The sequence below is a fragment of the Ambystoma mexicanum genome, chromosome 2q, assembly GCF_040938575.1.
Source record: "Ambystoma mexicanum isolate Mex_15411 chromosome 2q, UKY_AmexF1_1, whole genome shotgun sequence".
In the NCBI taxonomy this organism is placed as follows: domain Eukaryota; kingdom Metazoa; phylum Chordata; class Amphibia; order Caudata; family Ambystomatidae; genus Ambystoma; species Ambystoma mexicanum.
The window spans coordinates 418,574,039-418,718,217 of record NC_090924.1 but is presented as its reverse complement, the minus strand read 5'-3'; the positions used below and the strand labels follow the sequence as shown (position 1 = coordinate 418,718,217).

The window sequence follows — 144,179 nt, the reverse complement described above, 5'->3', positions numbered from 1 at the left end:
GAATAACTTTGGTTCATTCATAAAGTGTAACACTGGGTTTTGCTTTCCCTAGTCAGTTTTAGACAGAAACAAAAAGGATTCTTAGATTACACCTGCCTTTAAGTTGCTTATAGCTCCTGTAAAAAGTGTATAGGTTTTAGTTACCTTGAGTGTAACTGTGTTATCCTAAAATAAGTTGGATGTATTGCTTCCCTTAGTCTGTGAACTGAAAAGCAACTTTAATTGAATATTACACCCCAAGGTCCAACTCCCCTAGAATAACTGTGTTATCGTGAATCAGATTTATAGGTTAATACTGTGCATAGCATCTGTGTTTCACTAGATCAGAAAGTATATTGTCCAGAGGAAATGACTATGTGATTTCTTGCTGAGTGTCACGGTACAACTGATAGGGTCTACTACATTGGTATTACTGAAAGAAATCTAAAAGTAATTATTGCTTTTGACTTCCCAATAACTCCTGTTGGGTGTTCCAAATAAGGGTATATGCTTTGGACTGTGAACCTTGAAGCATAGAGTTGTGTTTTTATAAATGTGGTTATATATAATGTGATAGTACTTATTTCCCCCAAGATTTATTTGGGCCTACTTGCATTTAAATAAAACATTTATTTTTACATACATAGTGTTTAAGTGTTTGTTTGGAGTGTTTTTATTACAGTTTAATTTGCATTGATTCTACAGCCTTCTCTCTCTCCTATAATAAGCCTGGCTGCTCTGTCTACGCTACCCTGAACTCAGGTGGTCTAGCCTTATACTAAGAGTGGAGTCTTGGACTTCCTCAGTTGAATGGTTTTACTAAGCCCTTAGTTGCACTTCAGAAAAGCTGTCCTAACAGCTTCCCCTTAGCACACGCAATAAGTCGTTCCAATAAGGTATTTGTTTTTAATATATGGACGAAGTTGAGGTGTGTCCCGTCGACAATAAGTTTGATGAAAGGGTAATCGAAAGGGGTAAAAAGGATGTCATGAATGACAAAAAATCTATCACATGGCTCCAGTTGGCTACATGAATCAAGCCCTTGCATCACTTGATGGTTTCCCACCGGCACAGCCGTTACCTTTTACGCACAAAGGTATTCAATGTTGGTTCGGTTAGTCTGCAGTCCCCAGCTATTCTCACCTTTTGAAAACTGTTCTGCTGCCAAGGACACAGCATACTCAAATAGTGAAAACCAATTCTTCATCGCCTCAGGCCCCTTCCTGAATTTCTACAGCCTTCCAAAGAACACCCGCTTTTTGCTTCACTGGAGCAATTGTGCGCTTTGACACACTACTGCACTGTTGAGCACAAAGCTACCCACTTCTTAGAGCTAAACCAGTAAGTTAGGGAACATCTCTGAAAAATTGTCTAATGCCACCAGTGTTTTAAACAACCCTTGTCTTTACAGGTTGTGGCTGTGTTTTGCTCATTTGTCGCATTAAGAAACGTATTGTAAACATGCCGTATAGTAGAGTATTCTGTGTGGTAACTGTTTTTGCATAACTAAAGTTTACTTGTATCTATTTGTCCTGTCGACAATAAATGTATACATATCTTTCATATACACTTGCCTGAGAGCATTTTGTGGTTTGTTGCTGTTTGTGCTAATTTTGGGCTTCCGATCACTATCACCCCTCCAGAGACGTACACGCCGATTCATGGAATCAACGTGCGCCGAAAAAACGGCGCACGCGTGCGAAAACGTGCGATTCGCAGTGAAAAAGCGAAAATCGCAGTGCAAGTGCGATTATCGCAGTGCAAGTGCGATTATCGCACAGAAAACATCGCACATCTATTCATCGAAGTCCGTGCACGCGCAAAATGTGGGATGTGCGCTGAAAAAGTGCATGGTGCACGCTGGCGCACGCTGGCCCACAGGTCATCGAATGCCGTGCGATAAGGCCACAGCGAATTCGCACATAGCGCGGCGCACATAACAAAAGTAGGCGTAACACGGGGCGTTACACGCAGAATGGGGAACAACTCGTGAAAATGTGGGTGTCACTGGGGAAGTACAGGCGACAAGTGCGCAGAACGCCCACACGCTCGCCTACAACACGTATTCATGGAATCGAATAGGGAAAAACAGCGCACGGCCAAAGACGCGCACAGGCCCATACATGTCCGCCACACGAAAGCAGGCGGTAGCGTCCCTGCGCAGGAAAAAAATGTGCACCAAAGTTCTACACCCGCGAGAAGTTCCACACGCGATCGGGCCTGGGGGAGCGTGTGCGTGTATTTCAGGGGTGCGCGAGAAGTCCCACACGCGATTGGCCTGGGTGTGTGTATTTCAGGGGCTCGCGGGTGTTTTCACACGCGATTGTCCTGAGCGTGTGTATTTCAGGGGTGCGCGAGAAGTTCCACACGCGATCGGGCCTGGGGGAGCCTGTGCGTGTATTTCAGGGGTGCGCGAGAAGTTCCTCACGCGATCGGGCCTGCGGGAGCGTGTGCGTGTATTTCAGGGGTGCGCAAGAAGTTCCACATGCGATCGGGCCTGGGGGAGTGTGTGCGTTTATTTCAGGGGTGCGCGAGAAGTCCCACACGCGATTGGCCTGGGTGTGTGTATTTCAGGGGCTCGCGGGTGTTTTCACATGCGATTGTCCTGGGCGCGCGTATTTCAGGGATGCGCGAGAAGTTCCACACGCGATCGGGCCTGGGGGAGCGTGTGCGTGTATTTCAGGGGTGCGCGAGAAGTTTCACATGCGATTGGCCTGGCTGCGTGTATTTCAGGGGCTCGCGGGTGTTTTCACACGCGATTGTCCTGGGCGCGTGTATTTCAGGGGTGCGCGAGAAGTTCCACACGCGATTGGCCTGTGTACGCAATTTCATTGGACCAAAGGCCCTGACAGCGCAGGCGTGTCTGTGACGTGACATGCGCGGGCGTGTCCCTGTACCCGGGGGAATGTTACAAGACCAAAAACTGCACTTCCGAGTGTCAGCCCGCATGATTGGAGGATAGTGCCTCAGTGCGTATACGCGGAAGTGACGGACGACGCGTGGTGCGGTTTAAAATGTGCGTGTAGTATGTCATTTCCTTGTACGTGCTTCCCATGGAGAGCGAGTGGGTGAAATCTGTACTTCTTGTCGGTTCACACGCGATTTACTTCACAGCGTTTCTAGTCCGTACTCCCTGTTACCTCTGTCAGTATTTTTCTGATTTTCTCTTCGACCTGTTTCCTCAAACAGCGTTGACTTCTCCTTTTGTCCTGTCTCCTCAGACAGTGTACAATTCTTCTTTTGGCGGGGGTGTTGCCAACACGCACACGCGCATATTTTTCACGCTCTTTTCCCAGGCAGACGGTGAGTCGCGCACGTATTTACCAACTGTGCTAGCCCCGTGTGTAGCGTACCCCTTCAGATGTCATTTTAGGCTGCATGTGACACGCATACGTTCATTTTTGTGTTTCTGGGAGCCACAGCGTAGTGCAGGTTCCTTTTCCCAGGCACGTGGTCTACGAGGGGTTGCATGCACGTCATTTTCTGTTTTAGGGGTGCCTGTGCGTTGCGTGACCCGTCATCTTTCCCCAGGGGTTACATACAGCCTTGCTAGAGCACTTGGGTACGAATTCCATCTAGTACCCTACCCCTTTGACCCCCAATTGCCCAGGACAATTGTTCACTGCAACTCCCATACGCACAACTCCATCAGTGTCATGGCTGGGAGGCGAGCAAGTGGTAAGGGTGGCAAAGGTGGCCGAGCCTCAAGAGGTGGGCGTGGTGGGCGCGGTAGGGGACGTGGCCAGGATTTGCACACTCCCCCAAGCCCCCCACGTGTAGAGGACCAGTCAGGGATACACATCCCCCCCCATGGTTGAGGGAAACGTGGCTGACACCATCCCTGCTCAGCCCTTGTTGGACCGGCCCGTTGTGGCACCTGACCTAGCACAGGGTGACTCCCAGGCTGACTTCCAGGTCGCCAAGTCTAGGCCACGGGTGGCGGCGCAAGCCAGTGTCACCAGGCCATGTGGTACAGGGGCAGCCATGTCATCTGCTGCCCCGAGTAGGCGGGGTGGGGAGGCTGCAGGGGCAGCTGCAGCTCCGTCCACCCTAGCTCTGACTCCCCCAGCAAGGACAGTGTTGGTCCCGGTACATCAGACTGAGGTTCCCCCTGCCATCATCACACTTCAGCTAATGCCTGCAGAAAGTCATGTGGTCAGTGTGCCATCGCACACTACTACTACACAGTCCACCGGTGCTCCTGCCTCTAGTGTCCAGAGCGGCGTAGGGCACTCCGGATCCCCACCCCCCACAAAAAGAAAGAGGAAGAGTGCTCGTCCAGTACAGGCTGATGACCCCGACACGGCTACACGGTCCGGCACGCCAAGGAAGCCTAGCTTCAATGATGCCGAACTGGATGCACTTGTGCAGTATGTGTCCGAACATGACGCCGAAATGTTGGTCATTTCAGGGTGTAGGATTACACCTTCTCGACGTCAGGCACACTGGCAGTCCATCGCGGACAGCATAAGTGCCCTTGGGTTTATGAGGCGCATAGCTGTTGAGTGCTACAAGCGCTGGAACGACCTTAAGCGTAGGGCAAAGAAAAAGCTGGCCTCAAGTCATGCCGCAACTCTGGTGACTGGAGGTGGGTCTCCACAAGAGGACATAGAACTCACTCTACATGAGCATGTTGCTGGGACCTATGTCACAGAGGAGCAGATCCAAGGTGTGGGAGAACTACCAGATTACGAGGCATTGTCCGGTGAGTGCACATGCATGTGTGTGTGATCCATGTGTATGTACTTTGTGGGAGGGGATCTGGTTGAGTGCCAGGTCAGGGTGTGTGTGCCTGAGTGTTTTGCCCCACCCATGTGCTTCATCCAATGCTTTCTGCGCCCCGGGATTTGGGTATTACAGTATCCCTTCTGGCCACAGTAGGCGTTTTGCACTACATTGCGCCAGTTGCCCTTGAAGTGGCATCTTGCTACCACATTGTTCCGTATTTAGCTGTGTTCATTCAGGCTGATTGTAGAAATTCACCTGGTTCTACTGCGCATCACTCTGCCCCATTGTCACATATATGACATGCCCATGGTACATGCCATCTGTGTGATGGCATGTGTCCTGTATGTGTATTGGATATGCCACTCACAGGCCAATGTGTGATGGCACTGCTAGCCAGCATGCAGCTGATGTGTTGCTCTCCCATCTTGGCGTCATCAGTGTCTGACATTTTCCTCCCCTTCCAACTCATGGACAGTGCATGCATGGGAGGGTTATAGTCATGTGGGACATGTGTAAATCAAGTACTGGTACTGTAGCTTGTCTGGCCTAATAGCGTGCCATGGTACTAATGCCTGTTTCCATTTTTTGTCTTTCTTGTTTTTGCAGAGGGTGACGCACCTGATGCTGTTGAGGGAGAGGAGATGGTGCAGGCCCAGGAGGGATCTGAAGCACGACCAGGCACCAGTGGGGGACTTGGTTTGGTGGTGGGGGAGAACCCTCTCTTGCTGCAGGCCATACTGTCCCAGGGTGTCCCTGGCTGCACCTCCCCAGAACTCTTTTCAGGTGTTGATTCGGATGAGGCCTATGTGGATTCGCAGGTATGTGTTCATGGAAGGGATACTGTTCTGTCCGACCCACCTGCACCAGGGGTAGAGCCCACTATGGGGATGTCAGTGTTGGTAGGTGCGCCTGTGGTGGTTACGGATGCAGGGCCACACTCCGCAACATCTGATCCTGTTCCTGGGCCAGACGTTCAGAGGGGAAATGCAGTCCTGCAGCCTCAGGCAGTGCCGACACAGCAAGGCGCAGTTCGCCTTGCCCCAGACAGGTGTGATGCCCGCCAACGCGGTGGCCGTCCGCCACCAGGCAATGCCGCATGGGAGCAATCCATTTACGGTATGGCCAACCAACAGGCAGCATCATCCGAAATGATTGCTCAAGCCATGGAGAGGGTGGCCACTTCCATTGTCCCCCCAGAAAGGCAGATGGAGCTACTACAGCAGGCAACAGACTCCATTTGCCAATCAGTCAGGGAGGACATGTTGGCGTCCAACAGGGACAGACAGGTGGCCCTGGACAATCTGAGGGAATCAATTTCTATAGATGCCCAGGGACAGAGGGAAGCCCTGAGGGGAGAGGTCCGGCACCTCAGGCAGACTCTTGTGGACCTTGAGGCTTCCACTGTCACCAGGACGGAACAGCTGCTGGAGCGCGTCACCCGTACGCTCTCAGCAGAGATGCAGGCAACTCGGACGGAGGTCCGGGCAACACGTCGGGTGTTGCATGGGGATCTCCGCACCATATCCCTCCAGAACGAGGCCTTCCAGGCCCGCATGCTTGCTGCCATGGAGGACCAAACTAGGGCATTGCGTGGGCTGCCTCCCATGGCACCACCACCTCCTGTGGCAGCAGCAGCACAGGTTGAGGAGAGCGAATCCAGCAGTGAATCTCCCACTATTTAGTAGCCGTGCAGGCCATGAGCCCATGGAGGTGTTTTTTTTTCGCAACATTCACGCAGGTGGCTGTTGGTGGGCACCCTGTCCTCGGACCTCCTGGGTGGCCTCCCCCACTTCCCCTGGCCCACACATGGCCATTTTTGATTTTTGATTTTTGATTTTTGATTTTTGATTTTTTGTTGCAGTGTGTTGCCTTGTGTGGCTCCCGTGGGCATCCACTGTATTCCGGCTGGGCACATGCAGGCTTGTCCTGAGTTTGGGTTAGATGCTTGGGTCAGTGAGACACACACCCCTCCTGCTTCCCGTTTCCATGGGCTTGCAAAGGGTGTGCCCAAGTGACAGTGAATTACACAGTGACGTTGGACTCCCATGAGCTGTGTGGTCAGTCTGTAGTCAATACTGTGTATACATTCCTAGTGCATATTGTTGTTGTATTGTGCACTGCATGGTGTATTGATGTGTGCTTGTGCATCCATCTCTCCCTCCTGATTTGCAGGTTCATTCCTCATGTCTTCACAAGGCCGTCCACTTTGGAGATGGGGCTCATGTTGTGAGCAGTGGACTTCCAGATGTGCGTGGCAACAACACTGTACAGTTGGAGGTGGTGGATGTGCTGGCATTCTCATGTTGTAAGACTACGTATCCTTTGCCTTAGTACTGTCATGTTTATGCTATGTAGATTGTATTGTGGTAAGTATTTGGTCATGTGTGTTGTTGTTTCTACATTCATGTGGGCATATTGTGTGTGGCCAGTTTCCATTAGAGACACTGTATTTTGTGACACGTGTCATGTTTGGGGGATGACTTTGTTTGCTCTCACATGGCATGTCATGCCATGGTGTGTTGGGTGGCGGTGCTGGGGAGGGGTTGGGTGACATGGCACTGTTGTCATGTTGTGTCTTGCAAGGGGGTAATGATTTTAGCAGCATAGAAGTGTGTCTTTTGAACACAGCATTGGTGCTGTTTGTGTAGGTTGGGAAGCACACAATGGAACACTTCCAGATGTACAATCTCAGGCTGGTATGGTTGTGACAGTTGACTGTCCATTGACACATCATAATTGTCAGTAACAATCATCATTGATTGTCAGCTGGTATGTGCCAGGGCTGTGTGTACTCCACAGGGGTGTGATTTTATGTGAAGTAATTAGCCAAGAGCTGCGTACGGGCTGCCTCACCCCGTGCCCTTTCCCCTCCCATGCGCAGTGGGCATGCATGTGGTTGGGGATGTGAGGGCACCACCATGTCCACGGCCAGGCCCGGCGTGTTGCAACGTTGTGCAGGACACATGCTGCCACTATGATCCTGCACACTACTGGGGGAGCGTATAACAGCTGCCCGCCAGAACGGTCAAGTGAGCGGAAGCGTGACTTGAGCACTCCGAATGTGCGCTCCACGATGCCCCGGGTTGCAATGTGGGCTGTGTTGTATCTTACCTGGGGTGGCGTGGTGGGGTTCCGAATTGGCGTCATCATGTGGGTGCAGAGAGGGTAGGCACTGTCCCCTGGGGAGGTGGTGATGGGTATCATCAGTGGGGTTGTGACATTACTCAGTATCTGACATGCATGCATGCGCAGTGGCATTTATACTCACCGAGCAGCCATGTATCGCCATTCCGCCCAGCTTCTATGTCCTGGTTTAGGGTAGACATTCTGTAGATGAAACTGTCGTGGGTGGAGCCTGGATAGTTGGCGTATACTGAGGTGATGATTCCCTTGGCATCACATACTACCTGGGCGTTGATGGAATGCCAGTGCTTGCGGTTTCTATAGATCTGCTCAGTTGCCCTGGGGGGACGTAGAGCCACATGGGTGCAATCAATGGCACCTAGCACTTTGGGGAATTGTGCCACCCTGTAGAAGTCCTGGGCAACAGCCTGCCTTTCTGCAGGTGTTCTGGGCAGGTATATGTGCCTGCGGACTGATGGGCGTGCAGTGATGATGGCCAAGACCTGGTGTAGGGAGCGTGACTGCGTGGCCTGTGACACCCCCCCCCACTATGGCACTTGTCCGCTGAAATGTTCCAGTGGCCAGGAAGTGCAGTACATTGAGGACCTTCTCCAGGGGGCTGAGTGCTTGGGAGCACAGGGTGGTTGATGTGAGGTCATCCTCCCACTCACTGACCAGGTCGAGTATTATGTGAGGTGGAAACCTGTTCCTCCCATACACATGGTCATCAGGCATCCCAAAAAGGCTGGTTCTGGGTGTAAAAATTCTGGCCCGGACTATCCTCCTCCTCCTCCTGCGGTATCCCACGGCCACTGCTGCTAGGAAAGGTATGTTCATCCTGGCGTCTGAGCTTGTTTGTTGTTTGCGTGCACTTTTATGCTGTGCGGGTGGACGTACGCCTACTTCCTGCTGGCGTACGTGTTTCCGGATTGGCCATGTTCGTTTCCATGAATACGTGTTGTAGGCGAGCGTGTAAAACTTCCCGCGCAGCCCTGGAATACCCGCATCCAGCCCAATCGCGTGTGGTACTTCTCACGCATCCCTGAAATACACGTACCCCGCTCCCCCAGGCCCGATCGCGTGTGAAACCACCCGCGAGCCCCTGAAATACACGCACCCAGGCCAATCGCGTGTGGAATTTATCACGCACCCCTGAAATACACGCACACGCCTCCCAGGCCCGATCGCGTGTGAAACCACCCGCGAGCCCCTGCAATACACGCGCCCAGGCCAATCGCGTGTGGAACTTCTCACGCACCCCTGAAATACACGCACACGCTCCCCCAGGCCCGATCGCGTGTGAAACCACCCACGAGCCCCTGCAATACACGCGCCCAGGCCAATCACGTGTGGAACTTCTCGTGCACCCCTGAAATACACGCACACGCTCCCCCAGGCCCGATCGCGTGTGAAACCACCCGCGAGCCCCTGAAATGCACACGCCCAGGCCAATCGTGTGTGGAACTTCTTGCGCACCCCTGAAATACACGCACATGCTCCCCCAGGCCCGATCGCGTGTGAAACCACCCGCGAGCCCCTGAAATACACGCACCCAGGCCAATCGCGTGTGGAACTTCTCGCGAACCCCTGAAATACACGCACCCAGGCCATTCGCATGTAATACTTCTCGCGCACCCCTGAAATACACGCACACGCTCCCCCAGGCCCGATCGCGCGTGAAACCACCCGCGAGCCCCTGAAATACACGCGCCCAGGCCAATCGCGTGTGGAACTTCTCGCGCACCCCTGAAATACACGCACCCAGGCCATTCGCGTGTAATACTTCTCGCGCACCCCTGAAATACACGCACACGCTCCCCCAGGCCAGGTCGCGTGTCAAACTTTTCAGGGCACGCGTGTTCCCAACACCCGTAATACACGTTCCCCGCTTTGCATTTGCTGTTTGCCAGTCCGGTAAACTGGTACAGGGTTGGCACAGCCCTTTGCGATGGTTTTGCGATCTTGATGGCCTTTCCTTGCGCGAGGGTGTTCTTGGGGGCGTAATTGGCGCTGCCGCAGGGTCGCTGCACCACTCTGTGCCACGTCTGCTTTTGGAGGTGGGAATCCATGAATACGCTGTGCGCGGAAATTGATTTTATCGCACGCGGCTGGCGCAGACATTCGCATGGGCACGCTGTGCGCCAGCCGCGTGCAACACTTTTGAGAGGAATTACATGAATCGGCCTGTTAGGCTCTCATTCTGAGATTGGAGGTAACCATGGTGCTATTTGCTCCATGGCTGCCTCCATTACCGGGTCCGGCACCGGTCTTGTTGAATGGGGACTTACCGGGACATTCCTACTTGTGTGGACCCGGTAAATCCCCATTCAACCAACCATTCCCCATTCCCATTTGAGCCCATTTAGGGCTCAATGGGAATGGGGAAGGCGCTAATAACGGGCCCGCAAATAGCAGGCCTGTTATTAGCACCCTGGTCCCTTAGCGGGACCCTAAAGGATGTGTGGTCAGAGCACACGTCCTTTACGGTTCCCGCTAAGTGACCTCGGAATTGGGTGGTAAGGGATTACCAGCACCAGCCTCCTTACCGGTGCCTGGTATCCCTTATCGCCCAACTCATAATGACCCCCTTAGTCTTGACCGCCTGCCAAGCTACCTAGATTGATCTGGCTTGTCCAGAAAGTTCCCCTTTTTCACTAAACCGAGGGTGACCTCCTAAACTTCGGCCCATCATGTAAGAATTTTCAAATCCATCTTAACACCCTCCTCCAGCACTTGTACACCCATAGGCTGCTCCTTCCAACCCCTATGCACTCGCAAGGCTATTTGGCACAAGGCCTAGTCAGAGCATGAATGTAATTTATTTAGTTTGGGCATGCAATGTCACCTGTCTCGCATGATGGTAGAGAGGGCTGACTCACCTGCGCAAGGGAGTATGAACGGACATGCATGAATTAATGTAAACACTGTGGAATTGAAGGCAATCCCTTTTTATGCTCACGTCAGAATGAATCCAACTCTCTAGGGAAAGAAGCCAAGAGATAGCGTGCAAGGATAACAAGATTTAATTATACAGAAAAATCATAATAACAGCAAAGGACTCTGCTGCTCTAAAACGTTCTGACTCAAGAATGAATGTTGGTGCCTTTTGAGAGGCCACAGCGTCAGTAATGATATCACATATAGGGTCTGAACTTGCACAGTTGATTGGTAAAACAGTGTACATGATCCTGCTCCATAGGGGATGCCAGGCTACAACTGGTTTGTTTCTCAGCCGTCTATCAAATCTCACGTGGTTAAGCTGGGTTCATTTCTCCATGGAGTGAACGTTAGGTCTCTCATAAGTTACATTGTGAAAACTACGATAATATGCTAAGCCTACTACTACATCACTATGGCATGCACCTGGGAGGATCGGAGGCTGGTGCCACGGGGAAGGGAGGAAGAAATACAGTGACACTGATCCACACATTCTGCACTTTGTGGCATGAAACAGTGCTGGATGAGGGAGAGTTGGGGTTTTGAATGAATTTTCTTACAGAGATGATATATCCCCAGAGGTAGCAGCAAAAAATACCTTTCTGGATTGTTATTACGTTCTTGTGGTGAAGCATATTGTGGAGGAGCCAAGTACCCCTACTCCAAATGCCCCACCCATATTACCTGTCTTTTGGAAACGAGAGTATGAGACATGCACAGAGCAGTTGAACAGACAAAGAGCAGAGTATGGACTCTGTGCAGTGCCAGTAAGAGTACCAATACCTAAGAAGATCTGAGAGGCAAGGTACCCATTGAGAAGACCATAACTGCTTACAAGAAAATATGAGGGCCATTTGAATGAGATTCTTGAAGGAGCAGGGCAGATAAATGGCAAAGATAAATGGTAACATCACAGAGAATCGAGCTGACGTCTGTAGAAGAGATGCAGAGACCAGAGAATGCAGATATTCTATAAGGCATCAAGAAAGTATCAAGGATAAGTGACATCTTGGAATCAAGGGGAAAAAGCTTATGCCATAGAACAAGATGAAGATATTAAGCTAGTTTATACATGTATAGATGCAACAGAAAAGCAAGCAGACAAAGTCACCTTGAGACTAGCTTTATAGTGAATAGATTGCGGTAAGCACCTATATATATATATATATATGCATATGGACAAGTAAAGGATATATGTTTCCACTTTGCATTATAAGCAGTGCTGGACATTATCAAGAAGGCCTCATTTCAGTGCGTCACAGTTACAAAGCTAATTGAATTACAAAATTAATCTCAGCAGAAGGAGTTGGAAGAGCCAAGAAGCCAAGGTCTTATCAAACTGGAGTGAACTCACATTAGATACAATTTGTGTGAAAGAACAGAAACTCCTGTTCAAAAGGCATGATCAAAACAAGAGACGTCAGAGGACTATTATAAAATAGTATTTTAATATACTTTAAGCTTCGATTCATGGTCTCCAGTCACGTGGAAGAATGAAGTTGGACGATCGAGGTGTCACACCTACGCACAAGGGCAGGCTGTGCCCACACTCCTTTACATTTCTCAAAGCAAACTCAAGGCCAGGCTTCAAAGCCCTGAATGACTCTGGACCATTGAAGTGATGATGGATTGATTAGCTAATTGGTGGGAGGTTAGTGTTAAGGCAAGCTCACCAGAACCTGGAGGTTCAGTTTGCTGACTTCTAGACGTAGGTGGAAAAGTACTGACTGGGGTTAGAAGCCAACCAATTGTAGAGGACCGCATAATTAAGGGTCCTATGGTTTTTGTAGCCATTGGAACATTGTGTATTTTGTGACATTTATAGTCACCATTTTAAGAGGAGGGCTTAGTTGCCCCACCTGATGTTAAGTACCCTATTACATTCCTTCACTGTTCTATACTGATATGGAACTTATACTTAGATATTCACTTAGAGCCTATCACTTTCCTCAATAGGTTTTTATGGTTTGCCACAGAGGATGACGTTGGTAATGACGCGGGTCAACAGGTCATTGATGATGATTTTGCTTAATAAAACCTCCGGTTTTTGTAAGATTCGTTGAGTAAGAGGATCGAGCGAGTGCTGATGTTCGTTGTACTCCCTGTTTTAGATAATTGACATTAAAACAGACTTTCTTTTTTCCAAACTACCCGAGTCGTTTCTATTATTGATGTATGAATAAAATCTGCATCCCCATCCATCTCAAGGGTAATTGCTACTCATCATATTTTACATAGCTGTTTTTAACTATCCTGATTTTTCGGAACCACTTGCCAGAAGCAGTGTCTTGTCCAATTTTTTCTTTTTTGTGTGGCATTCTTTCACAAAATCGAAACCTACCCGTGTCTGGCTTCAATTGCTGAAAACAGGCTGCTATTGTTATTTGGCCTTGAGTGAAAGTCAGCAACTGTTTGAACGACACAATGTGTCGAATACCCACAAAAAATTATAACATTTACTACATTGAAAGTGGACATAGGAACATTTTGTTTCCATTTCTGCAATCTGTTGTTCAGAGCAGTTAGTCAACGTGACTTTGAGAGAATGGAACTTCCAGAAATGATGTAAGCTCCACTATACATAATAGTTGTGTGATTAAAAATGGCATGTGTGTAGTTTGCATAATGACTAATACAACAAAGGGCGAATGTGCAATTTGAGCAAAAGAATTGACACAGTACGTTATGTTATGTTGAATGATCTTCATACCGCGCAGTATAAAAAACATGTGTGTAACTTGCGGTTTCTTTATCTGTCTAGTAATGATTGTTATTATAGTTTATGATTTTTTGGGATGTATTGCTTACTGGCCTTGCACACCAATATATTCTGTGCAGAGTTATGGGTTGTTAGATGGACTATATTGTGATGGTTGTTCTTCGAAGACCTGCAACCAGAACCTGTATGCAGGCTAATGATATCTAAACCGCTTTGTCCCGTGAAATATCCTGGTGTGCTGTCACAGTTGCCTCCTTGTGCACCATAAAGTGGGGGTTGGGATGAGGGGCGGGGCTGAACCTTTTCTGTGGGCACTTGGTTCTCTTTTCGATCACTAATTTTACCAGTTCCATTATAATGCCATCTGTCTGTGGTTCAACATAAAACGTTACTACCTCTGTCCTTATTTTCTGGTAGCGCCTGCTATGTGAAGCGGGTGCATATGGATCCCCATCCCTTTGCGGGCTATACCTACTTCACAGCGCTAACCTTTCATGCACATCGTGGTCTCAAATACTCCCCCATGTTGTCATGTGTGTGTTCATTCTGTGTGGTTTGTGTTTATGATTAGGTTTCATCCAGTTATGAATTATACGGTAACTTGTTATATTCGATTACAGAACGGCCACTAAAATATATTCTTTTAATCTGTTTTCCACACAGTAGTATTGTACCGTTCTGTGTATGCCATAGTTTTCAGCTAGCGTCGGATGGATTCTTCAACCAACATTGCAGATAATCATCAACAGTGCTTATTTGATCACCGTTATGTGGGGCGACCGACAGAGACCAATCTGCCCTTTGGCCGTAACAGCAATAAGGAGCAACCTCTCATCATTTCTGATGTGAAGACGTGCTGATGCAAAAGTGTTGCCTTGAAAGTGCAAACAATCCATATCTTCTCACAAACGGAACACCATGTTCGTCATTGGAAATGTGTGCTTGTGTGACATAAGGAAACACATGAATTGGAGTACAGGGATTGATCAATCTCTGATCGCAATTGGCATATCATGAGGACGTTATAAACAACCTTCGAAGCATGCAATGTTTGCTAGCTATAACTTGTATGGCAAAAACATATTGTTCATTCTCTTGTGAGCGTTCTTTGAAAAATAAAAGCACTTGTTACATTGCAGACTATTGATGTTTTCTTTAAAAATTATGTTTTGCTTTCCTATTTGCGACAAGAAAGAAAGGTTACACGCTGTGAGAGTATGTGTGTGTTTATCTTCCTGGTTCTATGTGAAGTAACTTTATGGTGTGGGTGATGATGGGGCACGTTTGGCTACGCTGGCCACCAACATCATGAAAATAGGTGGAGCATATCGTTTGGATTAGTGATGTCGGATATGTATTCTTGCCGCGAGGGCACTTGAATTTAGGGTGATGAATCAACAAGTAAGATTAGCACACGATGGCCACACCAAACCCTTTTTCTTTTTTTTGCATGTGTAAAAGTGAGGTAAACTAAGGTAAGATGCATAGGAAAACACTTTAAGTTTGATTACAGTATGCTTAAAAATACATGTCCAAACAATCGGAACAATAACATTTTTGAGTGAACTATTCCTTTAAATTGCCTGCTGTAAACAAGAATACCCAAGTGAAGAAGCCACAGAGAGGAAGACAGATATTTATTGTGTAAAAGATGTCCATGCATTTCTGACTTCTATTTCTCACACTCTCAACCTGCTCTATAGGATTCATGCTATATGACAATGTGGTTATTCTATTAGATGGTGCCATTGTGGCACCATCCTCTTTGTGGAAGGAAATGACATTAGCATTGAAATGAAAACTCAGAAGCTTGAAGAACAGTAGCAGTGTGTTGCTCTACCTCTGCTTCTTTGTCAGCATTCATTGATGAGACTGAACTGTGGACTGAAGCTCCCGATGACCAGATGGGCTTTTCAGATCACACTTACTGACAAAGCCAGAATACCAGTTACTAGAGACAGACATAATTAAAAAAAAACATTTACCAATTCATCATCTGAAAAAAACAGCTTGGTCTTGTGTTGACCCTTTGATCCTCAATCAAGTGATGCTCTTTTCTGTGAGTACCACATTTAGATAAAGCAGCTTACCCTTTTTCTGTGCTAGGGCATGGCTGAAGAGCTTGTACTCAACTCCTCTGGGGCACCACTCGCCCATTGCAAATTGAGGCCAAAGACATCAAGTTTGTTGTGAAAAACAGACGTGTGACACAATCTTAGCTGAGGTTAATTGGTGAAATTTTCAAAAATAGCATTGCAGAGTGAACACATACAAAAATAACATGTAGGTCCCACAGGCAATCGCAGACTGTGTTATATACTTTTCAGCACATTGGAGTCAACGCAGCGAGTAGAAGATTTCACAATCTCACAGGGAGGAATTCAACCTTCCACAATTCATAAAATATCTGACTTTGAAGAACAAGGTAAACTTGACACTCAAGGTCAGTTTCGCAACTACATGAGATAACTCACAAAAATCAAAAGCCAAAAATCAAAAATCAAAAAAATCAAAGGCCTTCATCTAGACCCTGGAGTGAATGCACTCCCTCTGTTTGCACTACGGCATCGAAGAGGATCCTCCAGCTGCCTCCAGTCCCCACTGCCTCTTCAAATCTTTGCATCTGCATGACGATAAGCCCTAATCCTGGGCACGAGAACCACCGGGCACTTGCCCCTTGCCTTTGTTGCCCTGGAAGATAAAAATCATCTCATATCTGCAGCATTTTGGTCACGTGTGAAATCAGGTTGCTTCTGCGAAATTACACTAAAAACAAAAATAACAAATGAAGCTGTTTTTTTTAATGCTGATTGTGGCATGCCACATGTTTTTCAGTGGTCTTTTGCTTATTTTCATGCACTGCCATTGGTCCTTTCAAAGATGGCTGCACCAGAAGGGTGCAGTGAAGCCATCCTTCTCAGTGAGCCTGCTCCCCTACAATAGGCTGCCTCCAGCCTATTTTATCCAATCCAGAGCGCCGGGATGCGGGAGCCAGCCAAAATATCAAAGGCCTTGTCTGCTCCTGTCCTGTCAGGGCTCTGAGGGCTGTTATATTTCTACCACTTTCACCTTACACTGGGTCGCCGGTGAACCTATCCATGCACTATGTGAACGCACCCTCAGCTTTCATGTAAGTGTTGACTTTCCTCATGCTCCCGGCATCATCCTTTGGACAATATGCCTCTCCTAATTCCCTTCTAAAACCTATCTTCTGAAGGCCCATTTGTCTTCTCCTCCGGTTTCACATCACTAAACCTCACACCCACTTCCTTCTTGGACTACCACCTCAACTTCCCAGTGCCCTGTATTGTTGTACTGCTATACCAGTTCTGCCCACAAGAAAAAAACGACTGTGTGCACATCCTGATTAACTTGCTGCTGTTGAAAACTGTTTTGACTGTGTGCACATCCTGCCTTTCATGAGAATGTGTTGACAGATGTCCCCCCTCTCTTGTCTGCTAACTGTTCCCCTACCCTCATCATCTCTGGTTCTCTGCCCTTCCCTATCTGTGTCATTTCCTGTCACTGCCAGGTCTGGCTTCTGGGCCCCTGCTCTCTTACTACAACCAAAGATGCTCAATCATGTTGGATACTCCAACCATGCACCTCTGGTCTGTGTCATCCACCCTCTTGACATCAGATGATTACTGACATTGGCTTGGTGACTGATTTGTCCTTAGTTGACTCACTCCCTCTGCCTCCCTGGTCACTCATTTTGTAAATGTCCCCTGTACTACGGTGAAACCTCATTCTGCTTTCACTCCCTGCTCTATACTCACATTGTCCCATCTCTGTACTGCTGTGCTGCAATTCCTTCTGTCTTCCTTCATTACATTTGTCAGTTAGTTTAAATAGATTGATTTTAGATGTGCCTTCATCCTTCATTGCATTTGTCCGTTAGTTTAAAAAGATTTAATGTAGGTGTGCTTTCATCATGCATTGCATGTGTCTGTTACATTAATTGATTGATTTTAGGTGTGCATTCATCCTGCATTGTTGTGTATTTTGTACTCTTAACACCCTCTTGGCCAACTGTGTATCAGGTTCAGAACTGTTCACTGCAGCACACACAGCCCCACCCCCTCTTGCTTACTCTCTGCCTCTCACTACCTCCTCTAGCTCCAAGATGGCACTCTCCATTTCCGCATTCTACTCCAACCTTTACACCATCACCTATCCTCCCTCTCTCACAAAATATGGATGAAAAAAAGGACATCCTTGCTACAATCCATGGCCTCCCATTTGCAGACACCTATGCCAGTGCTTCCTCAAGAGAAATCTTAACTGACATCCTCTTCTCTGTCCCAGCTCCTGACCTATGGACCTCTCCTCTCACTGCCATCCTCCCATCTTACTCTTCCACTTCCATTAATGGGGGCACCAACATCAAGTGGGAAGTCCTCCTTACGGGCTTCTTCTCATCTGGCTGCTGCATCAATGTCTTTTACATGGGCACAGCCCTGGTTCAAGGATCCCAGGCCAACCACCTTCTATTTGACCGATTCCTGCCATCTCTCATCAATTTTCTTCCTTCTCCTGCCTCTCTCCCTTCTACCCTCTCTGCTCTGCCACTTCATGTGGAAGCCCCACGCCTCTACACTCTTCCTCAAAAAACATTCAAAGGCAGCAATCATCTCCATTTGTTCACTCTCAATGCACACTCAGTCATCAAACACTCTGCCAACATCTGCTTGCTTCTTGAAGACATGGACATACTTGAACTCACTGAAACTTGGTTCAATGCCAGCTCAGTTACTTCCTTTGACTCACTCCTGCCTGATGGCTTTCATATCACCTCAGAGCCTCGACTCAACCATGCGGGTGGAGGAGTTGCCCTAAACTTCCCAGAGTGGATTCCTTCGTCCATCCTGCCCACTCAGCCATATTCATCCTTTGAGACCCTAATATGCAATTGGTCATCCTCTCCTTCCACCACCTTGACCATTGCTACCATCTATCGGCCCGAAGGCACTGCTTCTCTGTTTCTCTCTGAGTGGGTGGGCTTCTGTTCCTCCCTACTCTCTACCCCCTTCAACCTGCTACTACTAGGTGACTTTAGTTTCCACCTAGACTCCCCTTGCACAGCAACCACCCTCTTCACTGACCTCTGCTCCTCCCTTTCCTCCCTTTGCCTCTCCATTCTTCCTGCTGGCCCTACTCATTCTGCTGGGCATATGCTGGACGCCATCATCCACTCCAATCACACTCTCTCTCTTCTCCCCTGGTCACCCCCTACCCTGGTCTGGCCACTCTCTCCTTACCTCTCATCTGGGTCCCTATGGCCCTGTGACAAGGCTCTTGAAGCTCTGCCAACCTCGTTCACGAATATCCGTCCGATGAAACGAGTGTCAGCTACTGCCTTCTCATCCACCTTAATGCCCACTTGCCCACTCAACCCAGACTCTAGCACTGATTGTGCCCTCAGCAACCTCTATCTGTCCATTACCAACACCTTGACATCCTTGCCCTGGTCATGAGGATCCACCTGAAACCTGCCTCCAAGCATAACACCTGGTACGACTGAGAACTTGCAGACCAAAAACGTATGTGCAGGGCTGCTGAACGGAAGTGGCACACCTCAGGCTCATCCTCTGACGAACTGGCATGTCGCCTAATCCAGAGACACTACAAACTCTACATCCATGCCAAAAAGAGTCCACATTCAGGCACGAGTATCCTATCAGACTAACAAAGCAGCTGAACTCTTCAAAATCTGCAGGGAACTTGCCAACCCGCCCCTACACCCTCCCACTGGGAATTGGTCTGAAATGCGCAAAAAAAGGCGTTATTGTGTTAGCATTCGTCAGTACCATTAGGCCCAGCTGACCAAATAATCGCTTATTGCAAAGGCAAATACCTCCTCCCAGACCTTCCTTACTAATGGGTTTCTTAATGTGGCCAACACTGGGAGTTCACTGTGCTCAAGTTGTGAGTATGTTTGAGCCAAGTACTCTACAAAGACAAGATAGTATATTGCAGGGGATTATGCTCTAAATCATCTGGGTCTTCTCACATAATGGACAAACTGATCAGAGAAAGTTTCTGGTTGATGGGTGGAAGGTAACATCAGTGAAACTAACCATACAGTCCCCACGACATTCACATAGACCCTGCATGTTCGGAAAGGATAGTAACAGACAGTGTATCCTTAGTCGATCTGTGCAAGTATTCCAGTTGCTGCTTGGGATCTTGTGACCACGGGGTGTCGGGGTCTCCCTAATTGGGTATAGTGTGTACGCATTTATAGTTCATCTAGGTCCTGAATGTTGGCCCTGTTGGTCACAGAGACTCTGTTGCCAGGTGAGGCCACTGCTTTGTAGGGCTTGATGTCCTGCAGGTGGTTCCAGACTAACTTGACTACTAGTTTAACAGCATAATCTGCCACCTCCTCGACCATGTGGGGGCTGGTAAACCGCAGTGCTTTCCAGAGCCTACTCAAATTGGGCAGAAGAATTATATCACCCACTTTCACAGAATGTTTTAGTTCAGTCTTGTGGTGCGTCGTCACAGGTGATCTCTTTGCTGTCTTTTGGGCCCCCCTGGGTTTGCTGTATCTGGCGAGAGATAAAATAAGTGCTAACAACCAAAGAAGTAATGTAGTCATACATCTCCTGTCCTAACACTTCTGCACTATTCTCACAGTCTCTCAGTGTTCTTGTCAGGGGAAGATGCATGTGCCGTCCTGTCACCACCTCATGGCATTAAATGGTGGTTGCACCCTGGCTTATTGCGCAATGCAGACAAGGCAAGAGGTAAACAGTGCAACCAATTTTCCTTGGTTCTTTGATGAGTCTTGGTTATGCACTCTTTTAGGAGTCCATTCAGGCGTTCACACATCAATTTGCTTGTGGTTGGTATGCACAGGCGAATTTAAGCTTAATGCTTAGCCGGGTTGGGATGTGTTGGAATAATTTGCTGGCAAAGTGAGAGCCATTGTCAGACTGCAGGACCTCATACACACCCCATCTTGGGAACACCCCCTGACCGAGAACTTGTCTGCTCTAAGGGAGTCAGCATGTAAACAAGGGCCAGCATCGATCCACCTAGAGAATGGACAGACAACCACTATCATGTAGCGGTATCCTTGGCAGACTTGGATCATATTCACGTAGTCCATGTGGAGGGGCAGAAATGGGCCTAGAGGTTTTGGTAAGGCTCCTCTCATAACTCCCAAAGTATGCCCAGCTGTAAACTTCATGTCAAGCAGTAACTCACAGAATCAGCTACATGTTCACTCAAATTTGGACAAAACCATGTTTCTCCAATACATATAGCAATGACCTCCTTCCCTGTGTGTTTTGGATAGTGCAAATGTGATAATTCTGTTTTCAATAATACTAGTGGCATGACCACTTTCCCTGGGTTGTTCTGTCAGCAAAAGGCATATGTCGGAAACATTGAGCACCCTCTCTTTACCCATAGCTCTTTCTCCTCCTGGGGCGCAGCGCCCTGCAGCTCCGTAATCTGTGTCTCTTGTAATACATTGTAACCTTCCTTCATCACCATGTTCCTCACTCCTCCCTGAGCCTTTTGTCTCTCTTTCAGTTCCCACAATTGCCCAAAGTATGCTGTACAGTTTGCCTCATAATCTGCTGCTTCATTTCCTCTTCAGATTGGATCTTCGCCTTTTGTGCGGGCCTGGAACTTCACTAGTGCTACCTTTTTAGGATATGAAATCACCTCAATCAATCTGTCCAATAATAGCGCATGCTGCACTGGGGTCCCGTCTGCTCTCCTGAACACTCTCCTAAACCATCGCACCAGTCCTGAGTATACTGTTGACATCACATAGACAGAGTCAGAATAAATCATCACCTCTTTCTCTATGCTGTTTTCTAGTGCTAATATGAGAGACACTAGTTCTGCTGCTTTTGCTGAATAATGGGATGGTAGCCATGCACTTGCAACCATCTCGCTTGTTCTGTTCTCCTTCAGTCTTACCACTGCAGTCCCAGGACGTCTGATCCCATCAGTTTGATAAATTGTTGGCAAACTGTCAATGTACAGCACGTCTCCCCACTCAAGCGCATCCTTCTCAACTTTGTGTGTCTCACTGAACATCTCAATGTTCTTTGTGCAGTTGTGTGCATAACCCCCTGCCTTTAAGACATTTGCCAAAAATGTTGCTGGGTTTACTGTCTTGCATCTTACTATCTTCAGTCCTACAATCAATAGTATACCCTGATGCTCTATGTGCAGTCAGTGTGCTCTTTGGCTTATATAGTATCGCAAATAGGGTGTGCTCTATGTACAAAGTGGTAGTGCACCCCATTGTTACTACTGATGACTTCTCCATTGCGAAAGATACAGCTGCCAAAGCTTGTTAGCATGGGTAATGTCCTCTCATCACTGGGTCAAGTTGTCCACTGTAGTAAGCAATTGCCTTATGGCCCATGCTTGTATTTGGTGTCAGAACCACCTTCATCACTACACCATCAGTGTGTGAGAATGTGAAAAAATCCTTTTTATAGTCTCAGGTCCCTAACACTGGAGCAGTACTTATGGCCTCCTTCAGTTCCTCAAAGGTCTCAGTCATTTCTGTTGTCCATGCCAGTTTCTTTGTTCCTCTCTGTGCTTCTTTCTAAGCTCCAAGTAGTGGCCTTGTGTATGTGCTATAATGAAAGACCCATGCTCTGCAGTAATTACACAACCCCAAGAACTGTTGCTTCTCTCTCACTGTCATAGGCTGGGGTATCTTGCGTATTGTCTCTTCTCTCCGTGGGGAAATCTATCGGCACCTCCTTCTGGCAATACTGTATTTTGGCCTTGTCCACTTCATACCCTTTGTCAGCTAGCACTGTCAGTATGTGCACAGAGTCCCTCCTGCACTGATCTTCTGTGAGACTGCAATGAAAATGTAGTCTACATACTGTAAAACTGTGCTTTCTGTCTGTATGTTACTTATATCCATCTGTATCACTCTTTTAAAGATAGATGGTGACTCTCAGTACCCTTGTGCAAATTAGTATGTTTCCACTTCTGGTTTCTGTAAATAAAGCTGGTCAAGTCTTGTGAGGCTGGGTGTAGTGGCACTGAGAAGAAGATATTCTTTAAATCAATGACTATGAAAAATGCTGCACAAAACTGTTGCTGGGTTTGCTGCTAGAGGATATTCTGCTTCTACAATATGGTTAAGAGAACTTAAATCCTGAATAAAACGCCATGGTTCCCCATTTGCCTTGTGCACAGGTACACTGCTGTGTTAAATGGGGACTCTGATGGTACCAGAATGCCTCTCTCAGTCAGGGCTGTAATTGTCTCAAAAAATGGTTAGGGGGTACTGTTTTACTCTTGGCAAAATTGTGCATGGTTTCGGTTTAATCTTCATCCCCCATGCTCTTTATGCATCCCACGTCATAAGGACTTGAGGTCCATAAACAGCTGGGTACCTTGGCAATGTCTTTGCCTGAAAATGAGGGTGGCACCTCCATCGCCAACGCCATTCTCTGTAGCACCTCTCTGTAGTGTATCTGTGACCAATAGGTCACACTCATTTCGAACACCATCTCCAGTTCCTGTCTTTCTTCCTAGAATAGTTGTCTGTCACTGTAGTCAACCTGCACCGCTCTGAAACTGCAATTATTGCTCTCCATGCCCTGCCTGTGTCATCCGTCCCATGTACTGCAAGCCAATCCCCTCTTGCCAACACTGCCTCTATTTCTATGGACATTGTATTCATTTGGAACTCACCACACTTTCCCTGCAATGCCGGGCATCCATGCAATGGCAATGTCAGTCCCATATTGAAACATTTCTGGGTCCACTGCACCCCCCCCCCCTCTGTACCATACATCCACAATATGCTTGAACAATCTGTCTTACATTTAACATGTGTATGCCTGGTGTTGAGCATACTATGATATGATATGACATGGCATTTATAACGTGTGTCTGTGAATGAGATGGTCATATTTAATCTGCTCATGATGTCTCGTCCCAATATGTTTACAGGAGTCTGTCGAGAGTAAAGTAGAGGTAGTGATAAGTCATGATCTCGTATAGATAGTGAGATATTATCAGTAAAAGGCACCACTTCTCAAGCCCCAGAGAATCCTTGAGTGTTCATGGCATCGCCTGACAATGTAAATGTTCCTTCCCTAATGCATGTCCTAGTCGCCCCAGTGTCAAAGTTTTGTCACCTATTGCCACCTCTATGCAAAGTCCCTCCACAGGGTTAGGTGTGATCGACAGGATGGGACGTCAAGATCGTCTGTGGGCTATCCTATTGCATATACATGGATAACCCTTTTCCCATAAACCGTCCAGCATTGTGGCTGCTCCCTCCCTTGTCCTTGAAACCCCCCCCAAAGTCCCTCTGGGTTCTGCTACACCTGTTGTCTGTATCCCCAGAATCCTCCTGGTAACCCCCCTTGTTTGTGATGCTTCTGTGGCCCGAAGCCACAGCCCCTTTGTAGTCCTCCCCTTCCTCGAAACTCCTGCTGTTGGCTGCCCGCCCCATGTATCCTCCCGAATGGGCGCTACAAACAGTTGTGGTTGCTGATGCTGCATCTGCTGCTGTGTCTGTGGGATGGGGCTGGTTATAACCGCCCCTTCCATTGTATAATTTGATAACTTTCGCTGCACTAGTTTTGCCTCATCTGCCTTCCTGTCTTCCACTTTTTCTTAACCTTCTCCTGCCATTATCTACAATGGTGTACTATGGTGAGCTGTATTTCTGGCCACTTTCCTCCGCTTCCATCCCTACCTATTTCCTCAAACTCTTCTGAACCTGCTCTTGTAGTCCTTGCACTAATATATGATAAAATATAGCTACTGTTTTGTCCCAAGGCTCTCGAGTTTTTTTTCTGCATAATTCAAAGTGTTTATTTTCAAATAAACAAAATACCACAACAATTGAATAGATGATAATAACAAGAATCCTACAAGCATCTAAAACATGTTAACACGCACAATAACATATCAAATCAAACCAGTATCAAGGTCATTTGAAAAGGATAAGAAATAAAGGAGGAGAAGAAAGAAGAAGAAAGAAAAAGTAAATAGAACAAAAAATAAAGAGCCTAAACATAATTAAACACTCAAGCATTGCTAATGGCTAACAAAGCATCAGATAATAAGACAAAGAGTGAGCCATGTTGGTATTATAGCTCACAATCCAGAGACCTAGTAGACAAAATAATTAGGTATACATTACCCATACACCTCAAGGAAATTTCCCCAAATGTCCCAAAATTTCTTAACATCTCCTGAGTCTTTGTAAATGGCCTTCTCATAAGTGGAAATAGTGAGTAGTTCTTCCACCCACTCATCAATGTTAAAGGAGCTGCTTGACTTCCACATTCTCAGTATCATCCTCTTGGCGATCATACATGCCCGGAGCAACCAAGTTTTCTTTCCAAAGGTAGAATCGTCCAGCTGAGATATGTCACCTAAAATCAGAAGGGAGCCAGATAGAGGGTTTGCACACTTAAAAACGGGGCCTAATCTTTCACATACATATTCCCAAAATGTTTTTGTTTTCAGGCAAAACCATAACAAATGACTGAGGGAGCCACTTGCAGCTTTGCATTTCCAGCAGAGATCTTCGCCAAGAGTTGCCTCCGAAATAACTTAGCTGGTGTCCAGTAGGCTCTAAAGAGAATTTTCATTTGTGATGCCCTAAGGCCCCAGTACAAACTCATCAAGAGAATGTTCTCGCATCAGTGTTGCCAACAATTATGATCAATATCCTCTCCTAGCTCTTCTGCCCAGACAATTGGCAATCTCAGATCCCCTATTCTGCATGTCTTCATGAATCCATATAATGTGGCAGCTGGGTGGAAAGCACTTGAACATGTCTGCAGTGCCAACCAGGTGACATTTTGAGTTTTCAGTTGAGGTTCTTCAAGACAATTTAACACAATAGCTCTCAATGTCCTGTATTCGGCGAATGTACAATCCGCCATGTTGTGAGATTGGCAAAGTTGTGTGTACAAGATCCAATTCCCCCCTTCTATAAGATCATGGATGTACTTTATGCCCGTCAGGAACCAGTCACGCCAAAAAAAACTTTTTCCCTGACATTTCAAGGCAGGGTTGAGCCAAATGGAGGAATTCAAGTGGCAATAAGGATCTGAATTCTTACGCTTGGGTATTTCACACCAGCAATCCTGTAAGAAACTAGTCAAAGGATTAGCTTTTTTGGATTTACATTTCTTAGTGGTCAACAGAGCTTCTGGGTCCAGCTGGGACACCACGCCACACTCCCACGCCAAATCGTGTGGTTGTTCAGTAGTAGATTCAATGAACTTGCACAGATGGCGTGCAGAAAAAGATATATGGTAGTCACTAAATTCCGGTAAATTCATCCCTCACTGTTCAGGGGAAGTTGTAGTTTCCAAATTGCCAGCCTTGATGGTTTCCCCTCCCAGATGAATCTCTGCATAGCATTGTCTATTTCTTTACAAAAGTGCCCTGCTATCCTGATTGGTAACATTAACAGAATATAATTTACCTGAGGTGCTAGATTCATCTTTAAACAGTTTATTTTCCCCCACATGGATAGTTTCAAGAGGTCCCATCTTTCCAGATCTGATTTTAGCTTGGGGAGGAGAAATCCAAAGTTTATCATTGGTAATTTCATCACCTCACGACTAATCCATATGCCCAGATACTTCATTTTATCCACACACCATCTGAACTGAAATCGTGCACAAGTGGCTTGTTGACACAGATTGTTGATTGGAAGTATTTCAGACTTACCCCAGTTGATTTTATAACTGGAGACTCTTGAAAACTGCTGAATATCACTCATTAAGTGAGGAATGCAAGTAGCTGGCTCTTGAAGGGCAATCAGTAGATCATCTGCGTGCAACCAGATCAATTGTTACGATTGCCACCAATTATTGGTTGTAGATGGACATCTGCTCTCAAGCACTCGCAGACGGATCATTGTACAACAAATGCACCCATCGTTGAAAGTTCAGACCAAATTTCATTCTCTTCAGACATGAAAACAAGAAGGTCCACTCCACTCGATCGAATGCCTTCTCAGCGTCCAGCGAGATCACTGCATTGGCGACTGGCTGAGTGTGTCCTTTTTCAATTGACAATAGACACCGCATGTTATCCGCTACAGCCCTACCAGTGACAAAACCAACCTGATTTTCATGAACAAGAGTTTTTATTACTTTTCCCAATCGTACCGCCATAATTTTTGCCAACATTTTTCAATCACAATTAATCAGACTTATCGGTCTTTCGCTCTCACATTTTGTAGCAGGTTTATCTTTTTTTGGCAGAACAGTTATTAATGCATGGCGCATTGAATCGGGTAGCAGGCGACTATCAAAAGCATTTTTGTATACATCACATAAAAGCTGTAAAGCTGAATCAGGTAAAATTTTATAAAATTCGCCAGGTAGGCAATCCGTTCTGGGAGATTTACCCATGGTAAGTTTTGAGATAGCAAATCGTATGTCCTAAATGTGAATTATCCATCAAGACCAGCTGCTTGTTCTTCTGACAAACAAGACACCTCACATGAATTAAGATATTCATCAATCTCCGCCACTTCACATGTCAGCTCAGATTCATATAGTTTTCCATAAAAGTCACCAAACAATTTGTTAATCCCTTTTTGTTGAGTTTCAATGACGTTATTTTGACACTCAATTGCACTAATGAAGCGGCCACCTTTAATCTGTGTGGCAACAATTTTCCTGCTTTTTCTCCATTTTCAAAATAGTTAATTTTCTGTCTGAAAAGTGCATAATCTATTTGCGAGGAGATGAGTTTATTCAATTCATATTTGGCTTTTCTCAATTCAATTTTCGTCCCTTCACTTGTCGTCGCAGCAAATTGGTTGTCTAATTGCTTAGCTTCCTCTGTTAACCTCTGCAACTCTTGAGCTCTCAGTTTTTTTTGTCTGCCGGTTTTTGTTATTAACACTCCACGGACAAAGCATTTCAAAGCTTCCCAGACACTGGAGAGCTTAACATCAGCCGTCTGATTTATTTGAATAAAGTTATCAATTTCTTCTATAATCTCCTCTCTGAATAGGTCATTTTTGAGAATATTGGAATTCATTCTCCATCTTGCGGATTAAGTCTAAGTATGTTGCAATGAGAGATTTGGGGATATCGGAGCATGATCCGACAGGGCAATCAGGCCAATCTTGAAATCGTAGCAACTTGAAGCCACTTGTCCTGAGGTCAGGAAAAGGTCGATGCGGGAGTATGTATCGTGACAATGAGAAAGAAAAGTGTAGTCCCTGTCACACGGGTGTTCTAATTTCCATATGTCTGAGAAGGTGAATTCCATTATTAAACTCTGAAATGCTAAATTGCTTCTCTTAGGGTTTCTAGAACGATCCCCATTTGAACGATCCAGTGCCGGATCTAGCACCTGATTCAAATCACCCGCCATGATGATTGAATCCACATTGTAGTTTTGAAGCAGTGCAGCAAGCTCCTGAAAGAAAAGTGGATCATCCAGATTTGGAGCGTACACATTACACAAGAGTATCTTTGCATCCCGCACTTTGAGCAAAACACATTTAATTCTCCCCTCTTTATCCGACTTGCTCGAGAGGACTGATATTGGCAGGTTTCTCTCAATAAGAATCGAAACACCCCTTTTACTAGAGTTAAAAGTGGAAAATAACGTTTCACCAACCCAACCCCGTTTCAACTTTTCAGCCTCAAGATCATTCAGATGAGTCTCTTGGAGGAGGGCAATGTCACATGAATTAGATCTCAGGTAACACAACATTTTGGACCTCTTGGCCACAGCCTTTAGTCCATTAACATTCCATGAAACAATTTTTAGATGATTCACAATCCTAGCATTCATCGTAAACAGCTTTTCCTGGTTCTCACAAAAATTATTATGTTTAATTTGGAAAGATAGAAAAAGTAAGTAGAATAAAGAGGAAAGAAGAAAAAGAGGGAAACCCGAGCCCCAAGAGGGCATAAGGGAGACAAGTACTGTAAGTCACAAATAGATGGCTCACTATAAATTTGAAACAACAAAGTAGCACGTTAGTGTAGTGTTCAGAAGAAACACTATAAAGTTGAGAATACAAGAAAAGCCAACCCCAACACTCCTACTCCCACCCTACAATCCATCCACAATTTACAAAAACTAAATCATACTATTCAAAATAGGAACCTATATTCACTTTATGCAACTCAACCATTCAAGGTTTCAGATTTCCCACATTGTGCAAGCGACCAAAATGATCCTAAAACCTTGCTTACTTAGCTTATGTAGACCATTATTAAGATAAACCACGAGAACACATTTCAGGTATAAAACATTCATACCATTTATATGGCTGCCTTTATAGGATAGAATAGAGAGGGCTCTTGAGTTTTGAGGATCCAAAGCTCTTGAATCTCCTGAATGTACTGCACAGGATCTTCATCATCTCTCATTTTGTGTGACGTAATCGCCCCAATGTCTGACGTGTCTTGATATTGTGTCCTTAATGCTTACCATACTGCTGCTCTGCATTTTGCAAATGACGCCCCATTGTGCACTGTGTTCTTTTTTGTCACCCCTGGGAACCCCACCCTCTTCCATACATCATCAGCTGCATCTCCTAATATCGATACTAACAGTCCTTTTACATCGCCCACTGCTAACCTATGGCCAGCTGTCATCTTCTCCATCTCATAAATCCATTTCCAAGCTCAAGCGCTGAACAATGTTAATCTACACTTCACATTTTCCTAGACAGTGTTCTTCAATGGCACATACTGAGGTCTCACCACTTCTCTCTCCAATAGAGGCATCTGTGCGTATGCTGTCACCTCCTCAGGTGTCCTTTTGGTCAGTCTAATTTGTTGGGGCCCTTTCTTGTCCTCAATGTCTCTGCATACATCTATTGGATCCAATATGGGCACTCTCCTGTTATCTTCTTAAGCTCTAGACATCGTCCTGTCTAGCAAGCTATGGCTGTCTCACCCTCCTTCGTCCTGGGAGATCCCTCAGTCTACTAATATAGGTGCTGTGTGAGGTGCAAAATTCACCCGTATGTTGTGTCTGCTCGTCTGAGCCACCTTCTTCCTCTCCCTGTGTATGCGTCCTAAACTCCCATGACACCCGCTTGTCTGTCCTCATTCCCATGGACTATGATTGGTACTGCTCCCCCTCTCGTCCCCACTGTATTTGTCCTAGTTTTCAGACCCTGTGTCCATGTTGCTACAAAAATCATCTGTAAAACTCAGTCTTCTCAATGTGAAGTTTGTATTGGGTTTCATGCTAAGATCAATGTCTCTCAAGTCGCCCCTGCTTCCTCCTGCCCAGACCCCTAGGCCGGCTTCACCTCCCCCATTTGCGCACCTGCCCCAAGAGTTTGTGCTGTCTGGTTCTGTCTGTCTGTCCTCCTCAAATCTATTCCTGTCCCTATCCAGTGCTACTTGTGTCTTCACTGCTCTTATTGCTCACTCGTCCTCCTCTCTGCGCACTTGTTCCCTTGCTAGTCTGTCCAACTGCAACTTCCTCTGTTCTTTCTCAGCTAACTTGCATTTTTCTTGCTATTTCTCTTTGTCTCTCTGCCTTTTCCAGTTCCCTTACTCTCTTCTCTCTCATCTCTCTTTCTGCCCTCTTCCTTTCTTTAAGATCTCTCTTGATTCTTTCTTCCCGCTCCCTTTCCAAGTATTCCTTCTCTGCCCCCTCCTTTGTTCCCTGTCTTCCTGCTCCAGTTTCTCTTCTCTCCTTCGCTCCCTGTCCTTGTACTCTGATCTCATATCCCCATCCCTTTCCCTTCTTTCCTCCTCGTCCATTAGTTCTGCCCAATCTGTTGTGTCGCTGTTCTTCTTCAGGCTTTCTATCGTCTCAGTTGCCCATTCTGCCTCTCTATTTTTCTTCCCTTGAAGCTTTAAAAGTACCTGGGCTGCTATCCATTCGTTCGCACTTATGCCCTCAAACTCCTCCTTCGCACGCTTCTGCACATCACTGCTCGCCCCTGAATCACTAACGGGCTGGCCAGCGCATTTCGGCTTCTCCTTTGTATATGGTGGTGGCTTATATGTCAGATTTGAATACCATTCTGCTGTCCTTAGTTCCCTCATTGGATACATCTGGTGTTCATCATCTGTATCATTGTATGCTATGCTTGGAGAGGCTGGGGGAGGCGTGGAGGGATGGGTCCATTGGTCCTTTACCTCCTCCTGGCTTAGCATCCACTGACACCTTGCAGCATCCTCCTCGCCCTCCTGAAACATGCACCACAACTGAAATATGGCCATGTGTCTGGTCAATTTCTTCCCCTTATAGGTACCCTGTATGTGTGTCAATAGTGATTGCTGCACGTCTTTGGAGAAACATCCACAAGGTGGCCATGGTTTGGTTAACTTCCCTTCTGTACTTTTGGACCATTCTATGCTACATTTACAAATCTTTCCCTTATATGGTGGAAGTGTCTTACACAAATGTTGAAGGGGCGTATCCCCCACACTTGCCTTAGTACATCTCAACACCTTTTACCTGACCTCAAGTTGAGGGTTTCGATAGTCCGCTTTTTTGGGAGAAAAAGTCACAATGCAATAATAATACTTCCCAGTTTCTACGAGTCTCTCTGACTCCACAACTTACCAGGCGTGCTCCACGCACCACCCCTCCTTCACAACCTCTGCCTCCTCAGGCACACCCACAATTCTTGCGCATGCTCCTTCCACACACTGTCGCTCATTCACCTCATCTGCCAATCCCAAGTTTCCAATACTAGCTCCTCACTGTCATAAGCTCTCTGTGTCCTCTATGCAAACCTACGGATGACATCACCAAGCTACCAGAACGACATAGGAAACTCAAATATTGCATGCACACAATAATAGCCTGTTGCTCCCAAACCACACAAAAACCCCACAGCTGTCTGCCTGCAATCCAGGCAGAGTATACCAATATTCTCTTTTCATCAAACTGCACCCGCTGAGTTGCCTAACGTGTGAAACGCCTCACTCTCGGAGACTTAACTAGTCGACTCACCTCCCGCAATCTAGGTCAGTTCCCTTGCTAACCCTCAAAGGGATACCATCATCTATGACCCGAGCTAAAATGCCCAACACACAGGAATCCCTTATATACATAACTTTTGTCATCCAAGCCCTTGAGTCAATAGTCCAGGTTATTCACCAGAACCTTTTACCTCTAAGACCAAATGTGCCCTAAATATAGAAGAAGGACTTCTGCCTCCGCTCCCATGCCTACTCACTATGATACTACCAAACAATACTTGAAGATACTCAACGATACTAAACAATACTCCACAATACTCAGTACCCTCCCTCACACCCACAGTTGCCGTTAGACTGGGTCAATACTTACGCTCTGTGGTGTGCTAGCGCTGCTCAGCTGCCGGCTCCCCATCAAGGTGCTCAATTCTGCCTTTTAAACTGCCGGGACAACTTGCTGACTTCGGGCAGGATAATTCACAAGGGACTCCTGACGACCTGTAAACAGGTACGCATTTTCCGGTCTTCTCGAAATATTTGAGTGTCCCGCAGCCTCTCAGGTTCGGCTGCGAAGGAGACGACCTGGTGCCGGGATGGTGCAGCCAACCATCCTCTGCTACCAACTTTTTGGGACAAACTTACAGGTATGCCAGAGGGCCACGAGTAGTTCCTGGACTCTCGGAAGTCCCAACACCTTCCACAGGACAAACGGAGTACTCAGTCAAAATCAAGTTCAAACTGCGGTTTATTACAAGCAAAACCAACAGGGATCAGTACAGGGACAGAAGAAATCCATGGACATCTCAATGTCTCCTGGCTCGCAGGCCAGTTTTGTACCCTAATGATGTCAGGGTGACGTTGCAACCTGGTCCCTTCTCCAGAAAACCTATCAGACCACTGGTTTGGCCATCAGGAGCCTAATAACCTATATGATTGCCTATATGTGTTATTATATTGGCTCTTCCATGTCAGATGGCTGGCCTGGACCATCCCCAAATCACTATCTATAACAATGTTGCAGTGTGAGGGTCTTGTCATTGGTTCGTGCCTGTTGCTACCCACCCCTAGGATACTAAACTGTGATTGGCTAGAGCCGACGTCCCCAGGCCTGTGATCCGCAAATGTTCTGAGCTCTTGGTGTACCTTTTCAAGGTAACAAGAATGACTATGTGTCTACATTGTAACTCGTGTATACCACCTTAGTCTGTGAGAGTGCTCTTTTGCTTAGTGCAACGCTTGTCTCACATTGTAGCAACTTTGTTATAAGCTTCTGTCTGCTTGCGTGAGATCGGCTCCCTTTCTCAGTGCTGGTTGCTGTCCATTGTCTGCGTCGGCCAGGTCACGTGTTCTGAGACCATGATTTGGAGCTGTTCAGCTCTGAATCATGAGAAATTGTTTGCATTTACTGTAGCTGGGGCTACTGTCATTCAGGGAATGGAATGTTGTCCGTATCTGGTGGCCTTGGTAGCGGGTCCTATCTCACATGTTTGCTCTTGTCCATCCTGAATTCAACTCAGCTTGATCCTTGCTGAGAGGCCTGTGGCCTGCTGTAGTTTTCCTAAGCCATAATGCAGCTGCTAGAGCGTTTATACTATTTCATATTCTCCATAGGTTAGTCACACTTGATCCTGTCAGGACCCATAGGTGCTCCTCCAGTTCCATAAGGTTAGTTGCTTGTAAGCATCTACAAGATATATTCAGGATCTCTTGCTCTTGTGGTTTCTGTGTTGCTGCGTTTAGCTAATGACAAAATAATAAAAGCAATAACAGTATGTATATGTATCTGTCCTCTAACTATAGAACCATACGCTCGTGTTCTTCGTGTATTCAAGTGTGTGTTGTTGTCCCAAAGGGCAGATGGCACGTGTGTTTAATGTCTAACGCTGCTATATCGTGGTATCTCTATCGACGTCAGTAACATGGCTTTAATGCTAATGTCCATTAAGGTGACTTTAGTTGCAGCCTAGGACTCCTCGTCCACTCTGGGGTAGATTTGTACTGCACCTGGTCTATAGGGCTGGCAGAGTATGTACCCCTCTTGACATACTTGTCAATCATTGGAGCAATGGAAATTGGTCCGAAATAGTATGTGCGATCGCGGTATCTCATGGTCTTCTTCAGTCTTGTGTATTTTATAGGAGGGGGAGGTGGGGGTAACCTTCCCCATCCGTATTCATCCCAACTCAACTCTCATACCAAACTTGTTGGAGGTCTACACGACCACCAGTCTGGATTCTGAGCATCCAGAGGCACGAAAAACTGCTCTTCTGAACACCCGTGAAGGACTGCTTGCATCCCTGGATTCCAACTCCCCTGATGTCCTCATCCTCCCAGAGGTCAAAGTGGGTGGGAGTGGTCGGGAGCAGTGCTCCCATACTTTTTATTTTTAAGTTTCACCGTTCCTATACTTTTATTTTGAAAAGAAACCGTTCTGGAATGGTTTAGTTTTAAAATAAAAGTGTATAAAGAAGTTGAAGCTTGCACTTCCGTGCACTGCACTGCACATTCCCATAAATAGCAGGTGTGTTTGTTTGAGGGTTTGGATTGCCTGTGGGAGGGGGGCCAGGGATGGGGTTTGTGGGGAGCAGGGCTGACCAGCAGAGAACATAGCTCCACTACTTCTTTTCGCACACTTCGACCACTGCATCCTCCTTGATGTCTCTCTTGCATTTGACACAGTGAACCATTCCATCCTCATAAAAAGGCTCCATGATACCCTTGGTATCTCGGAGTGGGCACTGGACTGGCTTACCTCCTTCCTAACTGACCTTTGCTCCTCCCCTCCTTCCTCCTCCACCTTTGGCATCCCCCAGGGCTCCATTCTTTCGCTATGGATCTTTAACTACCTTTCTCTGCTGGCACTCCTCATTTCCTCCGTCTCCCCCAACTTCCAGTTCTGCGCTAGAGACACACAACTCTTCTTCTAACTTCCTACTGACGCCATGGCACCTTCCTTCATCGCTGACTGCCTCTCTGTCATCCAGGCCTGGTGCACTGCCAATGACCTCTGCATCAATACCAGCAAAACATAGCTGCTCCCTATTGTGTCCCCTGCAACCTACTTCTTCCCTTCACTCTTGCCTTCCTCCATGGGCTCCCCTTCTGCCCCCTCCTTTGAAGCCAGGAATCTCAGAGTAATCTTCAACTCCTCCCTTTCCTTCATCACTCATATTCAGGACACTGTCAAGAAGTCCCACTTTCAGCTCCTCCTTCTCAAAGGAACTTTACCTTTCCTCACCTTCCCCCAGAGACTCAACGTTACCCATGCTCTGGTCGTCTCCAGGCTAGACTATTGCAATAGCATGTTCCTCAATCTTCCTTTGTCCACCCTGCAACCCCTCCAGCTAACCCAGAATAGGGCACCAAGAGTTATCCTTGCCCTCAAGCCCAGGAACCGCATCTCTCCTGCCCTACAAAGCCTCCACTGGCTCACGGTCCCAGAACTAATTAAATTCAAATCTCTCTGTATCATCTACAAGGCTATCTGAAGCCAGGGACCACTCTGTCTTCAACGCTTCTTGACCAAATACTCCCCCTCTAGACTCCTGCATTCCTCTGGCACCAACTCCTGCATGTGAAGCAGTTTGCTAAACAGAGAGCTGGTGGTCGATCACTCTCCGGGGCGGGCTCCCTTCTATGGAATAGACTCCCTCTCCCTCTGCGACTTGAGCAGGACCTCCTTACATTTGGAAAAAGTCTCAAGACCTTTCTCTTTACCTCTTCCTTCTACTCCTCTCTTCCCTGCTAATCACATAGTAGCGTGACTGATGTACAGGGCCCTTATGCATCCTCGGGCCCTATACCCCCACATCACTCATGCCAGCTGCTGTCGATTTTTACTGCATTGACTTAGGCTCCCACGGGAGATTGCGCTTACATTCTTCTCTTCTTGAGCCTTCACCCCAAGCACTTCTCCACAAGCACCACATTGCCTATCCCTTACCCCCTCCCCTCTGCACGTGTACGTTCTGACCACTAACAAGGGATAGTAGGTTTGTCTCCCCTCCCTTTTATTCTCATTATTTGTTGTAATATTATGTCAGTTGTTTACCTTTATTGTAATTTATTGGGGGTCATTACAAGGTTGGCGATAGGGGTTTAATGGGGCCGGAAGAGTTTCCGGCCCTGTTAAACCCCTACCGCCGCATTATGAGGTTTGCTCGCGGAACCCGGTAAGGAAGCCTGGTTTTACCTGGAGGCCTTAGCGGGTCCCACGTGCAGACCAGCATGCTAACAACGGGCCCGTTATTAGCATGTTCCCCATTCCCATTGAGCCCTATGGGGGCTTAAATGGGAATGGGGATGTATCGGGTCCGGTTTCCCTGAATGGGGAAATACCGGTCCCTCCAAGGTTGGAATGGCCCGGTACTTCCCCATTCAGGGAACCCGGACCCGCTACCCGGTAAGGGGGAAGCCGTGCCGCTAATAGCGGTATGGCTACCTCCAAACTTGTAATGACCCCCATTGTCTACCTTCCCCTGTCCCCATCCTATGGCCCTGTGGGCCCTTTCAAACAGTTTTGTTTTTGCTAATTATATAAGCGCCTAACAAATGACCAATAAATAACTAAAGCATAAATTAAATGTGCACCTGGAAAACAAGCCTAATTATTCTTTTTACAACATTTGTTTGAAGTGACTTTATCAATGTACTCTAATATATTTTAAGGACTAAAACCATAACCCTGAAGCATTTTGGTAGTGTAGCACATTACATTTACTCAAATAAATACAATGTAATTTGCTTAGCTACCATTTCCCAAACTGCTTACAGGCACACACTTTTCAAAATTGTTTCTGTTTCTTCACAGTATTAGAAAAAATACTGATATTAAAGCCTAGTCTTTCTCAAATTATCTTACTCTTCGCAGTTACCTTTTTAAACATTTTAAAAACACATTTGAATAGACTTCCAATCACCTGGCGACGTGAAGCAGAGTGTTCGCTGTGTTGGAGGAGCTGGCACTGCCTACGTACAATCAGTCATTGAGTCTTTCTATCACTTTCATGGCAAAGGAGGATCCGACTGCTTCTTACACTCCGGCACCTCAGTGTTCCATGGCTGCGGCCACAGAAGCGGAGGAGCCATTTTATCTGCTCAAACGGATTGACCCTATTCATCACACTGGCACCAAGCTATTAAATCATCCCACTGGTGTGCTTTAAAGTAAGTTTTAAATACTTTAAATAACTGTATACTAGACTGCACTAGAACAGCACTGCACTGGCTGTTAACTACAGTCTCCTAATAAAAACACGGAAGTGAGGTCGTAATTGGCTAGTAAACCAATGGGCAAATTGTTAGCATTTGTTTAAATTGGCAGGAACTCTTCACTGCATCACAAAAAGCATCTATATCTGTTGGTTCAAAGGTTTTCTGCATTGTCTACGTAATCATAACCCTCTTAGCTGCAGCGGCCCACACTGCTGCTTGAGTTTTCTTTTTGCAAATGTCCTTTTTTGGGTTTTGACAAGGTTAAACATTCATTAAGCTAACCAACAAGAGGGTACTACCCTCTAACAATGCAGTAGATAACATGTCATGCCGCACCATTATTCCCGCACCCATTCCCAACCCCCTTTGTTTCAGATAAACTCTTCTTTTTGCAGTTAGATACTTGAACAGTGTTCTCATATGTAAGTCCTTGACCAAGTGGGCTGTAACAATTAGGTCATTGTCCCCTCAGGGTTTGTGGTGCACCTCTCACACTTATTGTCTTATTGGGCCAGGTTGGTGCTTCTTTTTGAAACATATGCCCCCCTCCCCCTCACTGAAACATATTGTGGAACTGTAACCATTCCGTTTCCACCGAGCAACTACGCCGTGGATTGCTGCCGTGATCTTTTCCATGAGGTATATGTCTTTGGCAGTGTTAGACCATTTTTGCACTGTGGGGAGGGACCGCCTTTTCCAATATCTGGCCCGGCATGCTTGCGCTGCCAGTAGAAGGAAATGCACCAGAGGAGATGGTGCGCCCAACCTATCTTTGCACCTCTCTAAAGCAAACAGTATGAGAAGATTATCCAAGGTGTGCCCCCCCCTGCATCCCTTATCCACCCCTGGACCTTAGCCCAAAACACCTGGACCGTGGGGCAGTCCCACCACAGGTGCCAGTAATCAGCTCTAGCTCCACGTACATGCCAGCAGTGGGGGTCCACCGTTGGGAACATTTTGGACAGACGCACTGGATCATATTGCCATCGGTGGAGCAGTTATATTGCATGTAGCTTGTAATGGCATGATATGGAGGTCTTGAACGCTCGTCTACACATTTGTTGCCACAAGTTATCCCCTAGTACCATGCCCAAGTCTCTCTCCCATTGTGTTCGGAGTCCCCCTGTAAACCCATCCCTGGATTCTAACAATGCCCCATAGAGGTGTGAAATGAGGCCTTTCATATCCGCATACCCGTCCAGTACCATTTAGACTGGGGAATGATCCCTCTGAAAGCGGTCCTTCCATTTTCCTGACATAATTGTCCCTTTTACATGAGTTATAGCAACTCTGACAATTTACCCATACCCAATGCCACTTCCAATTTTTGTATACTTAAGAATTCCCTCTTTTGTACTAATTGACCCACCCTGGTGAGTCCTGCCTCAATGCAAGACTGGTAGCGCTCAAACTCCGGTATTTAATCTCTAACCTGTGGTGCCCAGATGTGGGTCATGGGGGGGGGGCCGGTAGTGATTCCCGCTCTCTGACCCCTCATGGCCAAGACTTCCCAGATGACTCCCAGGATTGGATGATCTCTAATACGCCTCGGGAGGCTGTTCCTTGGGACCCAGAGCCATTCCCCCATCATTGCTGGGAGTAAGTGTTGGTTCTCCAAGAATACCCATTGTTTGTCTTGGTCTTCCCTCAAGTGTGGGACCATTGCCCTATGTTGTGCCGCCCTATGGTATGTTGTCAGGTCTGGCAGGCCTACCCCTCCCTTCTCTTTTGGCAAAATGAGCGTCCCATATCCCACCCGGGAATTCTGACCCTGTCAAAGGAGCCTCATGATACATCTCTTGGCTTCTTTCAGCTTCGTGTCCGGTGCCCGGATTGGGAGCATCTGGAACAAATATAGTACCTTTGGGAGGAGATTCATTTTTATTGCATTGAGCCTCCCCATCCACGACAACTGCTCTTTCCCCATATTTCTATTTCAGAAAACAGCCTATCAAACAATGGAGGGTAGTTAGCTTGGCCCAGGTCTTGTCCAGGTCGAACAATGTTAATGTTGAGGTATTTCACCCCCTCCAACTGAATCTGTGACCCCAAGGGTTCCAATTCTCTCATGTTTTTAGCGTTATCCAAAGCAAATGGGAAGACCACTGATTTTCCAATATTTACCTTGAACCCCGAAAACCTCCCAAACTCTTCGATTACCTTCATGGCCGTGGGGATGGACTGGGCATGGTGCTTCAGGTGGAGCATTACATCATCTGCGTAGAGCCCGAGTTTAAACTCTCTATTACCAACCTGGATGCCCTCTACCTGTGGTGTTCTTCTCAGGTACTCTGCCAGTATTTCCATCATCAGGGCGAACAGCTGACAAAGGGCACCCCTGCCTCATCTCACTTTGTAGCGAGAAAGTCCGGGATAGCCTCCCGCTGACTGTGATCCTGGCCGTTGGATTAGCATATAGCCCCTTTGGATCTCTTTGCCAAAGCCGAATGTTTGGAGTACCCCATAAAGAAAGGCCCAGTCCACCCAATCGAAGGCCTTCTCTGCATCTCCAATAAGGTGTTGTGTCTTTCGCAAGGTGTCTGCCCCCTGTTTGCCTTGGATACATCCCACATGGTCTGAGTGGATGAGTCTCAGCACAAGGCCCTCCATCCAGTACTTTGTGGATCTGGGGCCCTTAGTTGGAACGCGATGGCATCCTGGTTCACTTCCTTGGCAGCCTTGTGTCCTCTTCTGTCTCTGGGGCGCACCTGCCTCTTGTGTCTGTCCACTGGGTCCGGTGTGCAGGGGATATTGGTACTCGGTGCTCACCGACCCTCCCAGAGGCCTTAGCGCTCCTTACATGCGTCCCCTGGGGACTTTCACTTTGTCTGCGTGGGGTGGGTTCGCACTGGTGCTCCGCTTTCAGGCGTCTTCCAGGAGGTTCCTGGTTTCAATTCCTTACTGAGGCGCAGAGCGTCTGCTCCCCGAGTGCTTGTCCTCCAGGTGTCCCTTGGTGCTTTTTGCAGTTGCCCCCCTGCTGGCGCGAGGGCCTCCGATCATCCCCCTGGCCATCTTTCCCTCAGTGATCCTGTCCCCAATCCACTGGGTGGTGTGTGCACCGGCGCAGTTCCTCACATCCACCGTCGGTGCGACTCCCCGGGTGATTATCACTTGTCCTGCCCATGTAAAATTAGTTGTGAGGCCTCTTACAGTGTGCGTAGCTCGTGAGCCGGGATGTGGCTCCGGACCGGCCTCCATGGGATCCTGCTACCTAATGTCACACACAAAGTCGGCAGCTCTCTGGGGAGCTCACTTTTCACCCCCTAGGCCCGGGTTACAGTCATAATGGTGTTCCTCTCACCCTCCCGCCCTCAAGCCGGGCCTTGCCTCGCATGATGCGGGCTCCCGCTGCCCTCTCACCTGACGGTGCATCCACGTTACAGTTGGGCTGTTCCTCTGTTGCCTTCCACAATGTCTCGCCATGCCCATTCTGTCACTGGGCCGCCACACCTACTTCACTGCTCTTCCCGCCTTTCCGGTCGCTGGCTGCTGGCTCTCGGGCGGCTCTACTTTTTCCGGGAGCAGCCCATGAGGGAAAGCACTATGATCCTGCTGCCGGTGCTGGGCCTGTGATGCCGGGCACTTCACTGTTGTGGGCCAGCAACAATTCTTTTTTGCTCTCCTGGGTACCTCGGGTAATGAGTGTGTCCTTCTGCGCACTTCAGGCATGCTACTTTGGCCACTTGGCTCTCACTGCACCCTGGGGTCCCGGCACCACACACCGGTCCCCAGCCTGCAGATGTTCGAGGGCTGCTGGGGTCGCAAGAGAGTCTCTTTTCGCCATTCTGACCCTCAGTCGGGTCGCCCTGCCTCCACTGTTCTTCTGCGAGGAATGAGGTGACAGACCCGTCTCTGCCTTAGACGCAGGTACTCAGGGTCACCACCGTCCTCTGTTTCCGACTGAGGCTGAGGGGGACCTCTGCCCGCAACACCACCGAGGCCACGGATGACCAAGGGCAGTGCAGGGCAACATGCTCTCTGCCGCTGGGAGTACGAAATCCTGTAGGCCCAATGGCTGGAGCGGAGCGATGTCCTCACGCGTCCATCCTGGTATGCGCCCCCTAGAGGTCACTCCGCTGCTTGAGTTTTGAGCGCTGTATTCAGTGGTGACTGCGGGGCTATGACCCTTTTAGCCACAGAAGTCTACACTGCTAAAGTGAACTCAGTCGATTTTGCGCTATGGCGACTGTGGGGCTATGACCCTTTAAGCCATAAAAGTCTATTTAGCTAAAGTGAAATTAGTCTACTTTGTGATGTGGCAACTGCAGGGCTAAGACCCTTGGAACCACATAAGTCTATTACATGAATTGTGACCAGTTTTCTCTACGCTGGCATGACTGCGTACCGGGGTGACCCTTTGAGCAACAACGATTGACTCTACTAATTTTGACTTATACACTGGAGGCAGGGGTAACTGCATGGCTACGAACCCTTGATTCGGAGCGTGACATTTGATTTGTGGGGGCTTGGTGTCTTAATCTTGAATTCTGTACTGCTAGCTTAACGGTCACGCATCCTGTGTCTCATTTATTTTTGTGAGTAACAGTGTATACTCTTGTACGCCTTCTATGTTGCCTATGAATTTGACATTCAACTGTTTGTTGTGGACGTTAGCCTAGTGTTGGGCTATGTGTGTGCTTATAATAAAATCTGAGCAAAAAATAAAATCGTTTTTCAAAAATCTTAAGAAATAGCGTTGAGTCTCTAATAGGTAAATCAAGGGCCAACGAAGGATAACCTGAGGAGTAATAACACAGCGTTAGATAAAGAAGTCATTACTAACATCCAAAATGAAAGAACAAACACAGCTACCCAAGGTCAGGGAACACTAACCACTTTTTTTCTTCAAATACAAAAAAAAAAACCTTTAGCCAAATAGTGGCAACTAACCATTCAATCATGGACTCATTCATGAGGAATATGTGTGTAGAACAGCAAGTGACTTCAGAAGTCTCGGGACCAGTATTAAGAGAGGTTCAGAGAAGGGCCAGTATGACGACCTTTGAAGTAGCCACAAGCCTAGAAGAAGAACTCAGGAATTCTCACTTACAGCCCCCAAGGCTGAGTGCCTCACCCAGACTGTTTGGGTCTTTTCGAGAAGCACCGGCGGATGAGCAAATGGACTCAACAACCAATATAATCTTAAAGGAGAACGATATATTAACATCTTTCCATTGAATGGGAGAGAACATCTATGATCAAACAGATGAGACTCTCACGCCTATCCAAGACTGTCCTCTGGACTCTGAACCCAACCACTGAATTAACTCTCTGTTGAGTCCATTACAACCAGAGCCAAGCAAACAAACTGACAACTCCTCAGACCCCACTGAGGTTGGAGCAAATATCTTTACCAAGGAGTTAGGAGACAGTCCATTAATAGCCCTCAATTTAGTCTTACAATCCTTTATACTACTATGATACACTGCTGTCGGAAGTCAGTTCAAATTCAATATTTCTGAACAAGCTAAAAACATTGCTAATCTCAGAAATTATTAACTTACGAAAATGTCAGTTGGTCCAACAGAGGGAGGTTCAATCTTCCCCTAAAAAGAATTTGATGTAAAAAAAGCAAGCAGGCTATAATACGGCAGAACAGCGTTATCAAGCACGATCAGGCAACATAACTTGCATAGACAAGGTGAATCTGACACCCACATAGTCGACATCTTGACCCTGGATACAAGTATGGACAGTAATGCGGATGAACAGCGCTACTGTGAACAGATCAGGGCACAATCAAACCTGCGCCTACAAGGTGAATCTGATACCCACAGAGTAGACACCTTGACCGTGGGAAAAAAACACACAAAAAACAAATAACATGCAAAGTGTGTAAATTAGGAACAGAGGTTCAAGACAGTTTCTAGTGATAAGAATTAGAGAACAGAGAAATCAGGCATATTATATGTGTTTCTGCTTTATGTGGTCAGATATCAATGCTCATCCTCCCCGTTCTCTCTTTATTTGCAATCTTTCGTAGAAGACTTTTTGTCAGAGTGGATCCAATGTACCTGTTTGGATGATTATGGCCTAGACAGTTAGTCTAATAATCTTCCCCTTATGTTCAAAGCAGGAATCTTAAATTGCATCTTCTTGGCAGCTGGAAGCCAATAGAGTCATTTCAATGCCAGTGGGATGTGGTCATGGTTTCTGAACTTAATATTGTTAAAGCTGTTCAGTTCAGAAGATGTATATAGAAAACATCCGTACCTCCTACATTAATGTTTTGAAGAAACCATTCATATCTTAAATTCAAAACATTTGCTGGTCAGAACATTTCTCAAGGCCCCCTTTACCTCTTTGTTCCTCAAGCTGTAGATGAATGGGTTCAACATTGGTGAGACAGCGGTGTACATCACACTGACTACCCGGTCATAATCAAGGGAATACATGGAAGAAGGTCTGAAGTACATGAAGATATCTGTCCCGTAGAACAAAACCACAACTGCAAGATGTGAGGAACAGGTGGAAAAGGTCTTCCACCGCCCATCCACAGAAGGGACTTTTAAGATGGTGGAGATAATGCGAATATACGAGGACAGTATTGCGAGGAAGGTGGTCATCACCACTAAGGAGCCTTCGATAAAAATGACCCTTTCGTATGTGGATGTGTCAGAACAAGAAAGTCGGAGGAGTGGAGGAACATCACAGAAGAAATGGTGGATTATGTTGGATCCATAGAAAGGAAGGTAAGATGCCATTACACTGTACAGCAATGAATGCATCGAAGAGAGTACCCATGAAGCGACAACTGCCACAGCACAGACTGTCTTGGTCATTGTGGTTGAGTAGTGCAAAGGGTGACAGATGGCCACGTATCGGTCATAGGCCATTACTGCCAAGAGGAAACTTTCTGTATTTCCAATAAATAAAAAGAAAAACAGCTGGGTTATACATCCCTGGTATGAGATCATTTTTCTTGTTGAGAGGAGGTTGGCTAGCATCTTCGGTACTGTGGTGGAAGTGAAGCAGACATCCACAAAAGAGAAATTTCTGAGAAAGTAATACATTGGGGTGTGGAGCTTTGTGTCTAGAGCAGTTACTGAAATGATGATGCCATTCCCCACCAGCGTTGTCAAATAAATGCCTAGGAAAAGAACAAAGAGGCCGATCTGATGCTCTGGGAGGTCAGACAATCCTGAGAGAACAAATTCAGTCACTGCTGTTAGGTTGTCACATTGTGAAGACTTCATGACTTCCTGACTCCTAGACAAAGAGTGTAAAGAACACATATTTAATTGCCAGATAGCCATCAGACCTATGCTCACCAAACCAATCTACTGTAGAAATGTGCTTAAATTGATTAAAATACCCTCTTGCAGCTCTGTCCCATTTATAGCATCACGTTAAAGTTTGAATACAATTTGGTGAATTAAAAGAAATTGTGACACAGGTAGAGTGAAGCACCAAAATATACTCTAAGTTACATGATGCAATTAAAAGCTAAGCAAGCTAAGCAATGTAACCTCCATATACCTCAGACTATGCATAATTCTATAAGTAAAGAATGCTCACAAGGGAGATAATCACAATAGGTGGAGAAATACACCCCCACACCCGACACACACACATTACATTAATACCACATAACACAAAACTACACCCTCAAGCAGATCATACTATTCTTATATTTCCATTAAATATTTTGAAAGGCCTTTCACACTTGTCATCATTATTTAATGTTGTATATACTTTTTGGGCGGCTTATACATTTAGTACCATTCAATGAATATTCACAAAACTTAGCATAAAAAAATATAGAATATAGAAAAATTGTTTTGGAACGTTTGGTGCGGTTCCATCAGGGGGACAAAGTAACAGGGGAGTTCCAAAAATTGTGAAATCCGGATAGACTGTAATGGGAACAAAACAGAACCACTGGACCAATGTGTACCAAATTTGTCTGAGGGGTAGCAGCCTAGTCCGAAAGTGTGCTTTTGCAAATTTACTGTTATTTTACTGACTGATTTAAAAAAAAAAGTTGAAAAAATAGGTAAACCAAATAGTGCTGACAGACTGTCCCTCATCGCCTTGGCCAGTGGCCATATTGTCTATTTCACCTAGTCTGCTCCACAATCCCCTGTACTCCAAAAATTGGACAATTCACCACTGTCGACAGCTTGCAGCCGTGGCCAGTTTCCACAATCCCTGGGACATGGTCTTCCGACATTTTAAAGACCCCAGTAAGCATGTAAAATTAGATATTGGCATTTGTAGCAGTCCAGTTCTAGTGCCACCTTTGGACCCATAGATGGTCCATGTTGCACATCCCACTAATCACAGTCTGTGGGATTTTAAAGTTTCCTCTAGGTCCAGTCTGCTGCAAGTGCAGTTTCTACTCTTAGATGCTTATTGGGGTATGCAACATGCCTGAAGACCATGGTATATGGATTTTGGATAGCAGCCATGGTGACAAGTAATGGACAGTGGTCAATGGTCCTTGAGGCCTTGGGTAGTGGCCAGATTATTTGGGCATTTGGCACTGCAGACGGTCTGCTGTGAGGACTATGTGGAGTGTGAGATGCTTAGTGGGCCTGGCAAAATGGCTGAAGGCCATGCCCCAGGGATTGAGGACTCTAGCTATGACAGTAAACTGTGGATTTATAGTGGAGCAGGTTGGGTGAAGTGCACAATCTGGTCACTTTCCACAGTGATTAGGGTCCGTCAATGGGTTCTGGAACATGCCTGAAGGCTATGCCCTAGGGATTGTCAAAAATGCCATGGGAATGGTTAAAAGCAATGGACAGTGGTGAATGGTTCCTGTGGCCATAGCTGGGACTGGGTCTAGCCTGTGCAAGGGCCATTGTGTTTTTGGGTTGCTTAATGGGATCAGTGACATTGCTGAAAGCTATGTCACAGTGTTTGTGGAGAATTGGCCAATGATTCATGTCGTAGGCAATGGTGAACAAGCCCTGTGGTAATGGTCAGTGGGCGTATTGTTTGTGGCATAGCCAAAGGCCATGCCCTAGAAAATATGGCCACTGGCCATGGCCACTAGGAACTGGTTATGGGGTAAAAGTTAAGAAATGGACTGACCTGGTGCATGGTTTAATGTCCACTATTATATGGAAGTGGGGTCGGCAACATGGTTGGAGGGCATGATCAAGTGAACACTGGTCATGTCTGCAAGCAATGGAGAGAGGTCAGTGGACAATGCTCAAATCATGGGGGCATAGTGGACAGTAGAAGACGATGAAGTTTAGATCAATTGGATATTTAGGATGGTTTGGTGGGGATGTACTTAATTGAAACAAAATTGGTTATTGAAGTGCTGTTATCATATAATGAGGCCAATGAAAGATTGGGAGTAAATCCGTCCAATACTTTTCAAAAAATGTAATGGAGAAGGGGTGTGCTCGATGCTCACAAACTACTTTTATATATCACCCATGGCTCCCAATAAAGTTTGACGTGTCAAATGGATTTGGATCATGTTTTCCCAGATAAAGTTGTCATGGCGTCCCCAAAATGGACATTTTGGGGAAAATGTATTAAAAAAGGGAAAATGTATAAAAGAAGCAGAAAAAAATAGTTTTCGCCCTTGTCCCATTCATTTTCCCATACAAAAAAAGTGCATTTATTGAACACCACGGTGTCCCCTGCTCCCAAACAAATTGTATATATTCCCATGGTGCTTTGCAGCCAAGAAGCTGAGAGGCTTTTCAGAAATGAAAACTGCCATTTTTTTTTGCTCAATGCGATCGGTTCCCCCAATAATTCCGGGGTAAGCAGAAATTGAAAAGTGCCCTAAATGCTCTTTAGAGAATAAAGGATTCAATCATATTAGGCTTGAGGTGGGGAGAATGAAAAAGATTAACATGTGAAGTTGTGTAGTTGTCGCAAAACATAATCAGAAAATAAACTATCACACAAACCAATGAGTCATAGGGTGTAATGGGAGATGGTCAACAAAGGAAAAGACAATTGAAGAGACTGGGGGAACCAGGAAAAGATGAACAGAGACTGATGAAAATAGGTACATAGGCATCTGTTACTAGAAACACACAGAGGAAGACAAGAAGAAGAACATATATACACACACTCACACACATCCAAACGCGCGCACACACACACACATAAGAAGAAGAACATATATACACACACTCACACACATCCAAACGCGCACACACACACACACACACACACGCATTGCTACACTTGTGAGGGCCTTCAAAGGGATTCCAAAATGAACGTAAGGATCTTTTTTAGTAGTGAGGACAGAAAGTGAAGTGAGGCCCTATATATAATGTTACTCTATGTTTAAATGACTAGTTGACACAGAACTTACCAGCGTGCAGCCAAGTAGGTCTTCACCAAGATAAAAAAACACAAGACATATGTTTGACAATGTTGTGGTCTAATTTACTATTTTGTACTCTTTGCTTGAGGAATTTGAGGGCATCCTCCCATTTACTCCCCTTGGATCTTCCTTGCAGGTGGCCCGAGAAAGGCCATTGCTTTTGGATCCCGATCCTGGGGGTGGATATGCAAAGAGGATCACCTGGGTGGGGGGACCTTGGGGAGTGGGGAGAGGATGTCTTCAGATGAGACATGGTATCCCCTTTCCTGTATGAAAATGAGTCTTACCCTCCCACTGCCTTCATAGGGTATTGCAAGTCCTTATCCCTTCCACACACAACCACTGTCCCACAATCATATGCCTTTAAGACTGGGACGAGGAAGAGGCAACTAGGAGTGATGCAGACTTCTAGTCAATTTCACCACTAGAGTACTGGGACAAGAAAGATGACTATGCAGGGTCAGGCATGTCCATTCAATTGGTACAATTGTGGTCAGGCAAAGGACTTGCACCTGTTACCCATTGAAAGGCACCAGGTGCTTAAAAGGAGACGTCAGCAGAGGGAGAACCTGCTGGATAGAAGGCCACAGCTGCAAGGCGAGGAGCAGGCTAAAGAGGGGCCAGTGAAGAAGAAGCTGGGTACAAGAGAGGGGTGAGAGAGGCACTGAGTCCCGAAGGTGCAGGGAGAAGGTTGGAGCCCCTGCAGTCCCCTATGCCACACGTTCCGAACTGTAGCTGGGGAACACAGAACTCCTGACGCGTACCCAGGAGCGAAGTGGAAGCCGGAGAACAGAGGGAAGGCATCCATAGTAGCAGAAAAACCTGGTGAGTGTGAAACAGGGAATACTGGTACCAGGGCGCTCCAGGGGCAGGAATTGGACATTGGCTGTTAATGATCAAACTGAAACTTATAAGAATGGGGTTTGGAACCTGAATCCGATAACCTTGAATCATGAGCATGTTGCCAAGTATTTTGTGAAATAGACAACTTAATTGACTACCGAAGTAAAGGGATATTTTGGAAATAATGTGAAATTACAGCACGAGTGGAAAGCAAATGATGTGCTATTGTGGAAGTAGTGAAAACCGCTAAGAAGTATTAATAAACAAAGTGAAAGCCCTTAAATGAATATTTATGAACTAAGTGAAAAGCAAGTGTGAAAGGCAAGTTGCTGAACTTGAATAAATAATCTTAAACCTAGTGGTGGTAGAGGAGATGCTCCAAATAAGAAAGTGAATGCAAGTTGTGGCGAAGCAAAAAGACTTCCAATCTACAAGTTGTGGCAAAGCCCAAAAGACTGCCAAGAAGAATTACACAGCAAACATTGATTATTGACACAGGTTCAACGAGAGGGAGTCCGTGTTGGACAAAGGCTTGATAGGTTCAAGGAGATGTGGTCTGTGTTGGACAAAGGCTTGATAGAGTATCTGAATCACAAACTGTATCAAGACCAAACAAGCAGACCATTAATTAAAGTGGCATTAAGTGGTGGTATCTGATACAGGTTGACAGGGAAGATACCCAAATCAATAACCAAATTTCATGAGTCATCGGTTGCATGACATGTAATGGGTGAACCGTGCGGTTCAACAACTGCACCTAGACCGAGTGACACGCTCGCATATTTTGGAACAAACCAAGGGAAAACCAAGAGCAACATAAAGTGCCAAAGGTTATCGGTTGTGTGACCTGTAATGGGTGGACCTTGTAGTCTGACAACTGCGCGAAGACCGAGTAGCTTGACTTGAGAAAGAGCCAAGAGAAGCCATGTGACAAATACTATGTGGTATAAGTGCTGAAGTGAAAATTCTGTTCAAATGATTACAGAGTCTGAAGCATTATAAAGTGCTACTGGAAGTATTGTTGAAAGTCAAGAGACTTGAACTGTGTTAAACTTTGGGAAGGGACCCCCGAGATATCTTGGAACTGTGTTGCAATTTGGGAAGGAAACTCAAGCCTTTTGTGGAACTATTTTGAACTTGGGAAAGGGTAAGTTGAAGCAAACCAGAGATGGAAGAAACTCGGAACTTTATTTTGAACAATGTTTCTTTTGGTGCTGACATCCCTACACATTGTATATCCTTATTTGTGAGGGCAAGTATAGGTTTTGCACACAGACAGACTTTTAAATTGAACTTAATCACACAGACTATCCTTAGTTTCTTTAGGTAGGGAAATCCCACCTCAGTATAGAGCAAGTTAGGCCTTACTATATCCTGACATTTAAAATAAAATACTTTTGTTAAGAAAAGTAAATCAGTTGTCTGTGTCTTGCTTCATGATGCCTTCACATTTGCTATGTGGATTCTGGGAATGTGCATTAAACAATATTTCATCTACAGATATACATCCAAAAAACTGCTCTTCAATGTTTTTGTAAGGATGGTGTACGTTTGCTGAAGGAGGAGACTGACACATAGTTGCCATGACAGCATAAACTTGTATTTAATCAAAATAAAGAGGAAACCTATCCCTCCACAATTCTAAGAGGAATTTCCCTGGCTCAAATAATGAACTAAGGATTCTGTCAAAATGTCCAAGTTACAGAAAAGAGTCTATGTCGTGTGTCAAAATGCCTTCTTCTGCCTCTCACACTTGTAACTAATACTGAAGGGGTAGTGGATCTTCATGATCCAGAAGAATGGTTCCCTTCTTCTGGACAATGTACGACAGTTCCAATTGCATGTGGGAGCTTTGCCTGAGAAAATGCTCCTTTCCCCCAGGTCTCAGTTCCTTTCCAAGATACAAAGAGAGTACCAGCTTGTGATGCTGTAAAGTTCTCACTTCCAATTCAAAAAGTAAAGATCCAACTCACACATCATTCCTTATTGCCCATAGTTGTCTTCAATTTTGTGCTCCTGGAGAATACGTCCCTTCTCCAGCTATCTTATTCTCAATATTATCAAAGTGCCAGGGGAATGGCTCCTTTCCCCAGGGCTTCTTTTGCTTGGCTTCACGGTACACAACACCAAGGGGTATGGCTTCTCTACCCTGATCTCTCTAGGCTTCACAGTTCACAACACCAGGGGGTATGGTTTCCCTCCCCTGATCTCTCTTAGCTTCACAGTACACAGCACCTAGGGGTATGGCTTCATTCCCCTGGTCTCTCTTGGCATGCACTTTCACTGTAGTTGGGGCAACCACCCCCTTCCCTGGTCCATTCTCAGGCTCTTTACCACAGTTCAAGAACACTGGGGAATGATTCCATTTCCCAAACCCTCCCCAGGCTCTTTGTCACAATGCATGAAGGCTGGGGGAATGCCTCTGTTCCCCAGGCCCTTCCCAGTTTCTTTGTCACAGTTCATGTAGGCTGGGGGAATGACTCCCTTCCCCAGGCCCTTCACATTCTCTTTGTCACAGTTCATGAAGGATGCAGGAATTACTCCCTTCCGAGGCCCTTCTCAAGATTCTTATTTTGGGTGCGGGTCCGGACCCGTATTGGCAGACTAGGTTACCCCCTGGACAGGTACTGAAATGAGGAAGAATGGTTGTGATGACCTCTGACTTCTGTTGCAGGTCCCATACCCTTCTCTCCTCTTTCTATCTTGTTGGTTGTAGACCTGGTTAAATACCCTGCCACATTACTTAAGGCAGCCTCTAAGGTTATGTAGCGGTCCCCGACCTTGGTTTCTTGGTTTATCTTGCCATCCTTTCTTCCCCCAATGGCCCTTCTATCTTTTGGGTTTCTGTCGCGTCTTGCTTGCTGGTTGCAAGTACTTCTATTGCCAGGCTAGGCTTCTTGTGCTATCCCATTGCTTGTGCGACTACTGCAGTGACCCTGCAGAATATGGTGCTTGGCAGGCAGCAAGACTTTTGGATCCTCCTTGGAGGGTCTGAATGCCTGCTTGGTTTACCCTCTTCTATTGTGTATTGGCCAATCAGAACTCTTGAAACACTAGACTGCTCCATAGTTTTTTTGAGGATCGCCCTTCATACCTCTGCACCTCCTCCTCACCCCAGTATTTCCCTGAGAGCTCTCTCTAAGGTGGAGCTGACTATTCTTTATCTCAGTACTGCTACTGTTATGTTCATTGACACATGTACATGGATGGCAAAGTGAAGGAGGGCTAGGAGAAGGGGACTGATGGGAAGCATACACCGTTCTCCCTGGATAGTCAACCCTAGTCCCATAGGGGAGATCACTCCCATGAGATCCAACCGCTGAGTATCACCCCAAGGGGGACTATTGGGTAGCAGCCTCACCGCCCTGGCCTCTTGGGAAGGAGATACCCATCCTGGAGAAGTGACGATATCCAAGGATTTGTCACAATGATTATCAAAATCCTTAGCCTCAAAGGTATGGCAATGACAGTCCTCAAAAGGTTTAGGATGTAATTACGGCCGTCAATGTTCCAGGGCTCTTCTCATTGCTGTTCCAGCCTTTGCTGCTCACGGTCACTCTCTCTCCTAGCATTTTACCAAGCTTCCCCCCATCAATGGAGCTACTGGCCATCTCTCCTTTCCAAATTCCCATGTCCTCCTCCCCCATTTTACAACCATACACACCAGAATACCCTTCATTGTGCACTCACAGCACCTTTCCTCCCCATACTGGCAATCAACCTTGGAGAGACTACGTGCTTGCCATGACCGGGTCTCCGCTTTCTACAGATTTCAAAATGTTGTCCTCATTGTCCTGTAATAAAGATGCGAGTCCAACACGCTAAAAAAGAACGCATTTTTCAGCTGCGAGAGTAGCACTGTAAAAAGGGAGGGGGCTCATCCTGATGCTCACTAAATAAAACCCATAATAAAACAAATCCATAAATACAGCACAGGTTAGTATAATTGAGACCTGAACAGCTGTGACTTAGTGCAGAGTCTGCAATCCCAGGCAAGTGCTGAAAGAAGTACAAAATGGATGTTATTTTTCAAGGTCATGGATTAGAGCTCACAGGTTCCACCAAAACGCAATGAATGCATGACCATTTTATATTTAAAAATCACTTGTAAAATGTGATTTTCTAATGGATATGAAAAGAACCACAGCGTTTCAAATAGCTGCATAGTACATTTTGCCTGGGAAAAGTGTTAGAGTGTCCCCGATATGCAACATTTCTGTAACAGTGTGTGCGTGGTTCAAGGCTCTGATGGTGACATGGTGGGTAGTGATCTCATGTGAACCAGGATTTGGCGACAAGGGCGGTTGATTAAAGTTCTGCTGGTTGTCTCAAATATTTGAACAAATTAACTTTATGTTGTGGGAATTGGGGGTGGATTGTGCAAAGGTCGGTGGACCCAATTATTGAACATAATGGGTATCATTACGGGTCCGGCGGTAACCCTGCCGGTGCTACCGGCAGGTTGCCGGCGGACCACGTAATAATTTACCGGCGCCTGACTTCCCGGTGCCACTGGGCTATTACAAGTCTGGCGGCCGGGAAGTCAGGCACCAATAATTTTATTAATTATTGGCACCGTTGTTAAATGTGCAGGTGCTTCCGTGATGGGTTTGCTTACCATGACCGTTGCGCCCGGCAGGGTCAGACCTGTTGGGCACAGCGTCCCAGGCAAGTAAACCCCTAGTTTGCCGGTCTGGAAACAAGGGTGCCAGTGAGATTACCGGCTCCCTTATTTCCGGATCGTCAAACTTCTCATGAGGACCAATGTATGCTTTTCTATAAGGGTTCAAAGTGCAAACACCAATCAGCTTTGTGTGGTTAGATTTTTTCATGTCGCACGATCACGAATGCTAATTACTTTGCATTGTATAAAATGTGCCGATTTAGGGGCGTTTCTTTAACAGGGCCTTTTCACAAAGTTCTGTTTCATGATCTGTTTGAATTTGCTGCCCCAGCTGCGTCTGGGGCCCTGAATAAAACTGTGTTACTTCTTGCATCGGCATACACTGCTTTTTTGACTACTTTTGTAATTTTTTGGTGAGTTTTCGAGGCGACCCCCGGCTCCTTTTTGGAGGCCCCAGAGAGATATCTCAGCCTATCGACCAAGCGTGGGAATTCCAGCCGTGCTCCGACGCAGTGAGGGACAGTGTCCGTTGGCCAGTACAAAGAGCTCCAGTATGAGGAGGTCTGTGGATGCCGAGTTCCCGAAGGTCCACCTGGTCCGGTGCTGCCTTCCCGTGGACTAAGTCTTGGCCTTTCAAGGGAGACTCTGAGGTCGAGAGAAGTGGAGAATCACCTAAAAGGATACGTGAGTGTACCCATGCACGAAAGCGCAAGGGGCGGGAGGGATTATTTTTATGGGGTATAGGACATACCATCATAAGTGTGTGAAAACAAAATCAAAATATCGAGGCTGAGTACCCCAAAAGGAAATACACCGAACACAGGTTACAAAGGAACATACAAAGTACTTTTATACTGAATCCAATTACAAAAACAGAGCAAAATCAGATAGCTATCAGCCCTCAGTACAACACAACGAACTCCAGCATGGTTCAGTGTGTTCAGTGAGAGACACTGTACATTAGAATGCATTGGCTTTTTATACACTTTGTGGGCACGATGTCCAGCCCCACTTCGGGTTAATATTCCACTTAATACATCACCGATCTAGGGTTCGTGCCAAGTCTCGAACAACCGCATATAACTGGTTTGCCTTTAATACATGTATCAACAAGCCTATACAGCAACTGTGTGATCTGGGATTTTCCATGTTAGTCTTCTTAAACAGTAATACAATGTGGTTAAACATGTGTTCTATGTTCAGTATTTGAATACATTGTTTTTATAGTATACTCGTGGTTTAGTTTCTTTACACGAAGGACAAGGTCTCAGTTCACGACCTCAACAAGTGACCTGCAGGCAAGTTACATATTAGCTATGTACAGAGGTCAAGACGGCCATGTTGTATTTTGGAATGACATCGTCTACCATTTTAACTCACAGGGTGACTTTTACAAAGCGAATCCTAAAATGGAGGATGAACCTAAAATGGCGGCTTACATTGATTTTAAGGTCAGGACCTTGCAACAAGGATTCTTTCGCAAATGACTTTCGAGCAGCTTGGCGTAGGCCAATATATATATATTTATTGTAATAGGAGGCACAATATAATTTTTGACAAACCCTCCTTTTGGCCTATGCCAAGTGCTAAAACTACTTTAGATCTCCTTGCAAATAACTCCATGCATCATCGTCCATGCACCCTGAATCACTGTCAGAAATATCTATTGCCATTAGGTCATTTGCTAAAATTTCTTTCAACACATATTCTTTAGAAGTTTTGTCTGGGGCATACACTTTATGTCCTAAAGCAACATCCCCCTAGCATCGAACACATACCAGGTAGACACTGAATACAGCAACAAAGAAACAACAGGATTCCCAAAATAATCAGCAAGACCGAAAGTACCTTCCAACCCCAAGATTGCAAGAAGTCCCAGAACCAAGCGCTAAGATCCCAGTTTCCCTTGGAAACATGTACTTCGGAACCAAGGACGTGCAGATTCTGTATTGCCTTGAAGATAGTTGGGGAGGAATCTGGCACGAAAAAACAGCAAGCAGACCCCACTAATGTACACACTCCACCACGCTCAGCCAGAATGACATCTAATGCCATTCGGTTTTGAAGTGCTACTAATCTTATCGCCTTCTGTTCTAACGTCATATTATAGAGTATGTCCATGGTCCGGTTGATGGTTCTCTCCAGTACTCTCGCTAGCTTTCTAATGTCTTCCGAATTCGCTATCTGCCCCCAAAATGGCACAACTGATTTTGCTATATCTCCCAAGATTTGTGCTGGGGTGTCACCATTCTCGTCCCGCCATGGACGAGCCTTTGAAACTTCTCTTGTACTAGCTATAAACACCCCAGGTAACAGGATCCCTAAATAACAGGTTCCCTGCCAATCCCTGGGCAACCATGGGAATGATACATTACAGCAGACAAAGTAGACAGGTTAGCCTACATACAAAGGTCTGTTTTCCCCAGTCAAATTTGCAACGTTGGCACAACCTAGAAAATTTCCCATTGACTGAGTTCCATTCCTCTGTATGCAAAAGGAAACTGAATCGGGGCTATGATTAACAGTGTAAGAAAGAGGCATGGCATCCTTATTGCCTATTGGAGCCATCTTAAAGGAAATCAAAGACTGGAAAGGATGAGACAGTTTATCAGAAGGCCTAATAGAAGCAACATTCGGTTTACTCCTGTTTTCAAAAAGCGAGCATCCCAGGGGAGTCAAAACACGTTTCTCAAAACTATTCAAATTGGTGCCATCAAAGTTCCCTGAGATGCTATCATTCCACCGGCCAAAGAACAGTGCTCTAAGAGAAGCATAGCAAGCAGTTGTCAAAGGTAAAGGATGAATATACCAACTTAGCCCCTTATCCCCGTGTTGCGGTAAATGTGAGCAGACCTAACAGTGAGACCTATTAAAAATGGCACGCGTAGCATTCATGATAAGTAGTAAAGCGTTATTGTGGTACCTTTGTCTATGCTGAGTGTCCCTAGGGGATAGAGTATGCAAATATACAACAGGAGTAGGAACAATAGGTGTACTTTCAAAGGTAACAAAAGTTCTAAAGAATGAGTTTCCTCAAGGTACCACAATCCTAAGGCAGCGACTATTAAAAACCCAAATATCATTATAAAAATACAGCAACACATTTTCGGAGCCCAGGCATTTTGTCCATCGTCCCGGTTGGTCACCCCCTTATTTACAAGTCCCATACGAGCGGTAGCGGTAGCAGGCATTGTAGACTTCAAACGGATACCCCAATGTTCGATGCTGGCGACCTCCTGATCGAGCGACTTCTTAGTCCTTCCACAACCCTAGCCAACAGAATCCCCTTTCTCAAATTTGGGCAAAAACAAGCCCTCAATGATCCTTTTCTTCTTCAAATGCACATCCGAACCGTGCCGTAAGTCTATTAGATGCACGGCAAAACCGTGCTGTAAGTCTATTTTCTTGGACGCAGATTGTACCTTACTTTTCCCGGTACTGATTGATCCGGAAACAATATGTCATCACTTCCTGCTGGAAGCAATGTGTCGGAAACAAGTGAAGATGCCAAGTAGTATCTTGCGGGAAAGGTAGGAGTTCAGCCAGATTAAGAACACAACACCTCTTAATTTGAATGTGAGGAGCAAACAAGATCAATTCATATCTTGTCAACCATGCAGAGGTGAGGTGTTGTGTTTGAGTTTGGTTCAATAGAACATCTACAGAGTGAGGGACCATCAGGGTTAGATCATGGTCTAGGACCATTTCCTCACTCTGTTTTACAGACGCAGCAGCAGCAGCGACAGCTCGCAAACATCTTGGCAAAGCGCATGCTACAGGATCAAGGGCGGAAGAAAAGTAACCGCACGGCCTATTCTTCGCTCCATGTTCCTGCGTTAATACAGCGAAAGCACATCCATCACATTCATGCACAAACAGCACAAAGGCCTTTTCATAGTTTGGTGTGCCCAAAACTGGTGCAGAGCATAATGCAGTCTTAAGCAAGTCAAACGATTGCTGGTGTTCCGCGTTCCATGGCAATGGCGAAGAAATGCCCTTCTTCGTCTAAGCCAACATTGGTTTGATCACTAGTGAAAAATTTGGGATCCACAACCTACAGTAAGAAGCCATACCTATGAAGGCTCTAACTTCCTTCTGTGTATTTGGGACAGACATGCCAGAAATGTGTTTTATTCGTTCAGGTGTCAATCTTCTTCCCTCCTTTGACAGGAGATAGCCTAAATAGGCAACCTCCTGGCAACAATATTGAAATGTTTTAAGCAAAGCTTTGTGACCATGCTTAGCTAGATGAATAAGCAATAACACAGTGCCCTCCTTACAGGCACTCTCAGAGCCAGCAGCTAAAAGCAAATCATCAACGTACTGAAGCAAAGTACAGGCAGAGAGCAATTCAAGGGTATTAAGTTGTTCTTTCAAAGCCCTACTATAAATGCTAGGACTCTCTGTATACCCTTGAGGTGCACAAGTAAATGTGAACGAGCGCCCCCCTAAGGTGAACGCGAACAAATATCTACTATCCTTGTGTATAGGAATACTAAAGAAAGCATTCTTTAGATCCACCACACTAAAGTAAGTAGCTGTAGCTGGAATCATGGTTAGGATTGTCGTTACATCAGGCACAATTGGAAATTGTGGAGCCACAACTTTATTAATGGCACGCAAATCAATTATGAAACGGAATGGAATTGCATTATCGCCTTTCTTGTACACGGGTAAAATCGGACTGTTACACAAACTGCCTGAAATTTCTTCAATGACCCCGCGATGCACAAAATCGGAAACAATGCATTTCAAAGCTTGCTCCCCCTCAACTGAAATCTTATACTGGGGAATGCGTGGCAGCTCAATTCCATGTTTCAAAACTATCTTAACAGGTTCAATCTGTAAAACACCGACATCATTGTCGTCAACAGCCCATAAGCTCTCTGGTACATTAATGAATTCTGGCGGCAAAGGTCTAGTCAAGAATTGCGAGACAGAAAATTGCTGTGGTGAAATTGTCAAGCGCACTCCATCAGAAGAACAATAAATCACTGCATTTAATTCTTTTAACAGATTCAATCCCAGCAAGTTCTCTCCACAATTCGAAGTCAACAGAAAGGGAAAGTGGTCCGTAAAGGAACCCAAAGAAATAGGTACCGGCAAAGAAACCGGACAAACAACTGGTGTGCCAGAAAACCCTACAGAAACATTGGTTTGCCCTGACAGTGGAATGTTTGGAACCCGTGAATGATCAATGGAACACTTCTGTGCTCCAGTGTCTATCAAAAACTGATGTTTCCTATTTCCCACCATCATTTCAACTTAGGGACCTTTCTGATTGACGGGAATAGGTGTAGGTTCCAAACCCTGCTTCGGGCAATCCTAACGAAACAGAATATCTTCAAAAGGAAGCTCTTCAGATAAATATGCAGCGGAAGGATGATCAAATATGTTCCTGGTGTCCACACTCGGAATCTGATTATCCTGCGAGAAAGGTTGCTCAGGGTCCTGTGCAAACTGATCTCTACCAGGGCCTCCTACACCCGGGTGACCTCTGGATCGTCTACCCATATTTCCAAATGTATTATTTGACCTTTGTTGAAGGACGGGGCATTGTGCTCGCCAATGACCCTCTTGACGACAATAAGCGCACTGGTTAATGTTCACAGGACCCAAGGGCACATTCCCTTGTGGGACATACTGACCTCTAATCTGAGAACTACCCCCTCTGGGGCCTCTAACAATTTGCTGCAATAGCACTTTAGTTTTCAAATCGCCTTTTCGTTTTTCAACCCTATCTTTTTCATTATTGACACGGTTCTCGTAGTACTGAGCCATGTGCAGTACTTCTGATTGTGGTTTCGCCTGCCAAGCACTCTCAGAAGACATAATTTGTGACTGGATGTCAGGCAGCAATCCACGCACAAATTTGTCCACAAACAACCTTTTCCCAGACTCTGTGCCTAGGTCTTGTCCACTGAAATCCGAGAATACCTGTTCAAACCTTTTAAAGAACTCGGTAGTACCCTCAGACTTTCCTTGGACACAGGCCGTACATCTGTCCCATATAATTCTTTTTTCTGGAATTATAGTTTTTAATTATGCAATAATTCTATCAGGCAGAGTTAGTATCACCTGAGGCGGTCTTTCACCAGCTGGCCTTTCTACATCGAGTCTAGTTATATTCACCCATGTATCTCCCAACCCTGCTACGTCGTCTATAGTTCTAACTTGTTTCCACAAATCTACGGGCAGGAGTACAGGGAATAACAAATCAATATCGCCTAAGGTGAATACTGAGGATTGCAAGACGGACTCTATTTCTTTATAGAATCCTGTCGGATTTTTCCTAATATCAGGAATAGATTGCCTAATAGTATTCACTTCCTGTCTTGAGAACGGGACGTGAACGAACTGTGATACATAATGTGCAGGAATGTCCACAGCAACTATACCCCGTGCAGCATCGGCCGCAACCTCAACCTTCGGGACAAATGTCGGAGGAACCTCTCTCATAGGCAACTGAGAAGTAGGTGACTCCGAACACTTACTAAGCAACAGAGCTAAATCGAGCGCTAAAGCAGTCGCAGAAGTGTCAAGTGAAAAAGCTCTCTTGTAAATACTCAATAACTCTGTGGGACAACTAATCTTTCTTTTTACACAATCATCCTGTAGGTACTCTATCATCACCTGTATCACTTTCCTCTGCATTTCTGGCGTATACTGACTATACGTGTCATATACTTCAACTGGAGTTATCGACTTATCCAAAATCCATCTAAGTGCGTCCTTCATACAAATTCGTGCTTCCTCAGATATCGATTTACGACAAGGAAGGAACCGTTTCTGTACATACATACTTTCCTCCTCATCATACTCATTCTATAACTTTTCTAACTCCTTTCTATACCCAAATAACCTCTCGACATGCTCATTTACCTTCTCCACAGTGTCTCTAGAAAACGCTAAAGTATTTAGATCCCTTAACCCTTGCGGGAGATCTGCATTATTTAATTTTCCCCACATTACACATAACTGAATCCCTAAACCTTCAATAAAAACATTTTTCTCAGGAAAATTATTCATATTACAAAATGTGGCAAAAACACTAGCTTGATCATCCTTCTCCATACAATTCTTAGCCCATGCAATTAACTCATGTTTCTTCTCCGGTGGTACAGTATTGTGAGTGACAACCTTTAACCCTGCACCTCGATCGATTACAAGCGGCTCAGGACCACTTGGAAGAGAGGGAGCAGGCAAATTAATGGAGGTACTGTAACTGGTGCGACAATAAGAGATGGAGGAGCTTGAGGAAGGGGAACATTAGGCGGAGCAGGAACAACGGGAACAACATCAGGTAGAGCAGAAATAACAAGAGGAACAGGCAAAGCCGCAGGAAGAGCAACATACGGAGGTGGCGCAGAGGCACCAGGCCTTTGTTCATTTAACAATTTATCCATAAATTCATCAGAACTATGGAGGTCTTTGGACGGATATATTTTTTTAATTCCAAGTGAGAAAGCCCTATCCATATTCCCAGTCGATTCAGAATGTTTATCTTGGTCATACAATAATGCTTTTTTGGCGTTTGTCTTATGACGGCACGCATGCTTCTCTGTACTTTTAAGTTGTTGCAACGCTTCCTTTTTCCAATTCTGCAAAACATCAAATGCTGCAGGTCTAGCCTTTTTCTTTAATAGAATTGATTCTAAATACTCAATACGAGGGATTTCGAAACTACCATTGATTGGCCATTGAAGTTCGGAGGCATGTCTGGTTTGTCTGTGCCAAATGTCATTAAATACTATACTTCCAATGCCATGCTTACAGTACATAGTACATGCCGGCGACCCCTCCTGTGGTGCCGGACGGCTAAATTCCAAAGATTGTCTATCGCTGCGGAACAATGCCCTGAAGCGGGTAGACAATTTCCCAGGCATATCAAATTATTGGTGTTACCTGGTCAATAATTGTGTCTGCAGATACAATGCGCCAAATTCAAATTTTCAGGGTTGAATTAAGAGTCGGGTCACGACTCACCTGAACAAACCTAAGGAGGTCCGATCGGATTTCAAAGAATCTTACCTAACTAATCTTACCTCGTGTATGGTGATTTCGGCAAATCTGCCCGCCTCGATAAGTGGACCCTCGTCAAGATGCCGTATCAGACCACAAACTAATCGTCTAGGGATTGGGTCGTGCAGCGCTGCTGAGGTGTCGCGTCTCGTTTAATGGGGCCCCTTTTTGTCACACCGTCCGATCCCGATCCGATAGTCTGCGTCAACCTTCAACAATCCGGCCTCAATCTTGAGTGTCCCTATTCGGGCTTCAACTGTGAAAACAAAATCAAAATATCGAGGCTGTGTACCCCAAAAGGAAATACACCGAACACGGGTTACAAAGGAACATACAAAGTACTTTATTTTATACTGAATCCAGTTAAAAAAACAGAACAAAATCAGATAGCTATCGGCCCTCAGTACAACACAACGAACTCCAGCGTGGTTCAGTGTGTTCAGTGAGAGACGCTGTACATTAGAATGCATTGGCTTTTTATCCACTTTGTGGGCACGATGTCCAGCCCCACTTCGGGTTAATATTCCACTAAATACATCACCGATCTAGGGTTCATGCCAAGTCTCGAACAACCGCATATAACTGGTCTGCCTTTAATACATGTATCAACAAGCCTATACAGCAACTGTCTGATCTGGGATTTTCCATGTTAGTCTTCTAAACATTAATACAATGTGGTTAAGCAAGTGTTCTATGTTCAGTATTTGAATACATTGTTTTTATAGTATACTCGTGGTTTACTTTCTTTACACGAGTAATCCCTTACACACAAGTCAACGAAGGACAAGGTCTCAGTTCACGACCTCAACAAGTGGCCTGCAGGCAAGTTACATATTAGCTATATACAGAGGTCAAGACGGCCATGTTGTATTTTGGAATGACATCGTCCACCATTTTAACTCACAGGGTGACTTTTACAAAGCGAATCCTAAAATGGCGGATGAACCTAAAATGGCGGCTTACATTGATTTTAAGGTCAGTACCTTGCAACACGGATTCTTTCGCAAGCAACCTTTGAGCATATACATGTATTTATTGCAATAGGAGGCACGATATAATTTCTTTTTTGACAAGTGGTGGAGGGCGATTGACCAGATTAGTCATTGATGTTTGCTCTACCTTTCGGAGCAGGTAGACAGTGACACATTTGCGTTAGAGCAGAGGGCTGTGTAGTAAGAGGCAGACCTTGTTAAACAAGAGTTGCGTGTAGTGCAGGAAATAGGTATAGTTGCGTCATTTTATTTACTTCGGGGAAGAATCCTTTTGAGGGTCATGCGCGCACATGTTTTGTAAGTAGCAATGGTCTGTTTTTGTGTTGTGAAAAGTCACTGGGCCTCATTATGAGGCTGGCGGTAGCCGTGCCTGTAGTACAGGCATGGCTGACACTGGTATTCATTTTTTTCCGGCACCCAGAAAAGGGCAATTACCGGGTCATTACGACCTTGCCAGACCCGGTAGTTGCCCTTTTCTGGGCGCCGGAAAAGATTCTTCCCCATTCCCATTTGAGCCCAATAGGGCTCAATGGGAGTGGGGAAGGTGGTAGCACCGGTACCGTTAATAACAGTAGCGGTGCTACTGTCAAGTTCTGCTCGCAGGTGCTGGCACGGCCAACAGGTCAGACCTGGTGACTGCCAAGGCACACGCTAGCAGAACTTGTAGTTTGCCTGTACGGTAACAACAGTACCGGCAAGCTTACCAGTACTGTTGTTACTGTACTGGCAAACTCGTAATGAGGCCCATTGTTTTATTTGTTTTATGTGGCTGTGGAAAAATGGAAGAGCCAGAGCCGAAATAACTTTTAAATAGTTGCAGAGCCGCATAGCGTGAGTAAATGAAGCAGTCGATTGAGGAGAGGAGTAACCACATTTTCTAACGTACTAACATAGGGCATTGTTGTTAAGGTGGTGGGCCTGGGGAGAAGGCCATTTATGTACTAATATGATATAACAAGGCAGGCCTATGGAGAAGGCCAGTGTGTGCAAACATTGAGTGCAAAGGTGTGAAAGCGTGAGCCTGGGGAGAAGGCCAGAGCGAATGAAAATAGGGTGATCAAGTGAAATTGTAAGTATACAATTGAGTGAGTGGAATCAACTGAAATACGGATTAAGAGTTTAAAGATTTAAATTTATAAAGGAAAAGAGTGAAAAGGGAAAGAAGGATATATTTTTTTAAAGGATTAAGGTGGGGATAATGACGTCCTATTGGATAGATTAACCAATTCATCACATGTTCAGATAATTGCGCCAATATCGTCAGAAAATAACAAAGTACCATTATGAGTGGGTACATCACACTGGGAAAGTGTTATAAAGAATGGCCCGGGAAGGGAACGTTCGATAAAGATATTATAGACAGTATGCATTTATGCTTGTTGGCTACATACATAGGTGCAAAGGTTAAAAAGAGACAAGATATCATCTACCTAAGCCTTGCATATTCTGTACTGCTGCGCCCAGCTACCCTCGTGTTTGGTGCGCATTATAAGTGAATAAAACAAACAAACAAACAAACAAACAAATAGGACTGTGAAAATTATACCAAGAATAGGAAATGAGACAGAGAAAGGGAAAGAGGAGGAGGAGGAGGAGAAGGGAAGCACACCACCCCTTCCTTTTACAATATACCCATTATTAAAACCAGCTGCAGGTCATATAAATCTGAAACGAGAGCCTCAAGAGAAGGAAGAAACACATAAAAAGAAAGAGGAGGGGGAACCAATCACTATTAGTACGGACAAGAAAGGGAGGAGGAAATATTTTAATAACAAAAAAGAGCGTGTAGCAACAACTTGACAGTGTGTTCAAGGAAGCAGAACAAGCAATGGAAAAGGAAATAGAGGAAAAAGGAAAGGAACACGAAAAGGGAGCCGACGAACAGGGGTGGACAGCAGGACGCATCAAGTTTAAAATAGACAATTGGTGACAGGACTGGGACAATTGCAGAGCTTATATGGCAGAAGAAGGGCCCTCCATATCAGACTGGGAATACAGTGCTGACAGCGATCATGTGGATGACGAAATAGGCACACACAATTTGACAGACAGGAGAGGGGAAAGGAGAAGGAATGAGAGAGAAGAGGAGGAAAGAGAAGAGTCTCTGGGTGACTGGGCAAACAGGCTTTGTAGCAGGAAAATGAGAACAGCGGTAGCCAAGAGACCACAACGTGGCAATAAACGCAGAGCTTGCACACAGATGCCCCTTTTACAGAAGGCAGACAATGAACAGGGACAATTTAGTTTTCAGTTTCCCTTCATTGATGACGGGGGCGTGCAAGTGATATGATATGATATGATATGGCATATATAACGCGCCTGTACTTTCTAGGCGCTACAAGACAAGGATGGGGAAACAGAGAGAGGACAAAGCAACCATCTTACTAGGTCCTGTGTCATTCAGATTGCGCAAGTGCAGGGAAGAGGAAGGGGAAAAGTGCCAACGGGGTAGGGGGAGAGGTGTAGGTAGCTCAAAAAGGGCAGCCAATGGGTGGCTCATTAGTGCAGAGAGAAGGGAATGTAGGGTTGTAGATACAGACCACAACTGCTGGGGGAGCCGGGAAGTGGAACAAAGTGCAACTGGACATGCAGGAGCCTGGGCCCAAGTTCAGAGGGTAGCTAGGTGACCAGTGCGTGGCGCAGTCGGGAAATCAGCAGGGCAGAGGAAGAGAGAAAGCGGAAGCAAAGAGGAAGGTCTTGAGATTGCTTAGGGAACTGGAAATGGTTCTGCTCAAGTTTGAGAGAGACAGGGAGGCTGTTCCAGAGGGAGGACCCACCCGAAGATAGAGATCTGCCCCAACCCTCTGCTTGGAGAAGCGACTGACCCTCAGGGAGTTGGAAGGGGATGAGCGGAGAGCTCGAGAAGGGAGATGTTTAGGAAGAGAGAGTTGGAGTTAGTACAGTCCTGGGCCTCAGATAGCCTTGTGGACAATGCAGAGGGTCTTTAACTTGATCCTTGCCTCCACTGGGAGCCAATTAAGCGATTTCCGAGCTGGAGCGATATACCTCTGAGAATGGTGCGGCTGATAAATTGACAACTTGGAGACGTCAGAGATGGGAGGAGAGAAGGAGAGGGTGGAGTCAAAGATGACCCCAAGGTTCTTAGCCTCACAATTAGGAGCAGGAAGAGGGCCCAGAGTGGGCGGCCAGAGAGAGAGGAAAGGAGGGAGCTGGTGTTCTGATGAGGAGTGAAGTGGGAAAATGGGAAAATACCCTCCCCCCAGTCTCATCCAGACCATGGCCCAGGATATCAAGACCCAAGCACCCCCCCGCAAGAGGAGTTCATCCAATTCACCTCCTCACCAGATGCCCAGATTCCCTGCGTCCATGGCCCACACACCCGGGGAGCCTGGCCCCTACCATGTCCTGGTCAAGTCGACGTCAGCCTCATGGATCAATTCGATTAGACAACAGCCACAAACACCATCATCGTTAGAGATGCCATGACGACATAGCCACCAGACAAGAAACACATGTGCCACCATGCGCACTGGTCACTCACACACCAACCCACATGAAGAACATACTCAGTGCTCTGACACAGCGGACTGACACACCCACAGACACGCATCATTGTTATTTTTCACATAGGCCTCCTACAGCACCGCAGAAACGCAAGATGCCTGAAGAGCTTGTGTATACATGCTTGCAGATGCTTTCTCGCTACCTATCCCTTTGAAGACGCCACCCTATGTATTTACTGATGCTTGTGACACTCTGTCGCCCACACAACCCCATATTATGGATTGTGTACCGCCACCCAAAAGCTAGGCCCAAAGTAGGCCACGATGCAAGAGTCCCCAGGCAGGAGCCTCTCAGACGAAAATCCTCCCAGAACGAAAAAGCAAAGCGCTCACCACGCAGAACGAACCCCCATGAGAGCCCACAGTCAAGGCCGCGATGTTGCAACCCACATGCCGTGCTCCCAGCACCAACATTACACCTGCCACCGCCAAGCGCACCTCAGAGCCAAAGTACAAATCAAATGCTCATAATTCTGCTCCAGCCACGGTCTCTCCACACGTGACCAAGCCAAACTGACAAGATGCCAAGCTTACGAGACAGAAAGTCGCCAGAGTCCCACGTCTGGGGCACAGGCTGCAACAACGAAGCAAGAAGTTGGACACCTACAGCAATGGGAAAGACATGCACATTAGCCACTAGCCAGACCTGTCCATTGTCCACCTCTAACACATTGGGCCTCATTACGACCCAGGCGGTAAGTTACCGCCTGGGCCGTGACTTTACCACCATGGCGTAAACTACGTTTACGCCATGGTGGTTGGCGGACTTACCGCCCCATTCCGAGGTTGGCGGGGCGGTAAGTCCCCAATCCCCATTTACCCTTCCCCATTCCCATTTTTGCCCCATAGGGCATAATGGGAGTGGGGAAGGCGTTAATTACGCCACCGTAAATTACGGTGGCGTAATTAACTCCATGGTCCCTTAGCGCCATGGATTTTAACACCTGCTAAAAGCAGGTGTTAAAAGCGCCATGGCGCTAAGGGACCTCGTAGTTGGCGGTAAGGGGTCGGCGCAGCTAACGCTGGCGTTAACCCCTTACCGCCAGGGTCGTAATGAGGCCCATAGTTGCACATTGTTGCCAGCGCCAGGTACATCGCAAGCTGGGAACAGCGATGGTCCCAGGCTTGGGGGCTCACGAGGGAACCAATCAGAATACAAGGGGTTCATCACTGACACCATCTTAGTTAGCCAATCACCAAGGGTCCCCTTGTAACAATTTTGGTGTAGCAACTCTTAGGGACCAGCCAAGTGTACCACCTAACCTGTCCTTATCCAATAATCCTTCCTCCTATACATAACTATACTGACCCTACCACTCGGGGAGCCAACCCGAAGTGGCGTTAGGTTTTGTGACGCAAGTAGCGCGTCATACCACGGTAAAAAGGGCCTGCGAGCCCCACTAACACTGTGAGTCTCACCGGATGCATACGAGCTGAGAACTATCCCTGCCGTTACTATAATAAACAGCAGTAATTACTTTGCTCTTGTGTGTGTCTCATACTCCTTTCGGGATGCAGGAGGAGTTGGGGCCTCCCAGCCCTGGAGCTCCGCGGACGGCTCTGCCGGCCCCCGGGACATCACCTTGACAAGTTGGAGGCACTGCTTAGATCTGTTTGAGATCTACCTAACGTAATGGCAACTACCAGGCCTTTTGCAACGAGGCAACCCGGCAGCGCGGCCCCCCTCTGCTGTTGCCCCCTTTTGAGGACTTCAGGACCATCGCAGAACTGCGAGAAGACCGGACAGCGCAATCCGGACATTGGCTTTTGGTAGCTGACTTGAGAAGTATCCCGCCCACGGTTGGCGAGTGTCCAGACGTGGTCCAGACGAGGGGAGGTGGCGAGCCGCTTTGGAGGGGTGCTCGCGGTCGAGCAGCCCTGGCTCACAAGGACTTGGTGAGTATTGCACACCCAACCAGCAACGTAATGTTGTGCGGGAGGGGGAGGTATTGTAAAGAGGGTGGCGGGTGGTTGCCACAGTGTGTGGACATTGATTTCGACTGATAAGCGGCGATAGAGGTGTGAGGTGTAGCGGGACAGACACGAGGGCCGTACACTACATCGTCAAGAAGTGGATTGGGTGGGGCTTCGAGTACCCACGTGTGACTGTTAGAGGGCGCGGATTGGTCTAGATCGCAGACACTTGTATAAGGGAGGTGTGGTTTTCCTCTGAATTGACGTTGTAGATCAATGAGTAGATGAGGATCCCTACTAATTGAGTGTTGAAGCTCGTTAGGTAGATGATGTTTTCCCGCAGGAGGTAGCTAGATTGTTTCCCGAGTGCGGAAAATAATTGGCTGGTTAAGCTCCCCTAGGGAGGGGGCGTGTCACACGCGTGGCAACGCAGCATGCGCAGTCCGATTATACTAAGTAAATTGATTGTTGATTACTCCACTCGAGACGTAGTGGGAAGACAGCTGAGGGGTTAACGGGGAATAAAAGTGTAAAAGGACAGCGCGCGTTCATAAGGTTCTAATATTGTACGTACTTGTAATATCTTGTAGAGGTTGGTGACGTCACCCATAGGGCTTGTATAGGACCCACCGACCATCTCGCGTTCATCCAGGGGTGGTCGGGGGCAGGAGGTATGAAAGGGTAGGGGCAAAGGGGAGAGGCGGCCGTGCACGGAGAACACCGGCCACGCTCAAACGCGGAGGAGCCAATGGCAGAGGTGGCCACACACGGAGAACACCGGCCGCACTCGACAAAGGCGTTGCACCAGAAAAAGAAGGGGGCTGAGCAGACAGTGGAGACGGGGAGTAGGAAGAACTAAGTTGAAGGTGTGCCAAGTACAGGTGGCACAGGAAGGTGGAGCAACCCGAAGGCACACCGCACAGGGCACATAGCCACATGGGGCTTTGTGCGCCACGGCCAAAGGGGGCCATAGTTGTAGCATCGGTAAAGAAAGAACAACAAAAGCAAAGTTTTGTAAAATTAAAATTGCTTTTCCTTTCAGCGGACAGTCGAAAGTCCCCAGTTTACGGGCCAGGTAAAAGGTTAATGTTGAAAAGTAATATTGTAACATGGCCACGTACTATGGATCAGGGGCGGGAGCAGGGTGGAGATCCATGGGGAGCTCTTTAACTACACCACTCCAGCACATCTGCACAACATTGTCACCACACAAGGAGAAAATAATAAAATACAGTATTGAGTGGACACAAGGAACAGACAACAAAATAAGGATACCGTGGCCGCCCAACGGCAGCTTCGACACGTTTACCCAACACTACTTGCTGATGTACCTACACAACACATACAAAGGGAAAAAGTTAGCAAACCATTTAGAGGTTTTCGATCTCTGGAAGATGTTCCAGGGAGGTACACCAGGAGCCCCGGGAATGTTGACGGTGCAGGGGGTAAAGGAGGAGAAGGGGATAAGGGGGGAAAAGGAGGTAAAAGAAGAGAAGGTGAAAGGAGGTGGTGGGGGTACAGCAACCAAAAACCCGCCCAGCACTGAAGAAAGCGAGGAGGAGGCAGAAGGATCATTTGCGGTAGCAGAGGCAAAAGTTAAAAAAGAAGGGGAAGAGGACATGCCGATGACTAAGGTAGTGAAGAAGGAGGAAGGGGGGTTGTATCCAATAACAGAATTTAGAGAAGCCGCCCGACAGAAACTAACGGCTGCTGAGGGGTACTCCAACCCCGCATACAGCCCTCCACCATACGCACCCACAGATGATTCTCAAAAGAGGGTGGGGTCGACGGGCACGGTAGATTCAACCACAATGCCGGCAGGAACGGGAGGCGAAAGGCGGGCCCTGGGAAATTTTGCAAACATAGGGCCAGATGAGTGGATAGCAGCACAGGTGCTTCTGAAACTCAGGGGGACGCTAGCAGAGGAAGAGGAGGGCGCAGTGAGAAAGGTAAACAAGGAAGAGATGGATCACACACAAACAGGGCATAAGGTAAGTAAAGGGAGAGAAGGGCGACTTTTACAAGAAGAGGAAGAGATGTTGGAGGAAAGGTTGGCAGAATTGAGGAACGTACAAAGCGCACTGATTAGGCAGTTCGAGAAGGAAACACGGGCAAGACAGGAAGAAAACAAGGCACATAAGGAAGAGATGGCGAGAATGAAGGAACAGGCAGAAGAAAGGAATAAGGAAGAAGAGCACATTAGGGCAATAGCAGAAAGAGTGGCACATGCAGAACAGAGGGCGATGAGAAGGAAGGAGGAGGAGAGGGAAGAAAATGATAGGGAAATGGGACTGTGGAAAAAGAAGATTATATCAGAAAGCGCCCAGAAATATGAAGAAGGGCAGGTTATAGAAAGCATACTAAAGAGGGAAGGGGGAATATGGGGGAGAAAAGAAGACGAGGAAAGGATATTAGCAAAGGTGAGCACAAAAGTATTGGAAGAACTCCACAGGAAATGAGCGGAAATAGGTGGCGAGGTAGTGGAGAAGAAGACTGAAGAAAGAGGACATAGAAGAGTGGAACATGGAGCAAAAAAGTATACACGCCAGGACAAGGAGGTGTCAACAACATCAACACAGGGGACCACGGTGAGCGTGTACCGCTCACCTGACTCCCACGGAGGCGCTGGCCTGGTTCGCGCTGCTGTGACCTCTTCTAAGATGATGCGCAGGGTTCGGAAGACAGACTGGACCGGGCCCCCAAATCTGGCTTGTCTGGCTCGCAGAAGTATCCTTCTGTAGGCGAAAATAGGGGATTAACTGTCTGCGGGGTAATGCAATCGGCCTCCCACTTTCCCCTCTCACCCTCCTCGAAACCCTTCTGTGATTCCTCGTAGCGTCTCACCTTAGGGTCTGGAAGGACGAGCTCTCCATCCTGCTTCTGATGCAGGGGCGCGTTGGTATCCAGTTACTTCACGGGATTTTCGGATTGGTGAGAACCAAACTTGCTTGGCTTCCAGGTAAGTTTTTTGATAAGAGGTTCCCCTTATGTCCATGCATTAATGTACTAATGCTAGTGTCTTTTTCCCCATAGGGGCCGGGGTACGGAATGCTGCGGAACAGGCACCGACCCGAGATGAGAGGTGAAATCCTTGTAGAAATCAGGTAAGTCTTTAATGAGCGTTTTTTTTGGTAATGTCTTTTCATTCGCTCATTAACACTGATGTCTCTTTTTCCCCTTAGGGGCCAGGGTCCGGAAATGCCAGGATGTGGCGCGGACCCGAAATGAAGAGGGAATGAATCAACTGGTAAGTCTTAACATGGAGATTTAGCTTTCCTTATTCCCTTCTCTCTCTCACCTTTTGTTCTGGTCTTTTTCTCCCTAGGCGCAGGGGCGTGACTGCGAATCCGGATGATCGCTGCTGAACATGGAGGCGCCCTGAAAAGGTGAGTGGAATGCGGCGCTGCAGCGATCGACGCGATGAGCTTTTAAATAAAAGTCTTCCTTTTCAGGATTGTCGGCGAGATGTCTCCGGGATGCGGATTTAGCAGGTAAGGACTTTTCCATCTTCTGTTCTCTTCTCCTCTTCCTTTGCAGGTGATCCAGGATACTGGCAGGCGTGGCAGAAGTCAGGATGCAGGAGCAGACACGGTGAGCATCCAGCTGCTAGATGCAGAACAACGCGAAGCACGTGTGGCTGTTCGGGTGGGGTTTAAATAGCCTTGGAAGAAGTTCCAGGTATGTATCCTTCCTCCAATCAGGTATGTATCCTTCCCCGACCACGCCCGGATGGTAAATTAGTCCCACAGGTAAAGTAGTTCCTTTCAGGCCTCAAGGAGGCCGGGATCCTGCAGCATGGTCTGCATCAGGTAAGTGCACCCAAGCACTCCCATAATGAGCCTGGCGCCTATGGTGCCAGGACTGATGTCTTTTATGAGCCTGGCGCCATAGGCGCCAGGACACTGTCCAAAGGGCCCCTATATGGGGTTGCTGGGTCCTTCCTTGGGGACTGGATGTCCGCTTTTGGGGACGCAGGGCTTGAACCAGCTCCCCGGGAGCGGGCATCATGACAGCACTGCCCCCCAACGCCCCTCCCTAGGTTGTTCCCTCCGGGGGTTTTGGTTTGTCTAGGAAGAGTCGGTGGAATTTCCTGACTAATCGAGGTGCATGCACATGGTCGCTGGGTTCCCACGACCTCTCCTGAGGTCCGTACCCCTTCCAATCAATTAGGTAGAACAGTTTTGACCTAAACATTTTTGAGTCTAAAATGTTCTTCACTTTGAATTCGGGCTCCCCATCTATTAGAATAGGTTCTGGAGGTTTGAGTAGTCGGGTTCCGGGTACCACTGGTTTCAGAAGTGACACATGAAAAACAGGGTGAATTCGCATACTAGCTGGTAAATCAAGTTTAACAGCCACTGGGTTAATTATTGCCGTAATAGAATAAGGTCCCAGATATTTTGGGTTAAAAGTTCGAGGCCCTTTGAGTGGTAAATGTCTGGTAGCTAACCACACTTGATCCCCAATCTGATACGGAGGTGCTTCACTCCGATGTAGATCAGCATTCTCCTTGTATTTTCTCTTGGCTTGTTGTAAATGCGTAGTTGCCTCTTTGAAGGCTTGGGTAATTGTAGAATGCAGATGTTCTACTGCAGGCATTCCGAGGTTCTGAGGTGAGTCAAGGTTTGAGGTTCGAGGGTGATGCCCAAACAAAGTATAAAAAGGACTGTGGCCAGTTCCAGAGTGTACCGAATTATTATATATGCATATTCGGCTATCCAAAGAATGTCTTTCCAGTTGCTTTCAGATTGCTGTAACATACACCGTAAGTACTGCTCAAGGGTCTGATTTGTCCTCTCGGTCTGACCATCGGTCTGAGGGTGGTGACTGGTCGATAATCTTACGTCGATCTGCGCCATTTGACAACATTTGCGCCAGAAGTGGGAAATGAATTGGCTTCCCCGGTCAGAGATTAGTATAGATGGGAATCCATGTAGCCGAACAATATTTTCAAGGAATTCTTTGGCTAGGACAGAAGCTGAAGGTAAACCTTTCAAAGGAAAAAAGTGGGCCATTTTGGAAAACAAATCCACAATTACCAGAATAGTATTGTACCCCGAACAAGGAGGCAGGTCCGTAATAAAATCCATTGATAGGGTGTGCCAGGGTGCTGGCGGTATGTCTAGAGGTTGAAGGAGACCGGCTGGTCTTTTCTTTTGACTTTTATTTTGGGCGCAAACACCACAGGACATCACAAAAGATTTATCTTTTCGCCAAGAGGGCCACCAAAATTGTCATTTCACTTTTTCCTCTGTCTTGGCAATACCGAGGTGTCCCTCTATTAATGTATCATGATAACCGGAAATAACTAGTTTGTGTAATTCCTTATGTGGCAGGAATAAGCATCCTTGGAAATAAGGTAAACCATTATCTATGGTAAAGTCTGATCGCTTTTGTATCCAATCCTGTAAGGTTGTAGGGTCCAGGAGTTGTTTCACTCTGGCTTGAATGTCTTCAAGCGTCTGTAACGAAGTCATACCTAGAATCCTCTGTTCGGGAATTATCGGTACTGGTTCTGAGTTTGTATCAGATTCTCCCATTCCAATTCGGGATAAGGCGTCTGCTTTGCCATTCTTGCAGCCAGGTCGATAGATAATCAGGAAATCAAATTCAGCGAAAAACAAAGCCCATCGGAGTTGCCGTGATGACTGAGCCTTGGCCGTTTTCAAATACTGTAAATTCCGGTGATCAGTGATCACTGTGATGGTATGTCAAGCTCCAAGCAGATAATGCCGCCAGGCTTTAAAAGCGGACTTAATGGCTAACAGTTCTTTGTCCGTGATTGCATAATTAACCTCGGGTGCAGAGAATTTTCTGGACCAAAATGCTACGGGATGCAGTTGGTTGGTTTCGGGATCTCTTTGGGACAGGACAGCTCCCATGGCTAGGCTGGATGCGTCAGTCTCGACGACATAAGGGAGATCTGGGCGCGGGTGTTTCAATATAGGTGCGGAGGCAAACTTAGCTTTTAAATCCTGAAAGGCCTGCTCGGCTTCTTCAGACCATTCAAAACGTTTATTTTTCGTCAAGAGTGCAGTAATGCGTTGTACCACGCGTGAAAATTCCGGGATAAACCTGCGATAGAAATTGGCAAAGCCGAGCATGCTTTGAACCCCTTTTACAGAGCTAGGTGATGGCCATTTGAGGATGGCATCCACTTTTCTTGAGTCCATTCGGACTCCTTTGGGTGTCAGGATGAAACCTTGAAACTCGACTTCTGTGGTATGGAAAACACATTTCTCCAATTTAGCAAATAGTTTGTGTTGGCGCCGTTTTTCAAGTACTGCTATGACGTGTTTTCTGTGATCAGATTCCGAAGAGGAGTACACCAGAATGTCATCGATATATACGACAACACAAACATCGATGAGTTCCCAAAGGACATCATTCATGAAGTATTGGAAGGCAGCCGGCGCGTTACACAATCCGAAAGGCATCGCCTGGTACTCGAATAATCCGTATTTAGTACGGAAGGCAGTTTTCCATTCGTCGCCTTCTTTAACTCGTACCAGATGATAAGCCCCCCGGGGATTTAACTTGGTGTATATGCAAGCGTCCTTCACCTGGTCAAGGAGTTCAGGGATCAGAGGCAGAGGATAACGGTTTTTAACCATTATCTGGTTCAATGCACGGTAATCGATACAAGTTCTAAGGTCGCCTACTTTTTTGGGCACGAAGAACAAAGCCGAGGATGCCGGGGACTTTGACGGGCGAATAAAACCATTAGCTAGGTTTTGATCCAAATATTGTCTCAAATGCAGATTCTCAGGTTCGGTAAGGGCATAAATCCTTTTACAAGGGGGTTGTGCACCGGGCACCAGATCGATTTGGCAATCGTATGATCTGTGAGGAGGTAACGTGTTGGCCTGTTCCTTTTGGAAGACGTCCTGAAAGTCTTGGTATTCCGGAGGTAGTTGCATGGAGGCAGAGGTTACAGATGCTAGATTAATCTTCAGGTTTTCTGGGTAGCAGGTTTGTGTACAATCCGGGAAGGTTATTCTCTTAGCTCGCCAATCAATTTGAGGATTATGTGTCTCTAACTAAAGGATTCCAAGAATAACCTGAAACTGTGGAGCCTTGATTACATCAAACACAACACCCTCCCGATGGCCGTCGGGACCAATAAGAGTCACCTCAGTAGTGGAATGTGTTACCGGTCCAGAGGCAATTTCAGTTCCATCGACTGTGGTGATGACATCTTTGCTGGTTTTAGGACGGAGAGGGAGGTTAATCCTAGAGACCAATTCACGATCCACATAGTTTCCAATAGCCCCACTATCGATGTATGCCTTTATTGCATGCAACCGCTTAGGCTGTTCTGGATCTACGAGAACCATTGGCACAATGAAATGCGAGGTCTGAGAGTTAGTTTTCAAGCTCGGCAAGCGGACCCCTACACTTGTCGGGCGGAGTTGTTTCCCGAAACAGAGTCTTCATGGTTTTTATCAGCGGCTCCTACCGCCTTTCGGGGTGGTTTTGCCGGGCAATCTCGTAGAAAGTGTCCAGAATTCCCACAATAAAGACATAATTTTAACTTCCGCCTCCTTTCACGTTCCTTTTGAGTTAAGGGTCCTTTAACCCCTCCAATTTGCATAGGCTCAGAGAAATCAACTCCCTTGGGATTAGCATGGGTCTTGACCAAAACCCGGGTCTCAAACCTGGACCGATCTGATTTTCTGTTTTGAAGTCTGTGATCCAATTGGACCACTAAGTCTATATACTCTGTGCATTCTTGGGGCGGATTTACAACTTGGGCCAAGACATCTTTAAGTTCACCGCGTAGGCCTCGATAAAACAACGTGACTCTTTTATCCTCTGGCCATTCCGTTTCCACAATTAGTCTATTAAAGGTTGCAATATAGAATAGGAGGTCCTGATTGCCCTGTCGCAGGGATAGAAGTTCGTCATCCAGAGCCTGCCCCTGAGAGTGTCGAGCAAATAACCTTTCCATGCTTGCTTGAAACCTTTGAAAATCACGGAGAATCGGGTCATCTTGAGTAACCAGTGGAACTGACCAATCGGCAGCGCAGCCGCTGAGATATGACAATACAAAGGCTACCTTGGTCTGATCATTAGGGAAGGCCCCAGGTCTGCATAGGAAGTGCAAACGACACTGGTTCATGAATACGGCGAATCGTTTGGGGTCCCCAGCAAAGCATTCGGGTGGGGCCAGCGGCATGTGTCCAGGTAGATTAATCTGCACAGGGTTACTGGAAACCACAGGAGCGGGGTTCCCTCCGGAACCGGGTAGAGGAGTTTGCCCAGCTTGACCTTGTAAAAGCTGTCTGGCCAGGTCATCAGTTCTTTCCTTTGATATTATTAATTCCCTCCTGAGGGCATTAGTCTCTTGACGAGCGGCATGTACTTTGGCCCGTAATTCCCCCAGTAATTGGGCCAACTGATCAGTCTCAGAACTTTCCATAGCGCCTGGGTGGGAATTTGTAGGAAGGCTTCGCGTTCTGTAACGCTCACCTGACTCCCACGGAGGCGCTGGCCTGGTTCGCGCTGCTGTGACCTCTTCTAAGATGATGCGCAGGGTTCGGAAGACAGACTGGACCGGGCCCCAAAATCTGGCTTGTCTGGCTCGCAGAAGTATCCTTCTGTAGGCGAAAATAGGGGATTAACTGTCTGCGGGGTAATGCAATCGGCCTCCCACTTTCCCCTCTCACCCTCCTCGAAACCCTTCTGTGATTCCTCGTAGCGTCTCACCTTAGGGTCTGGAAGGACGAGCTCTCCATCCTGCTTCTGATGCAGGGGCGCGTTGGTATCCAGTTACTTCACTGGATTTTCAGATTGGTGAGAACCAAACTTGCTTGGCTTCCAGGTAAGTTTTTTGATAAGAGGTTCCCCTTGTGTCCATGCATTAATGTACTAATGCTAGTGTCTTTTTCCCCATAGGGGCCAGGGTATGGAATGCCGGGGAACAGGCACCGACCCGAGATGAGAGGTGAAATCCTTGTAGAAATCAGGTAAATCTTTAATGAGCGTTTTTTTTGGTAATGTCTTTTCATTCGCTCATTAACGCTGATGTCTCTTTTTCCCCTTAGGGGCCGGGGTCCGGAAATGCCAGGATGCGGCGCGGACCCAAAATGAAGAGGGAATGAATCAACTGGTAAGTCTTAACATGGAGATTTAGCTTTCCTTATTCCCTTCTCTCTCTCACCTTTTGTTCTGGTCTTTTTCTCCCTAGGCGCTGGGGCGTGACTGCGAATCCGGATGATCGCTGCTGAACATGGAGGCGCCCTGAAAAGGTGAGTGGAATGCGGCGCTGCAGCGATCGACGCGATGAGCTTTTAAATAAAAGTCTTCCTTTTCAGGATTGTCGGCGAGATGTCTCTGGGATGCGGATTTAGCAGGTAAGGACTTTTCCTTCTTCTGTTCTCTTCTTCTCTTCCTTTGCAGGTGATCCAGGATGCTGGCAGGCGTGGCAGAAGTCAGGATGCAGGAGCAGACACGGTGAGCGTCCAGCTGCTAGATGCAGAACAACGCGAGGCACGTGTGGCTGTTCGGGTGGGGTTTAAATAGCCTTGGAAGAAGTTCCAGGTATGTATCCTTCTTCCAATCAGGTATGTATCCTTCCCCGACCACGCCCGGATGGTAAATTAGTCCCACAGGTAAAGTAGTTCCTTTCAGGCCTCAAGGAGGCCGGGATCCTGCAGCATGGTCTGCATCAGGTAAGTGCACCCAAGCACTCCCATAATGAGCCTGGCGCCTATGGCGCCAGGACTGATGTATTTTATGAGCCTGGCGCCATAGGCGCCAGGACACTGTCCAAATGGCCCCTATATGGGGTTGCTGGGTCCTTCCTTGGGGACTGGATGTCCGCTTTCGGGGATGCAGGGCTTGAACCGGCTCCCCGGGAGCGGGCATCATGACACGCAGTTAAAGGAGGTGAGTACACATACGTGGACTTAATAGATTTAAGGACAGTGACAGTGGGGGGAAAGCGCACAGAGTGGGGATTGACATTTCCTGATGGATTTTGCAGCGAGGAAGAGGAAGGTTTGTGCGACAGTGGAAGGGATGGCAATAGGGAGAGTTTAGACAAATAATACATAATGCGCACAAACTGCGAGTCACCATGGGTGTGCGAGACACGGGGAGAACCAAACACAGGAGAAACAAAGATAAGAGAAGCAAACAGGAAAACACCACGCCCACTAACACCAACACCTGTACAAACACCACGCCCACTAACACCAACCCCTGTACACACCCCATATGTCGGCAGAGTTAGGGACCTCCCAGGACGCAGGCAGGAAGAGAGAGCAAACACGCTCATGATGGGGCAAGAAGGTAACAGGAGGGGAAGGAAGAACGTAGGAGGGGATAGAATAAACTATTGTAACATTGATAGCATTGAAGAGTTACCAGATATGGAGGAAGATGATGAATATACTAACATAACCCCACACAGGCGGACACCGGGGGAGGTGAGGGAGTACAATTTAATGCCACTACTAGAGAGGGGAGGAGCCAGACCACAATATGTCCCCTGGAAGCATGCCTAATAAGGAAAATATAAAATGCAGACTTCCATCCCTAAGTGGAGGAGCTGGGAAGTGGATATATGAGATGGAAAAACAAACTTTGGGGCAAATTTTAGCGGTGGGAGACGTGAAGGGGCTGCTAATTTCCATACTAGGGGATGCCGCTGATGACATCTGGAGAAGGGCGGGATTCCCAGGGGTAACAATAAGCAACACGTCACATGATGGAGCACCTATGAACACTCAAGGATTCTCTGGGGCTTGAGGGTTGGTTCCCTTCACTGATAACATCTCCTTATCTGTAGGAGATCACAATATGTCTCTCCCACTGCTATACTCAACACAATCACCAGTAAACATACTAGGTAGAGACATCATGAGCAGATTGAACATGACCATCTCCTTTACTGAAAAAGGAATAATATGCTCCACACCAGGCATCAACATGCTCACCGCACGACAAATACTGCAGGCCTATTGCGGCAAAACAGTAGCCAGGGCAGAACCAGTAGATGGAGACATCTTCCAACATGGGACAGACATGGCAATAGCATGGCTACCAGGAATTGAAGGAAACATTTGGAGGAGACCAACAGCTTACCTTTTTAGTCCCGAAACACCAGCCAGCGAGAAGGAAGGGGCAACGATATCACTGAGCATTGAGAGCATTGTAACAACACCAGACTACATTGCAGTGCATGCCCAGGACAGGGAAGGGAGAGCATGGAGAGCAGTAATATACTAGCAGAGGGGTGCTGACTAACCCAGGTATCCGATGAGGAGCTCTTCTCGGATGATAATGGTGAGGGGGAGATGGTGTTTGAAATGAGCGTTCACATCTGGGTGACAGTGACATACAAAGAAGTAGCACAAAAGATGGCACTGGCGCTAGAGGCACCAGCCACTACAGCTGTGCCATTTTACGAGGAGGATCTGGCAGCAGTACCAGCATCTCTATGAACCACCAGTCCATATGACGTGGGCTGCATCAAAAGTATTGGAGGGGTGAAAATAACATTGAAAAAAGGAGCAATGCTTCCAAGAGTAAAGCAATATCCACTATCAAAAGAGGCAGATGAGGGGATATATGAAACAATACCAGCACTAATAAACAGAGGTATGCTAGTACCATCAGAGTCTCCATGCAACACTGCTGTGTACCCTGTGCGCAAGGCTAAGGGAGGGTCTTAGCATTTCATCCAGGATTTAAGACCCCTCAACCACATTGTAGAAGCAGAATACCCTATAGCGGCTAACCCAGCCACTATACTATGTGGAATACCAGCGGAGGCGTCACAATTTACTGTGATTGATCTCAAAAATGCATTTTTCTCAATACCTCTGCACCCTGACTCACAGGATTTGACAAGTTTCACATACCTCAACACAAAATGGAAACACACAAGGCTTCCCCAAGGTTACTGCGAGTCGAAATCCATTGATAACAAGGTGATACAAATGGATTTGGGTAACATTGACATTGAAAGCACAGTGCTGCAATATGTAGATGACATCATCATCTGCAGCACCACAGAAGAGAAGTGCAGGAAAGACTCTCTCAAAATGCTCATGGTGTTAGCAGAAAAAGGGTACAAGGTAGACAAGGAAAAGCTGCAGTAAAGCCAAGAACAAGTGCTCTACATAGGCCAGCTCATTTCACAACATGGAAGGAACATTGCACCACAGAGGGCACAGGCCATAACAAACACACCACAGCCACAGACGGTGAGAGAACTGCAGCAGTTTTTGGGCCTATGCAACTACTGCAGGGCATGGGTTTTTGACTACAGCTCATACATAGGGCCACTGCTTGAGGCCCTCAGAGAAGCACAGAGGGGGGAGAAGAAGTTGGGATGGACCAGGGAAATGACAGAGGCATTTGAGGAACTAAAGCATGCCATATCCACAGCACCAGTACTGGCCACCCCAAATTATGATTATGAGGAGCAGTTTTTCATCTTTTCACATTGTAGCTCAGCAGTAATGAGGGCAGTACTGACACAATAAACTAGCAGGGGACACAAACCAGTGGCATTCTACAGTGGACACCTGGACCCTGTAATGTTAGGTCACTTCCTGTGCGAACAGAGTCTGGCCGCCGCAGCTTTTGCGGTAGAAAAATCATCCTCAATAACAATGGGCTGCCCAACCACACTGTACGTGCAACATGCACTTTTTGCAATACTGAACAAACCAGAATCAGCCTTGACTACCCAAAGGACTTCAGGGTATGAAGTATTCTTATCCAAACCAGAGTTACTAAATGTTAGGTGCAGCAACGTGAACCCAGCGAGGTTTATAGCAGAGGTATAGAAGATGGCAACTACACTCATGACTGCACACAGGCCATCGAAATTTACTCCAGCACGAGAAAAGTTGAGGAAAACGCCATAGAGGGGGGAGAGATAATGTATATTGATGGGTCCTTAACAATTGACCAGAGTGATGGGGTACGCAGAACAGGAGCAGCAGTGGTGAGACTGAGAGAGGATTGGACCTATGTCCCAGTGAAATGCGTTCAGTTACCACAACACTACTCAGTCCATACAGCAGAATTAGTGGCCTTAATTTTAGAACTAAAGGAAAGCAATGACAAAAGAGTAACCATATATTCTGACAGTGCATACGTCACATCAACTGTACATTCCAGATTAATTGAATGGCAGTGGAGAGGGTTCAGAAGAGCAGACGGCACCCCAGTGCAACATGCTCTACTACTCGCTGAACTAATTGAAGCAATTGAAGACCCCAAAGAAATAGCCTTGGTGAAGTGTCAGGCCCATACAAACGGGGATGATCCCATTTCCAAAGGTAACAAAATAGCAGACACACATGCTAAACATGCTGTGTATTTCGGTGAGATTTGGACCCCCCCCCAGAAAAAGAAAAAGATAAGGGGAGGGCGAGGGCAAGACAGATGTTGATGAAGGATGGGTACACACACGTCCCTGAAAATCAAATAATGAAATTACACCCATGGCGGAGAAGGAGCTATGGGTCAAAAGAGTTTGCAGCACGAATGAAAGAGGTGTGGTTCTGTCCCGAGCTAAATTCACATGTTGCAAACTTCATTAGCAATTGTCTCACTTGTCAACAATTTACGGCCGGTCACACGCTGCAAGTGATCAAAGGTATTATACCCCGGCCGGAAGGACCCTTCCTGCACCTACATATTGACTACGTTGACATGATCAATGTATGTCAAGGATACAGATACATGATTGTGGCAGTGTGCCCTTTCTCAAGGTGGATCGAGGCCGGTCCATGCTCCCATGCAGATGCCTTCAGAGCAGCGAAGTTCCTGGTGAGGGAGGTATTCCCGAGGTGGGAGATATGCAAAGTGTTGCGGTCTGACAATGGCCCACACTTTGCCAATGAAATGTTCCAGCACATCACTGCCCTCCTTGGTATAAAGCACAAGTTTGCATGCGCATACCCACAGGCAAATGGCATCTGTGAACGCCTCAACGGCCACCTAAAAGAAGAGATAGCAAAAATTCTGCAAACAACCAAGAAAGGTTGGCTATACTGTCTCCCCTTAGCCCTAATTGAGTTAAGAAACAGGCCAGGGTCGGACCACCACCTCACACCCCACGAGCGGTGACTGGACGCCAAATGCACCTTCCACTCATACCACCATCAAGAGCTATAACAGATGTCATGCATCGCAGAATATCTTTGGTGAAGAAATGTACGAATACGTCTCTTCCTTGGTTATTAGTGTCGCCTTTATCTCTCAACAGATCGAACAGACGTGAGGCGGGTCAAAAACACCCACCAAGAAGGAGAAACAAATGAATAACAGGAACAAACAGCACAGTGGACATTAAAGAGGGGGACAATGTCCTCTTGTGCAATTTCAACCGCCGGTGGAACAGCCCCCGGTTTACTGGGCCCCACCAGGTGGAGAAAACAGCTCCTAGAGCTGTGAAGCTCTGAGATAAAAAAAATCTGGACCCACCTGCATGCCATCAAGCCCTACAAAGATTAGACCCGCCCTTGCGTCGACGACAGGGCCAACGCAGCAGCAACAGCAACCAACGACAATGGCAACACAGCCCAAATCCCAAACCCCCCTAAGGACACAAGTGAACAATTGCCCATAGCCCGCCTCATGGTCACGAGATCCCAGATTAAAACAAACACTGCCCCAACAAGCCCGACCCGACAAGCCCCGCCCCAGCCACTACCTAAATAAAGAACATTGCCAAAAGATCTGCAATTTTACACCAGACTGTGTAGACACATGCATGTTCTCTTCTCTTTTTGTCTTGCACATGCAGGTACTGCACAGTACTGTTTTATATAGAAGGAGTTGAATAAAGGTACTAACACATACGTCTTTGCCCAGAGGTAAATGCTGCCCGCGGATGACAATACCCCAGAAGCATTGTCACACCAATTTGTTTATGTTATAAAAAGTCCAAAACACTTAAAGAAAATAAGGAAACGTGTGTATTATAACACCTTTCTTTTGATCATAGAGGAATCATTCCCACATATCCACGAACACTTACCAGTCCTAATGGATAGGACGGTGAGGAAAGCGTGGGAACAGCTTTTCGCCTGGGCACTGAACGACTATATGATAGGGAGAGCTTGAATAAACAAACAAACAAAATTAATGCTTATTTTTAGAAATTTTCAGGCGGGCATTTATATCAACAAAGATAAAAGCTGCAGGACCGCAGCACAGGTAAGAAGAACCATGGCAGTGATATGAGCAATTGTAATAAAGATTATAGGCCTATTGTTTATCACTGGTCTACTTGCTGCCACTCTCTGGCAGACACACTATGCTTCCTATGTCATGGCTGTACCTCCTACTAATCAATCCCCCAACACGGCTGCAACAGGTACAGTGTCAGGTGGTACAAGTAACCCAAGAGATAATGGGAAGAGGATTAAGCGTAGTACCTCTACTGATAACAACGGGGTCGACACATATCTCACAGAATCCGCACACGTCTCAAATAACATGTGGTACCAGCACATGTCCAAAATTGGTAAGGGGACAACTAAGGACAACTTCTATGTGTGCTCATTGATCCCATACGCTATGAGCGCATCCAGAACATTTGTGGCATGTGAGGTACCGGCAACATCAGTGGAATGCTTTCTATACCTGGCCCTGTTCCAAACAAAAGGACGATTCCAAGGGAGACTAGCAATGCTGAAATGGAAAACGAGGGACACATACCAGTATGAAAATAACTTCATCAAAACACTACCCATGTACGACAACTACTGGCAGCATACACAACGGCTCCAATATGTGACGGATGGACCTGATAAAGGAGAAACGAAGGAAGTAACATTGAACTACCTACCATGTGAATGGCGCGCAAGAGAAGTTCCTCGGATACCAGGGTGCTGGGAAAGACCACTGATATTAATATATGGAAAGGTATACACGAAAGAAGGATGGGCAGATGGAGTTGTAGGAAGCAATATGGTAACATTGACAAAGGCAACAGTAGTAACAGTAACTGAAGAGAACAATAACTATTACAACAGATGGACAAGGAGCGCAGCACTTGTAACATGGCTAGAGAAGGACGAGGATCCAATAACAATACTTCCACTAACTGCACCTACACTATGTTATCAACACAATAGGGATGTTGATGTTGGAAGAAACAGCAACTGCAAAACAACAGTAATGATAGCTGAGGGGGGTGCCGGTACAGCAGTTCTAATGGACCACTATTGGGCCTGCAGAGCAAGAGCATACCACAGCTTGCCACCATCATGGAATGGAATATGCACTATGGTACCCCATCAACATACAATCCCTGGTAGTACTGCAGAAACATGTTAACCTGGGGAACTTCCCTAAAATGGACAAAAGGAACAGAAGGAAGAAAAGATCAGCGAGGATAGGAGGAGGAGGATGGGAAAAGAACGGCACGACAATATTGTCAAGAGTAAAACGACAAGGAGAACCCCTGACGGGGAACTACCTGTGGGGAAGATCAGAAACAGCTCTTAGTGACATCCCACCAGAACACAGACTGTTCAGCAGAGCGGCAATGTTTTTCTCCTCCGTGATACACCCAGGGATGCAGGCATACGCAAATGTGAAGTGGCCCCTGATCACCAGATGGGAACTAATGATGACAATTAACTCCACTGTCAATGGATTGAACGCAATAAAGGAAGAACTGAGGGCAGTACGCATGATGTACACTACAGAACAGATATGTGCTGGATCTCCTAACAGCAATGAAAGGAGGAGTTTGTGCAACAATTGGGAGCTCATGTTGCACATTCATTCCTGCCAATGACGCAGACAATGGCATGCTTTCTGAGGCAGTAACACAACTTGCCAAGATGAACGCCAAGATGGAAGAAGAAGCAAAAGGTGTGAAGAGAGATGGTAGCTGGTTTTCCTACTTATGGTCATGGATGCCATCATGGCTGTCAGATGGTCTTAAAATCCTAGCTGCATGCATAATATTGGGAATGGCCGCCTTGTTAGGAATGAGATTGTGGAAAGCAAGGACAACACGCACTACTGATGAAATGATAGAAATGATCGGCATGCACGCCCTGATGCCAGCTGAAGACAACAAACACACAGACATCATCATAAAGGAACGAGAAAGGTTACACCAGCAGATAATGGAAGCAGACTTATATCCACCATCAGTGAAGGTAGAAAACCCAAGGAACCTGAAGAGTTACATTGGAAAATGGGTTTATTGCATGCATGGCGGTGGATGCGTATACATGTACTGGTCATTTGAAGACCACGTGAACCAGTATGGACACCTGGCAGGAAAAACGAAAGTATGGAGAGTGCGAGGAGACAAGAGAGCGGATAATTTTGTGGTCGACAAGTCGACCAGAGGGGGGACTGAAGTGGGAAAATGGGAAAATACCCTCCCCCCAGTCTCATCCAGACCATGGCCCAGGACATCAAGACCCAAGAACCCCCCGCGAGAGGAGTTAGTCCAATTCACCTCCTCACCAGATGCCCAGATTCCCTGCATCCATGGCCCACACACCCGGGGAGCCTGCCCCCTACCACGTCCTGGTCAAGCCGACGTCAGCCTCATGGATCAACTCGATTAGACAACAGCCACAAACACCATCATCGTTAGAGATGCCATGACGACATAGCCAACAGACAAGAACACATGTGCCACCATGTACACTGGTCACTCACACACCAACCGACACAAAGAACATACTGAGTGCTCTGACACAGCGGACTGACACACCCACAGACACGCATTGTTGTTATTTTTCACATAGGCCTCCTACAGCACCGCAGAAATTCAAGACGCCTAAAGAGCTTGTGTATACATGCTTGCAGATGCTTTCTCGCTACCTATCCCTATGAAGACGCCACCCTATGTATTTAATGATGCTTGTGACACTCTGTTGCCCTCACAACCCCATATTATGGATTGTGTACCGCCACCCAGAAGCGAGGCCCAAAGTAGGCCACGATGCAAGAGTCCCCAGGCAGGAGACTCTCAGACGAAAATCCCCCAGAACGAAAAAGCAAAGCGCAGACCACGCAGAACGTACCCCCATGAGAGCCCACAGCCAAGGCTGCGATGTTGCAACCCACATGCCTCGCTCCCAGCGCCAACGTTACACCTGCCACCGCCAAGCGCCCCTCAGAGCTGAAGTACAAATCAAATGCTCATAATTCTGCTCCAGCCACGGTCTCTCCACACGTGACCAAGCCGAACTGACAAGATGCCAAGCTTACGAGAAAGAAAGTCGCCTGAGTCCCACACCTGGGACACAGGCTGCAACAACAAAGCGAGAAGTTGGACATCTACAGCGATGGGAAAGACATGCACATTAGCCACTAGCCAGACCTGTCCATTGTCCACCTCTAACACATAGTTGGACATGGTTGCCAGTGCCAGGTACAATGCGAGCTAGGAACAGCGATGGTCCCAGGCTTGGGGGCTCGCGAGGGAACCAATCAGAATACAAGGGGCTCACCACTGACACCATCTTAGTTAGCCAATCACCAAGGGTCCCCTTGTAACAATTTCGGTGTACCACCTGACATATCCTTATCCAATAATCCTTCCTCCTATACATAACTATACTGACCCTACCACTCGGGGAGCCAACCCGAAGTGGCGATCGGTTTTGTGACAATTTTCCCAGGTGATGCAAGTAGCGCATCATACCACGGTAAAAAGGGCCTGCGAGCTGAGAACTATCCCTGCCGTTACTATAATAAACAGCAGTAATGACTTTGCTCTTGTGTGTGCCTCATACTCCTTTTTGGGCGTCGGAGGAGTTGGGGCCTCCCCAGCCCCGGAGGACCGTGGACGGCTCTGCCGGCCCCCGGGAAATCACCCCAGCAGGAGGATCTCAGTCTTACTGGCATTAAGGCAGAGATCATTGGCGGCACACCTGAATTGTGGCCAGACAATCTGGAATGAGAGAAGGAGAATAGGCGGCTGAGGGGAGCCTGAAAGAGAGCTGGGTATCATCAACATAAAACTGAAAATTGGAGGAGAAGGCAGGAATGCAGAGGGCAAGAGGTGCCAGGTATTGGTTGAAAAGCCAGGGAGAAAGGTTAGAGCGTTGGCAAACACCACAAGTAGAGAGAGAGATAGAATAGAGGAAAGACCCTAGTTGGACCTGAGAGTGTCGGTCAGTGAGAAAGGATGTATGTTTTTGAAAAGAGACAGTGGGAATACCATTGTCTATAGGTGACATACAAGGTTTATTGGCAGTATTGGTGAGGGAGAGAAGTTAAAAATATGGCAACAGGCTGAATATGCCGGGGTTAAAATAAGCTCTAATATACATGGTGGAGCACCTTTTAATAACTATCAAGCACATGTTTAGAAGGTTCTAAGGGGGCTGTATCCAGATATGTCAGACATGGCTTCTATATTGGCTCATAAAATGAAGCCTGATGAGGACCCTGCAGAATACATATGATCCATACAGGAAATGTGGACAAAGGAAATAAAACAGGCATGGGATGAAAAAAAAAACTTGTTTTACCACATCTTAGTGAGGGGGCTCCCCGCAGATGTGCAGACTTCTTTAGAAAAGATAGTGGAAATTGAGGCAAAGGGGTGGCCTAAAATACAGGCAACAATTATACAATATTGCAAAAGGAAGCAGGAGAAGGATAAGGAGACAGTTGATAATGCAACAAAAGCTGAAAACAAATGAATTCTAAAAAAAACTGGTGAAAATACATATGGAAGGAGCAGTACTCACAAGGCCAGTTGTCATTCCACAAGATCAGAAAAGGAGGGCTTCCAGTGGCCACAGTAATGCAGCCAGGAGGTTACACTCAGGTGCCACCCAAACAGCAGTGGGAAATGGTACAGATGCAGCAACAACCTGCATTCATAAACGTGCAGCAGCCAGGGGTTATGCAGGCAGGCAGAGGAAATGGATACATGGGACAGTATCATACTGGGAGAGGATATTATGCACGTTGAATGGGAATGGTGTACAGAGGAATTACACCATATTTCAGAGTACAGTGTTTTGCAAGTTGGAATTTTGGACATTTTGCCCGAACTTGCCCGCTCAGGGACAAATGCAGGTACAAGGTGGAGAAATGCCAGCAACTCAGGGTACAGTGAGCGTACTTCAGGCACCAGCGCAGACACAAATACCAGAAGGGGTGACAATACTGGGACAGAATATTGTACCCCAATACACAATAGTGACAATGGTGGGTGTTTTGACCCTTTTAGGTCGGCCTTGTACACATTTTCCCAATAGGGATGCCCACGGGGAGTGCAAGTCTGTCCTGTTCTAACAGTAACTGAAGACCCTGAGGAGGAACCAGAGGTAGCAATTCAGATAGGACAGAGGGGATTTTCCTATCTCACAGACACTGTGGCAACCAGATCATACATCTAGGAAGAAGGATTATCTAACAAACGTTTGGACACACAAGTCTTTTCGGGGACAATTTTGAAAGTTCCCCTGACAAAAGATTTACCCCTGACAATAGGGATGCAGCATATTGTAGCACCATTACTGCATTCAAAAGACACCCCGATCAATATTCTTGAGAGGGACCTACTCAGCAAATTAAATGCCACAATTTCATTTTCAGAAAAAAGGATGGTGTGCACCACACCCATAATGCAACCAGCATGGTTGACAGCACTGATTCACGCATACTATGCACTACAGCACAACGGCAGGGATACCCACACACACAGAGGTGTTTTTGTACAGGGAACACATGTTATTGGGATGGTTGCCAGGGATTGAAGGGAAGGTGTTCCGACTGTCCAACAATTTTTTGTTCAGGGCCCTGCGTCCCTCCTCGGTTAGTTCAGGCACACACACTTTCGTGTACCTGGAGGAAGTAGTAGTACAGAAAGACATGATTATACTGGTTGATACTGATGAGACCAACATAGAATGGCGACCAATTTTATGTATTGATCTCACACTGAGACTGACACTGACAGGAGTAAGCAACACATAATTGTTTGCAACAAAAGACAATGAAGAATGAGAGATAGTGTTTGAGCTGAGCATACCTTGTCCAGTATATATAAAAGAAAGCGCAGTTCCCCAGATGACTCAGATAACAAAAAAGAAGTGTACATTTTTGCAGGAAGATTTGGAAAAGGTGCCCAAGAGCTTGCGGACAACAGGACCCCATGATGTAGGAATACTTAAACGGGCAGGGGGAGTACACAACGAGTTAAAAGAAGGAGCACTATTGCTATGGGTAAAGCAGTACCCACTTTCACGAGAAGCAGATGAGGGCATGTATGAGACAGTGCATGCCCTACGGCAGCTAAGCATAATACAGGTGAGTTCATCACCTTGCAACACAGCAATCTATACGATTAAGAAAGCAAAGGGAGGGGTGTGCCATTTTATACAGGATTTACGCCCTCTGAACAATATTAATGAGGCAGAGTATCCATTGGACCCCAATCCTGCGATGACATTTTGCAGCATTCCCGTGGAGGCAAACTATTTCACAGTATTTGACTTAAAAAACACCTTTTTCTCCATTGCACTACAGCCAGACTCCAGGTATCTTACCACTTTAACGTATCGCAGGTCCCAATTCGAACATACAAGAATGCCTCAGGCGTACTGCGAAGGGCCTAGCATCTTCAACAGAGTAATATAAATGCACTAGAGAAATGTGCAGGTTGCAAACACAGTAATACAGTATGTTGATGACGAATTGATGCGCAGCCCAACAGAAGAGGAGTTTCGAAGGTGCTCCTTGACACTACTGACTTTGCTGGCAGACAAAGGATACAAAGTGGACAGAGAGAAATTACAAAACTGTCAAAAAGAGGTACAGTACTTGAGTCAGATTTTCTTGGCAACCAGGAGAATAATAGCACCAGAAAGAGTAGAGGCCATACACAAACCTCCAAGACCAAAAACAGTAAGAGATGTAGCAGTTTTTGGGTTTGTGCAATTACTGGGTTTTTGATTATTTCACGTACACCAGGCCGTTGTCGCAAGCACTAAAAGAAGCACAGAAAAACAATGCACACATAAAATGGAGAGCTCAAATGGGCGATAGCTTTGACAAGTTAAAATATGAGTCAGCACATACACCAGTGTTAGCAACACCCAATTACAAAGACAAATATCACCTGTTCTTGAATCAAGATGGAAAGTAAATGACAGCAGTACTGACACAGAAAAAGTGACAGGGACTCAAGCCACTTGCATATTGCAGTGGGTCAGTGGATGCAGTGATGCAGGGACATTTCCCATGTGAGCAGACACTTGCTTCTGCTGCATTTGCCATTGAGGAGGCTTCCACAATAACTATGGGGTGTCCAGTGGTTTGTACGTGGAACATGCATTATTTGCAATACTGGAGAAAACAACATCAACACTGACAACTCAGAGATCTTCAGGGTATGAGGTAATACTAACAAACCCAGCAATAGAAGTGGTGAGGTGCAGGACTATAAAACCAGCAGAGTTCATTGCAGAGAAAATAGAGGAAGAAGATTATGTTCATGACTGCATAGCATGCATACACAGGAGTGAAGGAAACCCCCTGGTTAAGGAGGAAGTGATCGAAGGGGGGGGGACATGATTTTCATTGATTGAAATTCCAGCTTTGTTCAGACCACAGGGCAGAGGCATTCAGGTTGTGGGGCATAGACAAGGAGTACACACAGGGGTGGAGTTGATAGTGTACTCACAGAGACAAATACCAAACCATTACTCTACACAGGCAGCAGAGCTGGGGGCCTTGATTGAAGCACTAAACATGTCAGAGGGCCAGGCAGTGAACATCTTATATGATTCGGCCTATGTCACTTCCATAGTGCACTCAGGTTTAGCAAGATGGGAAAGAAGGGTGTTTAAAATAATTAATGGCACTCTCCTTCACTGACCTGGTCGCCCCCACGTCACTCACGCACACCAACAACATCTTCCTAGGCAACTTCAACCTCACAGGCAACCAGGCCACCAAACCGATAAAGGAAGCTCCCTTTTGCCTTCTTGACACCCTCAGCCTCACTGAATGCATGAGAAGGGTAACATCCTCAACATAATCATCACTGCACTGCCTTCCCTCCACTACAGCTCACCTCTCCTGCTTGACTGGTCTGACCACCTGGCTGTGCCTTTCAACATCCTGCACACTACCCCAGTCAAGCACTCCCACCAGAAAACCATCAGACAGACCTTCAGGTCCTTCAAGAACTTCCTGGTGGAACCCTTCACGGAAGACCTTGCCAACCTCCTCCACCTCACATGGACCGAACACCCAAAACCAAACTGCGACTCTCTACTGGAAGCACTCAATGCCACCCTCTCAGCCTCCTTTGACTGTCAAACACCTCTGAAACAACGCACCTATCAACTGAAACTGTCAGCTCCCTGATACATACAAGAACTCAGCCTCAGAAAAAGAGTCATCAGGAAACTAGGAGTTTATTCAGCATACAAGGCTGTCAGAGGTGGACGCTAGGCGGTGCGGCTTGACAGCGTTAGGGCCTTTCCTCTAATCAATTGTAGCTGCCTGTCTGTCCTTTCGTGTGCTTGCCATGGGAGCTCCTAAAGCTCCCAAAATTTCTGCAGCCCTCAGACTTTCTTTCTTGGAGCCTGGAGCCGTGGCCAACGTAGCAGCTGCTCTGAGGGACCAGCATCTTTTGAGTAAATATTGGCAGCAGAGTGGCTGCCGTCTGCCAATGCTTTGAAATCTTTAGAGCTAAGCTAAGCTAAGGTAATATTGCACCATTTTGTGGTGTTCTGTATCCTGTGCAAGTACTGGTGTCCTCTCCCCACCGTATGCTCACCTCATTGTGCAATATGCCTGGAGGAAGGACCAATGTTACAAATTGAAAAAAACTAAAATGTCTGCCATTATTTTTCCTCAGTTATTTCACCGGCTATTACTAAGTCCCAGATGCGTGAAAACACAGTGGGCCCATTCCGACCCGGGCACCAAGGGATACCGGTGTAACGCTCACCTGATTCCCACGGAGGCGCCGACCCGTTCTGGACTGCTACAACTTCTTCCACGGTAAAGCGTAGTGCTTGGAAGATGGACTGGACTGGACCCCCAAACCTCATCTGTCTGGCCCGTAGAATAATCCTTCTGTAGATGGGAAAAGGGAGTTAACTGTCTGCTAGATTGTGTGTGAGATTCCCCCTTTTTTCCCCTTCTCACCCGCCTCGAACCCTAGCTGTGCCTTCCGCAGACTCTCACCTTAATTTCTGTATGGACGAGCTCTCCATCCTGCTTCTGACGCAGGGGTGCGTAGATTTCCAGTTACTTCACTGGATCTCGGATTTGGCGAGGGTTCGATGTCTGCTTGCCTTTACCAAAATGCTGCCGTAAGTATATAGTTCAAAAGATCAAGTCTTATTTGTACCTTGGCCTTTGTTTAATTTTCAGGGACTAGGTGAGGAATCCGTGTGGAGGAATAGATTCGCCGAGGTAAGCTCAGGTGAGTACTTTTAATGAAGGTGTGCCGTAGTGGTTTGCTCCGACACCTTAATGAGTGTGTCTTATTTCCCCATAGGGGCCGGGGTACGGAAAAGCCAGAAAAGCCGCTCCGACCCGAAAAGGGAACTGAGGTCCCAACAAAATTCAGGTAAGACTTAAGGTGAGTAATCTGTCCTTTTGCAATTAGTTCGTTGCTCACCTTGTTTTGTCCTTTTTCTCCGTAGGTCTTGAATGCGACCGATGTTGCCTTTGGGCACTGAAAAGGTTGCCGGCGAAACGTCAAGGTAAGTGGAAGCGGCGCAGCAGCGTGAGAAGCGGAGCGCTTCTAACTATTGTCTTTCTTTTCCGTAGGTGCTGGGATGCGGCCGATGTCGCTTATGACCGCTGAAGAGCTAGACAGCGCCACATGAAGGTAAGTGGAAGCGGCGCTGCAGCGAGCGATGAGATGCGTTTCTAACCCTTGACTTTCTTTTGCAGGATCGACAGAGTGAAGAATCCGGATGCTGGATGAAGGTAGGTAATGTCCTAATGCTTGCCTTTCTCTCCTTGCAGGTGTTCCAGGTGCTGGCGGGCGTGGCAGGAGCCAGGATGCAGGAGCCGGCTCGGTGAGCGTCCTGCTGCAGATGCAGAATAACGCGAAGCACGTGTGGCCATCCGGGCGTGGTTTAAATAGCCTTGGAAGAGCTTCAGGTGAGTGTTCTTCCACTGGCCCCACCCGAGTAAGAAAAGAGTTCCTGAAAGAAAATAGTTCCTCCCCAGCCTTAGTTGGCTTGGAGCTTCAGACAGCATGGTCTGCCTCGGGTGAGTATGCAGCATGGTCTGCCTCAGGTGAGTTCACCCAAGCATTACCATATGTTCTGCCATGATGAGCCTGGCGCCTATAGCGCCAGGACAGATGCCTTTTATGAGCCTGGCACCAAAGGCGCCAGGACAAGGTCCAAAGAGCCCCTATAGGGGTTTGCTGGGTCCTACTTGGTGAGTATGAAGTCTGCTTCCGGGGACGCTGGGCCTGACCTGGCTCCTCGGGAGCATGCATCATGACAGCCGGGCACCAGTAAGGACACCAGTGCCGGTAATCCCTTTGCGCCCTATTCCGAGGTCCCCCAACGGGACCCGTAAGGTACATTTGGTCGGACCAAACATACCTTACGGTTCCCGTTAGGGGACCAGGGCGCAAATAACGGCCTTAACATGCGCCGGGCCGTTATTTGCACCCTCCCCATTCCCATTGAGCCCTATTGGGGCTCAAATGGGAATGGGGAATGGTTTGGTAAATGGGGACTTACCGGTCCCTCCAAGGTCGGAATGGACCGGTAAGTCCCCATCTCACCAAACCGGAGTCAGACCTGGTTTTGGAGGCAGCCATGGCGCAAATAGCACCATGGCTACCTCCAAACTCGGAATGAGGCCCAGTGACTTTTCCCAGGACTACTCCTCTGATTTTCAAGGGGGGACCACTTATCTCAAGTACCGGCGCTGAGCTCACGTAGGAGCCAGAGGTTGCTTTCAGAAATGGTGGGTTTGCCCCATGATATTAGTGATGGTAATGTCTTGATTAATGAGAGTAAAGAATTAGCTCGTAACATGGCGGGTATGACAACCTTCGGAACTGTCAATTGTGAACACCCAGGAATAAGTACATATGCAACCCTCTCCTCTTATTTCATCTCATTCTGATAGAGAGGGTGACAAGCATAGTTGTGAACTGGAAGCTTCCCCCATAGGGTTGGCATCATTTGTCCCGGATGACGACCTCCAGAAGAAGACCTCCCAGCCTGAAAAATGGGTATTGGTAAATCCCAATATAATCAAAGACCTCAACCAGTGTAATAACTTTGCAGACTTTTGCACTTGGATGGATTCCTTAGATAATTGTGCAGGGAACTACCACCTAATTAAGACGGACACATTTTGCCAAATTGATCCCCTAACTCCTTTTACATTGTGTACAGGGACTTACCATCTAACCAAGACACACACATATCTAGCCAAACTGAGCCTTTAACCCCCTCTACAATGTCCCTATGCCCTCAACAAATGAACATCAATGGCCAGTCAGTTCATATACCAGGGCAAATCGACCAGGGCATACAAACTATCCAGTCAGCATATGATGCTGAGGTTCCCATTGCTGATCCTCTCTCAAAGGTCAGACCTCAAGACATCACCTGTGAATCAGGCAAAGGTCCGGAAGGTCCAGATCCTTCATCACTGGTGGATATAAGAAAAACCAAACCAAGTCCATTTGAGGGTGCATCCATTTCCAAGATGTTCCGAGTGAGGAAAGCATCAATGCCGGTAATCATGGATGATAGGAATTTCATCATCACTAATGTAGAAAAATCATGTGGGTTTGAACCGAGAGAGGCCTTAAGGAATAAAGTTTTGGCTCGGCTTCGCCAATGAACAGGGTGGGGAGTGGTCAGATGCTCAGATTTGAAAATTGTACATAGACTGGATATTGACAAGTGGTGTCCCCAGGAAAATCAGGTCTGTGTTCTGGTAGGATGTGGGGCCAATAATCTATCCGCTTTTTTTAGCAAATGCAAGTGCTTGCCTAAGGGTCTGTCTGATTTAAAACATATTGTGTATTAGTTGTGGTCTACTAATTATTTGTCAAAGAATGTTGATATCATGTTAATTAGTTTTGTTTTACGTATCTATGGTTTCATGTTGTAAGTTGTGCTTCGTTACAGCGCTCCGATGCCTGCGGTCTTTAGCACTTTATAAACATACAAATAAAATAAATAAAAACCAGAGAAAACCTGGCTACGCATCAGGAATGCATCCAACCTGCACTCCTCCAGGGACTCTGAGCAACACGCTGAAAACTAATGGACACAGTCAAGGCCTCCTACTAACAGAACACAATAGAAAAAGCTGACAACAAAGCATAGCCCTCTTCAAAGCGGTCAAGCACTGCATCAACCCGTGACGCAACCCAGCCATACCACACTCCATCGAAAAATCCACTGCCATCAACACCTTCTTCATTGACAAATTCAACAAGATACACCAGCACGTAGACACAGCTCTGCATCCACAGACCCACCTCACGCCCCTCCTCGTGAAATCTCCACACCCTGGACAACATTCAAGACACTCTCTACAGAGGACCTGGTAGAAACCCTGGCTGCTCTCTAAGCCACATTGCATGCAGATGACATGCTCCCAGAACCCAGCCTCAAGACCCTCCCTGCAGAAGCTCTCTTTCCCTACTTGGAGATCATCAACAGCTCCCTTACTCAAGGCACCTTTCCATTGACCCTAGAGACAGAACAAATCCTCCCTCTACTAAAGAAACTCGCTCTGGATCCCGAGATGCCAGGTAACTATCACCCCATCACCCATCTTCCCTTCCAAGGTAAGATCATCGAGAAAGCGGTAGCCGCGCAACTGCAGCAACACATCGACAACACCAATCTCCTCCAAACCTCATTTTGTACGCAAGATTGTATGCAGTACCCTGTAGGAGACTGCACCAGCCTTGCCCTCTTGGCAATAGTTAACCCACCCTTGTTATAAGTTGGTACTACACAATTTGGTAGAGTGACTGAGCAGCCAGGCTTATCTCAAGAGGTGTCACTGTGAGCTGTAGGGTTGCAACATAGAGGTTCACAGTGACAGGTATTCAAATGCACAGTTATACTCAAGGTTTCTTGATTAAACAATTATTTATTAATTTAACAGCCAGTTGAATAAGCCTTCTTTAGAAGGGAGAAAAACATGTAACCCTTAAATATACTTAAAAAATACACACACTCTAGGACACTGTGGACATTAATATATCACTGGTTCATTTAGAGCAACACTGAATTTAGTGTCAAAAGGAAAAAAAGGTTAGAAGAGAAAATAATGGTTAACAAGTTTTTCAAACATGTAACTACTTTTGAATTGCGTTTCTGAAGATAGAGGCTCTCACTAACGGTAAGCACGAGACACAAATATAACAAGACATACTAGAAGACTATGTAAGCTATCACGCATAATAATTAGCTGGGAAACTAATACTAGACTTTGTTTGCAGAATCCAGTGCGGTCGAACAGATGTTTGGTCATGCGAACGAGCAACAAGGTTAGTGTCTCACGGCATGATTAGGTGGCGACTCAAGTAAATGTAGAATGAAGTTAGAAGGCTTATCTCTGATACTAATACTATTCGCCCACACTGTTTAAAATGTGCTAAACGAGGCTAGTGTCTCACGGAACAATTAGGTGGCGACTCGAGTGAGTGCAGAATTAAGTGGCAAGACACATCACAGAGACAAATACTAGTCACCCGCACAATTTAACAGTACTAATCGCAAGCAGAGATAAAAATGCATCGTGCAACACAAGAGTGAAACACATCGTTTACACAAATGGGTGATGATGGAGCAAGAGGTGGAAATAACCACGAAATGTAGAATAACAAACAAAGTTATGATGTATATCATTTGTATTCACTTGCTTGCTTACGCTCTCTCTCTTATCATTTGTCCTACTGTTTGTGTCTACATGTACAGTTATTTGTTGTGGGCACCCTGCTACTAAATGTTGAACTGTGTGATCTTGATAATGCATTGGCCAGAAAAAATGACCTAATGCTTGTAACCACACTAAAAATATTGTCCGTTTATCTGCTGAAGATTTTGTGTAATATGCTGTCCGAAATGCATAGGTCTACTACTGCCCTGTGCTAAAAATGAACAGGGTAATTCATAGAATTTCGCAGAAAAGTGTCGCAAGCGGCTGGCGCAGAGTGTCCGAGTGTGATTGTCTGCGCCAGGCGCGTGCGCTAAAACCAATTTTCGCGCACAGCGTATTCATGGATTTTAGGCTCCCAAACCAGCCGTGGCGCAGAGTATCGCAGCGACCCTGCAGCAGCGCCAGTAATGCCCCCAAGAACGCCCTCGCGCAAGGAAAAGCCACCAAAATCGCTAAATCATCGCAAAGGGCTGCGCTAACCCTGGACCAGTTTACAGGGCTGGCAAACAAGGAACGCAAAGCGGGTAACGTTTATATCAGGGGTACGCGGGAAGTTTTACACGCGATTAGCCAGGGTACGTGTATTACAGGGGTACGCGGGAAGTTTTACACGCGATTGGCCCGGGTACGTGTATTACAGGGGTACGCGTGAAGTTTTCCACGCGATTAGCCAGGGTACGTGTATTACAGGGGTACGCGGGAATTATCACACGCGATTTGGCTGGGTACGTGTATTACAGGGGTACGCGTGAAGTTTTACACGCGATTTGGCTGGGTACGTGTATTACAGGGGTGCGCGGGAATTATCACACGCGATTTGGCCGGTTACGTGTATTACAGGGGTGCGTGGGAATTATCACACGCGATTTGGCTGGGTACGTGTATTACAGGGGTGCGCGGGAAGTTACACACGCGATTAGGCTGGGTGGGTCCTCACAGGTGCTCCCTGTACACCCTCCACGGCCCCTGCAGGCAGCCCACAAAACAGGGGACTACCCTGCACACCTGCTCATGTCCCCCAGCACCCCCACCCCCCAGCACTGTGGGCCACCGTCCACCAGGCCCCCACTCATGTCCCCTTGCACCCCCACCCCCCAGCAGTCATGGGGCAGCCTCCACCAGGCCCCCACTCATGTCCCCTTGCACCCCCACCCCCCAGCAGTCATGGGGCAGCCTCCACCAGGCCCCCACTCATGTCCCCTTGCACCCCCACCCCCCAGCAGTCATGGGGCAGCCTCCACCAGGCCCCCACTCATGTCTCCCACCACCCCCACCCCCCAGCCACCATGGGCAGCCTCCACCAGGCTCCCACCCATGTCTACCACCACCCCCACCCCCAGCAGTGCAGGGGCAACCTCCACCAGGCCCCCACTCATGTCTCCCACCACCCCCACCCCCCAGCAGTGCAGGGGCAGCCTCCACCAGGCCCCCACTCATGTCTCCCACCACCCCACCCCCCAGCAGTGCAGGGGCAACCTCCACCAGGCCCCCACTCATGTCTCCCACCACCCCACCCCCCAGCAGTGCAGGGGCACCCTCCACCAGGCCCCCACTCATGTCTCCCACCACCCCCACCCCCCAGCAGTGCAGGGGCAACCTCCACCAGGCCCCCACTCATGTCTCCCACCACCTCCACCCCCCAGCAGTGCAGGGGCAGCCTCCACCAGGCCCCCACTCATGTCTCCCACCACCCCCACCCCCCAGCAGTGCAGGGGCACCCTCCACCAGGCCCCCACTCATGTCTCCCACCATCCCCACCCCCCAGCAGTGCAGGGGCAGCCTCCACCAGGCCCCCACCCATGTCTCCCACCCCTAACCCCCCCAGCACTGAGGGGCACCCTCCACCAGGCTCCCACTCATGTCTCCCACCACCCCCACCCCCCAGCCACCATGGGCAGCCTCCACCAGGCTCCCACCCATGTCTACCACCACCCCCACCCTCCAGCAGTGCAGGGGCAGCCTCCACCAGGCCCCCACTCATGTCTCCCACCCCCCGCAGCACTGAGGGGCACCCTCCACCAGGCCCCCACTCATGTCTCCCACCACCCCCACCCCCCCAGCAGTGCAGGGACAGCCTCTACCAGGCCCCCACTCATGTCTCCCACCACCCCCACCGCCCAGTAGTGCAGGGGCAGCCACCACCAGGCCCCCACTCATGTCCCCTATCACCCCCACCCCCCTGCACTGAGGTGCACCCTCCACCAGGCCCCCACTCATGTCCTCTATCACCCCACCCCCCAGCAGTGCAGGGGCAGCCTCCACCAGGCCCCCACTCATGTCTCCCACCACCCCCACCCCCCAGAAGTGCAGGGGCAGCTTCCACCAGGCCCCCACTCATGTCTCCCACCACCCCCACCCCCCAGCAGTGCAGGGGCATCCTCAACCAGACCCCCACTCATGTCTCCCACCCCCCACCCCTCCCAGCACTGAAGGGCACCCTCCACCAGGCCCCCACTCATGTCTCCCACCACCCCCACCCCCCAGCAGTGCAGGGGCCGCCTCCACCAGGCCCCCACTCATGTCTCCCACCCCCCACCCCCCGCAGCACTGAGGGGCACCCTCCACCAGGCCCCCACTCATGTCTCCCACCACCCCCACCCCCCAGCAGTGCAGGGGCACCCTCCACCAGGCCCCCACTCATGTCTCCCACCCCCACCCCCCCAAGCACTGAGGGCACCCTCCACCAGGCCCCCACTCATGTCTACCACCACCCCCACCCCCCCAGCAGTGCAGGGGCAGCCTCCACCAGGCCCCCACTCATGTCCCCTTGCACCCCCACCCCCCAGCCACCATGGGCAGCCTCCACCAGGCTCCCACTCATGTCTCCCACCACCCCCACCCCCCAGCCACCATTGGCAGCCTCCACCAGGCCCCCACCCATGTCTACCACCACCACCACCCCCCAGCAGTGCTGGGGCAGCCTCCACCAGGCCCCCATGTCTCCCATCCCCCACCCCCCCAGCACTGAGGGGCACCCTCCACCAGGCCCCCACTCATGTCCCCTTGCACCCCCACCCCCCAGCAGTGCAGGGGCAGCCTCCACCAGGCCCCCACTCATGTCTCCCATCCCCCACCCCCCCAGCATGGAGGGGCACCCTCCACCAGGCCCCCACTCATGTCTCCCACCACCCCCACCCCCCAGCAGTGCAGGGGCAGCCTCCACCAGGCCCCCACTCATGTCTACCACCACACCCACCCCCCAGCAGTGCAGGGGCAGCCTCCACCAGGCCCCCACTCATGTCTCCCACCACCCCCACCCCCAGCAGTGCAGGGGCACCCTCCACCAGGCCCCCAGCAGTGCAGGGGCAGCCTCCACCAGGCCCCCACCCATGTCTCCCACCCTCCACCAGGCCCCCACTCATGTCTCCCACCACCCCTACCCCCCAGCCACCGGGGCAGCCTCCACCAGGCTCCCACCCATGTCTACCACCACCCCCACCCTCCAGCAGTGCAGGGGCAGCCTCCACCAGGCCCCCACTCATGTCTCCCACCCCCACCCCCCGCAGCACTGAGGGGCACCCTCCACCAGGCCCCCACTCATGTCTCCCACCACCCCCACCCCCCAGCAGTGCAGGGGCAGCCTCCACCAGGCCCCCACTCATGTCTCCCACCACCCCCACCGCCCAGTAGTGCAGGGGCAGCCACCACCAGGCCCCCACTCATGTCCCCTATCACCCCCACCCCCCTGCACTGAGGGGCACCCTCCACCAGGCCCCCACTCATGTCCCCTATCACCCCACCCCCCAGCAGTGCAGGGGCAGCCACCACCAGGCCCCCACTCATGTCTCCCACCACCCCCACCCCCCAGCAGTGCAGGGGCAGCCTCCACCAGGCCCCCACTCATGTCTCCCACCACCCCCACCCCCCAGCAGTGCAGGGGCACCCACCAACAGGCCCCCACTCATGTCTCCCACCCCCCACCCCCCAGCAGTGAGGGGCACCCTCCACCAGGCCCCCACTCATGTCTCCCACCACCCCCACCCCCCAGCAGTGCAGGGGCACCCTCCACCAGGCCCCCACTCATGTCTCCCACCCCCCAACCCCCCAAGCACTGAGGGGCACCCTCCACCAGGCCCCCACTCATGTCTACCACCACCCCCACCCCCCAGCAGTGCAGGGGCAGCCTCCACCAGGCCCCCACTCATGTCCCCTTGCACCCCCAACCCCCAGCCACCATGGGCAGCCTCCACCAGGCTCCCAACCATGTCTCCCACCACCCCCACCCCCCAGCCACCATGGGCAGCCTCCACCAGGCCCCCACCCATGTCTACCCCCACCACCACCCCCCAGCAGTGCTGGGGCAGCCTCCACCAGGCCCCCACTCATGTCTCCCATCCCCCACCACCCCAGCACTGAGGGGCACCCTCCACCAGGCCCCCACTCATGTCCCCTTGCACCCCCACCCCCCAGCAGTGCAGGGGCAGCCTCCACCAGGCCCCCACTCATGTCTCCCATCCCCCACCCCGCCAGCATGGAGGGGCACCCTCCACCAGGCCCCCACTCATGTCTCCCACCACCCCACCCCCCAGCAGTGCAGGGGCAGCCTCCACCAGGCCCCCACTCATGTCTACCACCACACCCACCCCCCAGCAGTGCAGGGGCAGCCTCCACCAGGCCCCCACTCATGTCTCCCACCACCCCCACCCCCCAGCAGTGCAGGGGCACCCTCCACCAGGCCCCCAGCAGTGCAGGGGCAGCCTCCACCAGGCCCCCACCCATGTCTCCCACCCTCCACCAGGCCCCCACTCATGTCTCCCACCACCCCCACCCCCCAGCCACCGGGGCAGCCTCCACCAGGCTCCCACCCATGTCTACCACCACCCCCACCCTCCAGCAGTGCAGGGGCAGCCTCCACCAGGCCCCCACTCATGTCTCCCACCCCCACCCCCCGCAGCACTGAGGGGCACCCTCCACCAGGCCCCCACTCATGTCTCCCACCACGCCCACCCCCCAGCAGTGCAGGGACAGCCTCCACCAGGCCCCCACTTATGTCTCCCACCACCCCCACCCCCCAGCAGTGCAGGGGCAGCCTCCACCAGGCCCCCACTCATGTCTCCCACCACCCCCACCGCCCAGTAGTGCAGGGGCAGCCACCACCAGGCCCCCACTCATGTCCCCTATCACCCCCACCCCCCTGCACTGAGGGGCACCCTCCACCAGGCCCCCACTCATGTCCCCTATCACCCCACCCCCCAGCAGTGCAGGGGCAGCCTCCACCAGGCCCCCACTCATGTCTCCCACCACCCCCACCCCCCAGCAGTGCAGGGGCAGCCTCCACCAGGCCCCCACTCATGTCTCCCACCACCCCCACCCCCCAGCAGTGCAGGGGCACCCTCCAACAGGCCCCCACTCATGTCTCCCACCCCCCACCCCCTAGCACTGAGGGGCACCCTCCACCAGGCCCCCACTCATGTCTCCCACCACCCCCACCCCCCAGCAGTGCAGGGGCAGCCTCCACCAGGCCCCCACTCATGTCTCCCACCACCCCCACCCCCCAGCAGTGCAGGGACAGCCTCCACCAGGCCCCCACTAATGTCTACCACCACCCCCACCCCCTAGCAGTGCAGGGGCAGCCTCCACCAGGCCCCCACTCATGTCCCCTTGCACCCCCACCCCCCAGCCACCATGGGCAGCCTCCACCAGGCTCCCACTCATGTCTCCCACCACCCCCACCCCCCAGCCACCATGGGCAGCCTCCACCAGGCCCCTACCCATGTCTACCACCACCACCACCCCCCAGCAGTGCAGGGGCAGCCTCCACCAGGCCCCCACTCATGTCTCCCACCCCCCACCCCCCAGCACTGAGGGGCACCCTCCACCAGGCCCCCACTCATGTCCCCTTGCACCTCCACCCCCCAGCAGTGCAGGGGCAGCCTCCACCAGGCCCCCACTCATGTCCCCCATCCCCCACCCCCCAGCACTGAGGGGCACCCTCCACCAGGCCCCCACTCATGTCTCCCACCACCCCCACGCCCCAGCAGTGCAGGGGCAGCCTCCAGCAGACCCCCACTCATGTCTACCACCACCCCCACCCCCCAGCAGTGCAGGGGCAGCCTCCACTTGCCCCCACTCATGTCTCCCACCACCCCCACCGCCCAGCAGTGCAGAGGCATCCACCACCAGGCCCCCACTCATGTCCCCTATCACCCCCACCCCCCAGCACTGAGGGGCACCCTCCACCAGGGCCCCACTCATGTCTCCCACCACCCCCACCCCCCAGCCACCATGAGCAGCCTCCACCAGGCCCCCACTCATGTCCCCTATCACCCCCAACCCCCAGCAGTGCAGGGGCAGCCTCCACCAGGCCCCCAGTCATGTCTCCCACCACCCCCACACTAGCAGTGCAGGGGCAGCCTCCACCAGGCCCCCACTCATGTCTCCCACCACCCCCACCCCCCAGCAGTGCAAGGGCAGCCTCCACCAGGCCCCCACTCATGTCTCCCACCCCCCACCCCCCCCCAGCACTGAGGGGCACCCTCCACCAGGCCCCCACTCATGTCTCCCACCACCCCCACCCCCCAGCAGTGCAGGGGCAGCCTCCACCAGGCCCCCACTCATGCCTACCACCACCCCCACCCCCAGCAGTGCAGGGGCAGCCTCCACCAGGCCCCCACTCATGTCCCCTTGCACCCCCACACCCCAGCCACCATGGGCAGCCTCCACCAGGCCCCCACTCATTTCTACCACCACCCCCAGCCCCCAGCAGTGCAGGGGCAGCCTCCACCAGGCCCCAACTCATGTCTACCACCACCCCCACCCCACAGCAGTGCAGGGGCAGCCTCCACCAGGCCCCCACTCATGTCTCCCACCACCCCCATCGCCCAGCAGTGCAGGGGCCGCCACCACCAGGCCCCCACTCATGTCCCCTATCACCGCACTGAGGGGCACCCTCCACCAGGCCCCTACTCATGTCTCCCACCACCCCCACCCCCCAGCCACCATGGGCAGCCTCCACCAGGCCCCCACTCATGTCCCCTATCACCCCCACCTCCCAGCAGTGCAGGGGCAGCCTCCAACAGGCCCACACTCATGTCTCCCACCACCCCCACCCCCCAGCCACCACGGGCAGCCTCCACCAGGCCCCCACTCATGTCCCCTATCATCCCCACCCCCCGGCAGTGCAGGGGCAGCCTCCACCAGGCCCCCACTCATGTCTCCCACCCCCCACCCCCCCCAGCACTGAGGGGGACCCTCCACCAGGCCCCCACTCATGTCTCCCTCCACCCCCACCCTCCAGCAGTGCAGGGGCAGCCTCCACCAGGGCCCCACTCATGTCTCACACCCCCCACCCCCCCAGCACTGAGGGGCACCCTCCACCAGGCCCCCACTCATGTCTCCCACCACCCCCACCCCCCAGCAGTGCAGGGGCACCCTCCACCAGGCCCCCACTCATGTCTTCCACCACCCCCACCCCCCAGCAGTGCAGGGGCAGCCTCCACCAAGCCCCCACTCATCTCTCCCACCACCCCCCATCCCCCAGCAGTGCAGGGGCAGCCTCCACCAGGCCCCCACTCATGTCTCCCACCCCCCTCCAAACCAGCACTGAGGGGCACCCTCCACCAGGCCCCCACTCATGTCTCCCACCACCCCACCCCCCAGCCACCATGAGCAGCCTCCACCAGGCCCCCACTTATGTCCCCTATTACCCCCAACCCCCAGCAGTGCAGGGGCAGCCTCCACCAGGCCCCCACTCATGTCTCCCACCACCCCCACCCCCCAGCAGTGCAGGGGCAGCCTCCACCAGGCCCCCACTCATGTCTCCCACCACCCCCACCCCCCAGCAGTGCAAGGGCAGCCTCCACCTGGCCCCCACTCATGTCTCCCACCCCCCACCCCCCCCCAGCACTGAGGGGCACCCTCCACCAGGCCCCCACTCATGTCTCCCACCACCCCCACCCCCCAGCAGTGCAGGGGCAGCCTCCACCAGGCCCCCACTCATGTCTACCACCACCCCCACCCCCAGCAGTGCAGGGGCAACCTCCACCAGGCCCCCACTCATGTCCCCTTGCACCCCCACCCCCCAGCCACCATGGGCAGCCTCCACCAGGCCCCCACTCATGTCTACCACCACCCCCACCCCCCAGCAGTGCAGGGGCAGCCTCCACCAGGCCCCCACCCATGTCTAGCACCACCCCCACCCCACAGCAGTGCAGGGGCAGCCTCCACCAGGCCCCCACTCATGTCTCCCACCACCCCCACCGCCCAGCAGTGCAGGGGCCGACACCACCAGGCCCCCACTCATGTCCCCTATCACCGCACTGAGGGGCACCCTCCACCAGGCCCCTACTCATGTCTCCCACCACCCCCACCCCCCAGCCACCATGGGCAGCCTCCACCAGGCCCCCACTCATGTCCCCTATCACCCCCACCTACCAGCAGTGCAGGGGCAGCCTCCAACAGGCCCCCACTCATGTCTCCCACCACCCCCACCCCCCAGCCACCATGGGCAGCCTCCACCAGGCCCCCACTCATGTCCCCTATCATCCCCACCCCCCGGCAGTGCAGGGGCAGCCTCCACCAGGCCCCCACTCATGTCTCCCACCCCCCACCCCCCCCGGCACTGAGGGGGACCCTCCACCAGGCCCCCACTCATGTCTCCCACCACCCCCACCCCCCAGCAGTGCAGGGGCAGCCTCCACCAGGCCCCCACTCATGTCTCACACCCCCCACCCCCCCAGCACTGAGGGGCACCCTCCACCAGGCCCCCACTCATGTCTCCCACCACCCCACCCCCCAGCAGTGCAGGGGCACCCTCCACCAGGCCCCCACTCATGTCTTCCACCACCCCCACCCCCCAGCAGTGCAGGGGCAGCCTCCACCAAGCCCCCACTCATCTCTCCCACCACCCCCACCCCCCAGCAGTGCAGGGGCAGCCTCCACCAGGCCCCCACTCATGTCTCCCACCCCCCTCCCCACCAGCACTGAGGGGCACCCTCCACCAGGCCCCCACTCATGTCTCCCACCACCCCCACCCCCCAGCAGTGCAGGGGCACCCTCCATCAGGCCCCCACTCATGTCTCCCACCACCCCCACCCCCCAGTAGTGCAGGGGCAGCCTCCACCAGGCCCCCACTCATGTCTCCCACCACCCCCACCCCCCAGCAGTGCAGGGGAAGCCTCCATCAGGCCCCCACTCATGTCCCCTTGCACCCCCACCCCCCAGCAGTGCAGGGCAGCCTCCACCAGGCCCCCACTCATGTCTCCCACCCCCCACCCCCCCCAGCACTGAGGGGCACCCTCCACCAGGCCCCCACTCATGTCTCCCACCACCCCCACCCCCCAGCCACCATGGGCAGCCTCCACCAGGCCCCCACTCATGTCCCCTATCACCCCCACCTCCCAGCAGTGCAGGGGCAGCCTCCAACAGGCCCCCACTCATGTCTCCCACCACCCCCACCCCCCAGCCACCATGGGCAGCCTCCACCAGGCCCCCACTCATGTCCCCTATCATCCCCACCCCCCGGCAGTGCAGGGGCAGCCTCCACCAGGCCCCCACTCATGTCTCCCACCCCCCACCCCCCCCGGCACTGAGGGGGACCCTCCACCAGGCCCCCACTCATGTCTCCCACCACCCCCACCCCCCAGCAGTGCAGGGGCAGCCTCCACCAGGCCCCCACTCATGTCTCACCCCCCCCCCCAGCACTGAGGGGCACCCTCCACCAGGCCCCCACTCATGTCTCCCACCACCCCACCCCCCAGCAGTGCAGGGGCACCCTCCACCAGGCCCCCACTCATGTCTTCCACCACCCCCACCCCCCAGCAGTGCAGGGGCAGCCTCCACCAAGCCCCCACTCATCTCTCCCACCACCCCCACCCCCCAGCAGTGCAGGGGCAGCCTCCACCAGGCCCCCACTCATGTCTCCCACCCCCCTCCCCACCAGCACTGAGGGGCACCCTCCACCAGGCCCCCACTCATGTCTCCCACCACCCCCACCCCCCAGCAGTGCAGGGGCACCCTCCATCAGGCCCCCACTCATGTCTCCCACCACCCCCACCCCCCAGTAGTGCAGGGGCAGCCTCCAACAGGCCCCCACTCATGTCTCCCACCACCCACACCCCCCAGCAGTGCAGGGGAAGCCTCCATCAGGCCCCCACTCATGTCCCCTTGCACCCCCACCCCCCAGCAGTGCAGGGCAGCCTCCACCAGGCCCCCACTCATGTCTCCCACCCCCCACCCCCCCCAGCACTGAGGGGCACCCTCCACCAGGCCCCCACTCATGTCTCCCACCACCCCCACCCCCCCAGCAGTGCAGGGGCAGCCTCCACCAGGCCCCCACTCATGTCTACCACCACCCCCACCCCCAGCAGTGTAGGGGCAGCCTCCACCAGGCCCCCACTCATGTCTCCCACCACCCCCACCACCCAGCAGTGCAGGGGCAGCCACCACCAGGCCCCCACTCATGTCCCCTATCACCCCCACCCCCCAGCACTGAGGGGCACCCTCCACCAGGCCCCCACTCATGTCCCCTATCACCCCCACTCCCCAGCAGTGCAGGGGCAGCCTCCACCAGGCCCCCACTCATGTCTCCCACCACCCCCACCCCCAGCAGTGCAGGGGAAGCCTCCACCAGGCCCCCACTCATGTCTCCCACCACCCCCACCCCCCAGCAGTGCAGGGGCAGCCTCCACCAGGCCCCCACTCATGTCTCACACCCCCCACCCCCCCAGCACTGAGGGGCACCCTCCACCAGGCCCCCACTCATGTCTCCCACCACCCCCACCCCCCAGCAGTGCAGGGGCACCCTCCACCAGGCCCTCACTCATGTCTTCCACCACCCCCACCCCCCAGCAGTGCAGGGGCAGCCTCCACCAGGCCCCCACTCATGTCTCCCACCACCCCCAGCAGTGCAGGGGCAGCCTCCACCAGGCCCCCACTCATGTCTCCCACTACCCCACCCCCCAGCAGTGCAGGGGCAGCCTCCACCAGGCCCCCACTCATGTCTCCCACCCCCCTCCCCCCAGCACTGAGGGGCACCCTCCACCAGGGCCCCACTCATGTCTCCCACCACCCCCACCCCCCAGCAGTGCAGGGGCACCCTCCACCAGGCCCCCACTCATGTCTCCCACCACCCCCACCCCCCAGTCGTGCAGGGGCAGCCTCCACCAGGCCCCCACTCATGTCTCCCACCACCCCCCAGCAGTGCAGGGGCAGCCTCCACCAGGCCCCCACTCATGTCTACCACCACCCCCACCCCCCAGCAGTGCAGGGGCAGCCTCCACCAGGCCCCCACTTATGTCTCCCACCCCCCACCCCCCAGCAGTGCAGGGACACCCTCCACCAGGCTCCCACCTATGTCCCCCTGCCCACAGGCCCTGACAATCCTCAAGCATGGGCCTCATGGCCAGCCACCACAGCCCAAAGACACAACCAAGTATTACATGCACCCATGATACTACTCCAATGGAAACAATGTAAATCAACACATGTGTCTCGCACACACACAATGGTTGCAAGTGAACCTGAAAACCCATATCATGACATGCATGAAAACAATGAGATGAAACCACACATTGAAGAATTAAAAAATCCAAATAATGTATTAATAACAACAGTAATGGCAATCAAAATGAAACAAAATACACAAGTAAAACAAAAAAAAAAATCAAGCTGCCTATCCCTTTTCAAATTAAAATCAATAAATGATAATCCTAAAAAATTTCTTCCAAAGTTCTAGTCCATAAAAAGGAAATGAAGGGAAAAAAGAAAATGAAAACCATTGCTCCATGGAAAAAAATATCCATAGTAAAAAAAAAATCCAAATCCAAAGTCCAACTATGTACAAAGTATTCAGGGTCCATCATCCCAACAGAAGAAATCAAACCTACCAAAAAACCTATTTAAAATGGAAATATATACAAAAGGTGGAGCAGTGTCCGTCGACTCCAAATAAAAATAAACTATAAAGGAAACCTATCACCTAATAACTATATACAATGGCGGCGGGCCAGTTCAGCGGCTCACTTAGTGGTGTTCTGGGCCAGGGCATCATCGAACTCCTCGTCTATGTCCCGGAGGCGGTCCTGTTCCATGGCCCCGAGGGTCCGCAGGGAGGCCGACATGTTCACCCCCAACTCCCTGCGGATTGCCTCGAGGCACTCAGCCCGCCTCAGGGCCCTCCGCATGGAGTTCTCCGCCCTGACCATCGTGAGCCGCGCCTCTTCCGCCCGCCGCCGCTCCGCACCTATCTGCTGGCCCAACCGCTGCCACACGGAAGACACTTCCCGTCCAGGGTCCTCCTGCCCTTCGGCCGAAGCCTGCCCCTCCGATGTTGAAGGCCCCGAGCTATCGTGGCTCCCACCTATAGCCTCCTGCTGCTGTAGCTGCTGCTGTCCATGTGCCCTGTCCGATGGTGCCTGCACATCCTCCTCCAGTTGGGGTGCAGTCGTTGATGTGGCCACCCCTGCTGGACGTCCGACTCCCGACTGTGGCAGGGATCTGTTGTCCACCAGCCTGGCCGCACGGTCGGAGGCAGCTCCACAGGGCACCCAGGTGACACATGGGTGGGAAGATGGCATGGAGGACGACTGGGGCATAGGGGGTTCCGTGGAGGAGGGGGTCAGAACAAGGTCCAGGAAACGGAGGAATCCAGCCCTGGTGAGCTGCCCCAGTGGGTCAACGCAGTCAACGAGCCATGCAAGAAGACGTGCAGACTCATCATGAAAAGACTGCAGGTCAGCTCGCATGTTCCCGTTGACGCAACGCCACCCCACCCTGGACAGGCTCAACCTGGTGCAGGATAGCCACATCCACAGGGAGAGGAAGGCCAGGTGTTGTAAGCCAATCCCCTCCCTGAGAACGGGTCTGGAGGTAGGCATCCCCGCTGGTGCAAGATGATGCAGTGACAGGAGCAGGGACAGGATTGCACACAGGCACGTCCGCGGCGGCCTGTGCTGCCTCCTGTCCCAGATCCTGCACTGCACCACTAGCACCAGTGGAATCCCCACCTCCAGACCCCGCCTCTGTCCCTTGCACGGCCTCCTCCTCCTCCAAACCCCCACCCAACCTGGATGACTCCGTGCCATCTTCCTCCGTTGGGCCCTGTGGGGTCCCAGCTGCCCCTTCTGCTGCCGAGGAGTCCAACTCCAACCTCCACCTCTTGGACCTCCCCTCGGCAGCTGCGGCCTGGGACACGGCACCGGACTACTCACTCCCCGACGAGATCAGATCCTGTGAGGGGATCCGGGCCTTGCGTCTCCGGCTGGTGGTGCGACCCCTACTGCTGTGCTCCACAGCACCTTCTCCGCCCTCTTCATCAGTTGACGCTGCAGACAGGGAGAAAGAAAACACAGGCATCAGGGCACTGTCCAATGGACTCATACACACATGACAGTCATACATGAGTGGCATTGGTAAACCTCAGACATGGCATCACAATACCCAACACACATGTCATTTCAACTTGCACACATGAGCCATACCACAGGCATATTGCAACAGCCAGCACCATCCATTCACATACAACAGCATGAGCAGCCAAAGGTCATCCACACATCACATGCAACATAGGGAGTACACTACACATGCACACACACCACCAAACTTGCATGCATGTGTACACCTCCGCCAACTGTCGCAGTGTTCCGATCGACATCCATGTCACACCTGACAATCATTCCTCCACATCCTGTGCCATGCAAGCCCACACACACAAGCACCATCCATGTGTCACACATGAGACCCCTCGCATGTGTCACCCTCACAGCCCTGTACACCCCCCCTACTTGCCCACATAAAAATACATGTTCAACCTGCACACTCCTGGCACACCACACGCACAGCTTACAATCAGTATGCATGTACACTTACCGCTCGACTCCAGACGGGTCTGCCTCTCAAGGACCTGGACGTGGAGCGCTGGGGATATGCGTTCCAGGACCCTCATCTGATCTTCCGACAAGTGGCCCCGGTGCCCCTTAGCATCCGCTGCCCTCAGGAGGCGCCGGGCCTTGTTGAGGGTCCTGGACCTGAAGTCCTCCCAGCGCTTCCTGACACGTTCGTAGTCGCGGACTGCCACCTCCTCCGCGTTGATGGCAGTCACGATGTCCATCCAGATCCGAGTCCGTCCTTCCTTGTCGGCGCGCAACCTTCCGAAGAGGGCATCATACTGCCCCAGGACATGCTCCACCAGGACACCAACTTCGGTGGCAGTGAAGCTGGTGCCCCTCTGCCTCCTTGGCCGGGGGTTGCCACTGGTGCCAGATGTTGCAGTGCCCGACATGGCAATCCCAGAGGCAGGAGTGGGTGGGCAACTGGGTCCTGGGGCTGGGCTGTGGGGCGATGGAAAAGCAGTCGGGAATCTTCGGTTCCAGCAGGGGTGGTCACAGCAACAGCACCCCTGGCTGATGTGCAGGCAGCAAATGGCAGGGCACGTGGGCAGCAGGTAGTCAGGCAGCAGCAGATGGCAGGTGGGAGCGTGCTCAGGGCTCTGGGGGGCAGTAATTCGGCTTTCTGGGCAGGAGCGTGGTCTTCCGTGTGTGAACGCGTGGCCAGCTTGATACGGAGTGATTTTGCACGTGAAAATCCTGCACGTCTGCGTGTAATTCGAGGAAAGGCCCTTAGCACGTAAGCGCGTCAGCACACGTCTGTACATTCATTGGCCCAAAGGCCACCAGCGTTTGTGGGTCTATGAAGTCACGTGCACGTTGAATATGGCACACGTTTGAAATGTTGCGTGTTAAAAAAATGAAAGACACGTCCCAGTGTCAAAGTGTGTAATTGGTGGAAATAGCGCGTACATGCGGAAGTGACAAAGCGTGTAATTGGTGGAAATAGCGCGTACACGCAGAAGTGACAAAGCGTGTAAATGGTGGAAAAAGCGCGTACCCGCGGAAGTGACAAAGCATGTAATTGGTGGATACAGTGGGTACACGCGGAAGTGACAAAGCGTGTAATTGGTGGAAATAGCGCGTACATGCGGAAGTGACAAAGCGTGTAATTGGTGGAAATAGCGCGTACACGCAGAAGTGACAAAGCGTGTAAATGGTGGAAAAAGCGCGTACCCGCGGAAGTGACAAAGCGTGTAATTGGTGGATACAGTGGGTACACGCAGAAGTGACAAAGCTGTAATTGGTGGAAATGGCCCTAGCGCGTACACGCGGAAGTGACGCTGGACGTGTGGGCCTGCATAAAAGGTACGTGTAGAACACCATTTCCTTGTACGTGCTTTTCGTGGAGAGCGAGTGGGTGAATTCTGTACTTCTTGTCGTTTCACACGTGATTTACTTCACAGCGTTTCAAGTTCGCACTCCCTGTTACCTCTGACAGCTTTTTCTCTTTTTTCTCATTTTCTGGTTTTCCTGGGCCTGTTCCCTCAAACAGTGTTCCCTTCTACTGTTGTCCTGTCTCCTCAGACAGCGTACAAATCTTCTTTTGGCGGGGGTGTTGCCAACCAAACGCGCTTCTTTTTCACGCTCTTTTTCCTGGCAGACGGTGAGTCACGCACGTATCTAACATCTGTGCTTGCCCCATGTGTAGCCTACCCCTTCAGAGGTCATTCTAGGCTGCGTGTGACACGCATACGTTCATTCTTGTGTTACTGGGTGCCACAGCGTAGTGCAGGTTTTTTTTTCCGCACACGTGGTCTAGGAGGGGTTGCGTGCACGTCATCTCCCTTTTTTGGGCTTCCTGTGCGTTGCGTGACCCGTCATCTTTCCCCAGGGGTCACATTCAGCCTTGCTAGAGCACTAGGGTACAATTACCATCTGGTACCCAACCCCTTTGACCCCCAATTGCCCAGGACAATAGTTTACAGCCACTCCCATACGCACATTAACATCAGTGCCATGGTTGGGAGGCAAGGATTCCGTAAGGGTGGCAAAGGTGGACGAGCCACAAGTGGTGGCCATGGTGGATCCGGTAGGGGATGTGGTCGTTACTTGCAGGGTGACCCTGTCCCCCCATGTGTGGAAGCCCAGTCAAGGGCACCCATAATCCCCCCCCCCTAGTTGAGGCTGATGTGGCTGACACCATCCATGCTCAGCCCTTGTTGGACCAGCCCATTGTGGCACCAGACCTGGCTGACTTCATGGCTGACTTCCAGGTCAGCAGGCCTATGACACATGCGCTGGTGCACTTTGATGTCATCAGGCCACGTGGATCAGGGGCAGCAAGGTCATCTGCTGCCCCAAGTAGGCAGGGTGGAGAGGCTGCAGGGGCAGCTGCGGCTCGTTCCACCGCAGCTCTCACACACCCAGCCAGGACAGTGTCGGTCCTAGTCCATCCTGCTGACATTCCCCCTGACACCATTACACTTGAGCCAATGCCTGCACCAACTCCCATGCTGAGTGTGCAATCCCACACTCCTGGAACACAGTCCACCAGGGCTCCTGCCCCTAGTGTCCAGTGCGGCGCAGGACACTCAGGATCACCACCACCTTCCAAGCGGAAGAGGAAGAGTGCTCGTCCGGCACAGGCTGATGCCCCAGACACGGCTACACAGTACGGCCCGTCGAGGAAGCCCAGCTTCACGGATGCCGAACTGAATGCACTTGTCGAGTATGTGTCCGCACATGATAACGAGATGGTCATTGTTGCAGGATCCAAGACCACACCTGCACAACGCCAGGCACACTGGCAGACCGTTGCGGACATCGTAAGTGCCCTTGGAATCGTGAGGCGCACAGCCAATGATTGCTATAAGCGCTGGAATGACCTAAAGCGCAGGGCAAATAATAAGCTGGCCTCAAGTCATGCCGCAACTCTAGTGACTGGAGGTGGGTCTCCAGTAGAAGACATGGAACTCACTCCACATGAGTCAGTCGCTGGGACCTACGTCACGGAGGAACAGATCCAAGGCATGGGAGATCTGCCTGATTATGAGGCATTGTCCGGTGAGTGCACATGCATGTGTGTGTCATCCATGTGCATGGTGTGTGTGTGAGGGCTTCTGTTTGTGTGCCAGGTGAGGGTGTGTGCGCCTGAGTCGTTTGGGTCACACATGTGCTTCATGCAATACATTCTGCGCAGCAGCATTTGGCCATAGCAGTATCCCTTCTGCCAACAGTAGACATCTAGCCCAACAGCACGCCAGTTGCCCTTGAAGTGTCACCTTGCCACAACATTGTTGCTTATTTTTCTCTGTTCATTCAGGCAGATTGTTTGCATTCCACCACTTTTACTAGGCATTTCTCAGTCCTGTAGTCACATGTCTGACATGGCTATGGTAAAGAGGAGTGACTTTGTTACCTGGATACCATTTGTCACACATGTCCCTGTGCAATCGGACCATTTTGGACTGGCAACTCCAGGTGAAAAATCAGACCTGTTTGAATTAGAAAAGCTATTACATGCGGGAACTGGACTGAATGAATAAGTGCTGCCCTCCTCTCCATCTTCACTCAATAGCAATGGTACATGCCATCTGTGTGATGGCATGTGTATTTCACCTGGCAATCACAGGCCAATGTGTGATGCCACTGCCAGGCAGCATGCAGAAAATGTGTTCATCTTCCATCTTGGTGTCATCAGTGTGTGCCATTTGCCTGCACTTCATACGCAGTGAGGGTGCATGCATGGGAGGGTTTTAGTCATGTGGGACATGTGTCAATCAAGTACTGGTTCTCTTGCTTCTCAGCCCTCATTGTGTGCCATGGTGCTAATGCCTGTTTCCATTTGTTTTCTTTTACGTCTTTGCAGGGGAAGACGCACCTGATACTCCTGGGGTTGTGGAGATGGTGCAGACCCAGGAGGGGTCCGAGGGCCGACCGACCACCAGTGAGGGACGTGGTGTGGTGGTTGGTGAGAACCCACAACTGCTGCAGGTCGTGCTCTCAAGGGGTGTCTCTGGCTGCACCTCCCCCGAGCTGTACTCAGGTGTTGATTCGGATGAGACCTACGTGCCATCACAGGTGAGCATTCCAGGGAGGGATTCTGTTCTGTACCACCCACCTGCACCAGGGTCAGAACCCTCAATGGGGATGTCAGTGTTGGCAGCTACGCCTTTGGTGGTTACGGATGCAGGGTCACACTCTGCGACATCTGATCCTGTTCCTGGGCCAGCAGATCAGAGGGGGAATGCAGTCCTGCAGCCTCAGGCAGTGCCGGCACAGCAAGGCGCAGTTCGCCTTGCCCCAGACAGGTGTGGTGCCCGCCGACGTGGTGGCCGTACGCCACCTGGCAATACCGCATGGGAGCAATCCATTTACGGTATGGCAACCCAACAGGCAGCATCATCAGAGATGATGGCTCAGGCCATGGATAGGGTGGCCACTTCCATTGTCCCCCCCGAAAGGCTGATGGAGCGACTACAGCAGGCAACCGACTCCATCTGCCAGTCACACAGGGAGGGCATGTTGGCGTCCAACAGGGACAGGCGGGCGGCACTGGCGACTCTGCAGGAAGCCATCTCCATAGAGTCCCAGGGCCACAGGGAAGCCCTGAGGCAGGAGCTCCTTCACCTCAGGACGACTCTTGTTGAGCTTGAGGCTTCAACAAACCGAAGGACAGAACAGCAGCTGGAGCATCTCACCCGTACGCTCTCAGCTGAGATGCAGGCAACTAGGGCGGAGGTCCGGGCATCCCGTGAGTTGTTACATGGGGACCTCCGCACACTCATCCTCCAGAACGAGACCTACCACACCCGCATGCTTGCAGCCATGGAGGAACAGACTAGGGCCTTGCGTGGGCTGCCTCCCATAGTGCAACCACCTCCGGATGCAGCTGCACAGGGTGATAATAGCGACAGCAGTGATACTCTCACAATAGGGTAGCCGTGTGGGCCATGAGCCCATGGAGGTGTTTTTTTTCCCAAGATCCACACAGGTGGGTTTTGGTGTGCACCCTGTCCTCGGACCTCCTGGGTGGCCTCCCCAACCCCCCCGTTTTTGATTATCTTTTTTTTTTTTTTTTTCTTTATTTTTATTTTTTTGGGACAATGTGTTGCCTTCCGTGGCTCCTGTCGGCATACCCTGCATTGTGGCTGGGCACATGCAGGCTTGTCATGTATTTGGTTCAGATGCTTGGGTTTTTGTCACACACACCCCTCCTGCTTCCCGTTTCCATGGGCTTGCAAAGGGTGTGCCCAAGTGACATTGACGTACATGGTGACATTGGACTCCCACTACATGTGTGGGTAGTCTAGTCAATACTGTGTGTACATTCCTAGTGCATATTGCTGTTGTGTTGTACACTGCATGTTGCATTGATGTGTAACTCATCATCCGTGTCTACCTCCTAATTTGCAGGTCCTTTCCTCATGTCTACACAAGGCCCTCTACTTTGGAGATGGGGTCCATGTTGGCAGCAGTGCACCTACAAATCTACATGGCGGCAACACTGTACAGTTGGAAGTGGTGGGAGTGCAGGCATTTCCAGGTGGTGAGACTACTAATTCCTTACATTCGTAATGTCATGTTAATGGTAGTTTTGAGGGTCAGTGGCTGATAAGTGTTATTGCTAAATACCTGCTCAAGTGTGTTGTTGGTCCTGCATTACTGTGAGCATTTCAGGTGTTGCGAGTTTCAATTAGGGACACTGTACATTGTGACACTTGTGTCATGTTGTGGGGATTACTTTGTTTACCTGCACATAGCATGACATGGCACGATGTGTCGTGTGGCGGTGCTGGGGATGGGTTGGGTGACATGGCACTGTCCTCATGTTGCATTTTGCAAGTGGGTATTCATTTTAGCTGCTTGAATGTGTTTTTTCACAAAACTGCATTGGTGGTGTCTGTGTAGGTAGGGATGCACACATTGTAACACTTCCAGGTGAACAATCTCAGGCTGATATGGTTTTGACGGTTGATTCTCCAGACATTCAGGATCAGTGTCAGGTTGAGTCATCATTGATTGTCAGATGGTATGTGCCAGGGCAGTGTGCACTCCGCAGGGGTGTGATTTCTATGTGAAGTAATTAGCCACTAGCTGTGTACGGGCTGCCTCCCCCCGTGCCCTTTCCCCTCCCATGCGCAGCGGCCGTGCATGTGGTTGGGGATGTGGGGCCACCACCATGTCCACAGCCAGGCCCCGGCGTGTTGCAACATTGTGCAGGACACATGCTGCCACTATGATCCTGCACACTACTGGGGGAGCGTATAACAGCTGCCCGCCAGAACGGTCAAGGGAGCGAAAGCGTGACTTAAGCACTCCGAATGTGCGCTCCACTATGCCCCGGGTTGCAATGTGGGCTGTGCTATATCTTACCTCGGGTGGCGTGGTGGGGTTCCGAATTGGCGTCATCATGTGGGGGCTGAGAGGGTAGGCACTGTCCCCTGTGGAGATGGTGATTGGTATCATTGGTGGGGCTGTGACCTTGCTCAGTATCTGACATGCATGCATGTGCAGTGGCATTCATACTCACCAAGCAGCCATGTATCGCCATGCCGTCCAGCTTCTAGGTCCCGGCTTAGGGTGGACATTCGGTAAATGAAGCTGTCGTGGGTGGACCCGGGATAGTTGGCATATACTGAGGTGATGATTCCCTTGGCATTACATACTACCTGCACGTTGTTGGTATGCCAGTGCTTGCGGTTCCTATAGATGTGCTCAGATGGCCTGGGGAGACGTAGAGCCACATGGGTGTAGTCGATGGCACCTAGCACTTTGGGGAATCGTGCCACACAGTAAAAATCCAGGGCGGCAGCATGTCTTTCTGCAGGTGTTCTGGGCAGGTATATGTGCCTGCGGACTGATGGGCGTGCAGTGATGATGTTCAAGACCTGGTGTAGGCAGCGTGACTGCGTGGCCTGTGACACCCCACCCACTATGGCACTTGTCCGCTGAAATGATCCAGTGGCTAAGAAGTGCAGTACATTGAGGACCTTCTCCAGGGGGCTGAGTGCTTGGGAGCACACGGTGGGTGATGTGAGGTCATCCTCCCACTCACTCACCAGGTCCAGTATTATGTGTGGTGGAAAACTGTACCTCCCATACACCTGGTCATCAGGCATCCCGAAAAGGCTGGTTCTGGGTGTGAGTATTCTGGTCCTGACTATCCTCCTCCTCCTTTGGTAGCCCACGGCCACTGCTGCTAGGAACGGTATATTCATCCTGGCATCTGAGCTTGTTATTTTGTTTGCGCGCAAATTTATGCGTCGCGGGTCGACGTATGCCTGCTTCGTACTGGCGTACGTGTTTCTTTGCGCGTGTTGTAGGCGAGCGTGTGAAACTTCCCGCGCACCCCTGAAATCCATTACCCAGGCCAATAGCGTGTGGAAATTCCCGCGCACCCCGGTATACACGTGCGCTGATGTACTCGCGTGTGTAAGTGCCCGCGCACCCCGGAAATACATGTACATAGGCCAATCGCGTGTACGCGCACTTTTGTCCAATTACACACGATGACACTCTGACGTGCAGTCTTTCCACGTGTGCTCCGTCATCACGTGTTATAAGGGAAACACCCGTGCGGGTCACGTCACAGACGTGCTTACGCGCTGAGGGCCTTTTGGTCCAATAGAATCATGTATGCGTGCTGACGTGCTTACGCGCTAAGGGCCTTTCCTCGAATTTCACGCTGACGTGCAGGATTTTCACGTGCCAAATCACTCCGTATCAAGCTGGCCACGCGAAAACACACAGAAGACCACGCTCCTGCCCAGAAGGCCGAATTACTGCCCCCCCAGTGCCCCGAGCAGCCTCCCACGTGCCATCTGCTGCTGCTGCCTGCCTGCCTGCTGCCACCGTGCCCTGCCATTTGGTGCCTGCACATCAGCCATCTGCAGGGGTCCAGTTGCTGTGTCCACCCCTGCTGGAACAGAAGACTCCCGACTGGGATAACATCGCTCCACAGCCCAGCCCCAGGACCCAGTTGCCCATCCACTCCTGCCTCTGGGGTTGCCATGTCGGGCACTTCCACATCTGGCACCAGTGGCAACCCCAGGCCAGAGGGGCAGAGGGGCACCAGCTTCACTGCCACCGAAGTTGGTGTCCTGGTGGGGCATGTCCTGGGGCAGTATGATGCCCTCTTTGGATCGTCCCGCACCAGCAAGGAAGGACGCGAGAGGATCTGGGCCGACTGTGTGGTTGCCATCAACGCGGAGGGGGTGGCAACCCGCGACGTCCAGAAGATCAAGAAGCGCTGGGAGGACTTGAGGTCCAGGACCCTCGTGAAGGCCCGGCGCCTCGTGGAGGGGAGCCGGGGCCGCATGAGTTCCATCCAGATGAGGGTCCTGGAACGCGTACGCCCAGCGCTCCACGCCCAGATCCTTGAGAGGGAGACCCGTCTGGAGTTGAGCGGTAAGTGCCCAAGCATTGCTGTGCGAGACAGGGCATGTTGCGGTGTGCTGGTTGTCTGATACTTGCCTGTATGTGTGACATAGGCCAGGTATGCATGTATGTGTGCAGGGATATCATGGTAATGCATGTGCGACCAGTGATGTGTGAACCACATGGTTGTTGCATGTGTTTAAATGCCACATGGGGAGCCCTATGCAGATTTTACACATGAGAGCATGCCAGTCTCTGTTCCTGGACATGGGTGGGGGTGAGGGATGGGTGCTGATGCCAGGTACATATATGGTAGCCATGTCTGTGTGCCTGACCTGCGTGTCTGTGACTTGTGAATGCCATGGATGCATGACACATGTGTGTGGCAATGCACAGATTCACTGATGCAGCCTAGTTACCCTTGTATCCGCTGTGTTTGGGGTGTATGAGGCCAGATGCATGTGACTGAGGTGAAGTGTGTGCATGTGATAGGCATGACCCATGATGCATGTGAGTTCCAAATCATTGTATGTTTCAAGAGTCCATTGGACATGTATGGAAATGTCCATGGCATGCACCATGCCTGTTACTGTGTGTGTTTTGCCTGGACTGACCCATGTGTTGTGGAGGGACATGATGGAAGTGTACTTTGACAGTGGTACTCATCTGCTATTGCTTCCTGTCTAGGGGACCATTGAACAGTACCCTGATGCTTGTGTTCTATGTCTCCCTCTACGCAGCGGCTAGTGAAGAAGAGGGCGGAGATGGCGCTGTGGAGCAAGGCAGCGGGGATGCCCCCACGGCTGCAGCGGAAGGGGTGGGTGAGCCCCCACAGGGGCCTGCTACGGCGGAAGATGGTGAGGAGCCATCCAGGTTGGTGGTTTCCACAGAGGAGGAGGAGGCCGCCACTGAGGCACACATGGGGCCTGGTGGGGGCATCCCTGCTGGTGCAAGTGGTGCAGTCCAGGGGCAGGGGCAGGAGGCAGCACAGGTCACCGTGGAGGGGCCTGTGCATGTCGCTGTCCCTGACCCTGTGAGTGCACCACCATGCACCAGCAGGGATGCCCCGTTCCAGGCCCGTCCGCAGGTAGAGGGGATGTCCATGTCACCTGACTCCCCTCCACCTGAGGACGAGGGGACCCGTGTCCGTATGGAGAAGGTCCTGATTGGGGTTGCGATGCACGCGGGTGCAATTCGTGATGACGTGCGTGCTTCCCGGGAGGAGCACGCACATCATCACGAAGAGCACTGTGCCGACGTGGCCCAATTGGGATCTTCCATGTTCGGGTGTTTCCTGCATGTGTCGGCCAATCTGGCGGCCCTCTCCTCCTCTGTGGAGGCTATACGCCAGTCGTTCTCCTTGCCGTCTTCCGGCCCAGATGCCACCAGGGCCCCCTGTGGACCTGCCCTGACCAATGCAGCCAGCTCGGTGGGGATCTCATCCCTGCCACAGTCGGGAGTCGGAGGTCCAGCAGGGGTGGACACCACAGCAACTGTACCCCAGCAGATGGAGGATGTGCCGGCATCATCAGGCAGGGCACGTGCACGACGGCGTTGGTGGATTCCATCAGCCTGGATGCCGTCGTGCTGGCAGAGGCAGTTGCGTCGGAGGCAGCAGCAGAGTCAACGTGGGAGGCATCATGGCTGGGGGCCATCAACATCGGAGGGGCAGGCATCGGCCGGAGGGCAGGAGGACCCAGGACAGGAAGTGTCTTCCGTGTGGCTGCGGTTGGGCCAGCAGATAGGTGCGGAGCGGCGGCGGGCGGAATAGGCGTGGCTCACGATGGTCAGGGCAGAGAGGGCCCTGAGCCAGGCCGAGTGCCTCGAGGCAATCCGCAGGGGGTTGGAGGAGCAGATGGCGTCGTCCCTGCGGACCCTCGGGCCATGGAACAGGACTGCCTCCGGGACATAGACGAGGAGTTTGATGATGCCCTGGCCCGGAACACCACGGAGTGAGCCGCTGGACTTGCCCGCCGCCTTTGTATATAGTTCTTTAGTTTTAGGTTTCCTTTGTTTCTTCTTATGATTTGGAGTCGACGGACACTGCTCCACTTTTTGTATATAGTTGGATTTTAGTTAGGGTTTTTTGTAGGTTTCCTTTGTTCAGTTGTGCTCATGGACCCTTGGATGTTTTGTACATAGTTCTTCAGACATGAGTGGGGGCCTGGTGGGGGATGCCCATGGTGGCTGGGGGGTGGGGGTGGTGGGAGACATGAGTGGGGGCCTGGTGGTGCTGCCCCTGCACTGCTGGGGGGTGGGGGTGGTGGGAGACATGAGTGGGGGCCTGGTGGTGCTGCCCCTGCACTGCTGCAGGGTTGGGGTGGTGGGCGACATGAGTGGGGGCCTGGTGGGGGCTGCCCATGGTGGCTGGGGGGGTGGGGGTGGTGGGAGACATGGGTGGTGGCCTGGTGGGGGATGCCCATGGTGGCTGGGGGGTGGGGGTGGTGGGAGACATGAGTGGGGGCCTGGTGGTGCTGCCCCTGCACTGCTGGGGGGTGGGGGTGGTGGGAGACATGAGTGGGGGCCTGGTGGAGGGTGCCCCTGGATGCTGGGGTGGTGGGGGTGGTGGGAGACATGAGTTGGACATGAGTGGGGTCCTGGTGGTGCTGCCCCTGCACTGCTGGGGGGTGGGGGTGGTGGGAGACATGAGTGGGTCCTGGTGGGGGATGCCCATGGTGGCTGGGGGGGTGGGGGTGGTGGCAGACATGAGTGGGGGCCTGGTGGGGGATGCCCATGGTGGCTGGGGGGTGGGGTGGTGGGAGACATGAGTGGGGGCCTGGTGGGGGATGCCCATGGTGGCTGGGGGGCGGGGGTGGTGGGAGACATGAGTGGGGGCCTGGTGGAGGGTGCCCCTGGATGCTGGGGGGGGTAGGGGTGGTGGGAGACATGAGTTGGACATGAGTGGGGGCCTGGTGGTGCTGCCCCTGCACTGCTGGGGGGTGGGGGTGGTGGGAGACATAAGTGGGGGCCTGGTGGGGGCTGCCCATGGTGGCTGGGGGGTGGGGGTGGGTGGGAGACATGAGTGGGGGCCTGGTGGGGGATGCCCATGGTGGCTGGGGGGTGAGGGTGGTGGGAGACATGAGTGGGGGCCTGGTGGGGGATGCCCATGGTGGCTGGGGGGTGGGGGTGGTGGGAGACATGAGTGGGGGCCTGGTGGTGCTGCCCCTGCACTGCTGGGGGGTGGGGGTGGTGGGAGACATGAGTTGGACATGAGTGGGGGCCTGGTGGGGGATGCCCATGGTGGCTGGGGGGTGGGGGTGGTGGGAGACATGGGTGGTGGCCTGGTGGAGGTTGCCCTACACTGCTGGGGGGGTGGGGGTGGTGGGAGACATGAGTGGGGGCCTGGTGGGGGATGCCCATGGTGGCTGGGGGGTGGGGGTGGGTGGGAGACATGAGTGGGGGCCTGGTGGGGGGTGCCCATGGTGGCTGGGGGGTGGGGGTGGTGGGAGACATGAGTGGGGGCCTGGTGGTGCTGCCCCTGCACTGTTGGGGGGAGGGGGTGGTGGGAGACATGAGTGGGGGCCTGGTGGGGGCTGCCCATGGTGGCTGGGGGGTGGGGGTGGTGGGAGACATGAGTGGGGGCCTGGTGGGGATGCCCATGGTGGCTCTGGAGTGGGGGTGGTGGGAGACATGAGTGGGGGCCTGGTGGGGGATGCCCATGGTGGCTGGGGGTGGTGGGAGACATGAGTGGGGGCCTGGTGGAGGGTGCCCCTGGATGCTGGGGGGGTGGGGGTGGTGGGAGACATGAGTGGGGGCCTGGTGGAGGGTGCCCCTGGATGCTGGGGGGGGGTAGGGGTGGTGGGAGACATGAGTTGGACATGAGTGGGGTCCTGGTGGTGCTGCCCCTGCACTGCTGGGTGGTGGGGGTGGTGGGAGACATGAGTGGGGCCTGGTGGGGATGCCCATGGTGGCTGGGGGGGTGGGGGTGTTGGGAGACATGAGTGGGGGCCTGGTGGGGGATGCCCATGGTGGCTGGGGGGTGGGGTGGTGGGAGACATGAGTGGGGGCCTGGTGGGGGATGCCCATGGTGGCTGGGGGGTGGGGGTGGTGGGAGACATGAGTGGGGGCCTGGTGGAGGGTGCCCCTGGATGCTGGGGGGGTAGGGGTGGTGGGAGACATGAGTTGGACATGAGTGGGGGCCTGGTGGTGCTGCCCCTGCACTGCTGGGGGGTGGGGGTGGTGGGAGACATGAGTGGGGGCCTGGTGGGGGCTGCCCATGGTGGCTGGGGGGTGGGGGTGGGTGGGAGACATGAGTGGGGGCCTGGTGGGGGATGCCCATGGTGGCTGGGGGGTGAGGGTGGTGGGAGACATGAGTGGGGACCTGGTGGGGGATGCCCATGGTGGCTGGGGGGTGGGGGTGGTGGGAGACATGAGTGGGGGCCTGGTGGTGCTGCCCCTGCACTGCTGGGGGGTGGGGGTGGTGGGATACATGAGTTGGACATGAGTGGGGGCCTGGTGGGGGATTCCCATGGTGGCTGGGGGGTGGGGGTGGTGGGAGACATGGGTGGTGGCCTGGTGGAGGGTGCCCTACACTGCTGGGGGGTGGGGTGGTGGGAGACATGAGTGGGGGCCTGGTGGGGGATGCCCATGGTGGCTGGGGGGTGGGGGTGGGTGGGAGACATGAGTGGGGGCCTGGTGGGGGATGCCCATGGTGGCTGGGGGGTGGGGGTGGTGGGAGACATGAGTGAGGGCCTGGTGGTGCTGTCCCTGCAATGTTGGGGGGTGGGGGTGGTGGGAGACATGAGTGGGGGCCTGGTGGGGGCTGCCCATGGTGGCTGGGGGGGTGGGGGTGGTGGGAGACATGAGTGGGGGCCTGGTGGGGATGTCCATGGTGGCTCTGGAGTGGGGGTGGTAGGAGACATGAGTGGGGGCCTGGTGGGGGATGCCCATGGTGGCTGGGGGGTGGGGGTGGTGGGAGACATGAGTTGGACATGAGTGGGGGCCTGGTGGTGCTGCCCCTGCACTGCTGGGGGGTGGGGGTGGTAGGAGACATGAGTGGGGGCCTGGTGGTGCTGCCCCTGCACTGTTGGGGGGTGGGGGTGGTGGGAGACATGAGTGGGGGCCTGGTGGGGGCTGCCCAGGGTGGCTGGGGGGGGTGGGGGTGGTGGGAGACATGAGTGGGGGCCTGGTGGGGATGCCCATGGTGGCTCTGGAGTGGGGGTGGTGGGAGACATGAGTGGGGGCCTGGTGGGGGATGCCCATGGTGGCTGGGGGGTGGGGGTGGTGGGAGACATGAGTGGGGGCCTGGTGGAGGGTGCCCCTGGATGCTGGGGGGGTGGGGGTGGTGGGAGACATGAGTGGGGGCCTGGTGGTGCTGCCCCTGCACTGCTGGGGGGTGGGGGTGGTGGGAGACATGAGTTGGGGCCTGGTGTAGGGTGCCTCTGGATGCTGGGGGGGTGGGGGTGGTGGGAGACATGAGTTGGACATGAGTGGGGTCCTGGTGGTGCTGCCCCTGCACTGCTGGGGGGTGGGGGTGGTGGGAGACATGAGTGGGGCCTGGTGGGGGATGCCCATGGTGGCTGGGGGGGTGGGGGTGGTGGGAGACATGAGTGGGGGCATGGTGGAGGGTGCCCCTTGATGCTGGGGGGGTAGGGGTGGTGGGAGACATGAGTTGGACATGAGTGGGGGCCTGGTGGTGCTGCCCCTGCACTGCTGGGGGGTGGGGGTGGTGGGAGACATGAGTGGGGGCCTGGTGGGGGCTGCCCATGGTGGCTGGGGGGTGGGGGTGGGTGGGAGACATGAGTGGGGGCCTGGTGGGGGCTTCCCATGGTGGCTGGGGGGGTAGGGGTGGTGGGAGACATGAGTTGGACATGAGTGGGGGCCTGGTGGTGCTGTCCCTGCACTGCTGGGGGGTGGGGGTGGTGGGAGACATGAGTGGGGGCCTGGTGGGGGCTGCCCATGGTGGCTGGGGGGTGGGGGTGGGTGGGAGACATGAGTGGGGGGCTGGTGGGGGCTTCCCATGGTGGCTGGGGGGTGGGGGTGGTGGGAGACATGAGTGAGGGCCTGGTGGGGGATGCCCATGGTGGCTGGGAGGTGGGGGTGGTGGGAGACATGAGTGGGGGCCTGGTGGAGGGTGCCCCTGGATGCTGGGGGGTAGGGGTGGTGGGAGACATGAGTTGGACATGAGTGGGGGCCTGGTGGTGCTGCCCCTGCACTGCTGGGGGGTGGGGGTGGTGGGAGACATGAGTGGGGGCCTGGTGGGGGCTGCCCATGGTGGCTGGGGGGTGGGGGTGGGTGGGAGACATGAGTGGGGGCCTGGTGGGGGCTTCCCATGGTGGCTGGGGGGTGGGGGTGGGTGGGAGACATGAGTGGGGGCATGGTGGGGGATGCCCACGGTGGCTGTGGGGTGGGGGTGGTGGGAGACATGAGTGGGGGCCTGGTGGTGCTGCCCTTGCACTGCTGGGGGGTGGGGGTGGTGGGAGACATGAGTTGGACATGAGTGGGGGCCTGGTGGGGGATGCCCATGGTGGCTGGGGGGTTGGGGTGGTGGGAGACATGGGTGGTGGCCTGGTGGAGGGTGCCCTACACTGCTGGGGGGTGGGGGTGGTGGGAGACATGAGTGGGGGCCTGGTGGGGGATGCCCATGGTGGCTGGGGGGTGGGGGTGGGTGGGAGACATGAGTGGGGGCCTGGTGGGGGATGCCCATGGTGGCTGGGGGGTGGGGGTGGTGGGAGACATGAGTGAGGGCCTGGTGGTGCTGTCCCTGCACTGTTGGGGGGTGGGGGTGGTGGGAGACATGAGTGGGGGCCTGGTGGGGGCTGCCCATGGTGGCTGGGGGGGTGGGGGTGGTGGGAGACATGAGTGGGGGCCTGGTGGAGATGTCCATGGTGGCTCTGGAGTGGGGGTGGTGGGAGACATGAGTGGGAGCCTGGTGGGGGATGCCCATGGTGGCTGGGGGGTGGGGTGGTGGGAGACATGAGTGGGGGCCTGGTGGAGGGTGCCCCTGGATGCTGGGGGGGTGGGGGTGGTGGGAGACATGAGTTGGACATGAGTGGGGGCCTGGTGGTGCTGCCCCTACACTGCTGGGGGGTGGGGGTGGTGGGAGACATGAGTGGGGGCCTGGTGGGGGATGCCCATGGTGGCTGGGGGGGTGGGGTTGGTGGGAGACATGAGTGGGGGTCTGGTGGGGGATGCCCATGGTGGCTGGGGGTGGTGGGAGACATGAGTGTGGGCCTGGTGGGGGATGCCCATGGTAGCTGGGGGATGGGGGTGGTGGGAGACATGAGTGGGGGCCTGGTGGAGGGTGCCCCTGGATGCTGGGGAGGTGGGGGTAGTGGGAGAGATGAGTTGGACATGAGTGGGGGCCTGGTGGTGCTGCCCCTGCACTGCTGGGGGGTGGGGGTGGTGGGAGACATGAGTGGGGGCCTGGTGGGGAATGCCCATGGTGGCTGGGGGGGTGGGGGTGGTGGGAGACATGAGTGGGGGCCTGGTGGGGGATGCCCATGGTGGCTGGGGGTGGGGGTGGTGGGAGACATGAGGGGGGGCCTGGTGGGGGATGCCCATGGTGGCTGGGGGGTGGGGGTGGTGGGAGACATGAGTGCGGGCCTGGTGGAGGGTGCCCCTGGATGCTGGGTGGGTGGGGGTGGTGGGAGACATGAGTTGGACATGAGTGGGGGCCTGGTGGTGCTGCCCCTGCACTGCTGGGGGGTGGGGGTGGTGGGAGACATGAGTGGGGGCCTGGTGGGGGCTGCCCATGGTGGCAGGGGGGTGGCGGTGGGTGGGAGACATGAGTGGGGGCCTGGTGGGGGATGCCCATGGTGGCTGGGGGGTGGGGGTGGTGGGAGACATGAGTGGGGGCCTGGTGGGGGCTGCCCATGGTGGCTGGGGGGTGGGGGTGGTGGGAGACATGAGTGGGGGCCTGGTGGGGGCTGCCCATGGTGGCTGGGGGGGTGGGGGTGGTGGGAGACATGGGTTGTGGCCTGGTGGAGGGTGCCACACACTGCTGGGGGGGGGTGGGGGTGGTGGGAGACATGAGTGGGGACCTGGTGGTGCTGCCCCTGCACTGCTGGGGGGTGGGGGTGGTGGGAGACATGAGTGGGGGCCTGGTGGTGCTGCCCCTGCACTGCTGGGGGGTGGGGGTGGTGGGAGACATGAGTGGGGGCCTGGTGGTGCTGCCCCTGCACTGCTGGGGGTTGGGGGTGGTTGGAGACATGAGTGGGGGCCTGGTGGGGGCTGCCCATGGTGGCTGGGGGGTGGGGATGGGTGGGAGACATGAGTGGGGGCCTGGTGGGGGATGCCCATGGTGGCTGGGGGGTGGGGGTGGTGGGAGACATGAATGGGGGCCTGGTGGTGCTGCCCCTGCACTGCTGGGGGGTGGGGGTGGTGGGAGACATGAGTGGGGGCTTGGTGGTGCTGCCCCTGCACTGCTGGGGGGTGGGGGTGGTGGGAGACATGAGTGGGGGCCTGGTGGAGGGTGCCCCTGGATGCTGGGGGGGTGGGGGTGGTGGGATACATGAGTTGGACATGAGTGGGGGCCTGGTTGGGGATGCCCATGGTGGCTTTGGGGTGGGGGTGGTGGGAGACATGAGTGGGGGCCTGGTGGGGGCTGCCCATGGTGGCTGGGGGGGTGAGGGTGGTGGGAGACATGAGTGGGGGCCTGGTGGGGGATGCCCATGGTGGCTGGGGGGCGGGGGTGGTGGGAGACATGAGTGGGGGCCTGGTGGAGGGTGCCCCTGGATGCTGGAGGGGTTGGGGTGGTGGGAGACATGAGATGGACATGAGTGGGGGCCTGGTGGTGCTGCCCCTGCACGGCTGGGGAGTGGGGGTGGTGGGAGACATGAGTGGGGGCATGGTGGGGGATGCCTATGGTGGCTGGGGGGTGGGGGTGGTGGGAGACATGAGTGGGGGCCTGGTGGAGGGTGCCCCTGGATGCTGGGGGTGGGGGTGGTGGGAGACATGGGTGGGGGCCTGGTGGGGGCTGCCCATGGTGGCCAGGGGGTGGGAGGGGTGGGAGACATGAGTGGGGGCCTGGTGGGGGCTGCCCATGGTGGCTGGGGGGGTGGGGATGGTGGCAGACTTGGGTGGTGGCCTGGTGGAGGGTGCCCCACACTGCTGGGGGGGTGGGGGTGGTGGGTGACATGAGTGGGGGCCTGGTGGTGCTGCCCCTGCACTGCTGGGGGGTGGGGGTGGTGGGAGACATGAGTGGGGGCCTGGTGGTGCTGCCCCTGCACTGCTGGGGGGTGGGGGTGGTGGGAGACATGAGTGGGGGCCTGGTGGTGCTGCCACTGCACTGCTGGGGGGTGGGGGTGGTGGGAGACATGAGTGGGGGCCTGGTGGAGGGTGCCCCTGGATGCTGCGGGGGTGGGGGTGGTGGGAGACATGAGTTGGACATGAGTGGGGGCCTGGTGGGGGATGCCCATGGTGGCTGGGGGGTGGGGGTGGTGGGAGACATGAGTGGGGGCCTGGTGGGGGATGCCCATGGTGGCTGGGGGGTGGGGGTGGTGGGAGACATGAGTGGGGGCCTGGTGGGGGATGCCCATGGTGGCTGGGGGGTGGGGGTGGTGGGAGACATAAGTGGGGGCCTGGTGGAGGGTGCCCCTGGATGCTGGAGGGGTTTGGGGTGGTGGGAGACATGAGATGGACATGAGTGGGGGCCTGGTGGTGCTGCCGCTGCACTGCTGGGGAGTGGGGGTGGTGGGAGACATGAGTGGGGGCCTGGTGGGGGATGCCCATGGTGGCTGGGGGGTGGGGGTGGTGGGAGACATGAGTGGGGGCCTGGTGGAGGGTGCCCTGGATGCTGGGGGTGGGGGTGGTGGGAGACATGAGTGGGGGCCTGGTGGGGGCTGCCCATGGTGGCTGGGGGGGTGTGGGTGGTGGGAGACATGAGTGGGGGCCTGGTGGGGGCTGCCCATGGTGGCTAGGGGGTGGTGGTGGTGGGAGACATGAGTGGGGGCCTGATGGGGGCTGCCCATGGTGGCTGGGGGGGTGGGGATGGTGGGAGACTTGGGTGGTGGCCTGGTGGAGGGTGCCCCACACTGCTAGGGGAGTGGGGGTGGTGGGAGACATGAGTGGGGGCCTGGTGGGGGCTGCCCATGGTGGCTGGGGGTGGGGGTGGTGGGAGACATGAGTGAGGGCCTGGTGGAGGGTGCCCCTGGATGCTGGGGGGTAGGGGTGGTGGGAGACATGAGTTGGACATGAGTGGGGGCTGGTGGTGCTGCCCCTGCACTGCTGGGGGGTGGGGATGGTGGGAGACATGAGTGGGGGCCTGGTGGGGGCTGCCCATGGTGGCTGGGGGGTGGGGGTGGGTGAGAGACATGAGTGGGGGCCTGGTGGGGGATGCCCATGGTGGCTGGGGGGTGAGGGTGGTGGGAGACATGAGTGGGGGCCTGGTGGGGGATGCCCATGGTGGCTGGGGGGTGGGGGTGGTGGGAGACATGAGTGGGGGCCTGGTGGTGCTGCCCCTGCACTGCTGGGGGGTGGGGGTGGTGGGAGACATGAGTTGGACATGAGTGGGGGCCTGGTGGGGGATTCCCATGGTGGCTGGGCGGTGGGGGTGGTGTTAGACATGGGTGGTGGCCTGGTGGAGGGTGCCCCACACTGCTGGGGGGGTGGGGGTGGTGGGAGACATGAGTGGGGGCCTGGTGGGGGATGCCCATGGTGGCTGGGGGGTGGGAGTGGGTGGGAGACATGAGTGGGGACCTGGTGGGGGATGCCCATGGTGGCTGAGGGGTGGGGGTGGTGGGAGACATGTGTGGGGGCCGGGTGGTGCTGCCCCTGCACTGTTGGGGGGTGGGGGTGGTGGGAGACATGAATGGCGGCCTGGCGGGGGCTGCCCATGGTGGCTGGAGGGGTGGGGTGGTGGGAGACATGAGTGGGGGCCTGGTGGGGGATGCCCATGGTGGCTGGGGGTCGGGGGTGGTGGGAGACATGAGTGGGGGCCTGGTGGGGGATGCCCATGGTGGCTGGGGGGTGGGGGTGGTGGGAGACATGAGTGGGGGCCTGGTGGAGGGTGCCGCTGGATGCTGGGTGGGTGGGGGTGGTGGGAGACATGAGTTGGACATGAGTGGGGGCCTGGTGGTGCTGCCCCTGCACTGCTGGGGGGTGGGGGTGGTGGGAGACATGAGTGGGGGCCTGGTGGGGGATGCCCATGGTGGCTGGGAGGGGTGGGGGGGTGGGAGACATGAGTGGGGGCCTGGTGGGGGATGCCCATGGTGGCTGGGGGGTGGGGGTGGTGGGAGACATGAGTGTGGGCCTGGTGGGGGATGCCCATGGTGGCTGGGGGTGGGGGTGGTGGGAGACATGAGTGGGGGCCTGGTGGAGGGTGCCCCTGGATGCTGGGGGGTGGGGGTGGTGGGAGAGATGAGTTGGACATGAGTGGGGGCCTGGTGGTGCTGCCCCTGCACTGCTGGGGGTGGGGGTGGTGGGAGACATGAGTGGGGGCCTGGTGTGGGATGCCCATGGTGGCTGGGGGGGTGGGGGTGGTGGGAGACATGAGTGGGGGCCTTGTGAGGGATGCCCATGGTGGCTGGGGGGTGGGGGTGGTGGGAGACATGAGTGGGGGCCTGGTGGGGGATGCCCATGGTGGCTGTGGGGTGGGGTGGTGGGAGACATGAGTGCGGGCCTGGTGGAGGGTGCCCCTGGATGCTGGGTGGGTGGGGGTGGTGGGAGACATGAGTTGGACATGAGTGGGGGCCTGGTGGTGCTGCCCCTGCACTGCTGGGGGGTGGGGGTGGTGGGAGACATGAGTGGGGGCCTGGTGGTGGCTGCCCATGGTGGCTGGGGGTGGGGGTGGGTGGGAGACATGAGTGGGGGCCTGGTGGGGGATGCCCATGGTGGCTGAGGGGTGGGGGTGGTGAGAGACATGAGTGGGGGCCTGGTGGGGGCTGCCCATGGTGGCTGGGGGGTGGGGGTGGTGGGAGACATGAGTGGGGGCCTGGTGAGGGCTGCCCATGGTGGCTGGGGGGGTGGGGGTGGTGGGAGACATGGGTGGTGGCCTGGTGGAGGGTGCCCCACACTGCTGGGGGGTGGGGGTGGTGGGAGACGTGAGTGGGGACCTGGTGGTGCTGCCCCTGCACTGCTGGGGGGTGGGGGTGGTTGGAGACATGAGTGGGGGCCTGGTGGGGGCTGCCCATGGTGGCTGGGGGGTCTGGGTGGGTGGGAGACGTGAGTGGGGGCCTGGTGGGGGATGCCCATGGTGGCTGGGGGGTGGGGGTGGTGGGAGACATGAGTGGGGGCCTGGTGGGGGATGCCCATGGTGGCTGGGGGGTGGGGGTGGTGGGAGACATGAGTGTGGGCCTGGTGGTGCTGCCCCTGCACTGCTGGGGGGTGGGGGTGGTGGGAGACATGAGTGGGGGCCTGGTGGTGCTGCCCCTGCACTGCTGGGGGGTGGGGGTGGTGGGAGACATGAGTGGGGGCCTGGTGGTGCTGCCCCTGCACTGCTGGGGGGTGGGGGTGGTTGGAGACATGAGTGGGGGCCTGGTGGGGGCTGCCCATGGTGGCTGGGGGGTCTGGGTGGGTGGGAGACGTGAGTGGGGGCCTGGTGGGGGATGCCCATGGTGGCTGGGGGGTGGGGGTGGTGGGAGACATGAGTGGGGGCCTGGTGGGGGATGCCCATGGTGGCTGGGGGGTGGGGGTGGTGGGAGACATGAGTGTGGGCCTGGTGGGGGATGCCCATGGTGGCTGGGGGTGGGGGTGGTGGGAGACATGAGTGGGGGCCTGGTGGAGGGTGCCCCTGGATGCTGGGGGGTGGGGGTGGTGGGAGAGATGAGTTGGACATGAGTGGGGGCCTGGTGGTGCTGCCCCTGCACTGCTGGGGGTGGGGGTGGTGGGAGACATGAGTGGGGGCCTGGTGGGGGATGCCCATGGTGGCTGGGGGGGTGGGGGTGGTGGGAGACATGAGTGGGGGCCTTGTGAGGGATGCCCATGGTGGCTGGGGGGTGGGGGTGGTGGGAGACATGAGTGGGGGCCTGGTGGGGGATGCCCATGGTGGCTGGGGGGTGGGGTGGTGGGAGACATGAGTGCGGGCCTGGTGGAGGGTGCCCCTGGATGCTGGGTGGGGGGGGGTGGTGGGAGACATGAGTTGGACATGAGTGGGGGCCTGGTGGTGCTGCCCCTGCACTGCTGGGGGGTGGGGGTGGTGGGAGACATGAGTGGGGGCCTGGTGGGGGCTGCCCATGGTGGCTGGGGGTGGGGGTGGGTGAGAGACATGAGTGGGGGCCTGGTGGGGGATGCCCATGGTGGCTGAGGGGTGGGGGTGGTGGGAGACATGATTGGGGGCCTGGTGGGGGCTGCCTATGGTGGCTGGGGGGTGGGGGTGGTGGGAGACATGAGTGGGGGCCTGGTGAGGGCTGCCCATGGTGGCTGGGGGGGTGGGGGTGGTGGGAGACATGGGTGGTGGCCTGGTGGAGGGTGCCCCACACTGCTGGTGGGTGGGGGTGGTGGGAGACATGAGTGGGGACCTGGTGGTGCTGCCCCTGCACTGCTGGGGGGTGGGGGTGGGAGACATGAGTGGGGGCCTGGTGGTGCTGCCCCTGCACTGCTGGGGGGTGGGGGTGGTGGGAGACATGAGTGGGGGCCTGGTGGTGCTGCCCCTGCACTGCTGGGGGTTGGGGGTGGTTGGAGACATGAGTGGGGGCCTGGTGGGGGCTGCCCATGGTGGCTGGGGGATCTGGGTGGGTGGGAGACGTGAGTGGGGGCCTGGTGGGGGATGCCCATGGTGGCTGGGGGGTGGGGGTGGTGGGAGACATGAATGGGGGCCTGGTGGTGCTGCCCCTGCACTGCTGGGGGGTGGGGGTGGTGGGAGACATGAGTGGGGGCCTGGTGGTGCTGCCCCTGCACTGCTGGGGGGTGGGGGTGGTGGGAGACATGAGTGGGGGCCTGGTGGAGGGTGCCCCTGGATGCTGGGGGGGTGGAGGTGGTGGGAGACATGAGTTGAACATGAGTGGGGGCCTGGTGGGGGATGCCCATGGTGGCTGGGGGTGGGGGTGGTGGGAGACATGGGTGGTGGCCTGGTGGAGGGTGCCCCACACTGCTGGGGGGTGGGGGGTGGTGGGAGACATGAGTGGGGGCCTGGTGGAGGCTGCCCATGGTGGCTGGGGGATGGGGGTGGGTGGGAGACATGAGTGGGGGCCTGTTGGGGGATGCCCATGGTGGCTGGGGGGGTGGGGGTGGTGGGATACATGGGTGGTGGCCTGGTGGAGGGTGCCCCACACTGCTGGGGGGTGGGGGTGGTGGGAGACATGAGTGGGGGCCTGGTGGGGGCTGCCCATGGTGGCTGGGGGGTGGGGGTGGGTGGGAGACATGAGTGGGGGCCTGGTGGGGGATGCCCATGGTGGCTGGGGGGGGGTGGGGGTGGTGGGAGACATGAGTGGGGGCCTGGTGGGGGCTGCCCATGGTGGCTGGGGGGTGGGAGTGGTGGGAGACATGAGTGGGGGCCTGGTGGGGCTGCCCATGGTGGCTGGGGGGGTGGGGGTGGTGGGAGACATGGGTGGTGGCCTGGTGGAGGGTGCCCCACACTGCTGGGGGGGTGGGGGTGGTGGGAGACATGAGTGGGGGCCTGGTGGGGGCTTCCCATGGTGGCTGGGGGGTGGGGGTGGTTGGGAGACATGAGTGGGGGCCTGGTGGGGGATGCCCTTGGTGGCTGGGGAGTGGGGGTGGTGGGAGACATGAGTGGGGGCCTGGTGGGGGATGCCCATGGTGGCTGGGGGTGTGGGTGGTGGGAGACATGAGTGGGGGCCTGGTGGGGGCTGCCCATGGTGGCTGGGGGGGTGCGGGTGGTGGGAGACATGAGTGGGGGCCTGGTGGGGGATGCCCATGGTGGCTGGGTTGTGGGGGTGGTGGGAGACATGAGTGGGGGCCTGGTGGGGGATGCCCATGGTGGCTGGGGGGTGGGGGTGGTGGGAGACATGAGTGGGGGCCTGGTGCAGGGTGCCCCTGAATGCTGGGGGGGTGGGGGTGTTGGGAGACATGAGTTGGACATGAGTGGGGGCCTGGTGGTGCTGCCCCTGCACTGCTGGTGGGTGGGGGTGGTGGGAGACATGAGTGGGGGCCTGGTGGGGGATGCCCATGGTGGCTGGGGGGTGGGGGTGGTGGGAGACATGGGTGGGGGCCTGGTGGAGGCTGCCCCTGGATGCTGGGGGGTGGGGGTGCTGGGTGACATGAGCAGTAGTGCACGGTAGTCCCCTGTGGTGTCGGCTGACTGCAGGGGCCGTGGAGGGTGTACAGGGAATACCTGGGAGCACACAGCCAAATCGCGTGTAGAATTTCCCGCGTACCCCTGAAATACACGTACCCAGCCAAATCGCGTGTGTAAATTCCCACGCATGTACCCGGCCAAATCGCGTGTGGAACTTCCCGCGCATCCCTGAAATCCATGTACCCTGCCAAATCGCGTGTGGGACTTCCCGAGCACCCCTGAGATCCACGTACCTAGCCAAGTCGCGTGTGTAAATTCCCGCGCACGTACCCTGCCAAATCGCCTGTGGAACTTCCCGCGCACCCCTGAATTCTACGTACCCTGCCAAATTGCGTGTGAGACTTCCCGCGCACCCCTGAGATCCACGTACCCAGCCAAATCGCGTGTGTAAATTCCCGCGCACGTACACGGCCAAATCGCGTGTGGAACTTCCCGCGCACCCCTGAATTCCACGTACCCTGCCAAATCACGTGTGAGACTTCCCACGCACCCCTGAGATCCACGTACCCAGCCAAATCGCGTGTGTAAATTCCCGCGCACGTACCCGGCCAAATCGCGTGTGGAACTTCCTGCGCACCCCTGAAATACACATACCCTGCCAAATCGCGTGTGAGACTTCTCGCGCACCCCTGAGATCCACGTAACCAGCCAAATCACGTGTGTGAATTCCCGTGCACGTACCCGGCCAAATCGCGTGTGGAACTTCCCACGCACCCCTGAAATCCACGTACCCTGCCAAATCGCGTGTGAGACTTCCCATGCACCCCTGAGATCCACGTACCCAGCCAAATCGCGTGTGTGAATTCCCGTGCACGTACCCGGCCAAATCGCGTGTGGAACTTCCCGAGCACCCCTGAAATACACGTACCCTGCCAAATCGCGTGTGAGACTTCCCGCGCACCCCTGAGATCCACGTACCCAGCCAAGCCGCGTGTGTAAATTCCCGCGCACGTACCCGGCCAAATCGCGTGTGGAACTTCCTGCGCACCCCTGAAATCCTCGTACCCTGCCAAATCGCGTGTGAGACTTCCCGCGCACCCCTGAGATCCCGCGCACGTACCCGGCCAAATCGCGTGTGGGACTTCCCGCGCACCCCTGAGATCCACGTACCCAGCCAAATCACGTGTGGGACTTCCCGTGCACCCCTGAGATCCACGTACCCAGCCAAATTGCCTGTGAAAGTTCCCGCGCACCCCGGAATACACGCACATGTTATTTTTCAGTCAGCGGGTGTCCGTGTTTGTGGGTACCCCTTTGCACGTCATTTGTCCTGGTGGGCCACAGTATAGGACATTCATCATGGCTGTATATAGGTGCTATTTGTTGGCGCACCTTTTGGCGCACATTTATTACAGGCGCTGAGACGCTACCGCCTGCTTTCTTGTGGCGGTCGTGTTTGTGCCTGTGCGCTGGTTTGACCGTGCGCTTTTTTGCCCTATTCGATTCCATGAATACGTTTTGTAGGCGAGCATGTGGGCGTTCCGTGCACTTGCACCCTGTACTTCCCCCGTGACACCCACATTTTGGCAAGTTGTTCCCCATTCCGAGTGTTACGCCCCGTGTTCCGCCTACTTTTGTTGTGTGCGCCGCGCTATGTGCGATTTTCGCTGTGGCCTGAGCGATTTTCGCTGTGACCTGGCGCACGCCGTTAGATGGCCTGTGTGCCAACGTGCGCCGTGCACTTTTTTAGCGCACATCGATGGTTTTCTCGTGCAGGGCCTTCCATGAATCGATGTGCGCTGCTTTTCGTGCGATTTTCGCACTTGCACTGCGATTTTTGCTATTCCACTGCAAATCGCACGTTTTTGGCCACTTGCGCCGCGCTAATTATTCCATGAATCGGCCTGCAAGTACCTAGGAATGGTAAAATTGCTGAGAATAAATATCAATGATACACAACAAATTATATTAGTCATCTCTTTCTTTTTTTGACAATCCAAGCAAATTCAATGAAAAACGAAGAGAACAAAAATAATTATTGTTTTACAAGAATAATCAACCCTTCTAGGGTATTAGGGTGTGCAGCCCACACCGATGGCTCATTAGCCTAGGTCCTTTTTTCTGCAAGTACTTTTGAACTCCCAATGCAATATAGATTAACCCTTTCCCAGCTATACAAGTAAAGAATGTATGACATTTTTGGAGGGACAGATCAAAACACAAAGTCAGAGGTTAGAAGAGTCTATCAGGGAACCAGGGCAGCCAACGTCACTTGAGCACAGTCTGTGGGAGCTGATGTTCTTCGTGAAGGTAAGTAAAAGGTCTTGCACAATCTTAAAGAGAGTTCTTTTCCTAAAAGAAATCACAGTTGGGCCACGAGCTTTGAAACTTGTGAAAGGCAGAGCTGCAAGCATCTCTACAGAATGCAGTAAGGCAGGTCTCAATTGTGAACAAGCAAACTACACAGCAAGAGGTAAGTACCCCTTAGTTCACAGTACCTTAGGTCTGAAGCTGGCTTCTGTTCCTGTTGTAGAATGGCAGATCCTGTTGTTCCTTGGCCTAAGTCGTGGGGACAAGAGGGTGGACTTCTGGGGACCTCTGCACTACGGTTCGAAGGTCGGCGGCAGCAATGCACAAAGTTCAGATCAGCAGCACTTCATGGTTTGAGCTTCACGCAAATAGAACCACTGTGGTTCTTGGACACCGTCTGTACTTTCCTTGCTTCTGGGGTCCAGCACTCTGTTGAGGTGGCTCAGGCTTGGTCAGCCCTGCTTCGAGGGAGTCCAGAGGATCTTCCTGGAGCTCGGGTCTAGCTTAAAAACAACGCACTCGATTCTGGTGTTCCTCTCCCTGGCAATCGGATCATGCAGCAGCAATGGAAGTTCAGCCAGCTCCGAGAGGATTTCCAGATGAGTTTGTCTTGTGATCGATTGGTCCCACCAACCCAAAGGGAGAAGTCGTTGTTTACAGGGCTTCTCTAGTCGAGGCAAATTCAGAGCTTTGGCATTGCAGCAGAGCTTCACCGGGCAACCAACGGTCCAGGAGTTGCAGCAAGCATCTCTCCCAAGTTCTTCTTCTCATTCCTTCGTCCAGTGGTCAACTCTGCGTTCCAAGAAAAAGACCTCACCTTTTATACAAGTTGCTCCCATTTATTTGCAGCCTATCTGTAACTCACACAGCAGGGTGGCTGTCTTCTAAGGACAGCCAGCCAGCCAATCACCTTTGGGTGCATTCCTGTAACCAAGGAGACTAAGCACAGGGAGTTTTGTAAACTTCCCTCGCTTCCTGCCCCACCAGACACACTGGAGCCAGAGGCGGGCTTCAGCAGCGAACCCTGGCAAAGACAAAATGAACAAAGGGACCAAACCTAGTTTGGCGCACAGAGCCATTCTCAAGAAGGACCTTTACAAGAAATGGCAAAAAAAGAAGACCAGGGCAATTTTGACAAAATGGCCATCCATGGGTGCAATACTGCAGCTGAGGCTTCAGCCTGCGGTAAACACGCACAATGGTAGGAAAAAGTAAACCACTGCCACCAGCCATTAATTGTAGAAAGGGTAACATAAAAATGTTAAATGAGAAAGTAGACAAAGGGGATAGATACTAAGTAACCCCTCCAGCACACTATACAAGATAGTGTTGGCTGGGTCTACAATGTTACAAAAGGTAAGTAAAGTCAATTCCAGTTTACTGCTCTTGGAAACAGTAGTTTATCCAAGAGAAGGTATTTAAACCTTTGGGAAAATCGAAGAGACTTCCCTGTGCCACTGCACTGAAGGTGCTATGTGTCACAATGTAAAAAGATGATGCCTATATAGTTTGTCAGACTCCAAAACTAAAAGAAACACAGTGTTCAAACCAAAGAAAAATGCATGAGGGAGTGGGAAAAAGGACTCACTCACTCCAGGATTCAAATTAAAAAGTCCTGAAGTCCAGCAAAAGAGCTGGGGGTCTCTAAGGTAGAAGGGAATTAGCACATTTATGAGAATTCTCCCGAACACTCACAATCATACAGGTGGTCGACAACATCCTCAACATCCTTGATGATGGCTACCCCTGCCTCCTGGTTCTACTCAACCTCGTGGCTGCTTTCAACACAGTTGACCACCGGGCATTCACAGACACCCTATATCAGCGTCTGGTGATCAGTGGTACACTGGTTCAAGTCCTACCTTGCCAACCACCAGCAGTTTGCTCAGATGGACTACTCCAGATTGCCAATGCTACCAGTCACTTTTGGAGTCCCACAGGGTTCCATACTTTTCCCAGTGATCTTCAATCTATACACAGAGCCACTCAGAGCCCTCCTAGCCACACACAACATCCACATCCACCAATACACTGATAAAACACAGCTATACCTCAAGATCAACTCCATCAAGGAAGTCCACAGGCTCAAAACCTGCCTCGCGCTGATCTAGTCTTGCGATGTCCAGTGCATACATGAAGCTCAATCCCTCCAAGTCTGAATTTCTTCTCCTCACCAACAACACCGAACACCCGGACATACATAACTAGCTATCAACCATGAACCCTGAGGGCTTCACACCCAAACTCACCTCCAGCGCCAATTGCCTCGTGTTCCATATCCACAAACCCTTCTCCTTCAAGCCACACATAGCTAAGAAAACTCAGACAGCTTGATATCAGCTCTCTCTCATGTAGAAAGCCAAGCTTTTCCTCCCTCCGAATAGCTTTAGATCCACCGTTCAAGCACTGGTCCTATCCCACCAGGATGGGGGCAATGCCCTTCTCAAAGGCTTCCCGTCATCCTCTCTTGTGCCCTTGAGAAGTGTCCTACAGGTGCCCACACGCCTCATCAAGGGTCTATGCAGATACAACCATGTCAGCCAGGCCCTCATCAACCTTCACTGGCTCCCACTGCACGCACACCTCACCTGCTTCACAGTTTCCTAGGAGCCTCCACTGGCTCCTTGTGCAGCAGAGGCTCCTGTTTAAGCCCTTCAGCCTAGTATTCAAATGCATTCATGGCTTGGCTCCCACCTATGTTTCTTCAAAGATTGCACTCTATCACCCAAATTCGATCACATCGATCTCTGGGACAAAGTCTTTTGGTGGTTCCATCATTTAGGTCCGTCTCTTGGAGAGATAGAAGTTTCTCCTCTGTAGACTTGGACTATGTTGCTAACTGGCCTATGAAAAATCGATTCTCTAAATATCTTTAGGAAAAGGCTTAAAACATACCGTTTTGAATAAGACCTCTGATGTGTCTTAGCTCCCTGTTCAACTACTTTTAGAATCTGCACCTAGATGCAGACTCTGCATGGTTCCATGTGATATGCACTATACCAGTTCAAAAATCAATCCATCAACCAATCAATCAATCAACCTTCAAGTCTTGCTGCATCATCTATAAGGCAGTCACCCTCAAGTCACCCAGCTACCTCGCGGATAAATCTTATCATCTCCGGTGGACAGCGTACCACCATAAGCCAGTACATGTGCAGACTTGAAATCTGCTGCTGCAAAAAGGAAAGGACCAGAAAACAAGCCTTATCTGCCTATGCCCCAAGACTATGGAACCTTCTCCCCATCAGCATCAGACTCGCCCGCAGGCTCCTACAATTAAGAAAATAACTCAAGTACTACCTCTTCGAGGAGTCTCTCCTCAACACCTAGGCCATCACATCACCCCCTGCGCCACCTGCCTCGCTAGATGCCGTCTGCCCCTCTCCTACCTGCCACCTTGTCCCGCTGTTCCCCTCCTCTTTGCCCCACTATATCCCACCGCTGCAGTATATCTGTTCTGTTATTACCTCTAAAAAGTGTTCTGTCATTCATCTGTACTGTTTAGACCTCTGCAAAGCACTCCATTGCTTCTCGAAGCTTGGTTTGTACTCAATAAATACCATAATAAAAATAATAATAATAATAATAATAATAATAATAATAATAATAATAATATATTTTTTTAATTTTTTTTATTTTATTTCAATTAGTTTTTACAAACTTTTTGGAAAATAAAAATAAACTCATCACTTTTCTTCAACATCTGCATACAAGCACTACATTTCGTCAAATTCCTTTTTGATTAAATAACTCTAGAGACATCACACATGTCTGCTCTGTACAATCATGATAGATGTCATGTGTGTCCTTTGTATCATCATCAACCCTCATTTCCAGCTTGCAGAGAGTCCTCACTCTCGGAATATACTGGTGTCGACTCTAGTCGAATTTGTAATTGTTCCAGGAATCTCATCATTGCATTTATCAGTGTTTTGCTTTCACCCATATGAAGATGCTTCCACCATTCCTCAGAATTGTAAGTCTGAAATCGATTCATCTCCTTCCCTAAACATTTTTCTCGTTGATCTTTTAGTTCGGCGCAGAACCGCACAAGATGTTTTAAATGTTCTTCTTCTTTTGCACACATCCTACATTTGGAGTTTCCTGTTGAAATCATCCTTCGATGTTTTAAGATTTCTTTTGTTTCATAGATGTTCAGATGAAATTTTAGGTACAATCTTCTTAAACGTTTACACGGTGATAGGATCAAATAATTCGGGAGCGTATTGCATCTTTTGGCTTCTGATAATAATAATAATATGTGGAAACCAATAAGCCTCTCTTATTTGATGACCAAAGATTGGCATACAGCGCAATAATGGACCCGATCACAAATGGAAATGGTTTGCTTTTTTTGCCTTGATGCTCCAGAAGGAACAAGAAAAACATTTCTAATTAATTTGTTGCTTGCAGAAATTCAGACAAAAAATGAAATTGCTCTTGCAATAGCATCATCAGGAATTTCATCTACACTACTGGAAGGAGGTCGAGTACCACATTCAACCCTAAAACTGCCCTTAAATCTTGCACATTCAGAAACTCTGGTTTGTAACATAAGCAATGCCTCTGGTAAAGCTCTAGTATTAAAAACCTGCAAAGTCATTGTTTGGGATGAGTGCACCATGGCACATACTAAAGCTCTTGAAGCACTTGATCGAACACTGCAAGACATAAGAGAAATCAATCGGCTAATGGGAGGAGCTGTTGTAGTGCTGGTAGGTGACTTTCGCCAAACATTACCAGCTATTCCGCGATCGACACCTGCCGCAAACCTAATGCTTGCTTCAATGCATCATATCTTTGGAGACATGTTGTAGAGGAGGTTCCCAGATAGGGCCTGAACTACAGCCACCCATTTTGAAGTATCAGGAACTTACACGCCAAAATATGTGATGCATGATGAGCAAAAAAACCAGCAGAGAGTTGCACTAGGGCTCTGCCAAGTGCCCATCAGAAGAGTAATGCCAATAGAAGTGCCAATAACAAGACAACCATGGGTGATGCGTTATCCATTGAGACAACCGTACCAGCAGCTGACACGAGGCAAAGACTGTTTACAAACTGTCCCAGAAGAGACCAAAAGGGCCTTAATCGAAGGCAAATGGTGAACAACACAAGGGCCCGGACAGATGCAGAGACGAACAAAACGCTGATCAAAAGAAGCCACACAAAGATTAAATGTTACGAATAATGACGTAATTGACATACAAGAAGAAACGATATTGAATTATAAAGAAACATAACCATAAAACAGGATGGAACTATGCAACTGGCTAAATGCCTGTAAATAGGCTTGGAACGCAAGAAGCTAAGGATACGGTACTGCTTGCAATGCTTAGTAGAAGGATAGAGCGGCAAGTGCCAGCTATATATCTACCTCAAGAAGCACATTATACATTGCGACTCCATTTCATAAAAGCAGAATTAAGCCTAGGATGATAGAGGACAAACAGGCCAGGATTCATAAACTAGCTCAAAGTCAGACGAAAGAGCGGAATCGAAACTCAGTAAGAAGCAGCTCATGGCTAGGAATTCAAGGTCAACCCAAGAAAGGGAGGAGAGCAGCAACTCAGAAGAATCGAAACTTAAGAGCATAGAAGCCTGCCCCGTGAAGGTCGAGATAAGGAGGCCCAGGCAGGTGGCGAGGCCGAACAAAGAATCAAATACACAAATAGAAGGAAAATGAAGCCGATTCACGGTGTACTGACACATGACCAGCCTGGCGCGGAGAGGTACCCACATCTGATGTCATCCAAACCCAGAGGATGCCATAATTTTTTGGATAAGAAGCTACAGTTCGAGGCCACTTTCAGCCAACTAATTGACACATAGGCCTAAGGGTATTGATTGATGGAAGGGAGGCAGGGTGAATTTTGGGCCATCCCGCATCTGGGTGACCATTCTGCATGCTGCTAATTAAAGTGGAGATTTATGCCTAGAGGTGTAACCCACCCAATCACAATGGACCAAATATTCTAGGGTCCTATAGCTAGTAGAACCAATGAGACGTCCTACTTTTGGTGACGTCCATCACGAGTGATGTAGAGGGATGGGCCTAGACGCCCACCCGATAAGAGTCATCCAATCCCCACACTCTGTTACCATATACAGATATAGCACCTATACTTAAGTTACCTTTTCCGACCAATAGAATGGCATGACAAACTTGGGAGTGTAACACGTCAACGATGATGAAAATCGGCTATAACTGTTGCTGTCTGAATGAAGAATTTGGAAGTTGAAGCGAGACGGGCGATCGCATCAGTGTTGATTTCCATTTGTTTCCCCGTTTTTTGTACTTGTCATTAAACCGACTTCCCTTTGCCAAACCGTTGTCTTGTCCTTATTGATTGGTGTTGGAGTAAGAGAATCCTGCACCCCATCCTCCCCAAGGTGCAGCTATCTCATTTTACTGTACTTGAGGGAGAGCTCTGATCCCATGGGCCCGTCAGAGGTCGCTCCGCCCTCTTGTACAATGTTCAAAAAAACAACATTGACGACCAATATGCAAGTTCATTTACTGGTAGCTATAACTGCACCAAACTTTGAAAACAACTTTTGCACCTTGCCGATGGTAAATTCCCTTCTGACCCTACTACTAATTACATTTCTTTCCCATCAGATTTGTGCAAAGTCATGCCCTCGGTTTAGGAAATGATCAACAAAGTTTTCCTAAACGTTCCTAACAACCTTCAAAACCGTTAGTAGCTTTGCGAATGAGCAATTCTGGGCCCTAGAAATATAAGTGCAAACACTATTATCCAAATACAGGATTAGCTTCCGAGCTCTATCACACCTTACATATCTATCGATACTGTCATGGGGGCTTCCACGTAATTTCCAATAAGTAAATCACTTTGTGGTAATGTTACTTTGAAATGTATTATTTTGGTGGGCCTCCCCAACGACCTTGCCCCTTTCTTACATCCCCGACCCCAAACCTCTCCCACTCCACTTTTACCCCTTAACCCGCAAACCCATATATATTTCAAAGTATTTTTGAAGTTATTTCCAAAATGTAATTTCCTTCATTGGAGACAACAGGAGCCCATCATGGCGAGTGAACCACTTGGAATACCACCACAACTTAATATTAAAAATCAGATCATGGATAATGCTATTACGTAGTATCCACCTACCAAAATGGTGCAATGGAACAAGGCTATCTGTGAAAACACTCATGCCAAATGTAATCGAAGCGACAAGATTAACTGGCAATGCTGAAGGAGAAGATGTTTTCATTCCACGTATTCCTATGATACCCACCGATGTGCCCTTTGATTTAAGTGACTGCAACTCCCAGTGCACCTTGCATTCGCAATGGCTATAAACAAAGGTCAATGACGTCACTCAGGGTAGCAGGCATTAGCTTGGAAAGTCCTTGCTTTTCACATGATCGACTACATGTCGCTTGCTCCAGAGTGGCCATGCCTAAACATTTAAATATTTATGCCCCGGATGGGAAAAACAAACAAATATCATGTATCCCAAAGCCCTTGATTAACAAGATTGCCAAGTTGTCAAAATACATCTATACACTTACTGGAGAAGAACTGTACATAAAAATAAATATCACTGAAGTTATTTCACTTTCACATTTGAGTTCCTAATGCAACCCTTAACCTTTTCATCGATACGAGATAGAGATGGACGGACGGGGGTCATATATTTATATAACTAAATAACCCATATCTTTCCTCATAACATGACATACACCATTCACTCCTAGAAATTACTTCACGGGTTGTTTACGAATTCTTGGAAACAGAAAAAAAAGATAATTGATTACCAGAAATTGAAGAGAGTATTTCTATGGCTGTCTACAGAACCAGTGCGGAGTATGGCTACTTTTTGCAAGTAGACCTATGTACGTGAATAGATATTTGAAGATCAGGTAATCCACGAAAATGTGGGTGCACATTTTTCTGCTCCTTACTGTGAGAAATGAAAGCAGGACACAAAGTTGTCATGTTTTTGATTATTTTATTTATTTATTTATTGTGCATTTCTAAGGCGCTTATACATCAAATTTAAATTGTGTTTCAAAGCACCCACAGGGCAACAGAGAGGGAACATGGGAATGAAAACAGAATACAACAATGAAAGATGGAGGCGGACCTACTAGGCCGTGTGAGCATTCAGAATGTGCAAGTGTAGAGAGAGAGAAGGGTTGAGGGAGTGGGGGAGGTAAGTGCTAGGTGTCCAAAGAGGGCAGTGCTAAAGAGTGTGCAGCTGTAAGTGCCTAGGTGAGAGTGGTCAGCTGTCAATAACTAAGTGCAGGCTTGCAGTGGCAAGGCCAGTGGGTGCCAAGGCAAGTGATGGAAGCGGACAGAGGCTGAATGCGATTGGGTGTGGAAGGCCAGGGCCCAAGAGGACACATAGGGGCCCTGGTCACCATTCTCAGCAACTGTGGGGTTTGGCAGAGAAGGAAGGAAGGGAAGGAGGAGATGAAAAGTAAAATTCTTGAGGAGTTTCTAGAATTCCAAGAGGTCTGGCTCAAGAAGAAGAGAAAGGGGGCGGCTGCTCCATAGGAAGGAGCCTGCTGAGGAAAGAGTTTGGCCACCTGCTTGCTGTTTAGCAAAGCGCTTGGCACACAGAGAGTTGGTGCCGGAGGAGCAAAAGATCTGGAGGGAGAGTATTTAGTGAGAGCAAGTTGTAGATAGCGTGGTCCCTGGCCCCAGACAGCCTAATGGATGAAGCAGAGGGATTTGAATTTGATCCTTGCAGCAACCGGGAGCCAGTGGTGGGTTTTTGAGGCTGGAGAGATGCAGTCTCTGGGCTTGAGGCCAAGGATAAATCTCTCAGCCCTATTATGGATTAGCTCGAGGGGTTGTAGGGAAGAGGAGGGTATGTTAAGGAAAAGGTTATTGCATATTGCAGTAGTCTAGCCTAGAGAGAACCAGAGCTCTAGAGACATTAAGCTTCTGGGGGAAAGTGAGGAAAGGAAGAATTCC

At 51.2% G+C, this 144,179-nt stretch overlaps 1 protein-coding gene across 1 annotated transcript; it reads right to left on the bottom strand.

Annotated features, from left to right (window-relative positions):
• Positions 1–42,842: 42,842 nt before the first annotated feature.
• LOC138568733 (olfactory receptor 1f45-like) lies at positions 42,843–43,796 on the bottom strand. Its single transcript, XM_069646517.1, has one exon. The coding sequence runs from the start codon at positions 43,794–43,796 to the stop codon at positions 42,843–42,845; it is 954 nt and encodes a 317-aa protein (XP_069502618.1).
• Positions 43,797–144,179: the final 100,383 nt, after the last annotated feature.

Excerpts from the sequence above, each read along its gene's own strand:
- LOC138568733 (XM_069646517.1), bottom strand. The coding sequence starts at position 43,796 with ATGAAGTCTTCACAATGTGACAACCTAACAGCAGTGACTGAATTTGTT.